Consider the following 105,394-nt stretch of genomic DNA (forward strand, 5'->3'; position numbering starts at 1 on the left):
TTTTAGTTTTTCTATCTGCCTACGAACATCCTCAAGGCTCACTTCTATGGATGTTAATTTTTCTGCCTGACTTCCGTTGAAGAATTGTTCAGGTTCCGGCATGTTGGACGTGTTTTTGTTTGTAAATACAGACGAGAAGAACATGTTAAGCCTTTCTGCCACTACCTTCTCCTCCTTCACCACTCCCTTCCTGTCTCCGTCATCCAGCGGTCCCACTTCCTCTCTAGCCGGCTGCTTCCCTTTAACATATCTGAAGAATGGTTTGAAATTTCTTGCTTCCCTGGCTAGCTTCTCTTCATACTCTCTTTTGGCTTTCCGAACCTCACGGTGACATTCTTTTTGATGCTTCTTGTGCTCTTTCCAGTTCCCCTCAGTTTTGTCCTTTTTCCATTTCTTGAATGATTTTCTTATTGCCTATCGCTTCCTTCACTGTTTTGGTTATCCATGCTGGGTCTTTTGTTCGATTCTTTTTACACCCCTTCCTGAATCTGGGGATTTTGCGCCTTGCTCACCATGTCCCTGAAGAAGGACCAGGCATGATTTACCGTTAGCCAAGTTTTGGAAGTGTTCCTAAGTTTCTTCCTTACCAATTCCCTCATTGCTTCGTAGTTTCCTTTCCTGAAGTTAAAGGTTGTCGCAATGGATCTCTTGCCTTTTGACACTCCTACCTCAACCTTGAACTTGATCATATTATGATCGCTGTTTCCCAACGGTCCCACTACTTCTACTTCCTTTGTAAGTCCCCTTAACCCATTTAGGATTAGATCCAGAGTGGCATTTCCTCTCGTCGGTTCTCTAACAAGCTGTTCCATGAAACAATCCTGTGTAGCTTCCAGGAATTTTGTCTCCCTAGCGCATTTCGAGCTTCCAAGCCTCCAGTCTATCCCAGGGTAGTTGAAGTCTCCCATAATAACCGTGTTGCCGCTTTTGCATTCACGCTTCATTTCGGCTTCCATTTCCTCATCGATATCTCTGGTTTGCCCAGGTGGGCGATAAAATAGGCCCATCTTTATTTCAGGCCCTTTCCTTCCCGGTATTTTAACCCATAGAGATTCCGGCTTGCCTCTCCCCAGAGAGCAAGCCTCTCCCCAGAGACACTCCCAGCTTTATAGAAAACCAAAAATTCTGAGCTCAAACAACTAGCTCTAAAGTCCCAAAGTTTCAAAAGCAAACAGTTTCTTGAAAAACAAAACTTACTGTTTGCAGCTGGTAATCAAGCCAACTTCCATGTCCTCAGGAAAGTTTCCACCAATTTCAACAAAGCTTTCTTGGATTTCCATCGGTGATTCCATGTCCAGCAAAGACAGTTCCTTGGCTTGTCCAGTCTCCTCTACCTCCATAGGTGTAGGCGTATTGCACCTGTTTGACCCTGGGAGATCCTCAGGGAGAAAAGGTTGGAACCTTCTCCCTAACCTGCCTGCCTGCCTGCTCTCCACTGCTGGCTTTTGTATTCCAGGGACACGCCCTAACCTAGCTGAGTCAGCAGTGCTCAAGGTAGCTCTAGAGCTCCTCCAGTGGTGACCTGGATACTGATCACCTAATATATTCTCAGCAAGATCAGGCTCCCTCCGGTGGTTAACTGGAAAATTGTCAGGAACAGGACTTACTCTAGAAACTGCCTTCCGGGCTTTCTTTTGTACCCTGGCTTCTGTCCTAACTGGGACCTTGGCGGGCCTGGTGCCGGAATGGTCATACTATACACCCCTAACCATCCCCTCAGCTCCAAAGCAGATCAAAGCATTTCTGCAGGAAGAACCCTCTGAATGAGTATGGCGTATAAATGATCCTGTAGCCATTTCCTACCTCAGCTATGGAACCGACTACCCACCCAGGTCACTACACTCACTAATGACCTTCTGCAAAGCAGTAAATACCTTCCTCTTCTGCCAACTGGGTCATTAAAATCTGTTCCTTCAATATACTTCTCCCACTACTCTTTGCTATGACTAATCTGGTCTCTAGAATAAGCTCTATTATTATCTACTGCTATTGTCTACTGTTATTGTCTACTGTAAGCTATTTGTTGCCATGACTAATCTGTCTTCAAACGATTGTGAATGTCTATTTGGAACCTGTTCTGAGCTTCTGGGAGAACGGGATAGACATCGAAATAAATAAAATACATGAGAGGATTCATACTGGAGAGAAACCATATACTTGTTCAGAATGTGAGAAAAGGTTTAGTCAACAATCAGATTTAAAAATGCACAAGAGGATTCATACTGGAGAGAAAACATGCTGTGTAGAATGTTGTAAAAGCTTAAATGGGAATCACATTTAAAGAGATAGAGGAAGAGTCATACATGAGATACAGAATGAAAGTGTATATGAATGTTTAAGAGTGGCAGAAGGAAGAACTATCAAGCAGAAACTCCTGAGAGAAAATATTGTACAAAGCTAAAACTAATATTGAAGAGTGTACTAACATTACAGCATTTCTGCATTCTTCTATAGCTTTGGTATTCTTGACTCTCATCTATAACTTTAAGTGTAGACTGTACATTTTTAGACCTGAAGAAGGGAGGAGCCTCATAGAAATAGATTATAGATGATGCTCACTGTCCCCGGCTGAATATTGACCTATAACATAGAAACATAGAGTATGACGGCAGAAAAGGGCTGTCGGTCCAACAAGTCTGCCAACTCGAATGACCCAGCTCCCTAAGCACTTCCTCAAAGTGAACCCACATGTTTTTCCCATTTATTCTTAAAATCGAGCACGTTGTTGGCCTCTACTACCTGAAGTGGAAGATCATTCCAAAGATCAACCACCCTTTCGGTGAAGAAATACTTCCTAATGTCACCATGAAATCACCCACCACTGATTTTTAGCAGATGCCCTCTTGTCACCGTAGGTCCTGTAAGGAAAAGGATATCTTCTTCCACCTCCATACGGCCAGTAACATATTTGAACGTCTCTATCATGTCTCCCCTCTCTCTGCGTTCCTCGAGAGAGTATAGCTGCAACTTACCTAGACGTTCTTCATATGGGAGATCCTTGAGTCCTGAGACCATCCTAGTGGCCAATCCTGAACCGACTCTATTCTCAGCACATCGTTTTGATAATGTGGCCTCCAAAATTGAACACAGTATTCCAGATATGGTCTCACCATGGACCTGTAAAGTGGCATTACCACTTCGGGCTTTCGGCTGACGAAACTTGTCCGGATGCAACCCAGCATTTGTCTAGCCTTGGATGAAGCTTTCTCCACTTGATTGGCAGCCTTCATATCTTCACTAATGATTACTTCCAGGTCCTGTTCTGTAACAGTTCTAGTTAAGGTCTCACCGTTCAGAGTGTAGGTCCTGCAAGGGTTTCTGCTACCAAGGTGCATAACTTTACACTTCTTGACATTAAAGTTCAGCTGCCAAATAGTAGACCATTGCTCCAGTAAAAGTAGGTCCTGTGTCATATTGTCGGGTACGGTACCTCCGATTACTACATTGCATAATTTAGCGTCATTGGCAAATAATGCAATTTTACCCTGAAGTCTCTGAGGCAAATCATGTACTAAGATATTAAATAGGATTGGACCCAGGACTGACCACTGCGGAACTCCACTGAACACCTCCGACGTTTCGGTGGGAGTACCGTTTACCACCACCCTTTGAAGTCTGCCACTGAGCCAGTCTTTAACCCATGCAGTTAATGTTTCTCCTAGTCCCAGCGAGCTCATCTTGTTCAATAATCTACGGTGTGGGATACTATCAAAAGCCTTACTGAAATCCAGATACATCCAGGGACTTTCCCTTATCTAGTTTTTTTGTTACCCAGTCAAAGAAGCTGATTAGATTGGCAGGACCTTCCCTTTGTAAATCCATGCTGGTGGTGATCCCTAAGCCTCTCATCGTCCAGAACTATAATTTGTGTTTAATTGTTTCCTTAAGTTTACACACTATTGATGTAAGACTTACCGGCCTGTAATTTGCAGTCTCTGACCTGCATCCCTTTTTGTGAAGCGGAATGACATTAGCTGTTTTCCAGTCTAATGGAACTTTTCCCGTGCTCAGGGAAAGATTGAAGAGCACGGTTCTGCCAGGATGTCTCTCAATTCCCTAAGCACTCTGGGGTGCTGTTTATCTGGTCCCATGGCTTTGTTCACTTTGAGCCTTGATAATTCTTGGTAGATGCTGCTGGTAGTAATGAATAGAAATTGGAATACAACTAATTATGTATAAAAACTGTGATTATCCAAATAGGAGAGAAACATTCTCCATTGCTTGAGTACCTGAATAAATTCATGTTTACCGTTCTGAGCTCCCTTGGGAGAATAGTATAGAAAATTAAATAAATAAATATATATCTTATGATTAAACTTTGTATCATCAAACAGGATTAAAATGACTTTAGGGGCCATGAGAGTGAGAAGCCATTTACATGTCTAGAATGTGGTTAAAGCTTTAATGACTAAAACAGCACAAGAGGATTCATATGGGGAGTAATTACCCTCAAAGGAAACAATATTCTTGTTCAGAATGTGGTAAAATTTTTTAGCTGGAATTGGCTTAAAGGGGCACAAGAGAATACATACAGGAGAGAAACCATATACATGATCAGAATGTGGTAAAACTTTTAATCAGAAATCACACTTAAAACTGCACATGAAGATTCATACTGGAGTAAAACCATGTGGAGAGGCATAATCGAAAGTGTGCCTAAGTCTGAGGTTGGATGTTTTGTGCAAGATGTCCACAAACCCAGTAGGGAAAATGTCCATTTTCAAAGCTGCCAAACATCTATCTTTTATTTTTGAAAATGAGGTAGGTATAAGTTTTGGTCCTTAGAACATCTACTTTATTCCCCATTTTCAAAAATAAAAATTTCCACGTGAGAAACGTACCCACAAAGGCAGAAGGAATCCCCATCAGCTGAGCCAGTTTCGGAGATTCTCCCTGCCAGGATCAGCTGAGCCGTGGAACCCTACACCCCTACCCCTGACATCCCTGGACCTTCCTGACATCCCTCCTACATCCCTGTGCCACCTCCCACATTCCCGGACTACCTATACCATCATATGAGAAAACAGCAGGAAGGAAGTCCACCCCCTGCTGCCTACACTGCCCCATGCTGCAAATGACAGGGCTTCACCCTCCCAATGCCACAATGGCAAATCGTAATCGGTTTTTACCCAGTCCCACTGCACTTTTTTGTTATTCCTACTGCCGGTGTTTGTTGATTCATTCCAATTCAGACGGAGTTAGGATTATCCTAACTATGGATTATCCTAACTCCATCTGGATCGGAACAGATACCCACTCTCTCCTGCCGGTCCAGACAGAGTTAGGAGGATATTGGAGTAGCCTTGATCGGTGCTTCCACTGCTGCTGGAAAGATGGCCAAGAGAGTAATATTTAAGAAACAAAACCTTATTTATTATGTGTTAATTTGTACACTGCAAGAAAGCATTTCCATTAGGCATGATTTTAAGAGTCTCTGAAAAATAAAACAAATATAAATGATAATTAACATTTTTTCTTCATACAGTATACTTTGTGTTTCTTTTCAATTTGTGGTTACCATAATTAATTAATATGATTAATTAATATTATTTGAGGCTAGTAGGGATGCTGCAGGGGATGGTGGGGACGATAGTTGCAGAGATGAGGTGGTGATGGGGATGGTGGTCGTGGAGACAGGATGGGGATAAATGTTTTCCCGTGTCATTCTGTAACTCTTAGTCCAGTGAGTTTCCAGTTTTTCCATCCCATTGGAAAAATAGGTTTTGACAAACCCTGCAAAATACTCATTGATGGCGTCAATGACATCCTCGTATGGAAATTTACCAAAAACTTTTCAAATGCACCACTGTTACCAAAAGATTGACATAGGGGACGTGATCAATTCCAGACCGCTGCGCTCATCTCTCATCTGGTGGCACCATTAAGAAGTACGTGTTGCGCACTTTCAAATGTATATATTAGATTTCCAGTGTTGGCACATTTTCAAGAGAAAATCAATAGTTGCCCTGACTTATGAATCAACCCACGTGCAGTAGGCTTTTGTCTGACATCGCTTTCAGCGCTACGGCTGTGGTGTTTTTCACTTCATTTTCTGAAGAGAACTCTTTCCATGCAGCTGTTTTTTCAGGGTTGAGAACATTTCAAGAGTTTTATAACTGCTCTTTCCAAGTTTAACACAAAATACAGTCACACACCTCTGGCGTATGAAGTCAACCCAACAATGATGTACCTGAAAAGGTTACTATGAGTTTTTGCCTCTTTGGCTAGGAGGAGGCTTTGGTGCATAGGAAGAAGAATAGACAGTAAGAAAAAGGAGGTATTGATGCCCCTGTGTAAGACCTTGTTTGGTTGGAAAAACTATGTGGACAGGCTACATCCATATATTCTTCCATATATTCCTCAGTTCTTAATTCTATCTCAGGGGAGATCAAATAAAGAAATCTTTCACAAAAGTGTGGTTAAAATAGTCAAAGCTTTGAGGAGTATTTGACTGCTTACTGAAGTTAGTAAGTTCACAGTCAATAGTCTCATCATATTACCTGTGGCTAGTCATTTTATTGGAACTTGACATCATTAATTAATTCATTATTAAACAGACGTAGGTGGTACGTCCTCCAATTACAAATTGCATACTTCAACAATATTCTATTGGGTCTATCCAAGTCATATGATTTCCCATTAATTTTACTTCCTTAGCAATAATGACTTAACCCATCACATGCTATTGGCATCATCTCTTGTCAGCAATAGAAGGAAGTGGACAACATGCTGACCTTGCACACATGTTCTATTCTATTGGAAATATCTTGAGCTCATCAATACATGAAGAAGGACACGGTACTACTCGAGAGGGTCCAGAGAAGAGCGACTACAATGGTTAAGGGACTGGAGGAGTTGCTGTACAGTGAGAGATTAGAGAAACTGGGCCTCTTCTCCCTTGAAAAGAGGAAACTAATTGGGGACATGATTGCAACATTCAGGATAATGAAGGGAGTAGACTTAGTAGATAAAGACAGGTTGTTCACCCTCTCCAAGGTAGAGAGAACAAGACGGCACTCTAAAGTTAAAAGGGGATAGATTCTGTACAAACGTAAGGAAGTTCTTCTTCATCCAGAGAGTGGTGGAGAGCTGGAATGCTCTTCCGGAGGCTATTATAGGGGAAATCACCCTCCAAGGATTCAAGACAAAGCTAGATAAGTTCCTGCTGAACCAGAACATACACAGGTAAGGCTAGACTCAGGGCACTGGTTTTTGACCTAAGGTCCACCGCCTGAGCGGACTGCTGGGCACGATGGACCACTGGTCTGACCCAGCAGCGGCAATTCTTATGTTCTTAATATTTGACTAGGTAAATGGAAGAAAAATGTTTTTATAAACAAATATGTTAGTGTGACTTTTAGCTCATTTTCAGAGACCTATTGTCATGGCTCCAACATCTTGTTCTAGACATTAACCCCAAATATTTTGTTCTATTAAGGAAACATATGTTCTTTAGCACTCTCCAGACTGGTACAGTTTAATCTTTACGAGTGGGTATATATCCAATCATGACCAGCAGGTGGAGACTAAAACCAAAACTGTGGAATAGTACATAAGAGGTACCTTCCCCTAGTCCTGTCAGTCTTCTTTCAGTCTCCAGCAGGTGTGAGTGAGCTGTACCCATCTCCCTTGGTAGGGCTGTTGGAATTTGTTTAGGGATCCTAGTCTCCATTTTTGTGCCGGATTGAGCTTGGGTGGGCCGCGTTTGGTGATCCGTCCAACCTCGGAAGTGTCAAACCTGGCGGATTTCGTGCTGGGTCCCTCCCCCCATTTCCTCCACCTCCCCAACATTTTTTTAGAGGTGCCTCAGCAGTGCCCCCTAAGTGAAGCAAGGCATGCTGCTTTGAGAGCCAGAGGAGTCTGTTCTGTACAAAATAAAAAATTCTAAGGTAGTGCCGGTCTGAAGGGTTGCTTTCCCTTTAAATATGCTGTAATTTACTGTATTTTTTGACTAAACGGCACTTTTCTTCTAGCTAGGTTGCGTATGGACCAATTGAGCACTTCTCAGGGAACTGGTGCACAAATTGGTCCAGACGTGTGGCACTCGCAGCCAGCCTGAACTCGGCTGTTTGGGCTGGGGCAGTGGTGGAGCTCCACCCGCAGCGGTTGCAGGTGTCCAGGACTCCCTGCCGCTAGTGCCTCACGAGTCTGAAGGGAGCAGTGAGGCAGCCCAGTCTTCCCCACTGCCTACGGAGGGATTTCCTCAGCCGCTGACGGTAAGGATAAAAAGGATTCCCTTACTGTCAGTTCGGGACTCCCTCTCAGCTGATTTTTTAACAGCTGATGCCAGCTTGCCTGTTTTAGCAGCTGGGACAGTTCAGGCTTCCCAGCCACTACATGCCCTGGAGGGGTTATTTTTGGTGGGAACTTCACCATTTTCACAGACAGGCCCCTCCATTTTGTTTGCAACCTCAGGTGACCTTCCCCCTGTATTGGAAAAACAGGGGCAGGTTTCAGCTGGGTCCCCTGCTGTGGCAAGGAGTCCCATGGGACCCCCGGGGTTTTTTCCCCCGATTTAATTTTTGCTTTGTGCAAAGCCTATTTTCAGGTGGCTGGGAGTCCCACGTGTTCCCTGGGGGTTTCGGGGAGGAGGGTTCCCTCCACATCCCCTGTGGCTTTGCCTCCCTCTTTCTCCTCCCTCATCCAAGCACCTGCAGGTGGCTTGGGATGCGGATTGGTGGTCAGAGGAGCGAGTTGGCCTGGATGAGGACCTGGACTCTTTTGAGGAATTCCAGGATCCTCTTGGGATTGCGGCGGGGCAGCAGGTTTCCCACCTTCCTGGGAAGAGGTGTCCGTGGTGCGCCTTTTTCAGAGGGATGAGCTATCAGACCTGTTTCAGCAGGTCTCCTCGGTGCTGCGTTTTGAGGAAGCACCACTGGAGACCAGTAAAGCTATTCTTATGTTCTTATGTTAAATAAACAAAGACAAAAAACTCCACAAAAAAAGTCATAAAATGACAAGCTGCAAAAATGTGGCGTGAATAATTATTATTAATTAAAATCACAGCATCTTATTCATCATTAGGACTGAACCTTCTTACTGTTGTTCTTGTACACATTAATAGGTTAAACCACATTAAGGAGCCAAAACCAAAACACAGGCTGTCACGGGCCAATTCCCGCCCAATCTCCGCCCCAGACCCCGTCTCCATAATAATACTAATTATAACCATTTTTTCCATTCATTTTTCATATACACACACAATATAATCTTATTAACACATAATGGTTAACCACAAAATTAAACTACACAAAACACACTGTATGCTTCTCAACATTCATTCCTACCAGAACACAGATAACCCCTCTGCAAATACGGGACCAAAAACTAAAAGTACTAATATATTTTTTAAAAACACCCTAAGATTCAAGAGAAAAAGGAACAAATGTATTTCTTCCTGAGCAGCAGATTAAAATGCTCAAAATTGACACACTTGAAAGTAAAACTATTCCCCCTACCTTTGTCTCCTTCCCTCCATGCTGTGCCTCCCTCCGGCGGGTGTCTAACCTTCTGGCCGGCTCCAACCTGGCCGTTTTATGCAGCCCACGGTCCGATGCCCCCAGTGTTACCTTGTGGCCAACTCCCTCCACACAGCTGTAGTGTGCATGGAGCCGCGTGCATCGGCTCCTCGTGCGTCCTGCACCTGAACCGGAAGCCTTCTCTCTGATGTTGGGCATCCTCCTGTCGGCGATTACGAGTTTAGGGGGGAGGGGGTTCCGGGGTTCCGACAGGAGGAGTTGGGCATCCTCCTGTCGGCGATTACGAGTTTGGGGGGAGGGGGTTCCGGGGTTCGGTGTTCCGATAGGAGGAGTTAGGCATCCTCCTGTCGGTGATGGGACAGGCGGCCGCGGCCGCTATACTTTATTGCAGCAGGGAGATCCCTTGCCGCGATCAGTATAGCGGCCGCGTCTACTTACAATGTAGACCAGCATTTTGCTGGCCTACATTTTAAGCGTCTCTTCCTCTACTAGGACGACGCGTAGGGCCGCCTAAGTTCGCCTAAGGCCTGTAGGCAAGCTTAGGCATCTTGCGGGTCTCCCTAGGATCCCGGAGGCGCCTTCAGACCTGCCTGGGGAGCATTTTTTTAAAAAAAACGTGCATCCCGATTGGATGATTAGACAGCTGTAGGACTTCTACAGCTGCCTAAAATCAGGACGCACTTTTGGAGAATCAGGGCCTTTATGTTGAAAAAAAATGTCTTTATAAATATCAAAAACTTATCCTTCTGGCTTCCTGATGTAGCGTAGCGACACAAAGACTGTGTTGGAGCCGTGAACTGACCTTTTCAGATAAGTGGTGTACTGTTAAACAGCTTTTCGTAGAGCCATAACATCTGCCATTCCAGTAGAAGCGAGAATCCTTGCTCCATGCAATGTGTTATGATTAAAATCCAAGCACCTTTCCAGCGACATTGTACCGCTGCTGTGGCGCCTTGCTGAAGAGCTTATGAGCACATTTAAATATCTAAAAGCCTTTAAATGTTATATGAAGATACTATTTGAGAAACTTGCCCAGTATTGATGAGAGGGATTTTTTTGTGTTTTGTTCTATTTTGAAAGTATTGCCCCCTCAAGTGGACTGTAATTTAAAATCCCCGGTCTGTTTGGATCAAAGCCATCTTTGGCATTAACTTTTAATATTCAACTTTCTTCCATTTTTCTTCTTCTTTCTCAGATCTATCTATTTTTCCACATGCACCATCCCCTTCCCCCCATCCATGTGTATCATTTCCTCCCTCTTTCTTCTCCCTTATTCCAATCTTTTCTTAAACATTTTTTCCATCTTTCTTCCCCACCCTCCCATCCCTGTGCACCATCTTCTCTCTCTCCCCCTCCTCTCCATCCCTGTGTAGCACATCCCCTCTCTCTCTCTCTGGTGGGCTGACATCTTTCTCCTCTCCTTCCCACAGTCTGGCCTTTGTTTCCTTCCCTCCTCCCCCTTTGTGATCTGGCATCTCTCTGTCCTTCTCTTCCCCCTCTCCCCTACTCTCACCTTCTTCCCTGGCATCTCTGTCCTCCCCTTCCATTTCCCTCCCCTGAAGGTCTGGTATCCTTCTTTTGTTTTCCTCCCCATCCCTGTGGTCCAGCATATAAATCACTCCTACTATGAGCCCTCATGACCTCCCCTGAATTCCTTCCTCCACAGGATCCAGTGGCAGCTGCTCTTTCACTCTTTGGGTTGTGGCAGTAAAGGTGAAGTAAATACGCTGCCTTTGCTGGTCTGGAAGCTCTCCCTCTGCTAAGGCTTCCTGCCTAAGTAGGGACATGAAGTAGTAGCAGAAGGAAAACTTCCAGTCGCAGAATCCAGTGTGTTTACCTCACTCACTCTGTCGGCGACCCGTAGAGAGGAAGAGCTTCTGCAGCAATGGATCCCAATGGGGTGGGGTGGGGTGGGGGGGGGGAATGGAAATCTGGACTACAGTGTCAACTGCCAAAAAGGTGGACCGCCATTGGCTTCAATGACTCTACTCCTCTGCCCACCAACCCAGCCGGCTGATTAAGCGTTCCCCTTAACTGTATCCATGATATCCTGTTTGTCTGTCTTATCTGTTTAGATTGTAAACTCTTTGGAGCAGGGACTGTCTTTTTCTTTGTGACTCTGTACAGCACTGCATAGGTCTGGTAGCTCTATAGAAAAAATTAAAAGTAGTAGCAGATTAAATTATTTCCAACTATCGAGTCCTCACTTTCTCTCTTTCACTGTCTACCTCCAGTATCTCACTAATCTGAACCTCCTCCACCCATCCAGCATGTGCCTTTTTTCCTTTATCCCCTCCTCCTATCCAGTATGTGCCCTCTTTCTATACCCCTCCCATCCAGCTTCTTCCCCTCTCCTCTCCACTTCCATCCATCCTTTGGGCAGGATCTGGACATGAATCGGGATCTTTCCCTGGCTCCAGGGTTTCTCTCTTGCAGGGCTGGGGGAAAGGAGAGAAGAACAGAAAAGGAGAGCGAGCACTGGAAGCTTTTAATAGGACAAAGGCCGATGACGTCACAAGGGGGAGGGCGGAGCTTCACATTTGCTAGACTCCTCCTGGAAGGGGCGGAGCTTGGACAGGCTGTGCGGGGAGGGAGGAGCCAAGGCAGGAGAATGGCAGCAACCTTCCACTACTCTCCCACCCCAGCAACTGTCTGACCAATCAGCTCTGAAAGGGGAAGAGCCAAGAAGAAACCCCTCGATTTCTAGTACCGCCCCCTTTCGTGATGCCCAACAGGAAACGAGTCTTTTCTTCTTCCTCCAATTGAGCCGAAACTTCCGGTTCCCGCTCACTGCGAGAGGCAAAGCCTGATCCTGGGAAATGGCTGCAGGAGCTTCTGCCCAGGTGGGTCTTGTTGAAAGGAGAGAGACCAACCCAGAAACCCTTCAGTGCCCAGAACCCTCCTCTGGGATTGAAATACTCTCTATCCACCCCAAAGCATCTCCCTCTGCCTCACTCAGCCCCAGCACTGGCAGCTCTTCTCAAACACAACTACCCTGGGACTGTGGGTTATGTGAAGGTCAATTCTGTACATCTGCCCTTGAGAGATACTCTGGGATTGTGTGTTAGGTGGCTGTGAACTATTTAAACCCAGAAACATCAGCCTCACTCAGCCCCAGCACTGGCAGCTCTTCTCAAACACAACTACCCTGGGACTGTGGGTTATGTGAAGGTCAATTCTGTACATCTGCCCTTGAGAGATACTCTGGGATTGTGTGTTAGGTGGCTGTGAACTATTTAAACCCAGAAACATCAGCCTCACTCAGCCCCAGCACTGGCAGCTCTTCTCAAACACAACTACCCTGGGACTGTGGGTTATGTGAAGGTCAATTCTGTACATCTGCCCTTGAGAGATACTCTGGGATTGTGTGTTAGGTGGCTGTGAACTATTTAAACCCAGAAACATCAGCCTCACTCAGCCCCAGCACTGGCAGCTCTTCTCAAACACAACTACCCTGGGACTGTGGGTTATGTGAAGGTCAATTCTGTACATCTGCCCTTGAGAGATACTCTGGGATTGTGTGTTAGGTGGCTGTGAACTATTTAAACCCAGAAACATCAGCCTCACTCAGCCCCAGCACTGGCAGCTCTTCTCAAATAGAACTGCTCTGGGAATGTAAATTAGGTACATCCAGTACATTTCCCTCCACCCCATGAGCATCAACCCTGGGAGGCCTCTTTCTGGAAGTGCTGGAAGAGGCTGAGTGTGTTTCTGGTTTCTATTTCAGATGCAGGTGAAGTTTGAGGACGTCGCTATCTCTTTCTCCCAGGAGGAGTGGGAGTATTTAAATGAAGAGCAGAAGCAGCTCTACAGGGAGGTGATGGAGGAGAACTATCAGACCCTGCTCTCACTGGGTAATGGATACATTTACATGTCTATTAGCAGTAGTGGACCATCATTATAAAGATAATTTTGATTATGTTTGTCTCGTGTGATGAACACAAACGACACCATGAGAGTCTTGCTGTCCCGCAGTGCTAGAGAATGACATGGGGACAAATTTGTCCCTGTCCTCTTAGGATCTTTCTCCATCCCTGCGAGTTCTTTCTCTGTTCCATCCTTGAAAGCTCTGTCCTCATCTGCCCAAGCCTCCAACACTTTAAAATCATAAGTTGGGAGTGCCAGCTAAACCCAGACAGACTCCCCCATCTTAAAAAAAGACATGTCCGGGTTTTCCTAGACGTTTGGTAATGCTAGGTTTATGTTACTTTTTTAAGGTATAAAATTTTAAGATAATGTAATTTTCTTACCCCAGCAACAGGTTCTCTGACCTTCACCCCTAAGATTATATCCCACATCAAACATGAGGAAGAGCCGTACATCAGGGGTGAGCCTGAATCGGAGGAAAGAGAAAGTGGGAAAAGCAGCTGCTCAGGTGAGTGCAATAATAAGTTCAAGTTCAAGTTTAAGTTTATTTAGTTCTTGATGAATCGCCTATTTCAAATTTTCTAGGCGATGTACATAATATAATAAAGCAACTTTAAACATAATATAATAAAATTCAAGTAGTAACCAACATGAAAAAAAGGAAAGGAGGTAAAGTTACAATAAGGGCACAGGAAAAAAGGGAAAAACAAAAGGTAGGGTAAATAATTTCAAGGCACACTTTGTGGATATTAATTAAAACAAAATAGATAAGATAAGTTTAGAATCTTTAAAAGCTGAAATATCTTGTTCTGATCTAATGTACTGGGGAAGGGAGTTCCACCATTGTGGACCTGCGACAGTGAACATATCTGCTCTTCTTGTTCCGATGATTTTTAAAGAAGGGACAGTTAATAAATTTAATTCGGATGAACGTAAAGATCGTTGGGGTTTGTATGGGATCAGCGATTTAGATATGAATTGTGGTTCACTAGATGTTAGGGTTTTGAAGATTAAAAACATCAGTTTGTACATAATCCTATGGTTAATTGGTAACCAATGCGCGTCTATCAGCAATGGGGATACGTGGTCAAATTTTTTGGCGTTGTAAATAAGTTTTATAGCCGTGTTTTGGACAATTTGGAGTCTCCTTTTTTCTTTTTGAGTAATGTTTAAAAATAGGGCATTACAATAGTCAATTTTTGCAATGATGAATGAGTGTATTAGGATTTTTAAAGAGGAAGGATTAAGAAATTTGGCAATGGCTCTTATCTGACGTAGTTTGAAAAAACAGTTTTTGACGATAGAGGAAACGTGTTCGTGATAAGATAAATTATCATCAAATATTACCCCGAGAATTTTAATTGAGCATTCCATACTGATAGGTAAGTTATTGAGAAGAAACGGTTTTGTAAGAGAAATATCTTTTTTCCAGTTAAATAGAATAGATTTGGTCTTATTAATATTTAGTGCTAATTTATTTGAATTCAACCAGTCATACATTTGTTCTAATTTGTGGTTTATGGAGGCGATGTCTGTGCCACTTTCGGGATCTAAAGGATGGATTAGTTGAATATCATCCGCATAGGAGAATGGAATAAAACCTATGGCCTGACAAATTTCTAATAATGGCGATAGAAAAATATTAAATAATAATGGAGATAAAATGGATCCTTGTGGGATTCCGAATGTTGAGGAAAAAGTAGTGGAATCTTCATTATTAAATCTCACAGATGAGGTACGATTGTTAAGATAAGATTTAAACCAATCTAAGACTTTGCCGTTTATTCCTTTTTCTTCTAGTCTGTTTAAGAGCAAGTCGTGATCGATGGTGTCGAAGGCGGCTGAAATATCTAAGGAAAAAAGGATTACAGATTTGTGATGGTCTAGATAGTATTGGATGTTAGAGGTTAAACCTATTAAACCTATTCTGTGCTATGATGTTTTCTAAATCCAGTTTGATGTGGGTGTAGTGCGTTTGTTTTTTCAAAGAAATCGGAAAGCTGGTTAAATATTAATTTTTCAGTGAGTTTTGCCAAAAATGGTATATTCGCAATCGGACGGTAGTTGGATAATTCATTGATGCTGATTTTGTAGTTTTTAACAATAGGAGTGATTGATGCAAACTTCCATTGTGGTGGAACTGTGGAGGTAAGTAAACTATTTTGAATGATGGACAAAATAAAAGGGCCAAAATGTGAAAAGTATTTTTTCAAATAGAAAGGTGGTATTAATTCCGATCGAGAGCTTTTTGTATTAACTTGGGAGAAGAGGGATTCAATGTCATGTAGTGAGGGGATTGTAAAATTTGAACATTTAGCTGTTGGTATGAAGATTGGTTGATCAGAGTTAGAAGTGGTGGTAGATGTACTTTGGGTAAAAGAGTTACGAATATTATTTATCTTAAGATTGAATAATAATAACAGCTTATATACCGCAATACCGTGAAGTTCTATGCGGTTTACAAAAGATTAAGCAAAGGTACAAATTGACTGACTTCAAGAGGGGAAGAGGAAAGAGAAGTAATTAGACAGGAAATTCATTGTTGAGGAGAAAAGTGATCAAAAGGATAATAAGAGGGACTGGGATAAGCACCTTCTGTAGGGGAACTGCTGAGGATGCTACCCCTTTATAGATGAGGATAAATCACTTGGACTGTAAGTGAAGGCTTAACTAGAGAATGACATGGGGACAATTTTGTCCCTGTCCCCGCAGGAACTCAATTTCCCCATCGCATCCCTGCGAGTTTTCTCACTGTCCCTGCCCCATTCCTGTAAGCCCTGCCTTAACCTCACATGCCACGAACACTTATGAATTTAAAGTGTTTGAGGCTTATACAGATGAGGATGGAGTTTGCAGGAATGGGGCAGGGACAGGAAAAGAACTCACGGGGACAGGTCAGGAAAATGAGTTTCCGTGGAGATGGGGAAAGATTTGTCCCCGTGTCTTTCTCTAGGCTTAACCTCTGGGCCACACAGTCTTAGCTCTGAAGAGGTGGAGGAAAGGAAAGATCCAGGTTGCTTTCTGTTTATCTGTAACTTCCTTCCAGCCCCAGCTCCCCATGGGTCCAAATTCTCTCCCCCAGTCCAGATCCAACACCGTCCTTCACTTGAGCTCCAGCTTTAGTGACAACCAGCACCCACCCTCGACAGATACATGATAGCAGCAGCAGCAACACCCCACCCCTTGGGTCAGCATCTCCTCCCCATTTTCCCTTGTGCCTACATTATCTGAAGGAGCCAGCTGCACCACAATGAAAAATCTTCAGAGGTCTGTTCCGAGGCCTTTCTTCTGCTGACGAGCCCCTCCTTGATATACACTTCTCCCTCCATATTCACTGTGATAGGGAATTAACAGATCCGTGAATACAGAAAAACCATTGTGAATTTGGTGAAACCGTGAATAACATGGTGGGAGACCTATCCTGTTCCTGAAGGAGCGGCAAAACATGGTGAATTAAGTGCTGGGAATCAGCAATTTTCTCTGTAAACGCTTGGAATCAGCAATTTCTCTATGCAAGTTGATGTAATTGGGGAGGGGGTGGTGGTGGTGGGGGAGTCAGCAAGCTAAAAACCGCGAATAATCGAAACCGCGAATACGAAGGGAGAAGTGTAATTTACACCCCATGCAGCTTACGACGGTTTTGAGCTTTCCTCGAGGGTCGCCGCCTTTGCTGTGGCCATGCGCTGGCTGGCGTGGCTGCGCCTGGTCGACATGGACCCCAACCTCCAGGACCGGTTGGCTAACCTTCCTTGTGTCGGTAAGGAACTCTTTGACGACACTATTGAAGCGGCTACGAAACGCTTGTCGGAGCATCAGAGGTCGTTTGCCTCCCTCGTGCGCCTGAAGCCCAAGCCGGCCGCTTCTCGTCCCCTACGGGGCACGCCTCGCCGTTACCCACAAAAGTCTACCCCGGCTTTCTCTAGGCCTCCACCTCGGTGTCAGCAAGCTCATTCGAGGGCATTGTCGAAATCTCAGCCGACAGCCCCTGCCAAGCCATCTCCGTCCTTTTGCCGGGATGCGCAGATGGGGGCTGGCCCTCTCCGCGCCTCCGTCAGGCCTTCTTCCCATCGGGGGACGCCTGCGAGCCTTTTACCCTCGTTGGGAGTCCATCACGTCGGACGCTTGGGTCCTTGGCGTGATCTCATCCGGGTACTCTCTCAACTTTCGGAAGATCCCTCCCGACATCTGAAAACCTGGCTTTTTTCTAAAATCTAACTCTCCCTCCTCTCTGACATCCTAGCTCTCTAACTTTCTTCTTCCATCCGATCTTCATCTAACTCTTTCCCTGGAGTTCCTTTCTCATTACAATCCCTGTAAACTGTGCCGAGCTCCACGACCGTGGAGATGGCGTGGTATAAAAACCTAAGGTTTAGTTTAGTTTAGTTTAGCCCTCCGAGCGCTTGTCCCCCCAATTGGGCGCAGTTGCCCCTCCTCTCAGAGGCTCGAGACCTTCTTTGCCTGCGGGCGGTGGAAGTGGTCCCCCCCTGCCAACGGGGGCAAGGGTTTTACTCCCGTTACTTCCTGGTACCGAAGAAGACGGGAGACCTGCGCCCGATTCTGGACCTGAGACGCCTCAACAAGTTTCTGGTAAGGGAAAAGTTTTGAATGCTTTCCCTTCCGATTCTTTACCATCTGCTTGACGAGGGCGATTGGCTCTGCTCCCTCGATCCGAAGGAGGCCTACACACATGTCCCGGTGCATCCCGCTTATCGCAGATTCCTGTGATTTCAGGTGGGAGACCTACATCTACAATATCGGGTCCTCCCCTTTGGACTGGCCTCGTCTCCTCGGGTATTCACAAAGTGTCTCGTGGTGGTCGCAGCAGCCTTGCGCTCCCAGGGTCTTCAAGTATTCCCCTACCTGGACAACTGGCTGATCAAGGCTCTGTCCAGGGAAGGGGTTATCTCAGCGACCCGACAGACTATTATTTACCTTCAAGGTCTGGGGTTCGAGGTAAACTTCCCGAAATCACAGCTGTGCCCCTCTCAGTCCTTACAGTTCATCGGGGCCGTGCTGGACACGGTTCGCCTCCGTTCCTTCCTCCCCCCTCCGCGTCTAGAGGCGTTAGTAAGTCTGAGTCGAAGGATTTCGCTGCTGACCTCGGTATCAGCACGGCAGATGATGACTCTTCTAGGCCACATGGCCTCTACCGTCCACGTCATACCCTTCGCCCGTTTCCACCTGAGGATTCCTCAATGGACCCTGGCCTCTCAATGGCGTCAGGACCGGGACCCGATCGATCGTCCCGTGACAGTTACTCCTTCCTTGCAAAGATCGCTCCGTTGGTGGACCGACTCTTCGAATCTTTCCAGCGGTTTACTATTTCTTGCCCCTCCACACCACAAGGTCCTCACCACGGACTTGTCGGAGTACGCTTGGGGGGCTCATCTGGATGGTCTAAGCACTCAGGGAATGTGATCAGCAGAGGATCGTCGCTGTCACATCAACGTGCTGGAGCTTCGGGCCATCTATCTCGCCGCAGTGGTTTTTCAACATCTGCTTCACGACCAGGTGGTTCTCGTCCGTACAGACAGCCAGGTGGCAATGTATTATGTCAACAAACAAGGTGAGACAGGGTCCTGGTCCCTCTGTCAGGAAGCTCTCCGTCTCTGGGAGTGGGCGGTGTCCCACAACATCTTCCTTCGAGCAGTTTACATACAAGGGGAGCGAAATTGTCTGGCGGACAGGCTCAGTCGCCTCCTCCAGCCGCACAAATGGTCCCTGCATTCTCAGGTCTTGCGACAAGTGTTCGACAGGTGGGGGACGCCGCAGATAGATCTGTTCGCCTCCCCCCTCAATCACAAACTGCCTCTTTTGTTCCCGGATGTACTCCCCGGACCGTCTCGAGGCCGAAGCCTTCCTCCTGGATTGGGAAGGGTGGTTCCTGTACGCGTTTCCGCCTTTCCCTCTGATTCTGCGGACGCTGGTCCATCTCAAATCGGTGCAGGCCACTCTGATCTTGATTGCTCCTCGGTGGCCTCACCAGCCTTGGTTTTCCCTACTACTTCAACTCAGTGTCAGGGAACCTCTGCTTCTGCCTGTGTTTCCCTCTCTGCTATCTCAGAGTCGGGGTTCACTGTTACATCCCAGTCTTCAGTCTCTTCATCTGACTGCTTGGTTTCTCTCCCCCTGACCTCTCTCCCTGTATCTCAGTCGGTCAGGGAGGTATTGGAGGCTTCTCGGAAAGTCTCGACTAGACTCTGCTATTCTCAGAAGTGGACTAGATTTTCGTCCTGGTGCTCCTCTCACCGCCAGGACCCGGTGTCGGTCCCTGTGTCTTTGGTTCTGGAGTATCTGCTTCATTTATCTCATTCTGGCCTGAAGACAAATTCCATTCGTGTACATCTTAGTGCGATTGCTGCCTTCCATCATCACCTGGATGGGAAGGCTCTTTCACTCCATCCCTTGGTCTCTCGCTTCATGAGGGGTCTTTTGAATGTTCATCCTCCTCTCAAACCTCCCCCTGTGGTTTGGGATCTTAATGTTGTCCTGGCTCAACTTATGAAACCTCCGTTTGAGCCTCTGGATAAATGTCATCTTAAGTTTCTCACTTGGAAGGTGATTTTCCTGCTTGCCCTCACTTCCGCTCGGCGGGTTAGTGAGCTGCAGGCGCTGGTGGCGGACCCGCCTTTCACGGTATTCCATCATGACAAGGTGGTTCTCCGCACTCATCCTAAGTTTTTGCCTAAGGTGGTGTCTGATTTCCATCTCAATCAGTCCATTGTTTTGCCGGTGTTCTTTCCCAAGCCCCACTCTCACCCTGGAGAGGTGGCGCTCCACACTCTTGACTGTAAGAGAGCGTTGGCCTTTTACCTTCAACGCACTCAGTCTCATCGGACAGTTCCACAATTGTTTTTGTCCTTCGACCCTAATCGGTTGGGTCGCCCAGTTTCCAAGTGCACCTTGTCCAACTGGTTGGCTGCTTGTATTTCTTTTTGCTACGCTCAGGCTGGTCTCGCGCTGCATGATCGAGTAACGGGACATAAGGTCCGAGCGATGGCAGCATCTGTAGCTTTCCTCCGGTCCACGCCTATTGAGGAAATTTGCAAGGCTGCCACGTGGTCTTCGGTTCATACTTTCACCTCTTACTACTATCTGGATACATTGTCCAGGAGCGATGGCCGTTTTGGCCAATCGGTATTACGTAATCTGTTTTCTTTAATTGCCAACTTCCCTCCATCCCTTTGCAGTTAGCTTGGAGGTCACCCACATGTGAGAATATCATGCCTGCTTGTCCTGGGATAAAGCACAGTTACTTACCGTAACAGGTATTATCCCAGGACAAGCAGGCAGCATATTCTTGACTGATGGGTGACGGCACCGACGGAGCCCCGGAACGGACAATTTTAGAGTGATTGCACTCTAAGAACTTTAGAAAGTTCTAGCTAGGCCGCACCGCGCGTGCGCGAGTGCCTTCCCGCCCGATGGTGGATGAAGTTAAAGCTTTAAAGAAGTAAGTCAATTAGATTTCCAAATTTGGTTTTGAACATAAGGAGTAAAAGTCAAACTAAAAGGGTACCAACATTGAGCAAACAATCGTCCAGCTTTGGTCGACAAATCCACAACGTCACAACGTTCCAAGAGCATTTGATGCAGCATTAATGCTCTCCATTGAGGGATGGTTGGAGGTTGTGGCGAAAGCCACTGCAACAAGATGCATTTCTGTCCCAGCAATATCGTTTTCCTGAGGAAGGTTGCACAGCCTGGTTTAGGCGGGTGAAACCGAATCTGCATGGTGAAGAGAAAACTGGGGTGCAGTCTCCAAGAGCAATTCCAGAGTCGAGCCACCAATGACACCAATTGTATCCAAAAGGAAGATACCAGGGGGCAAGACCAGAACATGTGTTCAAACGATGCCATGGGACAAGCACACTTCCCGCAACAGTGTCCTGTACTAATCCCCATCGCATGTGCCCTCTTTGGCGTGTAAAAGGCCCGGAATAGGAACTTATAGTTTCGTTCCCTCTCAACCGAGGACATGGTAGTGGCCCTTCCCAAGCGGAGGCCCTTACGGATTGCGTCAGCTGAGAGAGGCAGTTGGAGATCTATCGACCACCTCTGAGCCAGGTTGAGGAAATCCAGGTCGCCAGCCCGTTCTTGTAGCCACCTGTGATAAAATCGTAGCGGTACGGGCTCTTGAGCTGTAAGTGAAATCGCCTCCTGTAATTTGTCTTGGACCTCCTCCTGCAGCCTCGTCGGAGTCAAGGACTGTAGATAATGTTGAAGTTGCAGGTATGCAAACCAGTCTGTAGGCGCTAGACAAAACTTCGTTCGCAAGTCGTTGAAAGAGATGGGAGAACCAGTAGTTTGCACGGTCTGGGACACATATTGAAGGCCCTGCCTTAACCTCACATGTCACGAACACTTATGAATTTAAAGTGTTTGAGGCTTATACAGATGAGGACGGAGTTTGCAGGAATGGGGCAGGGACAGGAAAAGAACTCACGGGGACAGGTCAGGAAAATGAGTTTCCGTGGAGATGGGGAAAGATTTGTCCCCGTGTCTTTCTCTAGGCTTAACCTCTGGGCCACACAGTCTTAGCTCTGAAGAGGTGGAGGAAAGGAAAGATCCAGGTTGCTTTCTGTTTATCTGTAACTTCCCTCCAGCCCCAGCTCCCCATGGGTCCAAATTCTCTCCCCCAGTCCAGATCCAACACCGTCCTTCACTTGAGCTCCAGCTTTAGTGACAACCAGCACCCACCCTCGACAGATACATGATAGCAGCAGCAGCAACACCCCACCCCTTGGGTCAGCATCTCCTCCCCATCTTCCCTTGTGCCTACATTATCTGAAGGAGCCAGCTGCACCACAATGAAAAATCTTCAGAGGTCTGTTCCGAGGCCTTTCTTCTGCTGATGAGCCCCTCCTTGATATACACTTCTCCCTCCATATTCACTGTGATAGGGAATTAACAGATCCGTGAATACAGAAAAACTGCAAATAACTTTTTCATATGTTATTTGCTGTTTTTTTATTAAAAACCATTGTGAATTTGGTGAAACCGTGAATAACATGGTGGGAGACCTATCCTGTTCCTGAAGGAGCGGCAAAACATGGTGAATTATGTGCTGGGAATCAGCAATTTTCTCTGTAAACGCTTGGAATCAGCAATTTCTCTATGCAAGTTGATGTAATTGGGGAGGGGGTGGTGGTGGTGGTGGGGGAGTCAGCAAGCTAAAAACCGCGAATAATCGAAACCGCGAATACGAAGGGAGAAGTGTAATTTACACCCCATGGGGGTGGGTTGGCCGCTGCCGCTTTCACAGTACCAGTGGGAGCAGGGTGCTAGCTGGCTCTAGAGCTGGAGCTGAAGTGGAGGGCGGCTTCTTCAGGTGAAACTCTGCCATGAGGAAAAATCTTCAGAAGCCTGTTCACAAAGCCGCCTTCTGCTGACGAGCCCCTTCTTGATGTAACTTTATTTCGCGAAACTGGAAGTTACATCAAGGAGAGGCTCGTCAGAAGGAAGGCCTGGAGCAGTGGTCTCAAACTCAAACCCTTTGTAGCATCACATTTTTGGATTTGTAGGTACTTGGAGGGCCTCAGAAAAAAATAGTTAATGTCTTATTAAAGAAAGGACAACTTTGAATGAGGTAAAGCTCTTTATAGTTTATAAATCTTTCCTTTTGGCTAAGTTTTAATAATAATATTGTAATTTATAGCTAAAGAGACAAACGATCAAGAAACTGTTTTATTTTACTTTTGTGATTAACATAAACATACCGAGGGCCTCAAAATAGTACCTGGCGTACCGCATGTGGCCCGTGGGCCACGATTTGAGACCACTGCCTTAGAACATATATCTTTGAAGATTTTCATTGTAGTGCAGCTGTTTTGTTCATGTAATGTAGACAAGATGTGAGCTGGGGAGGAGATGCTAACCCGTGGGGGGTGTTGCCTCTAACACTATCACTGTTCCTGAGTCTGACCTTGGTGCAATTTTTTTGTTGCTATGGGAGTAAGGATTTTTACTGCTTCCGCACGGTGGTAAAAGGCCTTGCTCTCGTTCCTGCGGTAAACCGGTAACAATTTTTCCTGTTCCTGTAGACTTACTGCGGTTTGCCACAGGAACCTGTCCCTGTGAAATTCTCTGGCAGAGTTTAGGCTTGTATACAAGGAGTTGCAGTAGTCTAGCTACGATAAAATGATTTTACCATCCTAACAACATGACATTCGAACAAAGGTCTGATCAATCTGTTGCTTCATGCTGTGGAGTGTCTTCTTCCAGAGGCTGGAGATTTATGGTGCATAGGAAACGTTGAATCTAGTATTACACCTAGTATTTAGATGATTTGTGTACTTTGAGGATGGTTCCGGATGGTAGAGATAGCGAGTTAGGGATGTTATGTTGGACAGTGTGAAACCAGAATAGCTTGGTGTGAAAGAGTAAGGCAGTGTATCTCAAACTGTGTGCCTCCTGAGATTCCTAGTGTGCCATGGCACGCTGAGGAGGAAGAGAGGTGCCTGCCAGCTGACTTCCCTACGCGGTACAGTGCCAGTGCTGCCCGATTTGCCGAAGGCCTGCATGTTTCCCCTTTCTCTCTAGTGTCCTTCGGTGTCCCCCCTGGCCTCCTGGTCTCACCTTTAAAGCTAATTACAGCAGCCTGCAGAGGATCACCGATAGTTAAAATGATTTTATTTTCAATATAGTGATTGAAATGTGTCAGTTTTGAGAATTTATAACAGCTGTGTATATGAAAAATGAATGGAAAAAATTGCATTATGAAGAGGAAGTGACGTCACCGATCCAAATGGTGGCTAGGTGGCGAAGGGATGGGAGGGGTCTCTGCTGGAGGGGCTGTGGGGAAGTGGGTACTTATTTCCACATGTGGTGGGCGTGTGGGAGGGTGCGGGACTTTTGGGCTGAGATCTTTACTCAAATTTCTCGGATTTTGAGTACACCGCAGTGTTTTCCCCGGAAATTTTTTCCAGCTGAGTGGCATGAAAAAGTAGCTGGATGGGGCAGGGCGGGGAAATTTGGTAGTGGAGAAAATTAAATGTATACTATTTTTATTAGTTAATTATTATTATTTTCCAATGCTCGATATGACTTCCTTTTTTAAGGTTTGACACTTGTGCCAGAATATTTTTAATAAATTTAAGAAGTATCCAATTCTAGAAGTTAATAATTAGATATTCACCCTCTTTCAAATAGTATAGAGGTTTAAAAAAGGGAAATGCGTTAATGAAGTCATTAGGTTCAATCTAACCATTTATTTCTGCATGAATTTAAACAACTAAAAAAAAAAAAAGATAAATATAGCTCATCCAGTCATACAAGAAATGGCTGTACAACACCTCTAATAATGTTTTGATCACTAGGTTCCTTCCTGAGGTCTCACTGAGGATATGAAATAGATGCTATCCCCACTTCCAGACCTCTTCCACATAATTTATGGAGATGTGTTACTGAGCCTTGAAGGGCACCTATGTGATTGATCTTTATCTGCTTCTTTTTTATTTTGCTATAGTGCAAAGTAAGAGCTAGGGCAAAACAGTATAGGTAAAGATGCAGGTAATAATTAGCAATGTATTAAAAATATTTTATTTTTATTTGCTTATAATGTCATTTGAAAGCTGCTTGATGATAATACAACTTTAATTTAATTCTTTATAATGTGTGTGTCTGTGTGTTGGGGGAGACAACATCTACGTCAACAGTAAAGTTAGAATAGGGTCATTAAATCCAGTGGCATATCTAGTATATATGACAGCCAGTGCTAATCATTTTTTAACAACCCCCTCCTCTATATAAAAAAATATATTTTTAGTAATAATCCATGAGTCACACAACAAGGGTGCACCTAGGAAAAGGCAGCATCTTAAACACTGCAGTGAGCACTAGAACACCAACACATGCATTGTAAAACTAAACAAGCCAGATCCTACACAGTCAATTGATCCTGTAGTTGATGCTAACAGAAAGCCATGTCCTTTTCATACACACAGAACACAGATACACCCTCGCCCAATATGGAATAATCACAAACTAAAAATAGAAATATGTAGACAAAAGTTAAACTGAACCAAGAAACCAGACTCTGCATACAATGCAACACCACAACACCACAGAAATAGTGACACGTCCCCTAATACTGTGCAAAATATAAAGACAATAGATGTAAATTTGAAAAAAACTTCTACATAACAGTCACCACTTTACAAATTAACAAATAGAAATAAAATAATGAGAAATATGAAAATACCATTTTATTGGACTAATCCATTTTTCAATTAGCTTTCAGAGGCCAAATCTTTCTTCAAGACAGTACAGTATACAGCTGTTATGGTATCCTGTCCTGACCTGAGGAAAGGGGTTTATTCCCCCCCAAAATTGCCTTATTTCCATTTCCTATTGATAAATTTTAATCAATACAGTTACAATACTACTTGATTCTACGTAAAGCAACAAAAATATTTTTTTTTTCTACCTTTTGTCGTTTCTGCTTTAGTCATCTTCTCTTCACTCTGTTCTTTCTATTCAGCATTTGTCCTTGCTCCCTTCCATGCAACATCTGTCCTCTCTCTTTGCCCCTTCCACCCAGCACTACCCTCTCTCTACCCCTTCCATCTACTGTCCACCCTATCTCTGCCCCTTGCATCCACTGTCCACCCTTTCTGCCTTTTCCATCCAGTGTCTGCCCTCTCTCTCTGTTCCATATGGTATCTTCCCTCTTTCTATGTCCCTTCAATAAACTCTATATCCTGTGCCCTTTCTCTCCTTTGTACATAATTTATTTCAGCTTCAACCCCTCTCCATTTTTTGTCTCCACCCCTCCCCTATGCTCTGGCATCTCTCTCTTCTCCTTTCCTTCCTTCCTTCCCACTCCACCCCATGGTCTGACATCTCTTTCTCCTTCCCTTCTCTCCCCCCTCTCCAGTATCTGCCTCCTGTCTTTCCCCTTTGGTCCAGGCCTCTCTCTTTCTCTCCATCTTTCTTCTGTGAGGAGATCATGTTGATCTTGAACACTGAATAATTCTTCCACACAGAATGCCACAAGTCTCTATTTCTTGTGCTGTGTTTACATCTGCCAGCAGCAGAAACTTGTGAGACAGATCCCTTGGCAATACTACACTTCGGAGCCCTTTGACCACCTGGTTCTGTATGGCTGCAGGCTTTAAAGCTCTGTTTACTGAAGGAGACTGTCCAGCATCCATAGTTGCATCACTCTTAAGGATCTGATCAGAGATTACATTAGACAAGGTGGTATTTTTAGGCATGGAAAAATAGGACATGTTCTCCTCAATCTGCTCAGATGCCTTCAAATGCCCTTTAATGTTCATAAGAACATAAGAAGATGCCTCCGCTGAGGCAGACCAGAGGTCCATCTCGCCCAGCGGTCCGCTCCCATCAGGCCTATTGCCTGAGCAGTGGTCCCTGACTATCCCTATGATCTACCTCTACTCCTATCTGTACCCCTCAATCCCTTTATCCTCTAGGAACCTATCCAAACCTTCTTTGAAGTCCTGTAACGTGCTCCGGCCTTTCACAGCCTCCGGAAGCACATTCCATGTATCCACTACCCTCTGGGTGAAAAAGAACTTCCTGGCGTTTGTTCTAAACCTGTCCCCTTTTAATTTCTCCGAGAGCCCCCTTGTACTTGTGATTCCCCATAATCTGAAAAATCTGTCCCTGTCTACCTGTTCTATGCTTTTCAGGATCTTGAAGGTTTCTATCATGTCTCCTCTAAGTCTCCGCTTTTCCAGGGAGAACAGCCCCAGTTTTTTTAGTCTGTCAGTATATGAGAGATTTTCCATACCCTTTATCAGTTTATTTGCTCTTCTCTGGACTCCCTCAAGTACTGCCATGTCCTTCTTGAGGTACAGTGACCAGTACTGGACACAGTATTCCAGATGCGGCCGCACCATTGCACGATACAGTGGCAGGACGACTTCGTTCGTCCTGGTCGTGATACCCTTCTTAATGATACCCAACATTTTGTTTGCTTTCCTTGAGGCTGTGGCGCACTGTGCCGACGCCTTCAATGTTGTGTCTACCATCACTCCCAGGTCTCTTTCAAGGTTACTTACCCCTAGCGGTGATCCCTCCATTTTGTAATTGAACATCTTTTTCCCTACATGCATGACCTTGCATTTTCCTATGTTAAAGCTCATTTGCCATTTTTTGGCCCACTCCTCCAGTGTCGTTAGGTCCCTTTGGAGATCTTCATCTGATCTCGGGCTAAATCTTGCCTCCTGAGCTGATCTTCAAAGGAGAGCGGAGTGAGAGCCATATTGGCAGTGAGATCCGTTTTGGGCCGCATGTTGTGCAGGGCTGGACTAAGGCAAGTTGTAAGCTTCCTTCCATCGCTGATCTATCTTCCATATGTCAGCAACGGAGGGAAGCTTACTACTCGCTGCTCTTGCTTGCTTCGGGCCTTCCTCGTTGCCAGGTCCTGCCTTCACGGAAACAGAAAGTAGGCAGGACCCGGCAGCGAGGAAAGCCCGAAGCAAGCAAGAGCAAGTTGTAAGCTGACCTGTCTCCTATAGCGAACCCATGCTCCGGGGCGTGTGCATGCAGACTTCCCTTCTCTTCCCCCCTCAGGACTTGACTTCCAGTTTCGGAGAGAAGCGGCATGCACATGTTAGAGCCCTGGAGCATGGGTTCAAGTCGCTTGCTAAAAACTAAAAAAAAAAAAAGTCAGGCTTCTGCGATTCAGGCTGTGCCGAGTCAGCCCGGTAAATCTCCAAGCCGGTGAGACGTTTTTTTTTTTAAATGATGAGCAGAAGACGGCAGCAGCAGCAGGATTGCGATCGAGATTACAGCCGGGCGCTCATCTAAATTAGCTGGATGGAGCGTCCGGCTGAAAGGCCCTGGGGAGAACACTGCACTGGTTCCAATGGACTGGCGCCATGCGCTCTTATTCTGGCATCAACTTGACTTTGACTGGGGAGACTCTTTGTTTTGCAAGTTGGCTTTCACTGCAGCCCGAATGGTTCTAGCCTCTGCCTGGAATCAGGTACAGCCCCTCTCTTGGCATCTAGTGGAGCGGCGCTTACTGAAATGGCAGCTTCTTTACCAGCTTACGGCTTTGCAACATGGTAAACAGCATGGTTATGCCTCTATTTGGTGCTGCTTCAGGGCGTGTTCTATATTGAGGTTGGTGTGGGGTGTTCTATTTGGGATTCTGGTGTTTGTGACACTGGTTGGGGATTGATTGCTCTTTTGTCTCCCTTTCTTTTTTCTTATTTCTGTGTTGGGTGATTTTTCTCTTTTTTAGTAAGTGGTTTGGGTCAAGTGGTCTGTCACCGGAGGGGGGGGGGTGGGGGTGGGGTTGGGGTTCTGTTTTCAGTGGGGATTTGTTGCTATTCGCTTGTATAGGTCTGGGGTCTTGCTCCTGTTATTCTATACTGGTTGTACTTTTGGTACTCTTTTTTGGTTTGGTGTGTATTTGCTGATGTCTTTTTGTCTTTCTTTCATAAATAAAAAGCTTTTATTTAAAAAAAAGAAAAAATTGCATTACAATTAGTAAAGGGGATGGGATCTGGGGCAGAGCTTGGGTGTGCCTAGGGAGGTCTGTGGTTGGGGTACTCAGTTGATATTTGTTAGACTTAGGGGGTACTTGGCTTGAAGTAGTTGAGAAACACTGTGGTTGGCAATCAGCTGGCACCAGGGCCTCTCCTCTCTGGCCCTCTTCCCTGCTGGCACCTCCTACTGGCGTCTCAGGGCCTAACTGGAGGGCCTCTGAACATGCGCAGATGTTGGCGGGATGTCACACACATGTGTGATGTCATCATAGTGACATTTGTGCACTTCTGGGTGCCTCAAGCCGTGGCCACTACCTTTAGTGTGCCCTAGCTCAAGAAAGTTTGAGAGAGCCTGCCAGTAAGGGATTCTCTTTCACTAATGCTACCATTCCGCCTCCATACAGCAGGGGCCGCTATCCCAGAACTGAGCAGACTACATGTCCCAGAATGCACTGAGCTCTACAGCTCAGTGCGATGCTACCTTAACAAGGCATCCCTACTGAGTCAGGGGGTGTGACTTGGGCAGAGAGGTATTTATGTGCCACAAAGAATCATTCAGAGGTCCCTGTGAAAGAGGATGTTCTGAGGAAGAGGCTTCCACAAGAAACTTCCCTAGTTAGGGGTTGATAGGAGACCTGGAAAATTGTGGAATTGGGAGAGAGACTGTTAAAAAGAGGAGGCTCCTGGGAGCTTGACTAAGAAAAGCCCAAACCTTTGTTGAATAATATGTGATCTCCGAATCCTCTTCTTTTCCCTTGTGGATTATTGATCAGTTTTAATCAAGCCTTCATCTTGGACATCAACTCTCCACAAGTTATTTGGTTTTGGTTGTGTTCCCTTTTAAACATTGCTGTCTTCTATAAGTAGGTCTAGACCATTGTTCTTCAACCGCCGGTCCGCGGACTGGTATCGGTCCGCAGAAAATTTCTGCTGGTCTGCGTAGGGCCGGCGAGATTGAGTCGGCAAATTAAATTTCCTGCCGATTGCGGTTCCTGCTGTTCCTCCCAGCCTCGGGCGATCAAGACAGGCTGCCGACATTGGAGCCTTCCCTCTGTGAGTCTCGCCTGTTCGGAAACAGGAAGTTGAAACAAAATAGGCGGGACTCAGAGAGTGAAGGTCCCGATGTCGGCAGCCTGTCTTGATTGCCGCCCCTGCCGAGTTGCTGAAGAGGGCCGCGGGGAAGGTGCAAGTGGAAGGGAGAGAGCTGCAGGTACAAGGGAGATGGTCAGCGTGTGTGGGAGCAAGATCCTGGGAAGCCTTCGACTGTGGCTGTCTCCCCTCCCAGCAGCTCTCCTACTTGCCAGGGCAGTGATTCACCGGCAATTTCCTCTTTCCTCAGAGGCAGCAATGGACCCAAGGCTGCCTAAGTAAATCACTGCTGCAGGCAAGTACTGAGAGCTGTTGGAAGGGGAGGAAGCCACTGTAGGAGGCTGGGAAGCTGCTGGATAAAGGGAGAGTTGCTACTGGACCTGGAGGGAGGTAGAAGGAGAGATGCTGCTGGGAGGGGAGGAGGAAAAGGGATGGGAAGGAGTTAATGTTGGATAAGGGGAGGAGGGAAGGGAGAAGGAAAAAAGGAAGGAAACAGCTGGCAGGGAGATTACAGGAGGGGAAGGGGGTCAGGGTGGAATGGAGAGATCAGATGAGGGAAAGGGGAGAGAGAGGAATGAGAAAGTTAGAGAGAGATTAATGCTGGAAAGGGGGTCAGCAGAGAAATGAGAAAGGGATAAAGATGCTAGATCTGGTGTAGGAGAGATAAAAATGAAGAAAGCAGTGAAGATGGAATGAATGATGTAAAAAGGAGAGAGGAGGCACAGGCTGGATGGACAGGGGAGAGGTGCATAGAAAGAAGTCAGATACATATGTAAGGGGGAGAGGGCAGACAGTGGATGGAAGGGCAGATGCTGGATTGAAGAGACAGGGCAGACGCTGGAAGGAAAAGAGTGAAAAGAAGATGAAAGCAGAAACCAGAGACAACAAAAGGTAGAAAAAAATAATTTTATTTCTATTTTGTCATTAGAATATATCAGATTTGAATTATATATCCTTCTAGAGACATAATTGGGGACTGCAAAGCCCAGGCACTGCTTCTTTAGCTTCCAGCTGGCTTACGGCTCTCTCTAACACTATTCCTGTCTTGTGTGACTTCAGTATACTATTAGCAAGATATTTCTGTGTAGCATTCTATAATAACTTGGCTTGTTCAGTTTTCTTGATAGTAGAGGGGATATATGTGAAGGGGAGGGGAGACAGGGGTTTTGTTGGTCCGTGCTCTGTATATTTGTATTTATAAAATCACAATTGTTCAGAATATTGTTTCTTTTTATACTTTAATAAAATACGTTCAATATAAAATCATAACTGCGGCTTGTGCAGATGGGATCAGTTGGTTTTTGGGGACCGAGCTCACGGAGATGGGGCGGAAATGGGGTTTTTAAATTTCAGTCTTAATAGTTTGCCGGTTCACAAAATAATTCTTTCATTTCTGCCGGTCCACGGGTGTAAAAGGATTGAAGAACACTGGTCTAGACTGATGACATGAAGAAATTAGCACTTGATTTGGAAATGGACCTAATTCAGAACAATTATAAAGTGTGTGTGACTGGAGATAAAGTTGGTCGGATCTTGCATAGCTGATACTCCTAAAAACCTGCTTCTAAAACAGATCAGATATAAAAATAAAAAAGTAAGATTCTCTTAATTAGCTAACCCATTGTTAAAATATTATAAAGAACTTAGAATTTATACCTAACACAGTAAATAGGTTTGAAGATATAGATACCTAGTTCAGTCAACTACAAAAGCTACTTCAGTTGTGACACACAAACCTCCCAATTAACTGAGCTTTTGAATCTAGATTTAGAAAAGTTGAGAGAATATCTAGATCTTTGCGGTAGAAATCCACATCAAACGGCAAAAACTTAGAGTTCTTTCCAAACATGCAGTTTTTCAAAATAGTTTCCAAAATGTATCATCCTGAGTAATCCTTAAATTGGCAATCCACTGCTTTTTAAAGTCCAGCAGCAGGCTCCCACGCCCAAGCTCAGCTGATGAAGCAGGGAAGGCAGCTGGTAGATTACACACTTTTAGCACCCTTGAGAGAATTGACTCCCTTAACTCTCCACACTGCCATGTCCAGCTCACAAACTGGCTCTGTCTCGAGATAAATGCTTGAGAAAATGCTCTGCAAATAGGAAACTGACCAGTCCTGGTGCAACATAACCTCTCTTTTCTCATTATACACAGATTATACTAATATCTTAGAAACCACTGCTGTTTTCTAACTCATGAGAAATACCTTCTGTTTTTATCCAGCAGATCATCAGATCCAGCACAAATGGAAGAGAGAAAAGAATCAAGGAGAAGAACCAGTTGAAATGGAACAAATCCAAACACAGTCAGAAAATGTCTGTGAGAATATTTCCCAGGGAACTGAGAAGATGAACACAAAGAATTATAAGCAGAAATCAAAGAAAGAGAGAGACCCTACAGAGGTATCAAGGGATGAAGTCAGGAAGTGTGAGAGAAATGACAGGGATTTGAATTACATCCCTGAGGACCAGAGACACCTAGCCGAGGGATCCTTCCAAATTAAAAATAGTGATAAAATTACTTCTAAATTCCAACATGGTAAGAGGAAAGGAAAAACCCACAAAAAAGAACTTCATCTACACAAAAGAGATCATGAAAATGTGAAACCATCTACCTCTACCGAGTGTAATAAAAGCTTCACTCAACTTTCACATCTAAAAATGATCCACACAGGGCACAAACCATATACATGTACTGAGTGTAAGAAAAGCTTCACTCGGCTTTCAAATCTAAAAATTCACGAGAGGATCCACACAGGGCACAAACCATATACATGTACTGAGTGTAAGAAAAGCTTCACTCGGCTTTCAAATCTAAAAATTCACGAGAGGATCCACACAGGGCACAAACCATATGCATGTACTGAGTGTAAGAAAAGCTTCACTCAGCTTTCAGATCTAAAAATTCACGAGAGGATCCACACAGGACACAAACCATATACATGTACTGAGTGTAAGAAAAGCTTCACTCAGCTTTCAGATCTAAAAATTCACGAGATGATCCACACAGGACACAAACCATATGCATGTACTGAGTGTAATAAAAGCTTTGCTAAGCCTTCACATCTAAAAATTCACGAGATGATCCACACAGGGCACAAACCATATGCATGTACTGAGTGTAATAAAAGCTTTGCTAAGCCTTCACATCTAAAAATTCACGAGATGATCCACACAGGGCACAAACCATATACATGTACTGAGTGTAATAAAAGCTTCACTTGGCTTTCAAATCTAAAAATTCACGAGAGGATCCACACAGGGCACACACCATATACATGTACTGAGTGTAATAAAAGCTTCACTTATCTTTCACATCTAAAAACACACAAAATGATCCACACAGGGCACAAACCATACACATGTACAGAGTGTAATAAATGCTTCACTCAGCTTTCAGCTCTAAAAACTCACGAGAGGATCCACACAGGGCACAAACCATACACATGTACTGAGTGTAATAAATGCTTCACTCAGCTTTCAGCTCTAAAAACTCACAAGAGAATCCACACAGGGCACAAACCATTTACATGTACTGAGTGTAATAAAAGCTTCACTTATCTTTCATATCTAAAAAAACACAAAATGATCCACACAGGGCACAAACCATACACATGTACAGAGTGTAATAAATGCTTCACTCAGCTTTCAGCTCTAAAAACTCACGAGAGGATCCACACAGGACACAAACCATACACATGTACTGAGTGTAATAAATGCTTCACTCAGCTTTCAGCTCTAAAAACTCACGAGAGAATCCACACAGGGCACAAACCATTTACATGTACTGAGTGTAATAAAAGCTTCACTCGACTTTCAGATCTAAAAATTCATGAGAGGATCCACACAGGGCACAAACCATTTACATGTACTGAGTGTAATAAAAGCTTCGCTCAGCTTTCACATCTGAAAAGTCACAAAATGATTCACACAGGGTACAAACCATACACATGCACTGAGTGTAATAAATGCTTCACTCGGCTTTCAGCTCTAAAAAGTCATGAAAGGATCCACACAGGGCACAAACCATTTACATGTACTGAGTGTAATAAAAGCTTCACTCAGCTTTCAGCTCTAAAAACTCACCAGAGCATCCACACGACACAAACCATTAACATGTACTGAGTTTAATAAAAGCTTCACTCGGCTTTCAGATCTAAAAATTCACAAGAGGGATCCACACAGGGCACAAACCATACACATGTACTGAGTGTAATAAATGCTTCACTCAGCTTTCAGCTCTAAAAAGACAGAAAATGATCCACATAGGGTAGAAACCATTTACATGTACTGAGTAATGTAATGTAATGTAATTTATTTCTTATATACTGCTACATCCGTTAGGTTCTAAGCGGTTTGAAGAAAATAATTGATTATAAATGAGAAGTAAGAAGGTACTTAAAAAATTCCCTTGCTGTCCCGAAGGCTCACAATCTAACTAAAGTACCTGGAAATTAATAAAGAAGAGAAAATAAAGATGGTTGAAAAAAGAAAAATTCTATGTGAACTTATAGGATGGAGATTAAACTGACAGTGAAGAACTGTATGAAAAATACATATGGAATGCAGTTAGAGAGGGTAGGTTACAATCTATTTATGGTATTTGTTTAATTGGAAGGTGTTAAGGTGGGTAATTTGGGGGAAGGTTATCTGAAGGTAGGTGAATCTTCTGGAGGTAAAAAAGGTGGGGTTAAGATCATAGTTCCCGCTAAGCTGCGCTGGCGTGCGCTGGCGCACAAAATATTACATCGCAGCGCACAAGTTTCTCGTCACAGCGCACACACGTGCTTGCAGGCAGGCGAGCTGGCAGTCCATGTAACGCGTCGCAAAGGTAAGGGGAGGCTGGGGGAGGAATCGGACGTCGGGGTGGGGGTGCGAGCAGGGAGGGGGGCGATCAGAAGAGGCGTACGGCAGATGGCAGGGCGGCGAGAGGAGAGTCGGGTGGGGGGGGGGGGAGTAACACCGGAAGAGAGCGGCAAATCCGGGCAAGGCAAGACTTGCAGAGGCGTACCTAGGGGGTGCGGGGGGTCGATCCCGACGGTCCGCTCAGCTCGCCAACAAGGAGAGGCAGCCGGACTCGCGTACGCTCCGACCACCTCTTCTTGCAAGAAGCCGGGTCTTATTCAATCAGGAGCTGCTTTGACATGCAGCTCCTGATTGGATAAGGCCCGACTTCGTGCAGGAAGAGGCGGTCAGAGCAGACGCGAGTGATTTCCTGCACTAGGCACCACATGAAGTCACCCTAACCTACCCAGATAACTATCTGGGTACTGGCACTGAAAATTAGATAACTTTCGGTGGCTGATGATAACCCAGTATTCAGCACTGGTAACCAGATATGACCCAGTGTTGAATTTCTGAGTCTAAATCAGCCCATGATGGCCAGCATTTAAAGACTTTCAAATCCCCATGAAGTCTAATTTTAGCCTTATATTTTAATTGGTAGAGAATTCCAAAAACATGGAAATGCAATTGAAAAAGCTTGATTGCTGGTTCTCAGCAAATGAACTAAAGCCAAAAATGCACACACAATAAACCCTCTTACGATGAATATAGATTAAGAGAGAGCATGTAAGATTGAAGCTTTTCTTGAATGTATAATAGTAACAAGTTGTTCCCTCTAAGCTGAGCAGAAGTCCTCCAGCTGCATTGCTGCCAATAGGGGGTGGTGTTTTAACACTATGTTTTCATTCACTAAAGACAGGTAGGTTCCTTGGAGTCCTTCAGGGCTTATCTGTCCCTCTCTATTGAAAATGTGAAAATAAAACAGCGCCACCCACTGGCAGGCCTGTAGGTGGAGGACCATCGCTTATCTTAAAGGGAACGGGGCGGGCCACCGTACCACTCGATTCGGGTAAGCGCAGGTATCGGTGGGTGGCTTATTTGCGGGGGTGCCTTATTTTATATTTTTGTCTAAAAAGGGGGGGCTGTCTTATTTGATGGCCCTGCCTTATCATCGGGGAAACACGGTACTACTACTAGTAAATTAGTAATGCGCTACAAAACTGAGGCCGCACGAGCGCCATTGTTTATCTATACATGCATGAAGCAAGTTCTTTTCAAGTTTCGATCGTTTGAAGCGTGTGCATAAACTTTCTTTTGCAATCTTCCATAGATTCAGTCAAATAATTTTTACATCCATTCGAAAATGTTGAAGCGTAAAGAGAATGAAGAGTTTGGTAGCAGCACAAAGAAAAAGCGCAGCCAATTTAAGAAGGAATGGCTGACCGAGTTTTTGGTTGACACCACGTTGCCGCACGCGAGTGGACGGAAAACAGTGGCGATGAAAGAAATATTCGAATATAGCGACACGGACAACGCATTAATTTGCTCCCTATGCCGAAAAGCAGGTGTTAACGGAGAATGGAGCACAGGGAAGACTTGGTCTGAGTGGAAAATTGATTATTTAAAGCGTCATCTGAATCATAATTCTCATTTAGAAGCGGTTCAAAAGCTTCACAATCAAAGCCGAGGTTTTCTAATGAATTTCTTGAAAGAAACTCCCGATAGTCGGAACAACAGAATCGAATACTCACAGAGATATAAATCAAGTCCAGAGGGAGTTAACATTTTAATTGATAATATATTGCTAGCGGTAAAGTTGAATTCGTCCATGCTATTCGTCCAGGAAATTCACAATCACATGGCTAAATACGTAAAAATACCTGATAGCTGGAGAAGCAAAAACTATGCTTTCGAGTTCCTTGACTGCATAAATGCCATTGTTAAACGGGAAACATTTACAGAAATCCGGAGGTCTCCTTTTCATACCCTAATAATTGATGAAAGTACTGATATTTCTGTTTCGAAAATGCTCATAATATACATTAAATTTAGAAGAAGTGGCAGCAACATTCATGAGACAGTTTTTGCTGGCATCAAACATCTAACTGCTTGTGACAGCACAGCTATAGTTGATGCTATAAAGCAGTTTTATAGTGAGAACGATTTAGATTTCAGTCGTATGGTCATGTTCACGTCCGATGGAGCATCAGTCATGCTTGGGAAGCATAATGGTGTAGCTGCAAAGTTACGTCAATCAGTTCCTCATCTTCTAGAGCAACACTGTGTAGCTTACCGCGAAGATCTAGGCATAGACGATGCATGGAAAACGATCCCATTCATGAAAGAGATCGAAACTCTAATACGCACCGTGTATACGATTTTCAGTAGATCGAGCGTACGAAAAGCCAAACTGGAGGATATTGCTAATGCTGCAGACTCAGATGTCATTTCATTTAAAGCTATACATGATGTTAGGTGGCTGTCTCGGCACTTTGCTGTAAGTGCAGTGGTTAGAAATTATGACATCCTGTTAGAATATTGTCAAGAACAGGTGGAAGAAGACAATGATCCCGTGCACAAATACTGCCTGACTAAATTGAGTAATCTGGAATTTAAAGTTGCGCTATTTATTCTCTGCGATGTTCTTGAGGAGCTTGGATCACTGTGTAAGCTTCTTCAGAAGAGTTGTTTGCCACCTTTGGATGCATTCCAGTTCACTAAAGCCAAATTAAGGAAACTCAGATCTCAATATCTGGGAGAAAAACCACATTTCAATGAAAATGTTGAAACTCTCATTTCATCTTGTAATTCTGTAATTAAAACAGATCATATTCTTACATTTATTACACAAACTTGTGATCATATGGACAAAAGATTTCCTGACAATGAATTAGAGGACTGGCGTGTTTTCGACAAAGACTGTATCTCAAATCCGTCCAACTTAGAGGAATTTACATTTGGAAACGAACAATTTTCACGATTATCTAACCGTTATTTTCTGTTAATGAACAAAGATGATGAACATTGTTTCAAAAGGCAGCTTATTTCAGAATATTCGGAGTTCAAATATATTATTGCTGAAAAAGTAAAAGCAGGAGCTATACAAACGCTTCAGGAAATGTACAATTTTGCTCAGCAGCATAAACAGTTCAGTGGACTAAATGCTCTATTAGACGTGTGTGGCACCTTTCAGGCTTCAAGTGCCGATTGTGAGAGAGGATTTAGCTTGATGAATGCTATAAAGACAAAGACTCGTAATAAGTTAAGAGTAGAACATTTGGAATGCCTAATTAGAATCAAACTTTATTTAGCCACAGGAAATAATGTAAACATAGACAGTGTTTACAATTTTTGGAAATCAGAAAAAGGCAGAAGAGAACAATCTTAATAAAGAATTTTGGAGCCTAAAAGCCTATGGAGAACTTCCAGAACATGCTAAAATCAATGAAACGGACACATTTGGCCCCGGTGATGACGATGAAATCCAGTTTGATGATATTGGGGATGATGATGAAGATATTGATGATATCTAACTTGAGTGAAGAATTGATTCCATTCCAGTTTCACAACAATTATTCTACAACATATTGAGTGAACTCTTCTCACTGAAGGCAAACTTTGTGCCCAATAAAATGGTTTTCAATATTTTGTTTTAATGTATTTATACTTTTGTGTAGAAGCTGGAATTGATAGATTGTCTAGAAATTGAAAGCATCAAACGTATTGTCTTCTGGACTGTTTTTAATTTACAGTTTACACATATGGATGTAACAGACATAACTACATTTGTTGTAAAACATTTATTAAGATATCATTTCATCCCTACAATTTCTGTAGACTGTTTTAAAATAAATTTGAGTTTTTCTGGTAAAAAAAAAAAAAAAAATAAAGAATTTTGTACTTTCAAGAATTAATGCGTTGTTTTGTGTTCTTAAAAATATTATTTAACGTTATTTAATTTAGCGTGTAGGCCTAAAATTCCTTTGAATACCTCGTCCTCATGTATCAGCAACTTTGACAACATATTTATTTGGCTCATAACTTGCTGGCGCCCGATATTTTTAGCTCACAGTGAAAAAAGTTTGCTCACAACACCCGCCCGCTTAGAGGGAACACTGGTTTAAGATATAAAAGTGTAATAAAAGCTTAACTTGGTTTTCAGATCTAAAAATTCATGAGAGGATCCACACAGGCAACAAAGCCTTTACATGTACTGAGTGTAATAAAAGATTCACTCAACTTTCAACAATGCTGCCACCTTCCTCTACATTTGTAGTGTCTGGCAAATGTATATGTACACGCTGCTACCCTGGGTGTGTTCACCTATAGAGAAAACAAGATTTGAACTAGTGAATAGGCCTTGCCCGATGAAATGTACAGTATTACCATCTTGATAAAGTGTGTGCTCTATGATTTGGGGTTTATTCCAGGAAACAAATGTACAGGGTTGACCTTAACTTTGTTGGTGTTTCTTCTAAATCAGGGCGACAAAGAATGTGTTAAATTAGTTTGATACGGTAGACACCCGTAAAATGTACTAACACAGGGGACACAGCGTCTGTGAAATTATGTCAGAGAGCGTGTATTTAGTTGGAAGATTTTTGCCATTTGAATTTCAGTTTTATCTGTTGGGCTCATCATGTGGTGGTTTCGACTGGCCACCCATTGCGCTGCGTGCATGCTTTTCAGCATTTATTTGCCCGTTCCGATAGCTCTTAAGAGGTTTTGCTTTCCTGATAGAGGTTGGAGCATTGGATGAGGACATCCCAAATGATTTTCTCTGATGTAGCCTGGGGGGAAATCCATGCACCAGGAGATACGAATTTTAGTGCTGCCTGTGTAAAGGGGATGAAAGGTGAAATTTGATATGCACTGTGTTTAAACAGTAAACAGCATGCAGAAGGCAGTTGGAAGCTCAGTCTTTGAGTTTCCAGCACCTTCTGGAAGAGTTACAATGCATGAGCCCCAGCTAGAAGCTCTCTGAATGGTGCATTCAATGGAATCCCAGAGTGACATCATCAGAGGTTTCTTAAGCTACTGCCTTGGGCAGGAGAATCGTCTTTTGGGCTATCTCCACCAATAGATCAGATTCCTACCAGCACGGAGGATCTTAACATTTAGAAATGTACAAATATTTTGCCAGTCGAAAGAGAGTTTGTAAATGTGAAAATGCTTATGGCAAGCTCTACTGCTTTAGAAGACTTAAACCTTATCTCTCTCATCAAGCGATATCCAACGTAATAACAGCCTTGGTACTCTCAATCTTAGACTACTGCAACGTGATCCTGCTGAGCATTCCAAAGTACAGGATCAAGCAGATTCAAATGGTACAAAACGCAGCAGCAAGATTTCTGCTGTGAAAATGGAGGCGGACGAGTGCCACCCCGCTACTCCTGATTGAAAGCAGGGTGAAATTCAAGATCTTTATCTCAGAATGGCAATAGCTAGCAGCAAGACACAATACCATACACCAGCACACGCCCTACGCTTGAGCCAAGAATCTCTGTTGGAAATACCCTCCTTCAGAGACATGAGATAAAAAGCATCAGGACAAAAATGTTCTCAGTGATAGCTTCAATGTGGTGGAACTTCCGAAGGAATTAAAACTAGGAAACGTCACTGGAAAGTTCAAGAAAGGGATAAAGACCCTCCTCTTCATAGACTGCTTTAACTAATAAAGCAACATAAAACACGACATGGAGCATGAGGAAAGTATGGCACAGTGGTTAAAACTACAGCATCAGCACCTTGAAATTGTAGGTTCAAACCCACGCTACTCCTGCCCATCAATCGCTGTTCCACAATTGACCAGAGAATCGGCCACCAGCCATCCAGTCAGTATTACTGCATCTCCCACTTAATCCCCCCCCATTGCCCCATATACATTATATAGATTGTGAGCCAGCTGGGACAGACAGGGAAAAATGCTTGAGTACCTGAATAAATTAATGTAAACCATTCTGAGCTTCCCTGGAGAACGGTATAGAAAATTAAAGAAATATAAATAGAATAGAAATGTGTGCAAATAAGTAGGATTTAGTATGAACATAGTACACGATACCAGTATTTTATGTGTAAATACGTAGGATGATTGACTAGGGTATGAATGTGTCTGTATTACATAAGAACATAAGAGTTGCCTCCGCTGGGTCAGACCAGAGGTCCATCGCGCCCAGCAGTCCGCACCCACGGCGGCCCATCAGGTCCACGACCTGTTAAGTGGTTCCTGCCTTTTCCTATAACCTATCTCTAAATCTATCTGTACCCCTCAATCCCCTTATCCTTCAGGAATTTATCTAAACCTTCCTTGAACCCCCGTAGCGTGCCCTGCCCTATCACAATCTCCGGGAGCGCGTTCCATGTGTCCACCACCCTCTGGGTAAAGAAGAACTTCCTAGCATTTGTTCTAAACTTATCCCCTTTCAATTTCTCTGAGTGCCCCTTGTACTTGCGGTTCCCCACAGTCTGAAGAATCTGTCCCTGTCTACCTTCTCTATGCCTTTCAGGATTTTGAAGGTTTCTATCATGTCTCCTCTAAGTCTTCGCTTCTCCAGGGAGAAGAGCCCCCAGCTTTTCTAACCTGTCAGCAAATGACAGGTTTTCCATTCCTTTTATCAATTTAGTTGCCCTTCTCTGAACTCCCTCAAGTATTGCCATGTCCTTCCTGAGGTATGGTGACCAGTACTGGACACAGTACTCCAGATGCGGGCGCACCATTGCCCGATACAGTGGCATGATGACTTCCTTTGTTCTGGTCGTGATACCCTTTTTGATGATACCCAACATTCTCTTTGCTTTCTTGGAAGCTGCTGCACATTGTGCCGATGCTTTCATTGTTGTATCCACCAACACACCTAGGTCTCTTTCAAGGTTACTTACCCCTAGCAGTGATCCCCCCATTTTGTAGCTGAACATCGGGTTCTTTTTCCCTACATGCATGACCTTGCATTTCTCTACATTGAAGCTCATTTGCCACTTTTTTGCTCATTCTTCCAGTCTCGCCAGGTCCTTTGCAGGTCTTCACAGTCTTCCGTGGTTCTAACCCTACTGCAGAGTTTGGTGTCATCTGCAAATTTAATAACCTCACATTTCGTCTCCGTCTCCAGGTCGTTTATGAAGATATTGAACAGGAGCAGTCCCAGTACCGACCCCTGTGGAACTCTGCTCGTGACCCATCGCCAGTCTGAGTATTGGCCCTTCACTCCAACCCTCTGTTTCTTGCCCTCCAACCAGTGTTTAATCCATCAATAGACATCCCCTTTCACCCCGTGGTTCCCCAGCTTCTTGAGCAGCCGTTCATGGGGTACCTTGTTGAAGGCCTTTTGGAAGTCAAGGTAAATGATGTCAATGGATTCCCCTTTGTCCCTCTGGCTGTTAATCCCTTCAAAGAAATGCAGTAAAGTTTGTGAGGCATGACCTTCCCTTGCAGAAGCAATGCTGGCTCGCCCTCAGCTGTCCATTGTTTTCTATGTGCTTGCAGATGCTGTCCTTAACCAGTGCTTCCATCTTTCCCGGAACCAAGGTCAAGCTCACCGGCCTGTTGTTTCCTGGGTCACCCCTCGATCCCTTCTTGAAAATAGGCGTGACATTTGCTATTTTCCAGTCCTCCAGGATCTCGTCAGTTTTTAAGGATAGGTTATATATTTGCTGGAGTGTTTCCGCTATTTCGTTTCTCAGTTCTGTTAGTACCGTTGGGTGGATTCCGTCCGGGCCTAGTGATTTGTCGCTCTTCTATCTGTCGGAGGACATTCTCTTGGCTTACCTCTATTTGCTCCAGTTTTTCATGGGCTCCGGAACATTGGATGTGTCCTCGCTCGTGAAAACCGACGAGAAGAACTTGTTTAACCTGTCGGCTACCTCTTTTTCCTCCTTTACCACTCCTTTTCTGTCTCCATCATCCAACGGTCCCACTTCCTCCCTTGCCGGTTGCTTTCCCTTTACATACCTGAAGAACGGTTTGAAGTTTCTCGCTTCCCTCGCCAGCCTCTCTTCATATTCTCTTTTTGCTTCCCTAACCACTCGGTGACATTCCCGTTGGTGTTTTTTGTGTTCCTTCTGGTTGTCTTCAGTCTGGTCCTTCTTCTATTTTCTGAACGATATTTTCTTGTCCCCTATCGCCTTTTTCACTGCATCTGTTATTCACACCGGGTTTTTTCTTTGATTCTTTTTGCACCCTTTCCTAAACCTGGGGACATACGGGTTTTGTGCCTTGTGCACCGTGTCCTTGAGTATGGTCTCCAGCTTCCCTGAGCCACTTCTGAGTTTCTTTCCCACCATTTTCCTCATAGTGTCGTAGTTCCCTTTTCTGAAATTGAGAGCTGTCGTCGTGGTTCTCTTTACCTTTGATGTTCTTACTTCTAATTTGCACTGGATCATGTTGTGATCACTGTTTCCCAGTGGTGCTATTACTACCACCTCCTATGCGGGTCCCCCTAGTCCATTGAGGATTAGGTCGAGAGTGGCATCTCCTCGCGTCGGTTCCGTGACCATCTGTTCCATGAAACAGTCCCTCACAGCCTCCAGTAATTTTGTTTCCCTCGCACAGTTGGAGTGTCCAATGCTCCAGTCTATCCCAGGGTAGTTGAAATCCCCCATCACCACCACACTTCCGCTTTTGCATTGCTGCCTCAATTCAGCCTCCAGGTCCTGGTCTTCGGCTTCCGGTTGTCCTGGTGGGCGATAGTACAGTCCCAGTTTTATGTCAGCCCCATTTCTTCCTGGTAACTTAACCCATAGTGATTCCAAACCGTCCGCCCTTATTGCTGTTTCCATCCTGGTCGAGTGAATGGAGTCCCTTATGTATAGCGCTATTCCTCCACCCTTCTCCTGTAGAGTTTGTACCCTGGTAGGACCACATCCCATTTGTTGTCCTCAGACTACCATGTTTCTGTGACTCCAATTATGTCTAGGTCCTCTTTGTTGACTATGACTTCTAGCTCTCCCATTTTGGTTCTTAGACTCCTTGCATTTGTGTATAAGCAATTCAGGTCCCGGTTGTTTGCTTTCCCTGCTGGTTTTTCTCGTGGTTTGGTGTTCCCTCCGATCCCCTTATGGGCTGTCGGCTCCTGAGGTACACTTTGTTCTTCCTCCTGCGGCATGCCTTCCCCGTCCTCAGCCTGCTTCCCCAATTTCACATGTTGCTCTATCTCTTGCTGTTCATTCTTCTTTTTGCTCTCTAGTTTCACTTGTTCCTTGTACCCCTTTATTTCATCCTTTGGTCCTTTTTCACATTTTTCCTGCTCGTCCTTAAATCTCTCTCTACTTTCTCCCCGCTCAGTATCTTCATTTGATACTTTTGTCCGAAGCGTCGTTGTTAGATCGTCTGTCGGCTTTCCCCTTCTCCTCAGTTTAAAGCCTTGTCTATTTCATTCTTGACGTTGTTTGAAAACCATCTCAGAAAACGCTAACTCTGTATTGTAACACCATTACAGAAGCGCGTGTAAACCACTCTGAATTGACTCCCCAGTCACTAGTAGCAGTATAGAAGCTTTGAATAAACAATACATAGGTTGTTATTTTTGTTAGCAACTGCATGTTTAAGAAATGCTTCTTTCCCATTGGAGAACATAGTAGATGATGGCAGATAAAGACCCGAATGGTCCATCCAGTCTGCCCAACCTGATTGCATTTAAATTTTTTAATTTTTTCTTCTTAGCTATTTCTGGGCAAGAATCCAAAGCTTTACCCAGTACTGTGCTTGGGTTCCAACTGCAGAAATCTCCGTTAAAACCTACTCCAGCCCATCTACACCCTCCTCATTGAAGCCCTCCCCAGCCCATCCTCCACCAAACGGCCATATACAGACACAGACCATGCAAGTCTGCCCAGTACTGGCCTTAGTTCAATTTTTAATTTTATTTTCTGATTCTAGATCTTCTGTGTTCATCTTACGCTTCTTTGAACTCAGTCACAGTTTTCCTCTCCACCACCTCTCTCGGGAGCGCATTCCAGGCATCCACCACCCTCTCTGTAAAGTAGAATTTCCTAACATTGCCTTTGAATCTACCACCCCTCAACTCAAATTATGTCCTCTGGTTTTACCATTTTCCTTTCTCTAGAAAAGATTTTGTTCTACGTTAATACCCTTCAAGTATTTGACCGTCTGAATCATATCTCCCCTGTCCCTCCTTTCCTCTAGGGCAGGGTGCCCAACACGTCGATCGCGATCGACAGGTCGCTCGCTCAGGCGACCCCAGTCGATCGCAGAGCGGGTTCCCTTCTCTTTTTTCCCCTCCTGACTGGCCTGCTCCTGAATTCTACTGCTGCCTCCACTGCTCAACATTAAAAAAAAACAAAAACCGGCTTGGAGAATTTATGCTCCGTGGTCTAACCCACGTCAATACGAGGGCATCCGTGGAAAATCAGGGGAGGGACATTGCATGGTGACACCAGGAAGTACTTCTTCACCGAGAGGGTGGTAGATCGATGGAATAGTCTTCCGATACAGGTAATTGAGGCCAGCAGTGTGCCTGATTTTAAAGCTAAATGGGATCGAAAGGTGGGATCTCTTCACAAAGGGAGGTAGGGGAGGGTCATTGGTGTGGGCAGACTTGATGGGCCTTGGCCCTTATCTGCCGTCACTTTCTATGTTTCTATGTTATGTCGGGGGGGGGGGGAGAAGGGAAGCCGGCACGCACATGTTAGAGCCCTGTTCGCGGGCTAAAGCGGGAGACAGGTCAGTGAAGCTTGTGATTAGCTCTTCTTGCTGCCAGGTCCTGCCTACTTTCTGTTTCCTCAAAGGCAGGACCCGGCAGCATTTCTCCCAATAGGTCGATCTTGGGCCGATCAGTCTTCCTCTCCCCGACGTCAATTCTGCCGTCGGAGAGGAAGTTCTGGCCAGCGGAACTTCCTCTCCGACGGCAAAATTGACTCCTCAAAACATACCTTTTCCGTGAACAGGACCCTTAACCCTCACTCCCCTGCTATAAGCCAACTCCCTCCCTCCCCCCCACTCTCCTCCCTCCCTGTGCTTCTCTCTTCCCTTCCTCTTCCCGGCCAATTCAACCTGTCGCTGCCTGTAACTTGGATAAATTTCTGCTAAAATGTACCTACATTCCCTTCCTCGTTGCTTGTAACTCCGACAAAATGATGTAAATCCGTGTGCAGTTCGGATCCTAATTAATTGATGTGAACCGCCTAGAACTCACTGGGTATGGCGGTATACAAGAACATAATAATAATAATATATTTTACAATATGGTCCCCTTTTATTAAACCGCAATAGAGGTTTTTAGCGCAGGGAGCCTATGAGCGTCGAGAGCAGCGCTGGGCATTCAGCGCAGCTCCCTGCGCTAAAAACTGCTATCGTGGTTTAGTAAAAAGGGAGGGGGTGGGTATTTGTCTATTTTTGTATGGTTGTTACTGAGGTGACAGTGCATAGAGTCATCTGCTTTGACCTCTTTGAAAAAACCCCGGAATAGGAATGATAATTAACAATTCTATGAGTACAGTGTGCGTTGTGTTTTTTAAAAATTTTATTGTTGGTAGATCATTTTGACTTGGTCATTTTAAAAGTAGCTCGCAAGCCCAAAAAGTTTGGGCACCCCTGCTCTAGGGTATACATATTCAGGGCTTCCAGTCTCTCCTCATACGTTTTCTGGCGCAAGCCTCCTATCATTTTCGTCGCCCTCCTCTGTACCGCCTCAAGTCTTCTTACATCCTTCGCCAGATACAGTCTCCAAACTGAACACAATACTCCAAGTGGGGCTTTACCAATGACCTGTTCAGGGGCATCAACACCTTCTTCCTTCCACTGGTTACGCCTCTTTTTATACAGCCCAGCATCCTTCTGGCAGCTGCCTTGTCACAGTTTTTTCGCCTTTAGATCTTTGGACACTATCACCCCCAAGGTCCCTCTCCCCGTCCGTGCATATCAGCTTCTCTCCTCCCAGCATATAAGGTTCCTTCCTATTATTAATCCCCAAATGCATTACTCTGCATTTCTTTACATTTAATTTTAGTTGCCAGGCATTAGACCATTCCTCTAACTTTTGCAGATCCTTTTTCATATTTTCCACTCCCTCTTCGGTGTCTACTCTATTACAAATCTTGGTATCATCTGCAAAAAGGCACACTTTTCCTTCTAACCCTTCAGCAATGTCACTCACAATCATATTGAACAGGATCGGCCCCAGCACCGAACCCTAAGGGACTCCACTAGTCACCTTTCCTTCCTTCGAGCAACTTCCATTAACCACCACCCTCTGTTACCTATCAGCATTCTACTGTTTTGTTGGAAGCTGTGTTTCTATTTCATGATATTTTGTTATAGTTTCTCTGCACAAAAAAAAAAGATGGCTCCTTTGCCATGAAGGTTGACTTTTAAGGCGGGAGAGTGTTGGCTGAACCCTTCATTGGTTGGGCCAAGGGCTGGGTCTGGGCTTTCAGGGGGTTCCCTGAGCCAGAGGAGAGGGAGAGACACTTCACTGGCCCAGAGCAGGATTAGGCTTTGCTCAGCCCCAGGAGCCCAAGTTGGGAGCTGCCGCAGTGCTTGCTGGGGGAAATTTCCCCCCCCTCAGGGTTAGAAAGGAATTGGGGGGAGGAGCTTCACGCCCAAGGCTGAGAGACGCTCTTTGCTTCTGGCTCTGCCCCTTTTAGTGCTGATTGGTAAGAATGGGCCGCCCCCTAGCAAGACTAAGGGAGAAAAGGAGGAGGAGTTTGAGCTTTGTCCTAGCTCAGGAGCCAGCGCTGCCAGGGAAAGCAAGTATGCGAGCTGGAAGGCGGGTGACGTCACAAGGGAGAGGGCGGAGCTTCACAACGAAGCCTGAGAGACGCTCTTTGCTTCTGGCTCTGCCCCTTTTAGTGCTGATTGGTCAGAATGGGTCCGCCCCCTAGCAAGACTAAGGGAGAAAGGAGGAGGAGTTTCAGTTTCATCCGCTGCTGATTGGTCAGAATGCTCATTGCTAGAATTTCCCTGAGGGCGGGAAAAGTCTTTGTGGCCAGAAGGAAAGCGAGTCGTCCATCTTGTGCTCTTCTCTCTCTTCCCAGCCCCAAGAGGGAAATGGCTGCAGGAGCTTCTGCTCAGGTAGGAGCTCCCCCTCTTTTCCTGGCAGGGGGAGGGGAGGGGACTTGGAATGACTTCGTTTGGAGGCTTAAGGGGCTGCCCTGGGCTTCCATTCAGCCTCTCCTCACCTCATGGTCCAACAGAACAATCCAGTCTCTCATTCCATGTGATTTGATCAATTCCACTAGGTCACTTGGCGCCACTTCCACGCTCCATCCACATGGACACTAAGCAACTTACCTGCGCCAGGTCTACAATAATGTCTGATGGTGATGCTGAAGGGCTGAGGGTGTTTCTGGTTTGTGTTTCAGATGCAGCTGAAGTTTGAGGACGTGGCTGTCTCTTTCTCCCAGGAGGAGTGGGAATATTTAGATGAAGGGCAGAAGGAGCTTTACAGGGAGGTGATGAAGGAGAATTATGAGACTCTGATCTCACTAGGTAAGGAGACATTTTTCTGCACTTCCTTTGCTCCAGAAACTTCCAAGTGTGATCTGGATCTCCCTATACTGACTAGAGAGTTGCGCGGGGACTGAAATCCCACCCGTCCCCGCCAAAGTCCCACCCGTCCCCGTGAGGAATCCCCACCCGTCCCCACGAGGAATCCCCTCCGTCCCCGCCCGTCCCTATAAACTTCAGAAATAGTTATTTCATTTAATTATGCTACTGAATTAAAAGCTCTGGTAGAAACCCATTTACAAATAAGCAAAAAGACTTTATTAATTTGAAAATATTAATTGGGAAGAATACATACTTTGCAAATGGGTTTCTACCAGAGCCTCTAATGTTTATAAATTTTTATCAACACAACTAATATACTACTTTATCCTGAAGCAAAATAAAAAAAAAGAAATATAATTCTTTTCCTACCTTTGTTGCCTGGTTTCTGCTTTCCTCATGTTCTCATTCAATTCCTTCCATCCTCTGTCTCTCTTCCTTCTGCATCTTCCATTTGCTCTGTTACTGTGCCTCTCCCTTTCTTCCCCCTTCCAAATTGGTCTGGCACCCATCTTCTTCTCTCCGCTCCCCCATAGTCTGGCATCTGTCTTCTTCCCTGCCAGTGTCTTCTCCCTACTCTCTCTTCCCCATTTCCTTTCAGCGTCCTTCTCCCCCCCATCTTCCCCATGTCCTGTCAGTGTCCTTCTCCCCCCTCTGTCTTCCACATGTGCTTTCAGTGTCCTTCTCCCCCCTCTGCTTCCCCATGTCCTTTCAGCGTCCTTCTCCCTCTCTGTCTTCCCCATGGCCTTTCAGCGTCCTTCTCCACCCCCACCCGTCTTCCCCATGTCCTTTCAGCGTCCTTCTCCACCCCTTTGTCTTCCCCATGTGCTTTCAGCATCCTTCTCCCCCCTCTGTCTTCCACAAGTGCTTTCAGCATACTTCTCCCCCCTCTGTCTTCCACAAGTGCTTTCAGCGTCCTTCCCCCCCGCCCTTCCCATGGCCTTTCAGCGTCCTTCTCCCTCTCTGTCTTCCCCATGGCCTTTCAGCGTCCTTCTCCACCCCCCCGTCTTCCCCATGTCCTTTCAGCTTCCTTCTCCACCCCTTTGTCTTCCCCATGTGCTTTCAGCATCCTTCTCCCCCCTCTGTCTTCCACAAGTGCTTTCAGAGTCCTCCCCCCCCCCCGCCCTTCCCATGGCCTTTCAGCGTCCTTCTCCACCCCTTTGTATTCCCCATGTGTTTTCAGCGTCCTTCTCCCTCCTCTGTCTTCAAGTGCTTTCAGAGTCCTTCCCCCCCTCCCGTCTTCTCCATTGGCTTTCAGCGTCCTTCTCCCCCCTCTTTTTCTACCGCCCCGGGTGCAGCACAGCCGGCCAGGTCCCCTTACTTTTGTGGCACTTCCCCGACCGACCGACAACAGCCCCGGTCCGACAATCCTCCCTGCCCTGTAGCCGCAAATCTAAATTATCTTCTTACAGCAGCTGTAATAAGGTAATTTAGATTCGCGGCTACAGGGCAGGGAGGATTGTCGGACCGGGGCTGTAGTCGGTCGGTCGGGGAAGTGCCACAAAAGTAAGGGGACCTGGCCGGCTGTGCTGCAACCGGGTCGGGGCGGGGCGGACCGCCCCCTCCCTTGGTAGCCACTCAAACCGCGAGGCTACTCTCCTCCTTACCTGCACTGCCTGCAGCACATAGCCAAACGGAAGTCTTCCCGACGTCAGCGCTGACGTCGGAGGGAGGGAGGGCTTTGTTTAAGCCCTCCCTCCCCTCCGACGTCAGCGCTGACGTCGGGAAGACTTCCGTTCGGCTCTGTGCTGCAAGCAGAGAAGGTAGGGAGAAGAAGAGCTGCGCGACTGAGTACATCCAGCCCCGCAGGAACCCCGCGACCCTCGGAGGCGTCCCCAAGGGATCCCCGCGACCCTAGAGGGCGTCCCCACGGGATCCCCGCGACACTAGGGGCGTCCCCACGGGATCCCCGTGACCCGAAGGGGGAACCCGTGGGATGCCCGCTGGTCCTGCGGGATTCCCGTCGTCCCCGTTCCCGTGCTGCTCTCTAATACTGACCTCTATCTTAAGCTGACAGTGGGAGGGACCATAAGACCATCTTGTGTGTCCTACTGTTTTTTCCCCTTTGAAATCAGAGACAGATTATTCTCTGTTTCTTGAAGAAGAGCTAAAATGCAGGGTCAGAGTAGCCCAAATGGTCAGAACCTGGCTGCAGAAGATTACATTGTACAGTTGTGGTGTAGGGTCATGAAATGGTTAACTGTTGTTTAAAATATTGTTCTGGTCTAAATAGCTGAAGAAAGTTTACAATCTATTGACTTCATCTGCCTAAAATGTATGTCCCTACCTTACCACATTGTAAGCTGAATAGATAAGAGTTTGAGGCATGATGTGCCCTGCCCTTCTGTACATGTAGCATTTAGACCTGTAAGATTTAGATAAGCAGAGAAATGAGCTAGTTTCCTATAGGACTATAAGTTGTACCCCTGAACCTATCATAAGTGCTGGCTTAGGACCAATAATAATTGTAGAAAGTTATAGAAGTAACAAATGAAAATTGTATTTTTTGCATATATTAGTTTGCGAAAAGGGCATAAAAGTCCTTGTATTTCCTGTTTCTGACACTAGTAGGCAGGCTATTAACTGCACTAGAGTCCGGTATACCGTAATAAATTTCTTGTACTTTCTTCACGCCTCTGACTTTGTGTGTCCAAGTGACCTTTCATTTGGCTTCCGAACAGGGACTTGAAGGTCTCTTGACCACTGGTTACTCGATTGGTCACTTGTTTCTGGTCCTACGGCTGATGTGTCTGCTTAGCCGGCTGCCTTCCTTTTGGGGGGTTGGCAGACCTCAGGACGTTGGACCGCTTCAACTGACTTATCTAGTCTCAGTTTAAAGTACCAGAATCTGTATCAGTTTAATCAGTTTAATTCTGTCCTGGAGTGGCCACCATCTGGTAAGTGGGAACTGATCATCCCTATCCTGTCTCTCGTCTCCTGCCTAGTAAGCCACATGATCTGTCGCTGAAGTCGTGGGGGAAGGATTCTAGGAAACTGTTATTTTCTGGTTGAGTAACTGAACTAACATCTGTTGTTTTGTGTGTTTGAGAGTGTCTGAGACGTCCTTGAGGACGAAGCGAGTGTGGACCTGTTAGTACTGCGTTTCCCTAGTCCAGAGACGGGCAGGGCCAGGATTTCAGGGAAGTGTTTTTGTCCTCCATTGCACAATGGGGGGATGTCTGTCTACCTGTGGGGGATCCCTTGATATGTTAGCTAATTTTAAAAAGGGATTTATCTCTGATTACATTTAACAAATCAACCCTTATTTGTCTGTGCCAGTTAGAATGGCCGATATTTGGTGTGGGCTGGCTCCCTGGAAAAGGACATAACTCGTCAGGTTTTTATGCATTCGTTTGCTATCGGTTCCTCTTCCAGTCAGCCAATTTTTGCATTCCAATGGGAAAACCCTTCCACTGGACATAGCTCCTAAGTAACCTGGACCCGTCTATCCCAGGGCTTTAAAATTAGCCCCACTCTATTCAGCACCGCCCTTGCTTCAGACCTTGCCAAATTCTTCCCTTCATCTGATTCCCAAGTCCTGCAGTATCCCGGGTTCTTTATGAGTTCTGTCTGTCCAAATGTATCAGTGAAGTTTAAACTGTCAGTTGTTCACAGCATGAGAGGAGAGTACTTTTCCTTTTGTGCTGATAAGGGCCATGAAGTGTTTAGCACTTCAAATGCGGTTTCTCCTGAAACAGATAAGTGGTTTTGCATTTGAAGTTTTTGGCTATGTTATAAAATGTTTATATATATTCAGAAATAAATATAAACGAAAAATATGATTTCTGGAAATTATATTCCATTCTAAAAAGAAGTTCTTTGTCCAAATTTAGAAGTTATTTGTCTAATTTAAAAATTCTGAAAAGGACTACATCTATAATTTGATCTCTTTGATCTTTATGCAACTCTCTCTCCTTTGTGAAATTCTGTAGGAAGGGGGAGTAAGTCTCTACTGAGACCCATGTTGATTGTAAAAAAAAAAATAAAAATGAACAATGTTTAAACTTGTGAGTACAGTAAAACCTTGGTTTGGGATCATAATTTGTTCCAGAAGCATGCTTGTAGTCCAGGGCACTCGTGTACAAAAATATACATACTTGTATTGCAAGCCCTTGCTCGTTTGGAACAGTCACTGCATTTCTGCAGCGTCATATAGAGAGGAACCATTGGCTCAGTTGTGAAAATGTGATGCTTCTATACTGTATGTATGTGTATTGCAAGACATTGCTGGTATATAAAATTTAATCATTGCTTGTCTTATAGAACACTTGCAAACCAAGTTATTTGCAATCCAAAGTTTTACTGAATATTCCAATCTTTGTTTTGTATTTCTTTTTATAAATCATGTAAGCTTAGTATAAAAATGTAACTTTTAGGAATAAGAATGTAATTTTTAGGAATGCTTTTGTATGGAAGTAAATATTTTTGCCAGTCAGCTGATAGTGAAGGAACTGCTGCTTTAGAGAGCGCTTGTGTCAGACTACCCTGCTTAGTGGGTGGATCCAGAACTGCATTTTACTTAATTTTTACAAGTCAGCTCTTTGGGGTAGGAACCTGATATAGACTAGGGATTGAGAACAATTCTTATGTGTTAGTAGACATCTTAAGTTCAATTATTTTGTACCTTCTCTAATCTTTTGTAAACCGCATAGCACTTCACGGTATTGCGGTATATAAACTGTTATTATTATTATTTATCTGAGTCTTTCAGATAGTGGGTCTGCCTTTTAAATTTTCCTGTGGCCATATTTACATTGATTTCAAGTATGCCTTCCTTGTGTCACCTACCTTGGCTTTCATATTTCCCAGGGTACCAGGTCCCTTCCCACACCCAGGTCCAGGCTGTCTGTAGTCTCCCTGTCCCTGATAACTGCAAGGCTCTGAGCACCTTTCTCAGTATTGCAGGATACTGTCCCATCTGGATTCCTGATTTCTCTCCTATTGCTCGTCCTCTGTATGATTCCACCAAAGGCGCTGACTCAGCCCCTTTTGTCTGGACCCAACTTCAAGAGCGGTCTTTTCGCTGCCTCCAAAAACTTCTGACTCAGGCCCCTGCCCTCTGGCACTTCTGCCCAAGAAGCTGAGCTGTATGCCCTCACTTCTGCCCTGCGATATTCTGCTTCTTTAGTCTTGCAACATCTACACTGACTCCAAATATGCTTTCTTTACCTTGCATTCCCATAGGGCCATGTGGAAATATCGAGGTTTCATTACAGCCTCCGGCCGCCTGATCCATCATGCTCCCCTCATTCTTGACCCTCTTGAGGCCGTACAACTACCCTCACGTGTTTCTGTTATGCACAGACGCGTGACGGACCTTGTCTCTCATGGCAATGCCCTTGCCGACCGCACAACCCGAGCTGCCAGTCTCTGCCCCCTCTTTCGGCTCCTCTGTATACAATCGGGACCGGCGTGGGAGCCCTGCTCCGCCCCCCCCGATCCAGCCGGAGGACACACAATTGAAAAGGGCCCAGCGCCCTCACCCGACACAAGCCAGCCAGATCGGGACCGGCGTGGGAGCCCTGCTCCGCCCCCCCCCCCGATCCAGCCGGAGGACACACAATTGAAAAGGGCCCAGCGCCCTCACCCGACACATGCCAGCCAGATTGGGACCGGCGTGGGAGCCCTGCTCCGCCCCCCCCCCGATCCAGCCGGAGGACACACAATTGAAAAGGGCCCAGCGCCCTCACCCGACTCAAGCCAGCCAAATCGGGACTGGCGTGGGAGCCCTGCTCCGCCCCCCCCCCGATCCAGCCGGAGGACACACAATTGAAAAGGGCCCAGCACCGTCACCCGACACAAGTCAGCCAGATCGGGACCGGCGTGGGAGCCCTGCTCCGCCCCCCCCCCCCGATCCAGCCGGAGGACACACAATTGAAAAGGGCCCAGCGCCCTCACCCGACACAAGCCAGCCAGATCGGGACCGGCGTGGGAGCCCTGCTCCGCCCCCCCCCGATCCAGCCGGAGGACACACAATTGAAAAGGGCCCAGCGACCTCACCCGACTCAAGCCAGCCAAATCGGGACTGGCGTGGGAGCCCTGCTCCGCCCCCCCCGATCCAGCCGGAGGACACACAATTGAAAAGGGCCCAGCACCGTCACCCGACACAAGTCAGCCAGATCGGGACCGGCGTGGGAGCCCTGCTCCGCCCCCCCCCGATCCAGCCGGAGGACACACAATTGAAAAGGGCCCAGCGCCCTGACCCGACACAAGCCAGCCAGATCGGGACCGGCGTGGGAGCCCTGCTCCGCCCCCCCCGATCCAGCCGGAGGACACACAATTGAAAAGGGCCCAGCGCCCTCACCCGACTCAAGCCAGCCAAATCGGGACCGGCGTGGGAGCCCTGCTCCGCCCCCCCCGATCCAGCCGGAGGACACACTAGAGAGTTGCGCGGGGACAGAAATCCCACCCGTCCCCGCCAAAGTCCCATCTGTCCCCACCCGTCCCCGTGAGAACTCCCACCCGTCCCCACCCGTCCCCGCGAGGAATCCCTCCGTCCCCACCCGTCCCCGCGAGGAATCCGCCCGTCCCCGCGAGGAATCCCCTACGTCCCCGCCCGTCCCTATAAACTACAGAAATAGTTATTTCATTTAATTATGCTACTGAATTAAAGGCTCTGGTAGAAACCCATTTAAAAATAAGCAAAAAGACTTTATTAATTTGGAAATATTAATTGGGAAGAATACATACTTTGTAAACGGGTTTCTGCCAGAGCCTCTAATGTTTATAAATTTTTATCAACACAACTAATATACTACTTTATCCTTAAGCACAAAAAAAAAAAAGAATTTTTTTCCTACCTTTGTTGCCTGGTTTCTGCTTTCTTCATATTCTCATTCAATTCCTTCCATCCACTGCCTCTCTTCTCTCTGTGTCTTCCATTTGCTCTGTTACTGTGCCTCTCCCTTTCTCCCCCATCCCAAATTGGTCTGGCACCCATCTTTTTCCTTCCACTCCCCCCATAGTCTGGCACCTCTGTCTTCTTCCCTGCCAGGGTCTTCTCCCCATTCCCTCTTCCCCATTTCCTTCCAGTGTCCTTCTCCCCCACCATCTTCCCCATGTCCTGTCAGGCAGCATCCTTCTCCCCCCTCTGCCTTTCCCATGTCCTTTCAGCGTCCTTCTCCCCCCTCTGTCTTCCCCATGTCCTTTCAGCGGCCTTCTCCCCCCTCTGTCTTCCCCATATCCTTTCAGCAGCCTTCTCCCCCCTGTTTTCCCCATTTCCTTTCAGTGGCCTTCTCCACCCCTGTTTTCCCCATGTCCTTTCAGTGGCATTCTCCACCCCTTTGTCTTCCCCAGTGCTTTCAGGGTCCTTCACCCCCCTCTGTCTTCCACATGTACTTTCAGCATCCTTCCCCCCCCTCCTCCCGTTTACCCCATGTCCTTTCAGCGTCCTTCTCCACCCCTTTGTCTTCCCCAGTGCTTTCAGCGGCCTTCTCCCCCCTTAAGCGTCTTTTCTTCTCCATTCCACCTTTCCTCCCTCCCTGCCTCCACCTTCGTGGCGCTTTTGCACCCGACTGACAACAGAACAGGCCCGGTCGGACAAATCTCCCTGTCCTGTAGCCGCGAATCTAAATTACCTTCTTACAGCAGCTGGAGTATTGAAGCTGCTGTAAGAGGTAATTTAGATTCGCGGCTACAGGGCAGGGAGGTTTGTCGGCCGGGCCTGTTGTCGGTCGATCGGGGGACCTGACCAGCTGTGCACATTCTTCGGGGCGGACCGCCCCCTCCCCCCTCTTTCGTTCGCCATTGCCTTCTTCCTACCTGCCCTGCTGCACACAGCCGACCGGAAGTCTTCCTGATGTCAGCGCTGACGTCGGAGGAAGGGAGGGCTTTGCTTAAGCCCTCCCTCCGACGTCAGCGCTGACATCGGGAAGACTTCCGTTCGGCTGTGTGCTGCGACAGTGCAGGTAAGGAGGAGAAGACTACCCTCGCGGCTCGAATGCAGTGCACTGCGATCCAACCCCGCAGGAACCCCGCGACCCTCGGAGGCGCCCCCACGGGATCCCCGCGACCCTAGGGGGCGTCCCCATGGGATCCCCGCGACCCTAGGGGGCGTCCCCACGGGATCCCCGTGACCCAAAGGGGGAACCCGCAGGATCCCCGCGGGTCCCGCGGGATTCCCGTCATCCCCTTTCCCGTGCAGCTCTCTAGGACACACAATTGAAAAGGGCCCAGCGCCCTCACCCGACACAAGCCAGCCAGATTGGGACCGGCATGGGAGCCTTGCTCCGCCCCCCCCGATCCAGCCGGAGGACACACAATTGAAAAGGGCCCAGCGCCCTTACCCGACACAAGCCAGCCAGATCGAGACCGGCGTGGGAGCCTTGCTCCACCCCCCCCCCTGATCCAGCCGGAGGACACACAATTGAAAAGGGCCCAGCGCCAACAAAACCAGCAAACATTAAGCTTTTACTGATCCTACTGATCTATTTATTAAGCAATAACGTTGGGAACGTTATATCACTCCACCCAAAACTTCACTCCACTCAATACCCGGACACAACCATCAGACTCCTAACTAACCTACAGGAAGAAAGAGTAAATCATATTAAAATAATCACAAGTAACAGTAGACCTCACCGTACCCTCAAAAAAAGAACAAGGGAATTAAAACCCATCAAAATCACTACACCCATCATACCCATCACAACTACCACTGTTCTATGCGCTTACCTCAACACTAGATCAGTAAGAAACAAAGCTTTCCTAATCAAAGATTGGATCATCAACAAGAAGTTAGCCTGCCTCTTTCTAACGGAAACATGGCTACTATCTGAAGAGGAACCAATACTAAACGACCTAATACCAAATAACTATAAAATTCTCATGTTAAACCGTGAAGACAAAAGAGGGGGAGGATTGGCAGTCATCCTCAAGGAAGAACTTGAACTTAAATTAGTAGATTCCAAGACAACCAACCAATTAGAAACACTAGCATGCAAAATTAGTAACAAGGATCTAGAAGAATACCTCACCTGCATTCTATTTTATGTCCCGTCAAAATGCTGGTCAAAGGCCAGAGAAGACTTCTACGAATTCATTCTACATAACTCAATCACCCCGCCCTACAATATTATAGTAGGAGACGCAAACCTACACTTAGAGAACGAGGACAATCCTGACACAAAAGATTTCAAAAACTTCCTATCCTCACTCAACTACAATCTCCCTTCATCCACACAAACTCACGAAAAAGGCCATCAGTTAGACTTGGTAGCCATGTCCTCAAAAGAAATTCTAAATCCCACTATTTCTATATCCGACGGTATCTGGCACCACGACATCTGGTCCGATCATTTCACCTACTACTTTAACCTAATCTGGAACCAACCAAAAGAAAAAACTCACCCAAAGATAATAAAAAAAGAACATCTCACAAGGGGACACATAAACCCAGAGGGATACTGGGCGCATTACGAATCGTGCGAGGAGATAAACGAAGGGGATGAGTTCTGGGAACAAGGGAACAATCATAAACAATCCCTATCATCAGTAACTAACTATAGACCGGTAGCATCCATTCCATTCTTCGTAAAAATAATGGAAGGTTTAGTACACACCCAATTGATGGACTACCTTGATCAGTTCTCGCTACTACATGAAACCCAGTCTGGCTTCAGACCTCTGTTTAGCACAGAGACGGTGATCGCAGCAACCCTAGAATACTCACGCAACTTACTCAGCAAGGGATATAATGCCTTAATCATGCAATTTGACATGAGCTCGGCCTTTGACCTGGTGGATCACAAAAAATTGCTACAATGTCTAGACGCAATCGGCATCGGAGGTGAAGTACTTGACTGGTTCCGAGGATTCCTCACATCCCGCACCTATCAAGTACGCTTCAACTGCAGCCTCTCCAAAACATAGAGAAATCCATCAGGCGTTCCACAGGGGTCCCCTCTATCCCCACTACTCTTCAACGTCTATATATCTTCACTAGGCATGCAGCTGGCCCAACAGGGTATAAAAGTATTCAGCTACGCGAATGACTTCACAATCGTCCCATTCAATACGTCTCCCTCCGAAATCACTCTCACAGCAACACAAGCACTAAACCTGATGGAACAATGGACCTCAGAATTTAAACTGAAACTCAATTCAGACAAAACTAAATTCTTTATAGCCTTGCCACTCTCAAATATCACGACAAAATCATTACGCATAAACAATCTTAACTACCCCATTCAACCAACAATGAAGGTTCTGGGGGTAATACTAGACCAAGGTCTAACTATGAAAGACCATGTGGACTCCCTAGTCAAAAAAGGGTTCTTCACTCTCTGGAAACTTAGGTCCATAAGAGCATACTTCGACGCTTCAGCATTCAGAATACTGGTACAATCCCTAATATTAAGCCACCTTGATTATTGTAACATCACCCACCTGGCAATTTCCCAGAAGCAAATGCAGAGACTACAACTGATACAAAATGCAGCAGTCAGGCTGATTTTCGGGCTGAAGAAGTCCGATCATATAACTCCTTCCTACCGACTCCTGCACTGGCTACCAATGGAGGCACGTACGAAGTTCAAGCTGGGATGTCTATGCTTCAAAGTACTATCAGGTCTAGCCCCTAAATACATAACAGACCTCTTCTCATACCCAACCAACAGACATGAGAGAAGAATACACCTGAAATTCGTCTCCCCACCAGCCAGAGGATGCAAATATAAGAGATACCATCAACAACTTCTATCCTATCAAGCAGCCTTATGGGGCAAAGACTTAGATAAACTAATTACACACACAAACAACTATGGAGAATTCAGGAAACACCTGAAAACATACCTGTTCACAAAATACCTAGGCAACGAACAAGGACAATAACCCCCTTCGTAATCACTCCCCAAATCTGTTCTTGTAAACTGTTAACCCCAATCACTAACTTCCAACCCTGTGCAAACCACAAGGTACTTCACGACCCTACAGTACATAAACTGTTGTTATTATCATTAATGCTGTTACTATCAGATGTACACTGCAATATTCTGTTAAGTCGCCGTCTGTACAATTTCTCTTTACTGTAAACCGCCTAGAAGTCGCAAGATTGTTGGCGGTATATAAGAATAAAGTTATTATTATTATTATTATCATTCCTTTTCTGGACACCCTTACACCCCAGTACACTTCTCAGGAACAGACTTGGGCATGCATTATTTTGGGCCAGTCTGTCCTGAAAGGGGGGTGGATACAAAATGCACCAATTCAAGTGCCAGTCTGGACCCACACACTGATACTTCAAACACGAGCACAGTGGGTACCCTCATATTCATTCCTCAACACCTGGCCCTCACGATTGTCACAAGATGCCATGATTTGGCACACTCTGGAGAACCCGCTATAAAATTCACTCTCAAGAGACATTTCTTTATCAATCACCTTGATCAGCTAGTCCGGAATATGGTCCCACAGTGTGTTGTCGGTTCTAGAATAAAATTCCCAATCAGATGACTGCCACCTCTTGGATACCAACCTATTGGAACATATCCGATGCAGGTTCTGTCTGTAGATTTTACCCACATGCCCATTTCCCGTTCCCTCAGTAACTTCCTAGTCTTCACAGACACCCTGACTAGATGGGTCAAAGCCTTCCTTACTTGCACTGAACGCGCCAGGGAAGTAACCAAACACCTCCTGAATAATTCCGTGCTTTGGTCTCCCTGTTTCTATAGGCAGTGACAATGGCCCTGCTTTCATTGCCGATGTCGTCCAACAAATTGCTCAGGCCCTCCAAATTGAATAGAAATTATATGCTGCTTACCATCCTGAGAGCTCTGGTCAGGTCGAAAGAATGAACAGAACTCTTAAGACCCTTCTCATGAAATGAATTGAAGAAACTAATCTGTCCTGGCCTGTCCTGCTGCCTTCTGTTCCACCCATTGTGAATCCAGATCCTGGTTCCTTTGCTACTCTGGGATCAGATATCCTCCAGAGTCAGGTCCAATCTTTAGCTAAGGCCCATCAAGAGCTCCACAAATGGGTCCTGGAAAGGGCCCCACTATCGATAGCTACACAAGTCCATGGGTATGTCCCTGGAAATACAGTATGGCTAAAACTTGGAAGTCAGACCCCCTGAAACCTAGGTGGATAGGTCCTTTTACTGTCCTAATTTCTTCTCTTACAGTTGTCAAGGTGTCCAGACATGAAACTTGGTTCCACTACAAAACGGATCTTCAGCTGAAGCTTTCTAAGACCTCAAAAGTTCTGAATATTTACCATTGTACTTAGCAGGTGTTCTGAATATAATTCTTTATAAGTGTTTGAGTTTAATTGACTGCCTGGGGTTTCCAAGTTTCCAAGTTTATTGATTTTTAATATCCCGACCATCAAACAATTGTCTGGCCGGTTAACAATCAGCTTAAAAAAAAAGAATAGATAGAAATAGGTTGTGAATGGAAATATCTTAAATTAAACATAAATGACAAAGACTTGACATACTTGAATGTGAGGAAATTGTGGTGGAAGGGAAAAAAGTTACATTGTATAGAAGAAATGGAGAGAGTGGGGAGGGGATGAACATGAGGAGGGGGGAACGTTAATGTCTTGAGTATAACTGTTTGAAGTTTTCTAAGTTGTGCCTGAAAGAAAAATGAGCTTCCTATGTTAGTATATATATATATATATATATATATATATATATATGATATTTGTGTTGCCCTTACTTATGCTTCTTTCTTCTGTATTTCTTTCCTATTGTACTTAACAAGTACAACTTTTGCCTGATGTTTGTTTGCAAGAAGGAGTTAAGTACAGAAAGTGTCAAACATTTGAGGGTATTTTCTGTTTCCAACCTACTGGTGATGAAGTTTAAAAGTGGGCGGAAATCTGCATTGATAATGTTGAGGGTCCACTTATCAACTAGACTCTTATTGTAGACCCCACTCGCCCGGTGTCTTTGTATTGTGATACATGTGTGTTATTTGATGTTTCTCAAGGTCATGGTACTACCCCTAATACAGTTTTGTGTGGCTCCCTAGATTAACTGTGTTATTATACCAAATGTGCTAAGTATATATGTCTGTATAACCTGATGCCTTTAAGAACTGCCCCTATGAGGAAACCTTCACTAATGGTGGAGCCTGTCCTTTATGAGAAAGTGTCTTGTGGGCCACCTACAATAACCCACACAAATATCCCCCTAACACCCCGTCTGCCTCCCTTACTAGCTCCAGCCCCTTGTGTACTACAGGCTACTGTAATCCCATGGTTTTCACTACCACTGACCCATATAACTGGAATGCCAATGTCCAAGTCCAGAAGGCCAGAGACTGCATGGCATTGTATATTGATGGTAAAAGGTGAGACCCAGGTACTGTTGTATATGTCCGAATTGTATCCCACTCATGTGCTTCTGTCCATCACTCTGTGGTGTTTCCCCAGTTTTATGAAATTATGAAAGTAGATACTAATATCCTGTAATCACTAGAAATCTGTTTATACAGTTTGCTGAAACTATAGGTCAGACTCTTAATGTTAGCAATTGTTTTGTATGAGGAGGGACTGATATGGGAGAACAGTGGCTGTGGGAGGCAATGCAGCTGGACATGTTAAACCTGACTTCACAGACCCTCACTTTTACGTCAGGTCCACGACCTTCACGATGGGCCTTGCAAATCTGCATTGTTGCTTCCCACTGTCTTCAGCGCCCTTCAGACACTGCTTAATGGAACTTCCTATGAATGATGGTCAGCTCCTGATAGTTGATACTGGCTCTGTGATCTGTTTGCCTACTCTTGGTTGCCTGCTAACTAGACTGGTACATGTGTGCTTTGTATGATCCGTCCCAGCTTCTTCCTGTTACCGCTAGCCGATGGTGAACACATGGGGAGCCCCTGTATTCAACACCAAAGGTCGCCAAAAGCGGTCTACTTCCACCAATTCCCTTAAAATAGGTGAATGGGGTGATGACTGTCCTGCAAAATGGATCATTGCTGCTTATGGACCTGCCACATGGACCGAAGATGGCACCTGGGGCTATCGGACCCCAATCTATATGCTGAACTGCATTATTTGTCTACAAGCTATATTCGAACTGATAACTAATGAGACCACCTGAGCTTTGAGTACCATTGTCAGAGCGAATGCTAAAATGCACACTGCTATCTATCAGAACTGTCTAGTTCTAGACAGAAGGTGGTGTCTGTGGTAAATTCAACCTCTTCAACTGCTGCCTTGAACTTGAGTAAAATGATTGAGGACGATGTAGATCGTATCACCAAACTGGCTCATGTTCCTGACCAGACCTGGCGTGACCTTACTGCAGACTGGATCTCTGGTACCTTCGGCTCCTGGTTGCCCTCTGGTTCAGCACTGAAGATCATCTTGCTGGTTGCCGCCCTGTCTTCTCTGCTCCTTTGCTGCCTGCCCTGTGTAGTCCCCATAGCCATAAAGCTGCTCCACTGAACTATGGACTCTGTTGTCAACTGTTCCACTGCTGCATTGGCCCTTGCTCTCTCCCAGTATCATCCCTTACCCACTGGGGACCCCGACTTTCCTGACCCCTAACTTTATTTTGTCAGGCTTGGCTCCTTAGGTACGCCAGCCTGAAAGGGGGGAATGTAGGGTCATGAAATGGTTAACTGTTGTTTAAAATATTGCTCTGGTCTACATAGCTGAAGAAAGTTTACAATCTATTGACTTCATCTGCCTAAAATGTATGTCCCTACCTTACCACATTGTAAGCTGAATAGATAAGAGTTTGAGGCATGATGTGCCCTGCCCTTCTGTACATGTAGCATTTAGACCTGTAAGATTTAGATAAGCAGAGAAATGAGCTAGTTTCCTATAGGACTATAAGTTGTACCCCTGAACCTATCATAAGTGCTGGCTTAGGACCAATAATAATTGTAGAAAGTTATAGAAGTAACAAATGAAAATTGTAGTTTTTGCATATATTAGTTTGCGAAAAGGGCATAAAAGTCCGTGTATTTCCTGTTTCTGACACTAGTAGGCAGGTATACCGTAATAAATTTCTTGTACTTTCTTCACGCCTCTGACTTTGTGTGTCCAAGTGATCTTTCAGTGGTGGGCAGTCTTGTAATGAGAGATGATTTTCTTTCATTAGCAGTTTTTCAAAGCAACTACATTGCGCTGCTGCGTTTGCCGTTAGACCACAACGGTAATGTTTTGAAATAAGAATTTAATGAGGAAGATTATTACCCCCTGAGGAAGATCTGCTTTGGACAGATTGAATCGCCTGTTTCTCCTGTCAGAAAGGCGTTGGGAATTGTATATTCTCAACCAGCGCTGGTTCATGGGTTACACCATTTGAGATAAATGTTGCTTTCCAAGATCTGAGGGTTTGTATTTACCACTTTCATGATTAGTGGTATTTTGATTTTTTTTCATTATTACCCAATATATTTCAATGATATAGCTCATGAAGCATACACCTGCAGATGTGGTTCTGTAGTTCTTTACACAAAATAGGTGAGGCAGGTAGGATGGAACAGGTGTAGGTGATTAAAATTTGGAGTCAGGATGTGGACCTGAAATAATATAGCAATTACAAGAGGTCCTATGATCTGATCACCCACAGTAGTAAAAAACCACGAGGAAAACCAGCAAGGAAAGTAAACAACCGGGACTTAAATTGCTTTTACACCAATGCAAGGAGTCTAAGAGCCAAAATGGGAGAGCTAGAAGTCATAGAGGACCTAGACATAATTGGAGTCACAGAAACATGGTGGTCTGAGGACAACAAATAGGATGTCCTACCAGGGTCCAAACTCTATAGGAGAGACAGGACGTGCAAGAAGGGTGGAGGAATAGCATTATATATAAAGTACTCCATTCACTCGACCAGGATGGAAACAGCAGTAAGGGTGGATGGCTTGAAATCACTGTGGGTTAAGTTACCAGGAAGAAATAGAGCTGACATAAAATTGGGACTGTACTATCGCCCACCTGGACAACCAGAAGCAAACGACCAAGACCTGGAAGCAGAATTGAGGCAGGAATGCAAAAGCGGAAGTGTGGTGGTGATGGGGCATTTCAACTACCCTGGGATAGACTGGAGTATTGGACACTCCAACTGCGCGAGGGAAACAAAATTCATGGAACAGCTGGTCATGGAACCAACGCGAGGAAATGACACTCTCGACCTAATCCTCAACGGGCTAGGGGGACCCGCAAAGGAGGTGGTAGTAATAGGGCCACTAGGAAGCAGCGATTACAACATGATCCAGTGCAAATTAGAAGTAGGAACGTCAAAAGTGAAGAGAACTACAACGACAGCGCTCAATTTCAGCAAAGGGAACTACGATGCTATGAGAAAAATGGTGGGAAAGAAACTCAGAGGCAGCTCAGGGAAGATGGAGACCGTAGAGAAAGCCTGGTCCCTACTTAAGGACATGGTGCGCAAAGCACAAAACCTGTACGTCCCCAGAAAAAGAATCAAACAAAAAACCCGATGTGGATAATAAATGCAGTGAAGAAGGCGATAAGTGACAAGAAAAGATCGTTCAGAAAATGGAAAAAGGACCAAACTGAGGACAACCAGAAGGAACAAAAAAACACCAAAAGGAATGTCACCGAGCGGTTAGGAAAGCAAAAAGAGAATATGAAGAGAGGCTGGATGGGGAAGCACGAAACTTCAAACCGTTTTTCAGGTACGTGAAGGGGAAACAACCGTCGAGGGAGGAAGTGGGACCGTTGGATGATGGAGACAGAAAGGGAGTGGTAAAGGAGGAAAAAGAGGTAGCTGACAGGTTGAACAAGTTCTTCGCGTTGGTCTTCACGAGCGAGGACACATCCAATGTTTCAGAACCTGAGGAGATCATAAGTGGGGATCAGGATGAAAAGCTTGAGCAAATAGAGGTAAGCCAAGAGGATGTTCTCCGACAGATAGACAGATTGAAGAGCGACAAATCACCAGGCCCGGACGGAATCCACCCAAGGGTACTAAAAGAACTGAGAAACGAAATAGCGGAAACTCTCCAGCAAATATGTAACCTATCCAGTCCCGGAGGACTGGAAAATAGCAAATGTCACGCCTATCTTTAAGAAAGGATCGAGGGGTGACCCGGGAAACTACAGGCCGGTGAGCTTGACTTCGGTTCCGGGTAAGATGATGGAAACACTGGTTAAGGACAGCATCTGTGAGCACATAGAAAAAAATGGACAGCTGAGGGCGAGCCAGCACAGCTTCTGCAAGGGAAGGTCGTGCCTCATGAATTTACTGCACTTCTTTGAAGGGATAAATAGCCAGAGGGACAAAGGGGAATCCATAGACATCATTTACCTTGACTTCCAAAAAGCCTTCGACAAGGTACCCCACAAACGGCTGCTTAAGAAGCTGTGGAACCACGGGGTGAAAGGGGATGTCTACCAATGGATTAAACACTGGCTGTCAGGCAGGAAACAGTGGGTTGGAGTAAAGGACCAATACTCAGAATGGCAATGGGTCACAAGCGGAGTTCTGCAGGGGTCGGTGCTGGGACCGCTCCTGTTCAATATATTTATAGACGACCTGGAGACGGGGACGAAATGTGAGGTTATTAAATTTGCAGATGACACCAAACTCTGCAGCAGGGTTAGAACCACAAGACTGTGAAGACCTGCAAAGGGACCTAACGAGACTGGAAGAGTGGGCAAAAAAATGGCAAATGAGTTTTAATATAGAAAAATGCAAGGTCATGCATGTAGGGAAAAAGAACCCGATGTTCAGCTACAAAATGGGGGGATCATTGCTAGGGGTAAGTTACCTTGAAAGAGACCTGGGTGTGTTGGTGGATACAACAATGAAAGCATCGGCACAATGTGCGACAGCCTCAAAGAAAGCAAACAGAATGTTGGGTATCATCAAAAAGGGTATCACGACCAGGATGAAGGAAGTCATCATGCCGCTGTATCGTGCAATGGTGCGCCCGCATCTGGAGTACTGCGTCCAGTACTGGTCGCCATACCTCAAAAAGGATATGGCGATACTTGAGGGAGTCCAGAGAAGGGCGACTAAAATGGTAATAGGTATGGAAAACTTTTCATACGCTGACAGGTTGGAAAAGCTGGGGCTATTCTCCCTGGAAAAGCGGAGACTTAGAGGAGACATGATAGAAACCTTCAAAACCCTGAAAGGTATAGAGAAGGTAGACAGGGACAGATTCTTCAGACTTTGGGGAATCACAAGTACAAGGGGGGACTCGGAAAATTGAAAGGAGACAGGTTTAGAACAAATGCTAGGAAGTTCTTCTTTACTCAGAGGGTGGTGGACACATGGAACGCGCTCCCGGAGGTTGTGATAGGGCAGATCATGCTACGGGGGTTCAAGGAAGGTTTAGAGAAATTCCTGAAGGATAAGGGGATTGAGGGGTACAGATAGAAGTAGAAATGGGTTATAGGAAAAGTCAGGGACCACCTAACAGGTCATGGATCTGATGGGCCGCCATGTGTGCGGACTGCTGGGCACGATGGACCTCTGGTCTGACCCAGTGGAGGCAACTTCTTATGTTCTTAATTATGATACGCCTGTCTCTTACCACAAGTAAATCTACTGTTTAGGAAAAGATAGTAGCTTATTTTGTGCTATTTGGGAACAGCTAATAATGAAGATAAACACACTCAAGTTAGCCTGTGGTAGTCTTGGAAACATCCATATTAGTCCCAATTTGCTGTATGCCATATGTCATTCTGGGTAGGATGATTATACAATAAGGAAGTCCTCTTCTTCTTGGTTTGCATATTTTTCTTTGAACAAAGGGGAAGTATAACTGAGTTTTTATGTTTATTCCTGGAAACAGGCTCTGTAAGGATAAGTCCTGATCTGTTATCGTGGATTAAACAAGATGGAGAGACACATATCCAGGATCCCCAGGAGTCAGGAGAGAGAGAAGTTAGACATTCAGACACGGGTGAGTAACAGATACTCTACAGAATGATATCGGCTATAGTAATAACTACAATACAGAGTAAGAGGAGGTATTTCAGTGTACTGGTGAACAATAACTACTCTGCAGTATAAGGAGGTCTTAGATAGTAAAACAAATGACTTATCTGTACGGAGAGCAGTATATATGTCCTCCCAAGTGGATGATGTCAACTGATGGAGCCCAGCATTGGAAAGAGTTTACAAAGCCACAGAAGTTTCTAGAGCTTTCGTGAGCTGCAGACCTTGAATCTCTAATTCTTCCCATTATCCCAGGACAAGCAGGCATGATATTCTCACATGTGGGGTGACGTCATCTACGGAGCCCCGATGCGGAAGCATTTTCAAGCAAACTTGATTGAAGATTTAAGTTTGCTCTGCTGCTCCACGCATGCGTGCCTTCCTGTTCCACGAGGGGGTGCATCCCCTCGTGGTTTCCAGTTCAAAATTTTCCGCTGAGCCTAGAAGTCGTGTTTTTTCAGGCTCTGCCCCAACTGCGTTCTAGCACCGCAATTTTCTTGTTTTTCCTTCGTTTAAGTCGCTGTGCGCAAAAGTTTTACCTTCTTCAACTTGATTCCTGCTTCGTTTGACCGACCCGGAGGCTTCCGGGTCCCCGTGGCCGCGTGGCTACTCGAGCCGCGGCCACTTTCGATTCTATGTCCCGGCCTTTGACCGGCTTTAAAAAGTGCAACCGGTGCGAGCGGCTTCTTTCCATCACAGACCCACATCACCGGTGCATCCTCTGCCTGGGGGCCGCTCCAGACCAACCCTCTACCTCGGCCTCGAGGTCGGCCCCGGCCTTGACCTCGGCCCCGAATACCTCGGCATCGCCTCGAGACTCGACTCCAAAGTCCTCGGGACAACAGAAAGCCTCGGCTCTGGGTAAGTCTCCTCTTCCCTCTTCAGGTTCTGTACCAGCGAAGAAACCAACCTCGGGGACACCGGCGACGCATGGCGGAAGTCCCATGCTTACAGCCCCGACGAAGCCCTCCAAGCCTTCGAGCCGTGCCTCCACCACACGGGAATACTCTGATACGAGGTCGCCCCCGGTGGAGCGCACCGAGGCAGGGGACATGCCTTCGATGCTGTCCGTGCCCGTCTTCCAGGACCTACTCCGAGCAATGATCTCGTCGGAGCTGTCCGCTGCAATGGCCCATCTACAACCGGCCTCGGCCTCGACCTCGACCCCGCATGTGCCAGACCAGCCTGAGCCTCGCGTCGAGCCACCTCGGGGAAAAGTGCGCAAACTTCGCCGCATCTCATCCTCCTCGGACTCCTCGCCGAGGCACCCGAGGCGCTCTCCCTCCACAGACCGCCACAGAGCAAAACGTCAGGCCAAACCGACAGAAACCTCGAACCGCCGTACCTCTAAAAAGGCCCGGGGTTCCCCCACTCTACGAGGCCGTTCACCTACACCTCGTACGGGACCGCTGAGGGTGGCAGAGTTATCACTCTCCAACCCACGCATCCTCCGAACTCCCCCTCGGACCGGGGCTCCGATCCGAGGTCTCGACCCCGGAACACTTTCACAGTGCTTCCCCGGTCTCGGAGCTTGGATCGAAGCAGGAACCTCGCTACTCGAGGGAAGCCTCCCCTTCCTTCTCCACCCGACGGAGGTCTCGTTCACCGACCCCGCACGGGGCCTCGGGAACATCCCGACCATCCTTCTCATGCTTTGTCCAGGACATGGGCCACGCTTTGAATTTAGACCTCCAGTCCGACTCCAGATACTCTAAAGAGTATCTAGCGGAACTGGATATGCCATCACTGCCCAGAGAGTCCCTTCGCTTACCGCCTAAACCGATACTCCAACAGGCTCTCTTCAGGAACCTGGAGACCCCCTATATGGTCACAGCCGTGCCCTCCAAAATGGAGGCCAAGTACCGCACAGTACCCTTTCCGGGATTTGAACAACCACAGCTCTCCCACCAGTCGCTGTTAGTAGAATCCTCCTTGAAAAAGGCTCACCCCTCCCGGGTCTCAGCGGCGGTCCCCCCAGGCCGAGAAGGCCGAACCCTAGACAAGTTTGGCAGGAGACTATACCAAAATGCGATGATGGCCTCTAGGGTGCAAAGCTACACTTTCACCTTCACATCCTACCTCAAACACCTCATTGGACTACTGAGAGCCTTTGAGACTGACCTACCGGCCTCCCGCCAAGGAGCGTTTAGCCTGCTCTTGGAATCCCTCTCCAACCTACGCCTCCATCTATTCCACGCGGCCTACGATGGCTTCGAACTCTCCTCCAGAGAGGCAGCCTTTGCCATCGCTATGCGCCGACTAGCTTGGCTACGCCTGGTCGACATGGACCCCAACTTACAGGACCGGTTCACTAACCTCCCCTGCGTGGGAAAAGAACTGTTCGATGACACTATCGAGGCGGCTACAAAACGCCTCTCCGAACATGAACGCTCGTTTGCCTCCCTCGTCCGACAAAAGCCCAAACCGCCCGCGTCCAGGCCGTATAGGGCCCCTCCGTGCCGCTACCCACAAAAATCCACCCCTGCCTTCTCGCGGCCCCCACCCAGGCGTCCGCAAGCCCACCACCGGGCCATGCCCAAGTCCCAACCGCCTGCGACTACCAAACCATCCCCGTCCTTTTGACGGGATACGCGGAAGGGGGCGGGCCCCCTCCGCCATAGTCCCAGGCCTCCTTCCCATCGGGGGTCGGCTCAAAGCCTTTTACCCTCGCTGGGAACAAGTCACGTCGGACGCATGGGTCCTTGGCGTGATCTCATCAGGATACTCTCTCAACTTTCGGGCCATTCCTCCGGACAACCCCCCAAGGAATTGCCCTCCCAACCGGACACAGCTACCCCTACTCCTCTCCGAAGCTCGAGACCTGCTTCGCCTGAGAGCAGTGGAGGAGGTTCCCCACGACCAACGGGGGAAGGGCTTCTACTCCCGTTACTTCCTGGTACCGAAAAAAACGGGAGACCTACGCCCAATACTAGACTTGAGACGCCTCAACAAATTTCTGGTACGGGAAAAATTTCGGATGCTCTCCCTTCCAACACTCTACCCCCTGATCGACGAGGGCGACTGGCTCTGCTCCCTCGATCTGAAGGAGGCGTACACACATGTCCCAGTACACCCCGCTCACCGCAAGTTCTTGCGTTTTCAGGTAGGGGACTGGCACCTACAATACCATGTCCTCCCCTTTGGCCTAGCATTGTCACCTCGGATTTTCACCAAGTGCCTCGTGGTAGTCGCAGCAACCTTACGTCTCCCAGGGCCTCCAGGTATTCCCCTACCTGGACGACTGGTTGATCAAAGCCCCGTCCAGGGAAGCGGTTATCTCAGCGACCCAACAGACTATTACCTACCTACAAAGTCTGGGGTTCGAGATAAACTTCCCAAAATCCCAACTACGCCCCTCCCAGTCCCTACAGTTCATCGGGGCCAAGCTGGACACGGTTCACCTCCGTTCCTTCCTCCCCCCTCCACGTCTAGAGGCGTCAGTAAGTCTGAGTCGAAGGTTTTCCCTGCTGACCTCAGTATCAGCTCGGCAGATGATGACTCTTCTGGGCCACATGGCCTCCACCGTCCACGTCACACCCTTCGCCCGCCTCCATCTGAGAATTCCTCAATGGACCCTGGCCTCTCAATGGCGTCAAGACTGGGACTCGATCGACCGCCCCGTGACAGTGACGCCTTCTTTGCAACGATCGCTCCGCTGGTGGGCCGACTCTTCAAATCTTTCCAAAGGTTTGCTCTTCCTCACCCCACCCCACAGCAAGATACTCACCACGGACTCGTCGGAGTACGCTTGGGGAGCCCATCTAGATGGCCTACGCACTCAAGGGATATGGCCAGCAGAAGACCGTCGCTACCACATCAACATGCTAGAGCTTCGGACCATCTATCTCGCAGCTGTAGCTTTTCAACATCTGCTCCACGACCGAGTGGTTCTCATCCGAACCAACAACCAGGTAGCAATGTACTACGTAAACAAACAAGGGGGAACAGGGTCTTGGTCCCTTTGCCGGGAAGCCCTGCGCCTCTGGAAATGGGCAATCTCCAACAACACCTTCCTCCGAGCGGTGTACATACAAGGAGAACAAAACTGTCTGGCGGACAGACTCAGCCGCCTCCTCCAGCCACACGAGTGGTCACTACACTCTCAGATCCTACGACAGGTGTTCGAAAAGTGGGGGACGCCTCAAATAGATCTATTCGCATCCCCCCACAACCACAAGCTGCCTCTCTTCTGCTCCCGGATGTACTCCCCGGACCGGCTCGAGGCCGACGCCTTCCTCCTCAACTGGGAGGGAAGGTTCCTGTACGCGTTCCCGCCGTTTCCTCTGATACGGCGGATGCTTGTCCACCTGAAAACAGTACAAGCCACCCTGATCCTGATTGCCCCTCGCTGGCCACACCAGCCATGGTTTTCCCTTCTACTTCAACTCAGTGTCAGAGATCCACTGCCTCTGCCTCTGTTTCCCTCTCTACTATCAAAGGGTCAGGGTTCGCTGTTACATCCCAATCTTCAATCTCTTCATCTGAATGCTTGGTTTCTCTCCCCCTGACTGCTCTCCCCGTGTCTCAATCAGTCAAGGAGATATTGGAGGCCTCTAAAAAGACCTCGACGAGAACCTGCTACTCCCAAAAGTGGACCAGATTCTCAACCTGGTGCTCCTCCCACAGCCAGGACCCGGTGTCGGTCCCCGTCCCTCTGGTCCTGGACTATTTACTTCAATTATCTCATTCCGGCCTAAAGACCAACTCCATTCGAGTACACCTCAGTGCGATTGCGGCCTTTCATCAGCCCCTGGAAGGGAAAGCCCTCTCGCTCCATCCCTTAATCTCTCGCTTCATGAAGGGTCTTCTGAACGTCCACCCTCCTCTCAAACCTCCCCCGGTGGTTTGGGACCTTAACGTGGTTCTGGCTCAACTAATGAAACCTCCATTTGAGCCCCTAGACAAATGCCATCCAAAATTCCTCACTTGGAAGGTAATTTTCCTACTTGCGCTCACTTCCGCCCGGCGGGTTAGTGAGTTACAAGCTCTGGTAGCGGACCCACCCTTCACGGTATTCTATCACGACAAGGTGGTACTCCGCACCCATCCAAAGTTCTTGCCTAAAGTAGTGTCTGATTTTCACCTCAATCAGTCCATTGTCTTGCCTGTGTTTTTTCCCAAGCCCCACTCTCACCCCGGAGAAGTGGCGCTCCACACTCTTGACTGCAAGAGAGCGTTGGCCTTCTACCTCCAACGCACTCAGTCACACCGGAAAGTCCCACAACTGTTTTTGTCCTTCGACCCAAACCGGTTAGGTCACCCAGTTTCCAAACGCACCTTGTCCAACTGATTGGCCGATTGCATCTCCTTTTGCTACGCTCAGGCTGGTCTCGCGCTGCATGGTCGAGTAACGGGACACAAGGTCCGAGCGATGGCAGCCTCCGTAGCGTTCCTCAGGTCCACACCTATTGAGGAAATCTGCAAGGCTGCCACGTGGTCTTCGGTTCATACTTTCACCTCCCACTACTGTCTGGACTCACTGTCCAGGAGCGATGGCCGATTCGGCAAATCGGTTTTGCGAAATCTATTTGCTTAAATTGCCAACTTCCCTCCATCCCTTTTCAGTTAGCTTGGAGGTCACCCACATGTGAGAATATCATGCCTGCTTGTCCTGGGATAAAGCACAGTTACTTACCGTAACAGGTGTTATCCAGGGACAGCAGGCATATATTCTCACAACCCGCCCACCTCCCCGAGGTTGGCTTCTTTGCTAGTTAAGTGAACTGGAGACCACGAGGGGATGCACCCCCTAGTGGAACAGGAAGGCACGCATGCGTGGAGCAGCAGAGCAAACTTAAATCTTCAATCAAGTTTGCTTGAAAATGCTTCCGCATCGGGGCTCCGTAGATGACGTCACCCCACATGTGAGAATATATGCCTGCTGTCCCTGGATAACACCTGTTACGGTAAGTAACTGTGCTTTCTGTGTCTTCACGGTTGAGCACCTCAGTCCTGTCTCCTGCTTAACAGAGAAGCAGCTCCCAAGGAAGGTGAATTGGGCTTGTGAGAAATTATATCCTGCTGAACAGGCAGAATACATGTTCCAGTGCGAGCTATTCTAGACATGTGGGTTGTATCCCAATGGCTGTGCTCCACCTCTAAGAACATAACTTAGCGCAGAATTCTCCAGGGACGCATAATTACCTGAAGTTGGCATAGAATTTAGTATCGGGTTGCACTCCCTCTCTGAATCACTCCCTCTCTGAATCACTTCGAGCAGCCTGTTTGCAGGCTTCCCTCTACCGCAGTCCCATCTTCAATAATGTCACTTCCTCTTTCTTTGCCAGAACCATAGTAGAGGAAAACCTGCAGAGCTGGTGGGAGGCTGCTATTGAGTGGAATCTGCGTGGCTGTGGTAGTGGACAATGGGGAGAAAGTGAGAGATGTTGGCTGGTGGGGGTGGATGAGAGATGCTGGCTGGGGAGAGAGATAGCATGAGATGCTGGCTGCGGGTGTTCAGGGATAGAGAGAGAGATTTTGGCTTGAGAGGGGATAGGGGAGAGAGGCTGGCTGAGGGTGGAAGATCCTGCTAAATGAGAGGCACAGAAACATAGAGAAGAGATCCTAGATGGGGACTGAGCATAGAGACAGGGACACTGAAGCAGAAAGAGGGACAGACATGGAGAAGAATGCTTGAAGGGGAGCGACAGAGGCATGAAAGGACTGCTAGACACAGGGACATTGATTCTGACAGGGATGATGGATGCAGGGGAATGGAGAGGGATACAGAGGGCAGAAGCTCAGGATAGAAACAGGAGGGACAGATGCTGGACAGGACACATAGAGACAAAATGGACAGACGATCCTAGGAAGAAGAAAAGCAGAAAAGGGACTCTGGGACCTGAGAGAATGGAGAAATAAGCTGCTCAGACAACAAAAGATAGAAAAAAGGTTTTTTAAATTCTGAATCTATTGAAATATTTCAGCTTTCAGATATGTTTTTCGACAATATAAAGGCAATGTGAAGTACTATGAAAACAAATCAACCAAACTTCACTAAGTTGGGCTTTTACAAAGTTGTACTTCTAGAAGAAAGTCACTAAGTGAGAAAAACTTGAAGAACCCTTGTTTTCGCTAGTGGAATTTAATAAAAATACGGAAATGTACTGAAATTCTGGATAATTAAGTACAAATATGGTTAAATGTTATCAAACTTGCAGAATTTTGAAATTTTTTGTGTAAAATTCCACCAGGAGTAATCAGTAGTTCAGAGGTATTTGGGGGAATTATGGCCCTTGACAAGTCTTCGTTATACAAGTTGGTTCATGGTTTTGTCTTGAGTTGACTTGATTATTGAAGCTCCTTCTTTGTTGAACTATCCAAATATACTATTAACTGCCTCCAAAACATTCAAAATACAGCTATTAAGACTTTTATGGGAGACTTTACCATGTTTCTCCACTCCTGAAGGGAGTCCATTGGTTACCATATTTTTATCAAGCCACATTTAAGATGTTGGTTCTGACACACAGAGCCTTTTACTGAGGTTTCTTGGGTAATTTATTGATAATCCCTTACCATCCCACTTTAGGATCTTTGAACCAGAACTTATCCTATCTGTGTCTTGAGCAAAATCGGATCCTACTAGAGAATCCAATTTCCTTTATAGGGCACCAGCCATGTGGAATTCTCTGCCCCAACATTTACAGTTAGAATCCCATTTAGATTGATCTCACTTTTATTCTTTAGCATTTTTGGGGCTCCGATATTACGGTAGACTTTTATAAATAGCTATGGGATCAACCCTACTGATTCCTGTATCGTTGTTTTGTCTTTTGTGTTATTGATTATATTGGGGTAAATTATTATTGTAAACTGTGCTGCTTAGTCCCTAATAGAAGGGCAATATATCAAGTATAATTACCGTATTTTTCACTGCATAAGACGCACCTAACCATAAGACGCACCCAAGATTTAGAGGAGGAAAACAAGAAAAAAACATTCTGAACCAAATTCTCCCTGCCAGGCTCTGCACCCAACCCCACACTCCTTGTCAGGCTCTGCACACTGTCCCCCTCCCTGCCAGGCTCTGTACCCTTCCCCCCTCTGGTGGTCTAATGGTAGGCTGGGACAGGGCAGGACAGGCAAGCCTAGTGGCAGGGCAGGCAGGCACCCCTTACCTTAATTTCTCCGGCTGTCTGGCGGTCCAGCGCTATAGGGCAGGAGCTTACAGCCTCCTGCCTTTCCATCTGACTTTCTACCCAGCGGCAAGAAGAGTCGGAGCGGCAAGAGGGCAGGCGCAAGATTTTTGCTTCCTGCCATGCCACTCCTTGAATGGCGGTCCAGCCTTACAGCTTCCTGTCCTTCTCTTCTTTCTCCCTCCGAACGGCAGTGGGAAGCAGGCAGGTGTGAGTTTTTTGCTTCCTTCATTGTCCCGTGCCGCTCTGTGAATGGCTGTCCCAGTTCTCACAAAAGATAGAGTGAGAAATACGGTAATAAATAAATATTAACATGGTAAGATAGTAGATGACGGCAGATAAAGACCCAAATGGTCCATCCAGTCTGTCCAACCTTACCATCTCTTTAAATTACTGATTTAATTTAAATATTTCTTCTTCTTAGCTATTTCTGGGCCAGAACCCAAAGTTCTGCCCGGTACTGTGCTTAGGTTCCATCTACTGAAGTCTCCGTCAAAATGATTAAAAACCCCAGACTGGCAATAACATGCTTAGATTTAAATCTTTTCTTGCTCTTTCTTTGGGAGCATCTTCTTTCTGGAGTTCTCTTGTAACTATTGGACTTGCTTATAAAACTAAAGGTTTATGTATTTTTGGATCCTAGGCAGCTCTAGAATTTTCCGTGAGAGAGGGAACATGCGATCAGAGGTGGTTGAAGGCGGGAACAAGATTTTGAATGTAGTTGTGGGTGGGGGAGTTCCTGTTTTGATGTGGGCTATATTTCCTGCTGTTAATTCGTTAATTAAATTGTTTAATTTCCCTATAGCTTTATTGCTGTTTGAAAAATTAGTTCCATTACCTAATTAAAAAAAAGAGAGAGGTTTGAAGACTTGTGTGCTAATTTGTAGAATTTTCTTAATCTCAGAAATCCTATATAGTCGTATGAGCCCAGAAAACTTTGTTTCTTGACATTAATAGCGTTCCATAGTTCCTAATGCACGATTACCGTCTTTTGTTTCTATCCAGCAGATACTGAGGCAATGCAGGAGACGAAGAGGGAGGAGAATCAAGAAAAATGGCTTTTAGAAATTGAACCCATCCCAAGACAACCAGGAAATGTTGGTGAGAATATTTCCCAGAGAAATGAGAGTCAAAACACAAGGAATTATCAACAGGAATCGGAGAAGAAGCCAAGAGACCCTGCAAGAGACTCCCTGGATGCAGTCACTGAGGGTGAGAAAAGTGACGGAGAACTCGCAAACATCCCTGAGCTCCAGAGACACCCGAGAGAAGAGAAACCCTTACGAAATAAAAACAGCGACCAAATGGATTTTCAGCTCCGTCAGGGAAAGAAGAAAGGAAAGAAATCCATTCTGCAAGACACTGTTGGAAAAAGCCTTGGTAAGATACATCATTTCTTATTGCCCAAGAGAATCCACCCCAGGGTGAGACCCTTTTTGTGTTGTCAGTGTAGAAAAGGCTCCAAACGAAAGGTGAAGCTGAAATACAGCAGAGAACGCTTGCAGAAGGGAAACCTTTTACGTGGAGTTGAATGTATGAAAGCATTAATTCCTAGTGATTGACAGCCCAAACATTTTGTTTTGTTTCATTTCTTCTTTTATTTTAGTTCCTCTTCATTTTTGTTTCAAGGGAAATATCACCAAGAGTGTGAACTATTTGGAAATGTGGCACACTGGTGAAAAAAAGGGGAACTATTTCCGGTGTTCCAGTGGGTCACGTGTGCAGTATTTGCAAAGAGGACACGCTATTAATGGCAAAACAAAAGACACCAAGGGGCAAATTCGATAAATGGTGTCCCGATTGTAGGCTGCAGCAGGCGTCCTACCACTGTCTAACCAGCCAATCGGGATGCATGTTTAAAAAAAAACACCCAGTGACGGGCAGCCTACATTGTGGGTGTTTTTGTAAGCCTAGGAAGGTGCGAAGGGCCAGTAAGCTCACTCAAGGCTATGAATGGTGTCCCAATTGTAGGCTGCGGTAGGCGTCCTACCACTGTCTAACAAGCCAATCAAATAGACTCAGCCATTGAACTGATCGTGACAAGGGAATCTCCCTGCCGCGGTCAGTTTAGCAAAGTTGACTGGAAGGAGGGATGCCCACTCCCTCCTGCTGGAACCCCTGAAGCCCCTCCCCCCCCATTTCCACAGCTGGAGGAATGCTCAATTCATCCTTCTGCCGCTCCTGAGACATCCCCTGGCAGGAGGGATGACGAAACCCTCATGCTTCTGGCCCTATCATTCCCCAAATCCCCTCAAATACTCACCGATTCCACCCTGACACTCCCCAAGATCCCCCTGCTGCCCCTGAACATCCCTCATACCTTTTTCTTATGGCTGGCAAGAGGAATGCTAACTCCCTCCTGCCGGCAGGCCCACCACTGCAAAATGACAGGCGTTCCCCTTTTTGGTGCATTCTGGGATGCATAGGGAGTGGCCTGACTCCGATTGGCCAGATCCCTAAATCCCCTCCCATGGGATCTAGTCAGTTGGAGTTTTAGGAAGCCTTAGGCCATTCCCCAATGCATCCCAAAATGCACCAGGATGGGGAAGGCAGTGGCGGCCTGCCGGCAGGAGGGAGTAGGCATTCCTTTTCCAGCCATCAGCCAAAGGTAGAAACATAGAAAAATGACGGCATATAAAGGCCATAGCCCATCAAGTCTGTCCACTCCACAGACCCACCCCCTAAGTCTGCTCTAGAGACCCCGCTCCAAATGACCCATTCTTAACTCCACCCTCTCAGGGATCCCACATGGGCATCCCATTTACCCTTAAAATCTGGCACGCTGTTGGCCTCGATCACCTGTATCGGAAGCTTGTTCCAATGATCAACCACTCTTTCGGTGAAGAAATACTTTCTGATGTCGCCATGAAATTTCCCTCCCCTGAGTTTAAGCGGATGCCCTCTTGTGGCTGAGGGTCCTTGGAGAAGGAAAATATCTTCTTCCACCTCGATACGTCTGGTGATATACTTGAACGTCTCAATCATGTCTCCCCATCTCCCTATGTTCCTCGAGGCCATCCGCTGAACCGACTCTGCTCTTAGCACATCTTTATGGTAATGTGGCCTCCAGAATTGCACGCAGTATTCCAGATGTGGTCTCACCATGGTTCTGTACAACAGCATGATGACCTCAGGCTTCCGGCTGACGAAACTTCTGCGGATGCAACCTAACATTTGTCTTGCCTTAGATGAAGCCTTCTCCACTTGATTGGCAGCTTTCATATCTGCACTGATAGTCACTCCCAAATCCCGTTCTGTTACGGTCCTAGCTAAGGTCTCACCATTTAAGGTGTAAGTTCTGCACAGATTTCTACTGCCGAGGTGCACGACCTTACATTTCTTGGCATTGAAGCCCAGCTGCCAGGTCGATGACCAACGTTCTAACAAAAACAGGTCCTGCGTTATACTATCGTGTAAATTTTAGCCACTCACTATGTTACATAGTTTAGTGTCGTCGGCGAATATTGTTATTTTGCCTTGAAGCCCCTGAGTCAGGTCCCCTATGAATAAGTTGAAAAGTAGCGGGCCCAAGACTGAGCCCTACGGTACTCCACTCGTCACTTCTGACGTTTTAGAGAGGGTACCATTAACCACCACCCTCTGAAGTCTACCACTTAGCCAATCCTTGACCCATGCGTTTCTCCCAACCACATCGATTTCATCTTGCTCAGCAGCCTACGATGAGGGACGCTATCGAAAGCTTTACTGAAGTCTAGGTACACTACGTCTAGGGATTCTTCCAAGTCCAGCTTCCTTGCAACCCAGTCAAAGAAGCTGATGAGATTGGATTGGCAGGACCTACCCTTGGTGAATCCAAGTTGACTGGGATCCAGTAGATTCTACTCATCCAGGATCGTGTCTATTTTTCATTTGATTAGTGTTTCCATGAGTTTACACACTATTGATGTTAGACTCACCGGTCTGTAATTCGCAGCCTCCTCTCTGCAACCTTTTTTATGCAGTGGAACGACGTTAGCCATTTTCCAGTCCATGGGTACTCTCCCCGTACTGAGGGAGAGATTGAAGAGTACGGATAGCGGTTCCGCCAGGACATCATACAACTCCCTGAGTACTCTGGGGTGTAGATTGTCCGGTCCCATGGCTTTATTCATCTTGAGTGTTGTCAGCTCGCAGTAGACGTCTCCGGGTGTGAACTCGAAATTCCAAAACGAGTCTTTCACTCTTTGCTTTGTCTGTAAGTGTGGACCGTGACCCGGTGCTTCGCTGGTGAAGACCGAGCAGAAATACTCATTCAGAAGTTCCACTTTTTTGGAATCTGATTCCACGTACTTCCCGTCTGTTTTTTTTAGGCGTACTATCCCGTCTGTGTTCCTTTTCCTAAACTAAACTAAACCTTGGGTTTATATACCGCACCATCTCCACGAATGCGGAGCTCGTCACGGTTTACAGGAAGAAAGATGAGAGAGGAACTACAGTGGAGAGATTAAAGAGTTAGGTGTAAAGGGGGAAGGTGAGAGGCCTAAGAGGGGGGAAGTGTTACAGTTTTGAGAATAGCCAGGTTTTTAGGTGTTTGCGGAAGAGTTGGAGGGAGCTTGAGGTTCGGAGAGGGGAGGTGAGGTTATTCCAGATCTCAGTGATTCTAAAGGGGAGGTGTTCCGCCACTAATTTCTGACAAGTGGGATGATCAGTGACACTCAGAAAAGCACACAGACAATATAAAGCATAAACAATAACACTTTATTATACACATATAAGAATTAAATATAAAATATCATCACCTTGACCCCATATAACGACCATCCTCACTAGTGGGAATCCGTGCAATAGATAGATGGGTGGACCAAAGGACTGTCCCTTTAGACGTCGTGGCTTCTCCCTACAGACATCATGGATTCTGGATTCTAGGAGCAGAATTCCATCCTTATAAGCTGCTGAGTTAAACAGCTGGTCCTGCAGTAACATCGTCCTTTGATTCAGGCACACCCCAGGTCGGTCCCTTTGAAGTTGTTTGGACAATATTCAGGTCAAAGAGGTCAAGATAGCAGATCTCAGTTCTTTTGATGTTACTGGCCTCTTAGTAAGGCAGCTGGTGGTCTTTTGTTATCTGTTTTGACAACACCCAGGTCAAAAGAGGTCAAGATAGCTCAGCTGTCCGTTTGTGATCAAGGAAGTCAGATCAAAAGAGGTCAGGATCTCAAATAAGCAAGGTTATTATCCCAGGACAAGCAGGCATGATATTCTCACATGTGGGTGACGTCATCTACGGAGCCCCGATGCGGAAGCATTTTCAAGCAAACTTGATTGAAGATTTTAAGTTTGCTCTGCTGCTCCACGCATGCGTGCCTTCCTGCTCCACTAGGGGGTGCATCCCCTCGTGGTCTCCAGTTCAAAATTTTCCGCGAGCCTAGAAGCCGTGTTTCTCAGGCTCTGCCCCAACTGCCTTCTAGCACCGCAATTTTTTTCTTGTTTTTTCTCGATTAAGTCGCTGTGCGCGAATTCTTTACAACTTTACTTGATTCCTGCTTCGTTTTCGACGACCCGGAGGCTTCCGGGTCCCCGTGGCCACGTGGCTAATCGAGCCGCGGCCACTTTCGATTTAATGTCCCGGCCTTTGACCGGCTTTAAAAAGTGCACCCGGTGCGAGCGGCTTCTTTCTCTCACAGATCCGCATCGCCGGTGCATCCTCTGTCTGGGGGCGGCTCATCCAACCGACTCCTGCCCCCAGTGCGCTAATTTCCAAAACAGGGCCCTCCGCCAAAGAAAAGCCCACATGGCGGACCTCTTCACTCCGGACCAACCCTCCACATCGGCCTCGAGGTCGGCCCCGGCCTTGACCTCGGCCCCTGATACCTCGGCATCGCCTCGAGACTCGACCCCGAAGTCCTCGGGACAACAGAAAGCCTCGGCCCCGGGTAAGTCCCCTCTTCCCTCTTCAGGTTCTGTAACAGCGAAGAAGCCAACCTCGGGGACAACGTCGACGCATGGCGGAAGCCCCATGCTTACAACGACTAAGCCCTCCAAGCCTTCGGGCCGTGCCTCCACCACACGGGAATACTCTGATACGAGGTCGCCCCAGGTGGAGTGCACCGAAGCAGTGGACATGCCTTCGATGCTGTCCGTGCCCGTCTTCCAGGACCTACTCCGAGCGATGATCACGTCGGAGCTGTCCACTGCAATGGCCCAGTTTCAATCGGCCTCGACCTCGAACGTGCCAGACCAGCCTGAGCTTCGCACCGATCAACCTCGAGGAAAGGTGCGCAATCCTCGCCGCATCCCATCCTCCTCAGACTCCTTGCCGAGGCGCCCGAGACGTTCCCCCTCCGCAGACCGCCGAGGGGCAAAACGTCGGGCTAAAACGACAGAAACCTCGAACCGCCGTACCTCCAAGAAGGCCCGAGGTTCACCAACTCTACGAGGCCGTTCTCCCACACCTCGTACGGGACCACTAAGAGTGGCTGAGTTATCACTCTCCAACCCGCGCATCCTCCGAACTCCCCCTCGGACGTATTCTCCGAGGGAGTCCGGATCGAGGTCACCGATCCGATATCGATCGGTACCCCTAACTCCGGCATCGTCTCCGAGGGGCCCCTCGAGACGCCGAAGATCGACAACCCCGGAACACTCTCACAGTACTTCCCTAGTCTCGGAGCATGGATCGGAACATGAACCTCGATACTCGAGGGAAGCCTCCCTATCCTTCTCCACCCGACGAAGGTCTCGTTCCCCGACCCCGCACGGGGCCCCGGGGACATCCCGTCCATCCTTCACTCGCTTCGTCCAAAACATGGGCCACGCATTGGACTTAGACCTCCAGTCCGACTCCAGATACTCAAAGGAGTACCTGGCGGAGCTGGATATGCCATCACTGCCCAGAGAGTCCCTCCGCTTACCACCTAACCCGGTCTTCCAACAGGCCTTCTTCAGGAACCTGGAGACCCCCTACATGGTCACGGCCGTACCCTCCAAAATGGAGGCCAAGTACCGCACAGTACCTTACCCGGGATTCGAGCAACCACAGCTCTCCCACCAATCGCTGCTAGTAGAATCCTCCTTGAAAAAGGCTCACCCGTCCCGGGTCTCAGGAGCGGTCTCCCCAGGCCGAGAAGGCCGAACCCTGGACAAGTTCAGCAGGAGACTATACCAAAACGCAATGATGGCCTCTAGGGTGCAAAGCTACACTTTCACCTTCACATCCTACCTCAAACACCTCATTGGACTATTGAGAGCCTTTGAGACTGACCTACCGGCCTCCCGGCAAGGAACGTTCGGCCTGCTTCTAGAGTCCCTCTCCAACCTGCGCCTTCATCTATTCCACGCGGCCTACGATGGCTTCGAACTCTCCTCCAGAGAAGCAGCCTTCGCTATCGCCATGCGCCGACTAGCTTGGCTGCGCCTGGTCGACATGGACCCCAACTTACAGGACCGGTTGGCCAACCTCCCCTGCGTGGGAAAGGAATTGTTCGATGACACTATCGAGGCGGCTACAAAACGCCTCTCCGAACATGAACGCTCGTTTGCCTCCCTTGTCCGGCAAAAGCCCAAACCGCCAGCGGCCAGGCCGTATAGGGCCCCTCCGCGCCGCTACCCACAAAAGTCCACCCCTGCTTTTTCGCGGCCCCCACCCAGGCGTCCGCAAGCCCACCACAGGACCATGCCCAAGTCCCAACCGCCTGCGACCACTAAACCATCCCCGTCATTTTGACGGGGCATGCGGAAGGGGGCGGGCCCCCTCCGCCATAGTCCCAGGCCTCCTTCCCATCGGGGGTCGACTCAAAGCCTTTTACCCTCGCTGGGAACAAGTCACGTCGGACGCATGGGTCCTTGGCGTGATCTCATCAGGGTACTCTCTCAACTTTCGGGCCATTCCCCCGGACAACCCCCCAAGGAATTGCCCTCCCAACCGGACTCAGCTATCCCTACTCCTCTCCGAAGCCCGAGACCTGCTTCGCCTGAGAGCAGTGGAGAAGGTTCCCCCCGACCAACGGGGGAAGGGCTTCTACTCCCGTTACTTCCTGGTACCGAAAAAAACGGGAGACCTACGCCCAATACTAGACTTGAGACGCCTCAACAAATTCCTGATACGGGAAAAGTTTCGGATGCTCTCACTACCGACACTTTACCCCCTGATCGACGAGGGCGACTGGCTCTGCTCCCTCGATCTCAAGGAGGCGTACACACATGTCCCAGTGCACCCCGCTCACCGCAAGTTCTTGCGTTTCCAGGTAGGGGACTGGCACCTACAATACCGAGTCCTCCCCTTCGGACTAGCATCATCACCTCGGGTCTTCACCAAGTGCCTCGTGGTGGTTGCAGCAACCTTACGTTCCCAGGGCCTCCAGGTATTCCCCTACCTGGACGACTGGCTAATCAAAGCCCCGTCCAGGGAAGGGGTTATCTCAGCGACCCAACAGACTATTACCTACCTACAAAGTCTGGGGTTCGAAATAAACTTCCCAAAATCTCAACTACGCCCCTCGCAGTCCCTACAGTTCATCGGGGCCACGCTGGACACGGTTCGCCTCCGTTCCTTCCTCCCCCCTCCACGCCGGGAGGCGTTAGTAAGTCTGAGCCGAAGGATCTCCCTGCTGACCTCGGTATCAGCTCGACAGATGATGACCCTCCTGGGCCACATGGCCTCCACTGTCCATGTCACACCCTTCGCCCGCCTCCATCTGAGAATCCCTCAATGGACCCTGGCATCTCAATGGCGTCAAGACCGGGACCCGATCGACCGCTCCGTGACAGTGACTCCTTCATTGCAACGATCGCTCCGCTGGTGGGGCGATTCTTCAAATCTTTCCAAAGGTTTGCTCTTCCTCACCCCACCCCACAGCAAAGTACTCACCACGGACTCCTCGGAGTACGCTTGGGGAGCCCATCTGGACGGCCTACGCACCCAAGGAATGTGGTCAGCACAAGACCGTCGCTGCCACATCAACGTGCTAGAACTTCGGGCCATCTATCTCGCAGCTGTAGCCTTCCAACATCTGCTCCACGACCGAGTGGTTCTCATCCGAACCGACAACCAGGTAGCGATGTACTACGTAAACAAACAAGGGGGGACAGGGTCTTGGCCCCTCTGTCGGGAAGCCCTGCGCCTCTGGAAATGGGCAATCTCCAACAACACCTTCCTCCGAGCGGTGTACATACAGACTCAGCCGCCTCCTCCAGCCACACGAGTGGTCACTACACTCTCAGACCCTACGAGGGGTGTTCGAACGGTGGGGGACACCTCAAATAGACCTGGCCGCGTCCCCTCACAACCACAAGCTGCCTCTCTTCTGCTCCCGGATATACTCCCCGGACCGGCTCGAGGCCGACGCCTTCCTCCTCGACTGGGAGGGAAGGTTCCTGTACGCGTTCCCGCCGTTTCCTCTAATACTGCGGACGCTTGTCCACCTGAAAACAGTACAAGCCACCCTGATCCTGATTGCCCCTCGCTGGCCTCGCCAGCCGTGGTTTTCCCTTCTACTTCAACTCAGTGCCAGAAATCCACTGCCTCTGCCTCTGTTTCCCTCTCTACTGTCACAGGGTCAGGGTTCACTGTTACATCCCAATCTTCAATCTCTTCATCTGAATGCTTGGTTTCTCTCCCCCTGACTGCTCTCCCCGTGTCTCAATCAGTCAAGGAGATATTGGAGGCCTCCAGAAAAACCTCGACGAGAACCTGCTACTCCCAAAAGTGGACCAGATTCTCAACCTGGTGCTCCTCCCACAGCCAGGACCCGGTGTCGGTCCCCGTCCCCCTGGTCCTTGACTATCTACTTCAACTATCTCATTCCGGCCTAAAGACCAACTCCATTCGAGTACACCTCAGTGCGATTGCGGCCTTTCATCAACCCCTGGAAGGGAAAGCCCTCTCGCTCCATCCCTTAGTCACTCGCTTCATGAAGGGTCTGCTGAACGTCCACCCCCCTCTCAAACCTCCCCCGGTGGTTTGGGACCTTAACGTGGTTCTGGCTCAACTAATGAAACCCCCATTTGAGCCACTAGACAAATGCCATCCAAAATTCCTCACTTGGAAGGTAATTTTCTTACTCGCGCTCACGTCCGCACGGCGGATTAGTGAGCTACAAGCGCTGGTAGCGGATCCACCCTTCACGGTATTCCATCACGAGAAGGTGGTACTCCGCACCCATCCAAAGTTCCTACCTAAAGTAGTGTCTGATTTCCATCTCAATCAGTCCAACGTCCTACCCGTGTTTTTTCCCAAGCCCCACTCTCACCCCGGAGAAGTGGCGCTCCACACTCTTGACTGCAAAAGAGCGTTGGCCTTTTACCTCCAACGCACTCAGCCACACCGGAAAGTCCCACAACTGTTTCTGTCCTTCGACCCAAACCGGTTAGGCCACCCAGTTTCCAAACGCACCTTGTCCAACTGGTTGGCCAATTGCATCTCCTTTTGCTACGCTCAGGCTGGTCTCGCGCTGCATGGTCGAGTAACGGGACACAAAGTCCGAGCGATGGCAACCTCCGTAGCGTTCCTCAGGTCCACACCTATCAAGGAAATCTGCAAGGCTGCCACGTGGTCTTCGGTTCATACCTTCACCTCCCACTACTGTCTGGACTCCCTGTCCAGAAGCGATGGCCGGTTCGGCCAATCGGTATTGCGAAATCTATTCGCTTAAATTGCCAACTTCCCTCCATCCCTCTTCAGTAAGCTTGGAGGTCACCCACATGTGAGAATATCATGCCTGCTTGTCCTGGGATAAAGCACAGTTACTTACCGTAACAGGTGTTATCCAGGGACAGCAGGCATATATTCTCACAACCCGCCCACCTCCCCAAGGTTGGCTTCTTGGCTAGTTAAGTGAACTGGAGACCACGAGGGGATGCACCCCCTAGTGGAGCAGGAAGGCACGCATGCGTGGAGCAGCAGAGCAAACTTAAAATCTTCAATCAAGTTTGCTTGAAAATGCTTCCGCATCGGGGCTCCGTAGATGACGTCACCCACATGTGAGAATATATGCCTGCTGTCCCTGGATAACACCTGTTACGGTAAGTAACTGTGCTTTGTAGAGACCATCTGGTCTTACTGTTCTTTGGGAGTCAGGAGTTCAGGTCAGCAGACTTGAGGATACATATTAGTAAACAAAATTATCAGTAATATGCTGGGGCATAACAGGAGGGATGACCCAAGTTTGCCTACATGGGAAATACCTTTTATGGAAGGGAAGGATAGTTTAAAAATTTGGGAGGATCTGGAGGAAGTAGGGGTTGGGGAGTTCCAGGATAGAGGGATAACGGCAGGAAGGATGCCATGTAGGATCTTGTAGGCCAGACACGCACATTTGAAGTGGATCCTGGGGATTACTGGGAGCCAATGGAGCTTAGACAGGAGTGGTGAGACGTGATCAAATTTGCTTTTCGCGAAAACAAGCTTAGCTGCGGTGTTCTGAATCTGCTGAAGTCTGTGGAGGCTTTTCTTGGTTAGGCTGAGGTAGATAGAATTGCAATAATCCAATCTGGAGAGGATGATGGATTGTACTAGGACTGTGAAGTGTTTTTGGTGAAAATAAGGTCTGACTTTCCTTAGCATGTGAAGGCTGAAGAAGCATTTCTTCACCAGGGATTGGAGATGTTCGTTGAAGGATAGAGAAGAGTCTAAGGTGACACCCAGAACTTTGCTTGAGAACTCGAGCTGTAATGGGGGGCCGGTGGACAATGGGATGGAGGAAGGTAGATGGTCTAATTTTTGGCCGAGCCAAAGGAGTTTTGTTTTGGACTCGTTTAGTTTCATGTGCATTGTGAATGCCCAGGATTGGAGGTTCTTTATGCATGAGGATATGTTCCTGGAGAGGTTAGTGAGGTTCGAGTCGGTCTCAAGGAGGACGAGGATGTCATCAGCGTAAGTGTAAAGAGTTTCAAGGGGGGATAGTTGGAGTAGTTTCAGGGAGGACATGTAAATGTTAAAGAGGATTGGGGAGAGGGGTGAGCCTTGTGGGACACCACAAGTCGGGGTCCAGGGGGAGGATGAGGTGCCGCTCATGTTAACCATGTAAGAACGGGAGCGCAAGAATTTGGAGAACCAATCAAGAACTATGGAACTAATGCCTATCTCGGAGAGTTGGAAAATTAGAATGTCGTGGTGGACAACGTCAAAAGCTGCGGAGAGGTCGAATTGTAGAAGGACAGCAAACTTGTTACGAGAATGCAGTTGCTGAACCTTAGAGATTAGAGAGGCCAATAGGGATTCAGTGCAGAAGTTGGGCCTGAAGCCATATTGGTAAGGTAAGAGGATGGAGAATCTTTCTAAGTAGGAAGAGAGCTGGGTAGATATGATAGACTCGAGCAGATAGACCTGTCGCTAATGTACCTGAAGAAGGATTTGTCTCTCTTTTTGAGGTTCTTCGCTAAATTTTCTTCCACTCGAAGGGCATTCGGGGACTGTCGGGATCTTGTGATGTCGAGGAGTGTCAGGGGTGAAGTAGGGGAATGTTTGTGAGGCTTCAGGGCATGATGAGGCCAGCAGAAGGAGGGAGTGGGCATCCGTCCTGCCGGGGGATGTCGCAAGGGGTGGAGGCCGGTGGAATTGGGCATGCCTCCTGCCGCAGACATCCAGAAATGGAGGAGCTTCAGGGGTTCCGGCAGAAAGGAGTGGGCATCCCTTCTGCCAGGCAACTTTGCAGGGGAGACGGGTTCCCTGCCGTGGCTGCTAAACTGATCACCTCAGGGAGATTCCCATGTGGCGATCATCTCAGCGGCAAGAAGATTCGCTAACCAGCATCTGTGACATTGACGCCGGTTAGAGAATTGAGATGGTTAGGTGGAGTTAGGCGTCTGTCCATCAATGGGACGTCCGTGTGTGATTCTGAAAAGCCGCTTAGTCAGCTGCTTAGACCAGGCATCCTATACAGAATCCAGCCCCAAATGTCTTTTTTTCTGCTTGCTTTAGTTTAATGACGTGGGCTATGTCCTGGGCTTTTCCCATGTCATTGCCATCCCTTTTAATTCCTCACCAGGAAAACTACCAATATTTGACTATCTGGGACTAATCTAGTTATCAGCTTATGCTTAGTGCCCCTGGCTGAATATTCACCCATAACAAATTAATACAAATGAATAAAAGTAATTACTTAAAAACGATTTGATATCATATCTAAGAAAGCACAAAATAATCCAAATGAGAAACAGTCTACATCTGTATATTGTGATAACAATTTTTATCCCAGGACAAGCAGGCATGATATTCTCACATGTGGGTGACGTCATCTACGGAGCCCCAGCGTGGACAGCTTTTCAAGCAAACTTGATTGAAGTTTCAAGTTTGCTACACTGCACCACGCATGTGCATGCCTTCTTGCCCACTAGAGGGCGCATCCCACCTCGTGGTCCTCAGTTCAGTTTTTTCCGCGGAGCCAGAAGCCCTGTGGAAATTGAGCTCTGCTGTTTTTGCCTTCTGTCACCGCGTCCGGTTGTTTTTCGTCGGTCGCTGTGCTTTATTTGTCTTTTATTTTCCTTTTCGACTTCAAATTTTTTTAAAAAAAATTATATTTCTTTGGTCGCCTCCGGGGGCTCCCGTGAGCCGCGGCCGCGTCCGGCCTTGCTTCCGGCCGGTTCGGTTTTCATGTCCCGTCCCTTGACGGGTTTCAAGAAGTGCACCCGGTGTGAGCGGTTGCTTTCAATCACCGACCCACACCGGTGGTGCTTGCTCTGCTTGGGGCCGGAGCATCCGACGGGTTCTTGCGATCGGTGCGCCACCTTTCAGGCCAGAGCGCTCCGCCGACGCCGTGCTAGGATGGCGGAGCTTTTTGCGGTTGACTCCGCGCCGGGGAAGGCCTCGACGTCGGCTTCGGCCCCGCCTCGGCCTCGGTTCCCTCGGCCTCGCCTCGACCTTCGACTTCGAAGCCTGCATCTAAACCTGCATCGGGTAAGTCCTCTCTTCCATCTTCGACTCCAGGGTCGACTAAGAAGCCATCCTCGGGCTCCTCGACGGCGGGTGGGTCGTCCTCGGCCCCGCCTAAACCTAAGGCCACTAATGCCCCGAGGGAATACTCGAGACCGAGGTCGCCCTCCAGGGAGCATCCCCCAGCCTCTGATCTACCAGCCATGGTAGGGATCCCGGCGTTCCAGGATCTACTCCGGGCCTTAATTGCCTCAGAGCTCTCCGGAGCCCTCGAGCAATTACAACAGGCCTCGGCCTCGACTCCCTCGGGTACCGGGGAGGTGCCGGCCTCGGCCCCGACCTTACCCTCGACCTTGACCTCGGGTGCTCCGCCTGAGAGGAGCGTCAGGCCCCGGGAGAAGGTGCGCAGGGTGCGTCGGATCTCCTCCTCCTCTTCCTCGAGGTCCTCCCGGGGCTCCTCGCCCTCGGGTCGGCCTCAGGCGAGACGTCGTCCGAGGAAGCCCAAGCGTTCGCGAGGTTCTCCTCGGCGACGTGATCGCTCTTCGCCACTCGGGGGTGAGGCCTTGCGGGTCTCGGAGCTACGCCTCGACAATCCGAGGCTTCTCCGTTCCCCAGCAGGAAGAGGTTCCCGAGACTCCTCGCCGAGGAGGAGAGGGCGTGCCTCGGTCCCTCGAACTCCTGGGACTTCTCCCAGGGACTCTTCGAGGCGCAGACGTTCCTCGACCCCCGCGAGGCCATTAGATCTGACCTCGTGGGGCTCGGAGTCCGGTAGGGAGCCACGCTACTCCCACAAGGCCTCCCCCTTCTGTTCGGCGGAGAGGTCGAGAACCCCCCTCGCCGCCTGCCAGGCCGTCCTCCTTCACCGGGTTCGTTCAGGACATGGCACGCGCTTTGGGTCTGGACCTCATGGCAGGATCCCATTACACCAAGGAGTTCCTCGAGGAGCAGGACCTTCCCACTCCCCCGAGGGAAACCCCCAGGCTCCCTTTGAATAAGGTCCTTCTTCAGACCTTCCTTAAAAACCTGACGTCACCTCTTACAGTCACAGCGGTGCCGTCTAAGATGGAGAACAGGTATAGAACAATACCTCCCAAGGGATTCGACAAAGCCCAACTATCACATCAGTCTTTGCTGGTCGAATCAGCGCTAAAGAAGACACAGCCCTCCAGAGTGTCTGCGGCGGTACCGCCCGGCAGGGAGGGTCGGACCCTCGACAAGTTTGGTCGTCGCCTCTATTCGAATTCCCTCATGGCGACCAGGGTTCTCAACTATGCCTTCACATTCTCATCTTATTTACGGGGCATGGTGAAGGACCTGCCTCAGTATAGCGAGGCCCTCCCGGTTTCCCATAAGGAAGGGTTTGCCAAATTCATGTCAAACCTGTCTCAATTGCGCTTATACCTCTTTCACGCGGTATATGACGCGTTTGAGCTTGTGTCGAGGGTGTCGGCCTTTGCGGTAGCCATGCGCCGGTTGGCGTGGCTACGAACCCTCGACATGGACCCAAACCTGTCAGGAGCGCCTAGCGGATCTGCCTTGCGTAGGGTCCGAGTTATTTGATGAATCCCTAGAGGCGGCGACCAAACGGTTGTCGGAGCAGGAACGCTCTTTGGCCTCCTTGGTCCGACCGAAACCTCGAGCCACGCCGCAGAAACCATTCCGGCCACCCCCGAGGCGTTACCCTCAAAAAACGACACCGGCCTTTTCTAGGCCTCCGCCTCGACGTCCACAACAAGGGAGAGGGGGACAAACAAAACCCCCGGCGCAAGCTGCGTCCAAGCCCGCGCCGTCCTTTTGACGGACTGTGCAGATGGGGCCGGTTCCCCTCCGCGTTCACGCTGGACCCCCTCCCCATAGGGGGTCGCCTCCGGTCCTTTTATGCGGCTTGGACCGAGATAACATCTGACGCCTGGGTGCTCCGGACCGTCTCCGAGGGCTACTCTCTCAACTTCTGCGCTACGCCACCGGAACAGCCACCCGGGGCTCGCCCATACGATCAGGCCCAGCTACCCATCCTTCTAGCGGAGGCCAGGGCCTTGTTGAGGCTTCGGGCAGTGGAACCTGTGCCCCCCGACCAGCGGGGGAGCGGGTTTTACTCCCGTTACTTTTTGGTCCCAAAAAAGACCGGGGACTTGCGCCCCATTTTAGACCTCAGGAGGCTCAACAAGTTCCTGGTCCGGGAAAAGTTCCGGATGTTGTCGCTTCCGGTCTTATACCCGCTCTTGGAGGAAGGGGACTGGATGTGCTCCCTGGATCTCAAGGAAGCGTATACCCATGTTCCGGTGCATCCCGCCTTCCGCAAATTCTTGCGATTCCAGGTGGGAGAGCTACACCTGCAGTACCGGGTCCTCCCATTCGGACTGGCTTCGTCCCCTCGAGTCTTCACGAAGTGTATGGTGGTAGTCGCTGCAGCCCTGAGGTCTCGGGGGCTTCAGGTCTTCCCCTACCTGGACGATTGGCTGATCAAGGCCCCGACCAGGGAGGGGGTTATCTCAGCGACCCGACAGTCTATCATCTTCCTTCAACGACTGGGGTTCGAAGTGAACTTTCCCAAGTCACAGTTGTGCCCGGCCCAATCACTTCAATTTATAGGCGCAGTGCTGGACACTGTTCGCCTCCGTTCGTTCCTCCCACCTCCTCGTTTGGAGGCTCTGATTCGGTTGGGTCGTCTGGTCTCTCGACTGCCTGTTGTATCAGCTCAACGCATGATGATGCTTCTGGGCCACATGGCGTCTACGGTCCACGTCACTCCGTTCGCCAGACTGCACCTGAGAATTCCTCAGTGGACTCTGGCCTCTCAGTGGCGCCAGGACTTCGATCCAGTCTCTTGTCTCATAGTGGTGACTTCTTCTTTGAGGCGATCGCTCCGTTGGTGGACCGACTCTTCGAATCTTTCCGGGGGTTTGCTCTTTCTCGTACCTCCACATCGCAAAGTTCTGACCACGGACTCCTCGGAGTACGCCTGGGGGGCCCACCTCGACGGTCTGCGGACCCAGGGTCTGTGGTCAGCGGAGGACCGACGCTGTCACATCAATGTGTTGGAGCTTCGTGCCATCTTTCTGGCGGCTCGAGCTTTCTGCCACCTACTACACGATCAGGTAGTCCTCGTACGCACGGACAACCAGGTGGCGATGTATTATGTGAACAAACAAGGGGGAACGGGTTCTTGGGCCCTGTGCCAGGAAGCCCTGCGCCTTTGGGAATGGGCGGTCGCCCAGAACATCTTCCTAATTGCGGTTTACATCCAGGGAGAAGAAAATTGCCTCGCAGACAAACTCAGTCGTCTTCTCCAGCCGCACGAATGGTCGCTGAACTCCCGAGTTCTACGCGAGGTCTTCGACCGCTGGGGGACCCCTCAGGTGGATCTCTTTGCTTCCCCGGAGACTCGCAAACTGCCTCTCTATTGTTCCCGGATGTACGCCCAGGACCGTCTCGAGGCAGATGCCTTTCTTCTCGACTGGGGCGGGAGGTTCCTTTATGCGTTTCCTCCTTTTCCTCTGATCTTGAGGATGTTGGTTCATCTCAAAACGTCCAGAGCCACTATGATTCTCATTGCGCCTCGGTGGCCTCGTCAACACTGGTTCTCCCTGCTTCTTCAACTCAGTGTCAGGGAACCTATGCTTCTGCCTGTGTTTCCCTCTCTGCTATCTCAGAGTCGGGGTTCGCTGTTGCATCCCAATCTGCAGTCTTTGTACCTGACCGCTTGGTTCCTTTCCCCTTAACTTCGGTTCCTCTTTCTCGGTCTGTGAGGGAAGTTTTGGAAGCCTCGCGCAAGGTCTCGACCAGGCTTTGTTATTCCCAGAAATGGTCCAGGTTTTCATCCTGGTGTTCCTCGCATCATCTGGATCCGGATTCGGTCCCGGTGTCTTCGGTGCTGGAATACTTGTTGCATCTGTCTAATTCGGGCCTGAAGACGACATCCGTTCGGGTGCATCTCAGTGCCATTTCCGCCTTCCATCGTCACTTGGAGGGGCGTTCTCTTTCGCTTCATCATCTGGTGACTCGCTTCATGAAGGGTCTGGTCAATGTGTCCTCCTCTGAAACCTCCTCCGGTGGTTTGGGATTTGAATATTGTCTTAGCTCAATTGATGAAACCTCCCTTTGAGCCTATCGACAAGTCTCTTCTTAAATTTCTTACTTGGAAGGTGGTATTTCTGATTGCGCTCACATCTGCTCGTCGGATTAGTGAGCTGCAGGCTTTGGTTGCGGACCCACCTTTTACTGTGTTTCATCATGACAAGGTAGTTCTCCGCACCCATCCTAAATTTTTACCTAAGGTTGTGTCTGATTTCCACCTCAATCAGTCCATTGTTCTTCCTGTGTTCTTTCCTAAGCCCCACTCCCATCCTGGCGAGACGGCGCTCCACACGCTTGACTGTAAGAGGGCGTTGGCATTTTATCTCCAACGTACCAGGTCTCATCGGAAGGTTCCTCAATTGTTCTTGTCCTTTGATCCTAATCATTTAGGACATCCTGTTTCCAAGCGCACCTTGTCCAACTGGTTGGCTGCTTGTATTTCTTTTTGCTACGCTCAGGCTGATCTTACACCCCCAGGTCGAGTCACGGGGCATAAGGTCCGGGCGATGGCAGCTTCTGTGGCTTTCCTCCGGTCTACTCCTGTGGAGGACATATGCAAGGCTGCCACTTGGTCTTCAGTTCATACATTCACCTCCCACTATTGTCTGGACACTTTGTCCAGAAGCGACGGCCGGTTTGGCCAGTCGGTGTTACGTAACCTGTTTTCCTAAATTGCCATCCTCCCACCTGCCCTTTTTTGTTTGGCTTGGAGGTCACCCACATGTGAGAATATCATGCCTGCTTGTCCTGGGATAAAGCACAGTTACTTACCGTAACAGGTGTTATCCAGGGACACCAGGCATATATTCTCACAACCCGCCCGCCTCCCCGGGGATGGCTTCTTTGCTAGTTATGGAACTGAGGACCACGAGGTGGGATGCGCCCTCTAGTGGGCAAGAAGGCATGCACATGCGTGGTGCAGTGTAGCAAACTTGAAACTTCAATCAAGTTTGCTTGAAAAGCTGTCCGCGCTGGGGCTCCGTAGATAACGTCACCCACATGTGAGAATATATGCCTGCTGTCCCTGGATAACATCTGTTACGGTAAGTAACTGTGCTTTATCATCAAACAGGTTTAAAATGTCTTCAGAGGATCCATGAGAGTGAGAGGCCATTTACATGTTCAGAATGTGGCAAAAGATATAGTGATCCCTCAGCTTTAAAAACACACAAGAGGATTCATACTGGAGAGAAACCGTATAGCTGTTCAGAATGTGGGAAAAGCTTTAGTTGGCAATCAACTTTAAAAAGGCACAAGAGGACTCATACTGGAGAGAAACCATTTACATGTTCAGAATGTGGTAAAAGCTTTAGTCAGCTATCAACTTTAAAAAGGCACAAGAGGATTCATACTGGAGAGAAACCATTTACATGTTCAGAATGTGGTAAAAGCTTTATTTGGCAGTCACATTTAGAAAATCACAATAGGATTCATACTGGAGAGAAACCATTTACATGTTCAGAATGTGGTAAAAGTCATTGTGATCGATCAGCTTTTAAAAGGCACATGATGATGCATAGTGGAGAGAAACTATATACCTGTTCAGAATGTGGGAAAAGCTTTAGTCGGCAATCAATTTTAAAAGGGCACAAGAGAACTCATACTGGAGAGAAACCATTTACATGTTCAGAATGTGGTAAAAGCTTTAGTCAGCAGTCACATTTAAAAAATCACAATAGGATTCATACTGGAGAGAAACCATTTACATGTTCAGAATGTGGTAAAAGTCATTGTGATCGATCAGCTTTTAAAAGGCACATGATGATGCATAGTGGAGAGAAACCATTTACATGTTCAGAATGTGGGAAAAGCTTTAGTCGACAATCAATTTTAAAAGGGCACAAGAGAACTCATACTGGAGAGAAACCATTTACATGTTCAGAATGTGGGAAAAGCTTTATTTGGCAGTCAGATTTAAAAAATCACAATAGGATTCATACTGGAGAGAAACCATTTACATGTTCAGAATGTGGTAAAAGTCATTGTGATCGATCAGCTTTTAAAAGGCACATGATGATGCATAGTGGAGAGAAACCATATACCTGTTCAGAATGTGGTAAAACCTTTAGTCGTCAGTCACATTTAAAAAATCACAATAGGATTCATACTGGAGAGAAACCATTTACATGTTCAGAATGTGGTAAAAGACATCATGATCCATCAGCTTTTAAAAGACACATGATGATGCATAGTGGAGAGAATCTATATACCTGTTCAGAATGTGGTAAAAGCTTTATTCAGCAGTTACATTTAAAAAGGCACAAAAGGATTCATACTGGAGAGAAACCATATACCTGTTTAGAATGTGGTAAAAGCTTTAGTCAGCAGTCACATTTAAAAAATCACAATAGGATTCATACTGGAGAGAAACCATATACCTGTTCAGAATGTGGTAAAAGTCATTGTGATCGATCAGCTTTTAAAAGGCACATGATGATGCATAGTGGAGAGAAACCATATACCTGTTCAGAATGTGGTAAAACCTTTAGTCGTCAGTCACATTTAAAAAATCACAATAGGATTCATACTGGAGTGAAACCATTTACATGTTCAGAATGTGGTAAAAGACATCATGATCCATCAGCTTTTAAAAGGCACATGATGATGCATACTGGAGAGAATCTATATACCTGTTCAGAATGTGGTAAAAGCTTTATTTGGCAGTTACATTTAAAAATGCACAAAAGGATTCATACTGGAGAGAAACCATATACCTGTTTAGAATGTGGTAAAAGCTTTAGTCAGCAGTCACATTTAAAAAATCACAATAGGATTCATACTGGAGAGAAACCATATACCTGTTCAGAATGTGGTAAAAGCTTTAATCAGCAGTCACATTTAAAAAATCACAATAGGATTCATACCGGAGAGAAACCATTTACATGTTCAGAATGTGGTAAAAGATATCGTGATCCATCAGCTTTAAAAAGGCACATTATGATGCATAGTGGAGAGAAACTATATACCTGTTCAGAATGTGAGAAAAGCTTTAGTCGGCAATCAACTTTAAAAAGGCACAAGTGGACTCATACTGGAGAGAAAACCATTTGCATGTTCAGAATGTGGTAAAAGGTTTAGTCAGCAGTCACATTTAAAAAATCACAATAGGATTCATACTGGAGAGAAACCATTTACATGTTCAGAATGTGGTAAAAGATATAGTGATCCATCATCTTTAAAGAAGCACAAGAGGATTCATACTGGAGAGAAACCTGTTCAGAATGTGGTAAAAGCTTTAGTTGGCAGTCAGCATTAAAAAGACATGAGAGGATTCATACTGGAGAGAAACCATATCATGTCCAGAATGTGGCAAATGTTATAGAGATCCCTTAGCTTTAAAACTACACAAGAGGGTTCATACTGGAGAGAAACCATTTACATGTTCAGAATGTGATTTAAACTTTAGTCGACAATCATGCTGTGCAGAATGTTGTAAAAGCTTAAATGGGTATCACATTTAAAAAGATAGAGAAAGAGTCATACAGGAGATATAGAAAGAAAGTGTATATGAACGTTTAACAGTGGCAGAAGGAACAACTATCAAGCAGAAATTCCTGATAGAAAATATTGTACAAAGCTAAAACTAATATTAAAGAGTGTACTAACATTACACCATTTCTGCATTCTTCTATAGCTTTGGTATTCTTGACTCTCAACTATAACTTTAAGTGTAGACTGTACATTTTTAGACTTGAAGAAGGGATGAACCTCATAGAAATAGATTATAGACCATGCTCACTGTCTCCGGCTGAATATTGACCTATAACAACTCAACAATGAATAGAAATTGGAATACAACTAATTATGTATAAAAACTGTGATTATCCATATGGGAGAGAAAGATTCTCCATCGCTTGAGTACCTGAATAAATTCATGTTTACCGTTCTGAGCTCCCTTGGGAGAATAGTATAGAAAATTAAATGAATGAATGAATAAATAAATATATATCGTATGATTAAACTTTGTATCATCAATCAGGTTTAAAATGACTTCAGGGGTCCTTGAGAGTGAGAGGCCATTTACATGTCTAGAATGTGGTTAAAGCTTTAATGACTAATGAAATTTAAAACAGCACAAGAGGCTTCATATGGGGAGTAATTACCCTTAAAGGAAACAATTTTCTTGTTCAGAATGTGGTAAAAATTTTTAGGTGGAATTGGCTTTAAAGGGGCAGAAGAGAATACATACAGGAGAGAAACCATATACATGCTCAGAATGTGTAAAACCTTTAGTTACAAATCACACTTAAAACTCCACATGAGGATTCATACTGGAGTAAAACCATGTGGAGAGGCATAATCGAAAGTGTGCCTAAGTCTTAGGTTGGATGTCTTGTGCAAGATGTCCACAAACCCAGTAGGGAAATTGTCCATTTTCAAAGCTGCCAAACATCTATCTTTTATTTTTGAAAAAGAGCTAGGTATAAGTTTGGTCCTTAGAACATCTACTTTATTCCTCATTTTCAAAAATAAAAGTGTCCACGTGAGAAACATACAAAAGCAAGTTTTGTAGATGTAGCCACCAACTACTTTGATCTCGGCAGAAAGAATCCCTATCAGCTGAGCCAGTTTCGAGGATTCCCAGTGGCTCAGCTAATAAGGATTGCCCCTGCCAGGATCAGCTGAGCCATTGAACCCTACACCCATCCCCCTGACATCCCTAGACCTTTCTGACATTCCTCCTACATCCCTGGGCCCCCTCCCACATTCCCAGACTACCTATACCATCATATGAGAAAACAAGGAGGGAAGCCCATCCCCTCCTGCCTTCAGTGCCCCACGCTACAAATGACAGGGCTTTCTCCCTCCCAATGCCACAATGGTAAATCGTAATTGTTTTTACCCAGTTCCTCTGCACTTTTCTTGTATCCCTACTGCCGGTCTTAGGTTGATTTATTCCAATCCAGATGGAGTTCGGATTATCCTAACTCCATCTGGATCGGAACAGAAACCCACTCTCTCCTGCCGGTCCAGATGGAGTTATGAGGATATCGGACTGAGTAGCGTTGCTCGGTGCTTCCACTGCTGCTGGAAAGACAGCCAAGAGTGTAATATTTAAGAAATAAAACCTTGTTTGTTATGTGTTAGTTTGTACACTGCAAGAAAGCGTTTTCATTAGGCCTGATTTTAAGAGTGTCTGAAAAATAAAACAAATATAAATGATAATTAACATTTTTTCTTCATACAGTATACTTTGTGTTTCTTTTCAATTTGTGGTTTCCATAATTAATTAATATGATTAATTAATATTATTGAGGCTAGTAGGGATACTGCGGGGGATGGTGGGGACGATAGTTGCAGAGATGAGGCGGTAACAGGGATGGTGGTCGCGGGGATGGGACGGGGATAATTTTTTTCCCCGTATCATTCTGTAACTCTTAGTCCAGTGAGTTTCCAGTTTTTTCATCCTATTGGTAAAATAGATTTTGACAAACCCTGCAAAATACTCATTGATGGCGTCAATGACATCCTTGTTTGAAATTTACCAAAAACTTTTCAAATGCACCACTGTTACCAAAAGATTGACATAGGGGACGTGATCAATTCCAGACCGCTGCACTCATCTCTCATCTGATGGCACCATTAAGAAGTACGTGTTGCGCACTTTCAAATGTATATATCAGATTTCCAGTGTTGGCACATTTTCAAGAGAAAAACAATAGTTGCCCTGACTTAAGAATCAACCCACGTGCAGTAGGCTTTTGTCTGACATCGCTTTCAGCGCTACGGCTGTGGTGTTTTTCACTTCATTTTCTGAAGAGAACTCTTTCCACGCAGTTGTTTTTTTCAGGGTTGAGAACATTTCAAGAGTTTTATAACTGCTCTTTCCAAGTTTAACACAAAATTCAGTCACACACCTCTGGCGTATGAAGTCAACCCAACAATGATGTACCTGAAAAGGTTACTATGAGTTTTTGCCTCTTTGGCTAGGAGGAGGCTTTGGTGCATAGGAAGAGGAATGGACAGTAAGAAAAAGGAGGTATTGATGCCCCTGTGTAAGACCTTGTTTGGTTGGAAAAAACTATGTGGATAGGCTACATCCATGCCCCAATTCTTCCATATATTCCTCAGTTCTTAATTCTATCTCAGGGGAGATCAAATAAAGAAATCTCTCACAAAACTGTGGTTAAAATAGTCAAAGCTTTGAGGAGTATTTGACTGTTTACTGAAGTTGGTAAGTTCACAGTCAAAAGTCTCATCATATTACCTGTGGCTGGTCATTTTATTGGAAATTGACATAATTCATTAATTCATTATTAAACAGACATAGGTGGTACGTCCTCCAATTAAAAATTGCATACTTCAACAATATTCTATTGGGTCTATCCAAGTCATATGATTTCCCATTAATTTTACTTCCTTAGCAATAATGACTTAAACCCATCACATGCTATTGGCGTCATCTCTTGTCAGCAATAGAAGGAAGTGGACAACATGCTGACCTTGCACACATGTTCTATTCTATTGGAAATATCTTGAGCTCATCAATACATGAAGAAGGACACGGTACTACTCGAGAGGGTCCAGAGAAGAGCGACTACAATGGTTAAGGGACTGGAGGAGTTGCTGTACAGTGAGAGATTAGAGAAACTGGGCCTCTTCTCCCTTGAAAAGAGGAGACTGAGAGGGGACATGATCGAAACATTCAGGATAATGAAGGGAGTAGAATTAGTAGATAAAGACAGGTTGTTCACCCTCTCCAAGGTAGAGAGAACGAGACGGCACTCTAAAGTTAAAAGGGGATAGATTCCGTACAAACGTAAGGAAGTTCTTCTTCACCCAGAGAGTGATAGAAAACTGGAACGCTCTTCCGGAGGCTGTTATAGGGAAAATCACCCTCCAGGGATTCAAGACAAAGCTAGACAAGTTCCTGCTGAACCAGAGCGTACACAGGTAAGGCTAGACTCAGGCAACTGATCTTTGACCTAAGGGCCGCCGCGTGAGCGGACTACTGGGCACGATGAACCACTGGTCTGACCCAGCAACGGCAATTTTTATGTTCTTAATATTTGCCCTAACTAGGTAAACAGGAAAAATATGTTTTTATAAACAAATATGTTAGTGTGACTTTTAGCTCATTTTCAGGGACCTATTGTCATGGCTCCAACATCTTGTTCTAGACATTAACCCCAAATATTTTGTTCTATTAAGGAAACATATGTTCTTTAGCACTCTCCAGACGGTACAGTTTAATCTTTACGAGTGGGTTATATATCTCATCATGACCAGCAGGTGGAGACTAAAACCAAAACTGTGGAATAGTACATAAGAGGTACCTTCCCCTAGTCCTATCATTCTTCTTTCAGTCTCCAGCAGGTGTGAGTGAGCTGTACCCATCTCCCTTGGTAGGGCTGTTGGAATTTGTTTAGGGATCCTAGTCTCCGTTTTTGTGCCAGATTGATCTTGGGTGGGCCGTGTTTGGTGGTCCGTCCAACCTCGGAGGTGTCAAACCTGGCGGATCTAGTGCTGGGTCCCTCCCCCCCATTTCCTCCACCTCCCCAACATTTTTTTAGAGGTGCCTCAGCAGTAAGCCTTGCCCCCTAAGTGAAGCAAGGCATGCTGCTTTGAGAGCCAGTGGAGTCTGTTCTATAAAAAATCCTAAGGTAGTGCTGTTCTGAAGGGTTGCTTTCCCTTAAAACATGCTGTAATTCGTCTTTGAGGTATTGAATTATATAGGTATATCTGGTTGGTACGCCGCAGCATTACGTGCCTTATATTCGACACCTACAGCAAGACTACTCATCAATGACATTATTACTGACCCAATCCCTATTGAAAGAGGTACCCGACAGGGCTGTCCCCTGTCTCCCCTCTTATTTTTGTTGTACTTAGAACCTTTTCTTCGTACTGTAGTAGTGGGTGTGGACATCGGGAACCATTCCCTCAAAGTGTTAGCCTTTGCGGATGATCTCCTATTTTTGCTAACTGACCCCCCCGCACTCTATTACATATCTATTGCAAGCACTTGACGGATTTAAATTCTATTCGGGCTTTACGTTGAATTACCAGAAATCTATGGCATTAGCCAGCCCAGTGACATTACAGCAAACATGGAGAGGCCACTTCCCTTTACATGGCCCTTGACCTCGATTCGCTATCTGGGGGTCTGGATACCTAGAGACCTTACGACTCTATGACAGCAATATCACCCCACTGCTTCATGATACCTCACAAAATCTACAGAACTGGTCCACTTTCCCCCTTTCGGTGGCGGGTCGGGTAGCCCTTTTTAATATGGTGCTCTTTCCAAATGGTTATATCGTTTTCAGGTCCTGCCTCTGCTATTATCTTTTACCCATAATACACGGTTAACGACAGATTTACAACACTTTCTTTGCGGAGGTAAGCGACCCCCGTATGCAATTTCTTCGGATGTGCTTACCTAGGGGAGCTATGGTTTATTGAATGTACGTTGGTATGCCATGGCTTGTCAGATGAGACATATTAATGATTGGTTCAGAGGGACTTCTGATTTTACTGCAACACCATTGGAGCTATCTTTGTTGGCTCCGTATCATGTGAGCTAATTCTTGCATGTGGCAGATCCACGGATACTTCCTTTGATATCCCACTATCCGATCTTTGCGCCAGCTCGGCGAACCTGGAAGTGGGTGTGTAAATCTGCACAACTGTCTTCTGGGGTGTCCTTATATTTACCAATACAGGGCGATGGAGCGTTTCAGCCGGGATTGCAAACTGCCGCCTTTTCTAGAGGGAAGGCACAGGGACTTCAGTATCGTTTCACCTGTTTTCAGAAGAGGGGAGCCTGGCAACATTTGCGGAACTACAACAAACCTTTGACTTACAGTCTAATGACCTATTTGCTTATGACCAGATTCGCCATTATGTGCAGTCCCTACCTGTGACTTTTCTTACTAGGACAGCAGGGAGGCTCTTTCGGAACTCTTTAGCCTTTCAGCCCAACAGAGGATTCCTTTACGGTTTCATATTGTGGGGATCCAGGACTGTCAATCGGGCCCCAATCTGGACATTTTAGCAGCAGCATGGGCTGAGGACTTACCACTGTCAGTTAACGGCTCAGCAGCTCCAGCCGGTCCTGAAGAACATTCAAAGGTGTCTCCTAACTTCACCCACTGGGAAATGCAATTGAAAATTGTTTCTGAGACTTTGCATTCCACCGGAACGAGCAGCCCGGATGGGATTACTGCATCTCATTCTTGTCTGAAATGTAATCAGGCTCTTGCTTCTTTAAGTCATATGTTTTGGACCTACCCCAAAAATTTCAACAGTTTTGGAGACATCTTGGACATTATACTACAATGCTTTGGGGGAGGCGTTGGCTCCCGCAACCGAGGGCGTTATTTGGATTTTATAACATAGCCACACCCAAACCCAGGGTAATGTCAGCATTTATAACCAAAGTGCTTTTGCTGGGGAAGAAAGCTATCCTCACTAACTGGCTTTCCGTGATCCCCCGTCCTATGCCCAATGGAGATCCCTACATGAATAATTCATGCACGTTAGAGCGGCGACTGGTGGGAGACTTGGATCTTGGACCGGGTTGCAGATTTTGTCGGACCTGCTTCTGGCAGGACCTCACACCACGTGCTCGCAGTAGACTTTTGAACACTTTCAGGTTTACTTCAGACTCTTAGCTTTTATGATGGCTCAGCACTCTCGGGGTGGGGAGCGATGGGGAGGGAGTGGGGGGATATATTTGCACTGTTCCTGCTTGATTGATGCTACACTTGTATTTGCTTGTTTTTGTTGGAATATAAAAAATCATTTGAACATTAAAAAAAAAACATCTGTAATTACTGTATTTTTGACTAACTGGCACCTTTTCTTCTAGCTAGGTCGTGTATGGACCAATTGAGCACTTCAGGGAACTGGGGCACAATTTGGTCCAGACGCGAGCACTCGCAGCCGGCCTGAACTCGGCTGTTTGGGCTAGGGCGGTGGTGGAACTCCTTCCGTAGCGGTTGCAGGTGTCCAGGGCTGCCCGTCGCTAGTGCCTCACGAGTCTGCAGGGAGCAGTGGGGCAGCCTGATCTTCCCCACCGCTCACGGAGGTATTTCCTCAGCCTCCGACGGTAAGGGTAAAAAGGATTGCCTAACCGCCAGTTCGGAACTCCCTCTCAGCTGATTTTTTAACAGCTGTTGCTAGCTTGCCTGTTTTAGCGGCTGGGACAATTCAGGCTGCCCAGCCGCTACAGGCCCTGGAGGGGTTATTTTGGCGGGAACTTCGCCATTTTCACAGACAGGCCCCTCCATTTTGTTTGCAACCTCAGTTGACCTACCCCCTCTATTGGAAAAACAGGGGCAGGTTTCAGCTGGGGTCCCTGCTGTGGCAGGGAGTCCTATTGGACCCCCGGGGTTTTTCCCAGATTTAATTTTTGCTTTGTGCAGAGCCTAGTTCCAGGTGGCCTGGGGGTCCCACATGTGCCCAGGGGTTTCGGGGGTGATTCCCTTTGCACACCCTGTGGCTTTGCCTCCCTCTTCTCCTTTCACTGCTACAAACGCTGACCCATCAACCAATCCACCTGCTCTAGAAAACGAAGGCTCAGCAGCAGACATGACCTGGAACCATTTCGAAAACCCAGACTGGAACCAATTTCTCAAGTTCTACTCTAAATACGCTAAATCCAACTGCCTGCTAGATAACTGTCCACCGACTATCATGAAAACAACCCCCTTCCCATTCAAAGCTGAACTTTTCCACTGGATCTCCCTTTGCTTGTCCACTGGCTACTTCCCAATAGAACTCGGCCACATTCTTGTGACTCCAATCATCAAAAACCCCAAAGAACCAATCTCTTTGGCCGCCAACTACAGACTCATTGCCAACATACCTCTCTTCCTAGTTAATCATGATCTCATGTCATACCTAGAGAAGTTTAACATTCTGCACGACTCCCAGTCAGGATTTCGCACCAACTACAGCACAGAAATTGTCTTAGCTGCGTTAACTGACCACCTCTTCCATCTGTTTTCTCTGGGATAAAGCGCATTGGTACTTCAGTTTGACGTAAGCACTGCCTTCGACCTTGTAGATCATGACATTCTGATCAGTTGCCTCGATTCTATTGGCATTTCGGGACAGGTACTAACCTGGTTCTCAGGCTTCCTAAAAAATCGCACCTACAAGGTTCACAGCGACGGAACCTTTTCCCATTCTTTGAGTAATCCCTGCGGAGTTCCACAGGGCTCCCTTCTCTCTCCATCTCTGTTCTACATTTACAGGGCATCACTTGGGCATATGTTATCCGCCTTAAAATTGAAATCATTCATATATGCAGACAACATTACAATTATCATCCCCATAACCTCCTTGACACAACAGATTGAACAATTCACCTCATCCGTTCTCACTATGGTAGAACAATGGACTACACAATTCAAACTAAAACTAAACCCAGAAAAAAACAAACTTTTCCTCGCAAGTCCCAACCACAAACTAATGAATACCTCTCTGAAATTAAACAGGCTAACCTACCCAATCAATGCCTCCACTAAAATCCTTGGAGTCATCCTGGATCGATGCCTGACTTTTGAAGACCATACCAATGCTCAGGTCAAAAAATGCTTCTGCACCCTCTGGAAACTCCGCACCATTAAACACTACTTCGACTTCCTCTCCTTCAGATTGCTGGTGCAGTCTCTAATCTTAAGTACCTTATGTAAGGTTTGATGTGGCCCCCCAATGTTCTGCATTGTTTCTTTTGTATTTCCCTAGACTCCAGTGAATCAGTATGTCAGTAGCCCATTTGCACCATTCATTTATGTTAAAAGGCATAGGGCCCACTTTCTCCACTATTTTTTCAATGTCACTGTCCTTCATATGTCCCTGCAGCACTACTGTTACTGGTTCTGGGTCACTTATAGGGGCAGTATTGGTATTGCTCTGGTCTGGTAATGAATTTTCCTCACCTTCGTTTGTCTGTTCTTCCTCCTGCTCTATGTCTGTAGCTAGTTGACCTTTTCGCTGGCCTGCTACAAAAACGGTGTTCTGTTTCTCTATAAACTGACTACAGGGCTTATAGGGTGACCTGGTGCAGATGGCAGAATCTGTTAGGAGACAGCATTAACCTGTCCCTGGAGGCACATTTTGACTTTAAATACTTTAATTCTGCCTTGGCCTCTTCTAATTGTTCATTTACAGCTAAAAAGGAATTTGTAGCTTGAACAATTTGGGTTCTTAGCATGGATATATTAATTTGTGCCTCATCTAAGTCTTTGGACAACTGATGGCACTGTGGCCCTGATTCTCCAAAGTGCGTCCCGATTTTAGGTAGCTGTAGGCGTCCTACAGCTGACTAATCAGCCAATCGGGATGCACGTTTT

The 105,394-nt window shown here is 46.9% G+C and overlaps 1 protein-coding gene across 1 annotated transcript; it reads left to right on the forward strand.

The window, feature by feature from the left end:
• The first annotated feature begins 12,171 nt into the window (after positions 1-12,171).
• LOC117354995 (zinc finger protein 585A-like) lies at positions 12,172-96,158 on the forward strand. The gene is made up of 8 exons (XM_033932951.1): positions 12,172-12,322; positions 13,207-13,333; positions 13,735-13,854; positions 32,126-32,301; positions 47,998-48,124; positions 66,922-67,032; positions 76,211-76,585; positions 94,162-96,158. The coding sequence occupies exons 1-8, from the start codon at positions 12,299-12,301 to the stop codon at positions 96,156-96,158; spliced, it is 3,057 nt and encodes a 1,018-aa protein (XP_033788842.1). The 5' UTR covers positions 12,172-12,298.
• The last annotated feature ends 9,236 nt before the right edge of the window (positions 96,159-105,394 follow it).

This window comes from Geotrypetes seraphini, chromosome 2, assembly GCF_902459505.1.
Source record: "Geotrypetes seraphini chromosome 2, aGeoSer1.1, whole genome shotgun sequence".
Classification (NCBI taxonomy): domain Eukaryota; kingdom Metazoa; phylum Chordata; class Amphibia; order Gymnophiona; family Dermophiidae; genus Geotrypetes; species Geotrypetes seraphini.

Coding starts and splice junctions, on each gene's coding strand:
- LOC117354995 (XM_033932951.1), top strand. CDS start 12,299: ATGGCTGCAGGAGCTTCTGCCCAG. Junction 13,334..13,734: donor TCAGACCCTGCTCTCACTGG/GTAATGGATACA, acceptor TTCTTACCCCAG/CAACAGGTTCTCTGACCTTC. Junction 76,586..94,161: donor CACTGTTGGAAAAAGCCTTG/GTAAGATACATC, acceptor ATCATCAAACAG/GTTTAAAATGTCTTCAGAGG.